Source organism: Gopherus evgoodei, chromosome 7 (assembly GCF_007399415.2).
Source record: "Gopherus evgoodei ecotype Sinaloan lineage chromosome 7, rGopEvg1_v1.p, whole genome shotgun sequence".
Classification (NCBI taxonomy): Eukaryota; Metazoa; Chordata; order Testudines; family Testudinidae; genus Gopherus; species Gopherus evgoodei.
This window is the reverse complement of record NC_044328.1, coordinates 123513508-123657686: the sequence shown is the minus strand read 5'-3', so window position 1 is coordinate 123657686 and position 144179 is coordinate 123513508. Positions and strand designations below refer to the sequence as shown.

Here is a 144179-nt window from a genome sequence, read left to right as displayed (position 1 = left end):
TAGCAAAGCAGGGAGTTGATCTCAGAATTTCCAAGTTGGAGTCTAGCACTGAAACCACTGGATCAGCCTTCCTTCCTCTTCTGTGTTCTAGAACTACTCACAGTGCATAAAGTTAGCATAGGTTTAAATCTTTGCCATTTGTGTGTATCTGTTTATCTGTCTAAGCAGAAAATTAAAATACTATTTTGATCCAGTTGAAATCTTGGGTTTGATGACTTGTCTTTTTATAACTTCTTGTTTCTGTTCACTGTTAAAATATAGAACATTAGTGAGACAATAAAATATAGAATGCCTAAGTCAAAATATATTTGCCAGTTCACTACCATTGTCCATTATGGCCTCAGTTCAGAAAAGCACTTAAGTACATGCTTAATTACCTTTAACTCTCATGGGATTTAAACATGTGCTTAAAATCAAGCATCTACTTTGATGAACTGAGGCCTAAATAAACATAGGCCAAAGCTTGAGAGCACTCAGAAGTGAGCTAGTTTAGTAGGTTCAAAAGAAGTGAATTGATTACATCTGTAGGGTTAGGTAAAGGCTGCAGAACAGTGTTTGCAAAATCATGTGGTGGTTTGCAGCTCTAGGCCCAGGACTCAGTATTAGAATAACAGGGATCTCAAGAGGTCATCTAGTCCAACCCCCTGCTCAAAGCAGGACCAATCCTCAGACAGATTTTTACTGCAGTTCTCTAAATGGCCTCCTCAAGGATTGAACTCACAACCCTGGGTTTAGCAGGCCAATGCTCAAACCACTGAGCAGGTCTAGGGGACATGATGATAAATATATTGAGTGGGGGAATCAAGCACACTTATTCTTCAGGTAAAAGCATTAAAGGGAAAACATACAATAAAGGCACCTACACACACCCCTTAAGTTTACCAGAGATCACCGCCCCCCACCTCAATCTCCACAAGCGCTCTGCTCAGTGTCCATTTTGCCAACCCTTTTACTTAGGTTTGGGCCCCCCCTTGAACAGAATGTCCTGTCCAGGGGCAACAGAAGCACCCTAAAGTGGGGGGGCTACCGGTGCCTGAACCGTGGCTCTGCCCTTCCCCCACGCCACCTCTTCCCTCTGATGCCCACCCCTGTGCAGCCGCTTCTCCCCAAACTCCTGTCTTCACATTGCCCCTCCTCCCAGAGCCCCCATTCCTGCACCGCCTCTACCCCCAAGGCCCCACCCCACTTCCGCACTGCTTCTTCACCTCAAGAGCCTGCCTCTCGCTCACTCCTCTTCACCCCCCCCCTTTGTCATTCACCCTTTTAGATGTGATGAGGCTGTAGCCCCTGACTCCCCTGCTGTTCCAGTGCCCCAGGTCCTGTCTGTCTGTTGGATCAGGAAGAAAGCCTGCGTTTAAACTGACTCAGGGCCATTTTCTCCCAAAGTCCTCTCTTTGTCTGTTGGCCTCCGAAGAATACAGTCTGAACCAGAATGAGAGTCTCCCCAGGAGTGGTGCCCTCGCTGGAGGTGTTAGAACCTGAGTTAATTTTCCTAATCACTCTCCCATACCCTCATTTCTCTTACTTCCTAAAAGAGCTGTGTTCCTGTCCCCTGTGGAATTACATACAATCCTGGGCATCCAAAATGATACATTGATGGCATTGCACTGGTGAGAGATATGACAAATACAGTTTCAGAGGGGAGAAGAAAGCCAGGTATCATAGAATTCTCTTAGGTGTCCATCTCCAGTAGAAACTAGGATTACTAACTTTCTACCTGCACAAAACTGAACATCTCTGCTCCGCCCCTCCTCTGTGGCCCTGCCCCCCTCACTCTATCTCCCCTCCCTCTGTCGCTCACTTTGTCCACCCTCACTCACAGGGGGTTGAGTGTGGGGAGGGGGGTGAGGGCTCTGGCTGGGGGTGAGGGCTTTGGGGTGTGGCCAGGCATGAAGGGTTTGGAGTGCAGGAAGGGGCTCTGGGCTAGGGGGTGGAACCGAGGGTTCAGAGTATGGGACAGGGTTCTGAGCTGAGGCAGGGGTTTTAGGTGTGGGAGGGGGTACAGGCTCTGGGCTGAGGGTGGAGCCAGAATGAGGGATTCAGGGTGCAGGAGGGGGCTCGGGACAGGGGTTGGGGTGCAGGGCTGTGTGAGGGCTCTGGGTGAGGCTGGGGATGAAGGGGCTTCCTCTCATTGAAGTCAATGATGACTTCCACTGATGTTAATTTTTTAGGCCTTTGTCATGAATTTCTTTAGAAATCAATGTTTTGCACATTGCCTATTTAACATTTAAAACCTATATTCAAGACATGCCTCATTTTGGGGACTGAAAGATCAATTCCTTGATCAGAAGCAGGAACACAGTATTGAGATGACAAAGACCTACCCAGTGGCAAATATTGCCATGCTTGCAAGCTAAATCATACCTGTTATGAATAGACTGGCATGCAGCGCAAGGCATGCCAATGAAACGGAGGAGGCGAGCCATTGGAACAGTAAGCCACAGCAGTGCTTACTTGGTTACGGGGACTTCTCTGAGGTGCTGTGGTTGAAGATCAGAAGGCAGATTCTGAGCTCGGCCACCATCCCCCTATCTAAATCTGGAGTCATGCCACACTTACCTGGGTCTAACTGAGATCAGTGTTTGGTCCCATCTAGAAAATGTTATGCTTAAACAAAGCACACGAGATGTTTTATAGGGGAGAAGGCAACACGTGGCATTTATTGAGAATACAGCAGTTAGCATATGCTACCCAGTTACTTCTTAATTGGTGTTATTTTTTATGTTAACATTCCAAAAACCTCGGAAAGGGTCATTCTGCCCCAATTTGATTTAATCAATTGACTTTAGGGGTGCCAGCCTCCACCTCAGGGGCATCAATCTGCCCTTCCTCAATCATGGATGCTTGTTGATGATTCTCTGGTGTCAATAAGTCTTGATAAGTGTCTTCACTCCCTCTTTCTTTACCATTTCTTGACCATGGTTAACAATGGCCTTTACACCTTATCTTTTCCTGATGCATGCATTCCTCTTTCACACAAATAGTCTTGTACAGAGACCTTTGAGAATACAAACAGCAGTATTTTATATCGAGCAAAAAGACATTGTAAATTAAACCTTGCTAAGTTTTATAACCAAAACAATTCACATTGAGACCCAGGTCTTCAACGTTCATCTAATTTACTTAACAAAGACACAATACAGGATCCTGTCGCTTACCACCTAAACCTTAAAACAAAGAACCAAAAGGGCCCAATTTGTAATGCATATGGGAAACAGAGTCCCAGAGGGTCATTCCTTTCTGCTATTGGCAGGATGAAATCAAATCATACATTAATTCTGATAGTACAATTATAAAATTCTGCTCCTACAGAAGCATGCCAGCAGCTTTCCTAATGCACACCTTGGTGTGGCTTATTGCTTCCATAGTATGGCTAAAAAGTAATACGAAGACATAGAGAGCCTGTCCAATGTATTACTTTGAGTAACCCAGTGTCTTTTTGTATCACTACACCAGAAGAAAATGTTTTTAGACAAATGGTTCTGACCTGTAAACCCTAAAATAGCCTGGTGCTGGCTTATCAAACATAAATTGGTTCCACCCCTCATTTTTTTAAAAAAACTTTTCCGCTATAAATATCAAAGATTGTCGTAATGACACTAAGGGGACTCTAGAGATGGCATTACTCAGGCACACACAAGAGGACACATCTTCAGTGGGTATAAGCCATGGCTGGCTCCATTGGCTTCAAGAGATCTATGTGGATCCTAAGCTGAGGATCTGATGCAGAAACAGGAAGGTGAAACATTAATGGAGTGCCCAATCCTGCAGAGAGCAGATGGAGAGCAATCTCCTACTGACTTCTGTGGCCATTCAGCAAGCCCTCACAGACCTAACAGATTACTGGGCTTATCTGCAGGCCCAGTTCTCTCCCCAGGCCATACTGCCACACCTGTGGTCAACAGGGCTGCCCAAGCTGGATCCTCCCTTGTAATCCTGGCAGGATTTTTTGGAGAGGGCTGAGGGCATGCTGCCTTGATTATGAAGGGGCAGAAAGGAATGTATGTAGATGGCCGAGTTCCTGTTTGAAATGATTGCTGGGAATTTTTAGTGTATTAGCAGTGAAGTCAGAGTGCCAAAGGTGTTGGAAAGGCATTTGTTTAACATTTTACATCCAAATAAATACTATGATAAACTCAGGACAGACAGCTGCAAGAGAGGAGTAGGAATCAGTACCAGAGGGTTAAAAGGCCCTCCTCCTTATCAACTGAGAGGCAACCACAGGTCAATCAGGTTCAGCTGTGAAGGGTTACCAAGGTAGCAAATTAGAATCAGCTGAGGGGGGAGCTACCTGAGGTTAATTGGGATCAGCTGATTCCAACATGGGGCTGCCTGAGACCTTTTTAAACCCTTCCCTGTGGAAGGAAAGGAGGGGAGCCCAGCCCTGCTGCTAGGAGTAGCAAAACAGTGAAACCCACCAGGAGGAGAGGCAGTACTTTCTCCCACAAGGAGGTAAGAATTTGCTAACCAGGACTGGTGGAGATATGGGGAGCAGACTTCCCCTGTGTCCCAAGGGGGACTGCATTACCTGAGCCTGTCTCACCAGGGCTAAAAGCAGCAGAGACTGGGGAGACTGAGAAGGTGCCTTGCCACAATATGCTATTGAAAAATGTTAACATGAAATATGACTAGGCAAAGGCCAAATCCATATTCATGATACCATGTTGGCAGTATTCTGGATGCTCTCACCGGAGATTGTGGGGAGTGTGCATAACCCAGACATTGCTGTCAGTCCCTCAGTTCTTTCAGGGGCTTCTTGGAAGCAGCATAAAAGGTCAGGGACAGTGACAAGTGTTGGAAGAGAGGTGTGGTGATGCCTGATAACAGGAAGATAACATGGCTTCACACGGCTAAGCAATGAGATTGCTGTGCCTATGGTTTACTATGCCAATCAGATCCATCTTGTTGTTTCCTGGTGCTCCCTCCCTCTGTTTGTATCCCACTCGTTTCTCATTTATACTTAGATTATAAACTCCTTGGAGATGGAAATGAGTTTTTGTTCTGCATGTACAATGCCTAGCACGATGGGGCCCCAAGCTCTGATTAGGACCCCAATGTGCTACCACAATACAAATAAATGCCAATAACAATGATAGAGAAACAGAAGTGAGAACCAAGGATGCTGGGCTTTTTTTCAGACATTTTTCTTCTCAATGTTTTCACCAAACAAAACTCAGAACTATTCAGGCAACAAAACGAACCTACTCTAGTTTTAATTCATTTCTGAGTAATATTGGTCACATGTGTATGCTTTGTATGGGGAAAGTAACCGTATGCTTTTAAACTATTTCCCTAACATTTATATAGAAATTAATTGTGAGCAAATATTGACTCTTTCAGAAGGCAGGCCTTGAAACATCTGTATAGGTGAAAATATATGCCATATATATAATTGCTGGTTAACTGATGACTTATAGCAATAAAAATAGTCTGTAGTGAAGTGAGACTTCTTGCCTGTGTTTGAACTTATATAAAGTAAAAGAAACCAAGTGTCTAAGCCTTTTAATCAATATTGTTTTAAAACTATAGCTGAGGTTTTTAATTTTCTGTACAAAAACAACAAGGAGTCCGGTGGCACCTTAAAGACTAACAGATTTATTTGGGCATAAGCTTTTGTTGGTAAAAAACCTCACTTCTTTTTTACCCATGAAAGCTTATGCCCAAATAAATCTGTTAGTCTTTAAGGTGCCACTGGACTCCTTTTTGTTTTTGTGGATACAGATTAACAAAGCTACCCCCTGATACCTTGTAATTTTCTGTACAGGTGTAATTTGCTCCAGACAGACAAAATAGTCGGCCCCAAGCAAGGATCAAACGTGCTGTCTCTGTATGTAAAGCAGATTTTCCAGCTCTAGTTCCAGAGCTATACTTAATCAGCATCTCTCACCAGCAGAGCACCCCTGCAGGGGTATGTATGCTGTGAACCAAGCCCCGGTGCTGACATGATGCATGTATGTCTCCATCCTCCCTTCTGTACACTGTGAGCCGCTTGCTATCCCGGTATATGTGTTAGCGTGGCACTGGCATTCCAGTGGCTTTCTAGAATAAGTTACTCCTTGTTCCATGCTAGTTTCTATCTGTGTTGGATATAGCTCTGTTGACTAGTATGAGCCTTGATCAACCAGCTGCGATCAGGCTACAATTTGTAATACAGCACCCAACTGAGTTGTAATAACTGGGCATTGAACACATCCTGAGCCTTTCCCAAGGACTTGGGCACTGGAATTAGAGGGGGTTTATTCCAATCTCTTTCCTTATTGGAATAGGTTCCAGTGCACACGGTCAGTGGTTGACCCCGCCCTCACACCCAGCGAAGACAATGGGACTGATCCCATAAGGAAAGGTGGGAGGACCGGGTCTGTTGAATGTAAAGGAATCTGATCCCAGCACACCGTAACTGTCCCACCTTATTTTGTTTTTGTGGCGTTAAGCTAATGAAAATATTGGCCATGATGCATCACAGTCATGAGAAATTGCAGGATACATCTGGAGATGGTCACCTAATTAATGCCACTAATGTCCCCTGGCAGCCACTGAAATGATCTAGCGGTGCACACAATGCAGCAATGACTTTTTGTTTTTTAATGGACTGGAGCAGCGTGACTGCACCTGGTGTTACTTCCCAGTTATTAGGTCTGAGATGACCCCTCCTGCACCAGTCCCCTGAAGGCACTGAATAATACATTGTTCCTCCGAAAGCCCCAGAACACTGTAGCTAACCTGGGTATGAATAGACCTGCACAATGAAGGCACCTCTGACACCCTAGACCTGTACATTCTGGCTGAGGCTTCACTGATTTTTCTCTCCCTTTAATGGGAGGTAAACACGCTGTGCTGATTGGGACGTACAAAATCTTTGGGTGTAATCTGTTAGGTCTGTGGGGGCTTGCTGAATGGCCACAGAAGTCAGTAGGAGATTTCTCCATCTGCTCTCTGCAGGATTGGGCACTCCATTAAAGTTTCACCTTCCTGTTTCTGCATCAGATCCTCAGCTTGGGATCCACATAGATCTCTTGAAGCCAATGGAGCCAACCATGGCTTACACCCACTGAAGATGGGTCCTCTTGTGTGTGCCTGAGTAATGCCATTTCTAGAGTCCCCTTAGTGTTATTACGACAATCTTTGATATTTACAGCGGAAAAGTTAAAAAAAAAAAAGAAAAGAAAAGAGGGGGGGAAACAATTTTGTGTTTGAAACCCACAAATATCTGTGAAATAGCCAGAGGCCACTAAATTCTGAGCTTGTTAGTCAATGAATATCTCACCATTAATATCAACAGGGCCAGAACTTTACCGTGTTTTATAAAAGCATGAAAACCACAGGTGTCCGAATTACCTGCCGAGCCACATTTGCATCAGGTGGATGCATCATATTATTGAAGGAAAAGCAACATGTCTCAGAGCCACTGTATGCACCTTTACCCATGGTGTGATGCAGGCTTGCCTTGGGAAGAGGCCTTATGTAATAATAAACAAGTGAATCAGTAAAATCATGTATAGAACCTGGTAAGAATGAAGATCAAAGCTGCTGAAGAGCTATCTGACCTGTCATATCTCCCTTCTTATCTGGAAGTCAATGGAACTACTGCGTGTTTCCTTTGAACTGGGGTCATCCTGCTCAATAGTTTACAGAGAAGATAGCAAGGAAAGAAACACACATTCTAGCATTTAATGAATGCTACATTTACATTAAAATATACTTAGGGGAAGGTTTTCAAGGGCACAAATTTGGACTGGACCATCAACTTCAGTTGGGAGTCCAAAGGAACTGAGTGCCTACCTTTTGAGCCCTTGCAAATCTCCTCCTTACATAAATGTTTGCACTTGGCTCTTGTAGCAGAATGATCAGAAGTAATTCTGTGATCCTGTAATTCACATCAGCTAGATTCCTCTTCCTTCTGGGCAAAGCCCTTAAAGCAATGTATCCCCTCCTTTCTCTTGTCTCGCCATGTTACCTCCAAGTGTGCAAGATGTAATGCTTCTCAAGTGTTCATACACGCTTGTCTTTTATTGAGGAAGACTTGCTTAAACCACTTTGTCCTTTCACTGTCCAGGGCCAAGTTTCCTCTCATTTGTTTAGGTTGATTAAACAGTCTCAGCTGCTTCTCTCTCAAAAGTTTGTGAATTTTTTTCCTCCTTGAGCAAGCTTCAAGGACAGCAGATGGCAGCAGTGCACTGTCAATTAAAACAGCTGTTACAGCCACATTGACATAGAAAAGTAAGATGTGGAGCAAAGTTTCCTTTTCATGCCCTAGATATTTTTCCGGGCAGTATCCATCCCTGCTTTCATTTTTGGAACACATCTTAGTACGATGTTCCCACGGTTGGTTCTAAACATAATTGCACTAAATATTTGCCTAAAAATGTCAGAAACGACACACAGAATCTAACTTGCAGAGATGAGCCAGAGAATTCATAGTTCTGGCTGTGCTTAATTAATTTTTGTGTTGCGCCTGCTGCTGTTAGTAATACACTTTGGTATGAAGTGCCACAGGTGTTGTACCTACAGGCCAAAGCCAAAGGCTAAGGTCTTCCAAAGAGACTATATTGATTTGAGGGGCACACAATTTGAGACACCTTAAAGAGGCCTGATTTCCATAAAGTGCTGAGCACCCACCCTCTGAACATCATGCTCTGTAAGGTGTCTCAAGTTGGGACCTCAAATAACTAGCCATTTGGTGAAATCTCAGCTGTTATCCTTGCCCTCAGAAGCTGATTGTACTACAGATTGAGCCCAATAATTTCCCTAATATTAGCCAGGCAGAGGGAACCCGCTACATGACTCTTCCCAGCCCCATGGGGGGTGAGTTAGCAGCCACCATGGCACTGTCTTATCTACACTGGACTCCATGGAAAGCCCTTCTTGAGGCTAAGGTTCCAAAGCTTGGAAGGTGCAGAAGAAACAAGGACTGGACTAGGGAGGCCAGAGGCTGCATTAATTTTTCTGTCAACCCTTCTGTCCTGGGAAAACTTTCTTGAAGGATGGGGGCCTTAAGGCTTGGAGAATCACTGTTCAGAGCCAGAATCAGACCCACAGTCAATAAAACCCAAAGGTTCTGACAGTTCCATTCAAAATTAGGCAATTAGACAAAACAACATTTCTGATACCCAGCGTAAACCACGAATATTAAAATCATCCCACGTTATCAAAAGTTAAACAACAGAAGAAGAATAGAATGGAAGGAGGTTAGAAAAATATCCTGGGCTGTTTTTCCTCTTTTTTTTTTTTTTTTTTTCTTTTTTTAACACCATTTTTACAACTACATAACTCTATACATCACTGGAATTGCCCCTCCTTAATATCGGTGTAAATGGGAGGAGAATCAGGATCTACGTCAAGGGTATTGAACCGCAGGGATCAGAACATGAGGTTCTCGTGGCCCTTGCTGTGTTCCAGGAAGGACATTCCTCTCTCCTTCCATAGGAAACACAAAATATAAGTCCCAACTCTTTTTAAAAACAGTGTAATTGCAAACCCCCTCACATTTGTGTCAGCCTTTTAAAGAAAAGGCTCTGTACAATGGATCTCTAAAATAGAAATCCCTTACTGAAACCGAACCAGTGTTAAACAGGAAAGGTTCAAAGCACTATAGTTTAAAATACAGAAAGTACAGGAGTTTGGACCATTACTGTGGAGCACCAGTCTGTGACATTATGAGTGTAATATAATATTTCATTGGAAGGTGACAGGGCCAGAAAGAATTAATTAACTCAGACTGACCTGACCCATGGGTGAACTGTAGAAACTAGTTAGGAAGATATGTAAATGAATAGAGCTTTGAAATGCAAGTCTGCGTTGTTAGAGGTAAAAGGTTAGATGTTTGCTCAGGTCTTGTGATGTAAGCAAACAAGTCTTGTCTATTCCTATAGTTTTAATTCAAAGATCAAAAAAGGAATATTAACATTTATGATGATACTTGAGGGAAATAGTATTATTGTCTGTGTCCCTTTGAAGGTTGTGGTAACCTGTATCTGAACTGTTTAATGGATAAATTACTCTGTGCTAATTGCCAGGATGTTTGAGAGAAGGAGATCAGTCTATTGTTTTCTCAGGCCAAAAGGCTGCTGGAAATGTAAAAGAACCCTGGGACATGATCCTACTTCATCTCAGATCTGCTTTGGGTTTCAAGAGCGGGGAACCTTAAGCGACAAGGATTGAGATCCCCAGTCACTGACTGGAGCCACCCTGAATATGGACATTGGACTATAACCTATGAACTATATCTAAATGGACTTTTGGCAACTACAAGCTCACTTCTGCTATGCATCTGAACCTCAAATTAAATTCAAGTCTGTATACTGATCTTTTAACCAACACTCTCTCTCTCTTTTTCGTTTCAAATAAATTTTAGCTCAGTTAATAATTGGCGATAGCGTGTATTTTGGGTAAGATCTAAGTTATAATTGGACCTGGGTACATGGCTGATCCTTTGGGATTAGAAGAACCTTTTCTTTTATATGGTGAGATAAGATTTTCAGGAATCATCATCATATCTGACAGATGTGTCTGGATGGAGGCCTAAGGCTGGGTACTTTGAGAAGTTCAAACCATGCAATTCCCTTAGTGACCAGTGAGGTACTATAGAAGCTGTTTTGTGCTGGCTTGGTAAATCTAAGTATTGGAATAATGACCAGTGTTTGGGGTTTGTCTGCCCCGTTTTGTTTGCAGTTCACCCTGATTGAGTGACCTCAGCTGGCTCCCATGGGCTGCGCCATCAGTCTCCAGTCCTGAAATCAGATCCATGCAAGTGTGTACCCATGTGGGGTGAGTGTGATACCCACATCGATCTGATTGCAGCTGCATAGATAGAGAATACGAGTGTGTGTCAAAGACTTTGCTTGATGAAGCTTCCAGTGCAGTTATTTCAGGAAATGTATCCAGAGCTGTTCCTGGCTGGATTCTCCCCCCGCTTGATCTGCATGCAGATGCGGTGGAGAGAAGGAGACTGTGTTGCCTGGCCCTGTAATCTCTAACGTACATCACAAGTGTAACGTCCTTCAGTGACTATAAGCACGTGGAAAATTGGGTGTAACTCTACTCTGCCTTGCTCCATCTCTCTCTGCTGCCACAGTAGGAGAGCAACTGGTACAGAAATTCCCTTCACCACTTCCACCAGCAAAGAGTTTCCCTGAACTGGGGAAATTCTGCACTGGCCAGTTTAAGCCACTATTAAGCAGGTGAAGAGTCTGGCCCCAGATGTGTTAGCTACAGAAGATAACTGGCATGGCCTAAAGGAAGGAAGTTAATGAAAAATCCTGAGAGTTCACCAAAAAATGGTTTAATCTGGCTGACTGTGTTTCAAAAGAACTTCAGGACAGCATATGAACCATACTAATGTGCTTCGGGGTGAAATATTGCTTAATCAGCTTCCATCCAAAATAAATCAATTGAAGCAAGTTCCATTAATTCTCTGGTCAGCAGTTTATTCTGTTACTTCAAATTGCCTTGCTGATAGTGTTTTAATCTCATGAATAAGTTTTGTTTATGATGATGTCAAAGTATTTATGAGTTTCATATTGATTTTGGGGCCATCAATTTAGCTGTTAGGATCGGTCACTTCAGAAATTATTAGCACAGTAGCTGTGAACAAAAAGCAATAAAAACTCTAATGATTGGTTTGCATGTTTGTACAATGTGTTCCCGCAAAGAAAATGGACCAAAATCTAAATCCCTTTGTAGTTGTATATTTGAAAAAAGGAGGACTGGAAGTGATTGTTGCAATATATTCTATAGCATAAATAAATGTAGTGTTGGGCAAACCTTTTCATTGTTGTTTATTTCAGTGTCACAAGTGCTCAGTTAAACTGGCACTAAGTAATTTTTTTTAAGTAAGCATTTTAAGCATCTTCTTTTACTTTTATTGTTGGCAAAGAAGGTATTTCTGTTCTGCTGTTAAGTGTGTGTGTGTGTGTGTGTGTGGAGGGGGGGCGAAATCTAATGAAACAAAATAGGATTCCCACTAACGTGCTTACATCTCTATTCTAATACTCTTTCTGCTAATATAGTTACAATTTTTGCAAACAGAAATTGAAAAATGCAGGACTAAATACGCTCAGTGTTGTAGAGGAAGACTGGTTTTGCTGGCAAGGCTTTGGCCAGATTATCTGGGTTCAGTTCCTCACTCTGCCACAGAGTGACCATGGGCAAGTCACTGAAGCCCTGATCCAAAGTCCACTTCAGTCAACAGAATGATTCCTGTTGACTCCAGTGGAGTTTGGATCAGACTCCTATCTTGCTGTGTTTCATCTACTCATGTGCAAAGCAGAGCTTCTGTCATTCCCCCTCCCCCACTCTTGGTTTGTCTTGGCTATTAGGTTTTAAGTTTTCAGGGCAGTGTCTTTCTCACTGTTTTTTGCACAGTGCCTCCAAAATCAATCTGGGCCCTGATGTAGGTGGTGCAACTGTAAATAGTAATCTAACATGTACTTCGATATGGCCCACCAAATGAACACCTCTGGCTTGCTGTCCATCTGGGCTGTCAAGTTCAGAGTGAAGAAAATGAGAGTAAAAATGAAAGAGGAGTGGCCCCCAAAATTGCAGGGTGAGGAAATGGTGCCAGTACAGCATGTTCGCTCCCTTCCCCTGAGTCCATGAAAGCCCAACCATGCAAAGTCGCCAAGGTCAGGAGTCTGCAGCCGTTTGGGGTTGGAGCAGTTGATATATATGGCAGGCTGTCCTTTGATCACTGGCAGGTTTCCTCCATTGATGCTTCTTGTAGTGCTAACTTCAATTCCATCCTCCCTGGAGAGGGCTGTAGGATGGAGTGCTGGCAGAGGAGCGCCAAAGAAGATGAGCAGCCAAGGAGTGACGGCCAGGCTGGGACGCATTGTGGAAAGGCCAGTAGAACATGTGCAGCTCCCAGGTCCTCTTGGGGATCTAGCTTTGGGACCTGTATTTTCTGTAATTCAGCTGCTCTTGCAGTCACCTTAATTTTTTTTTTAAATTCCTTTATTTATTTTATTGCTCAGAGTCTAGAGCTTGCGTCATTAAGGAATACCAATAGAGCTCAGGGGAAGTAATTCTGTCACTCCCCGTATGATGGGATTAGACAGTCCCACTTGGACTACATTATGCCAACAGGTGACATTTATGGTTTTGGGATGCCTCCTTATGCATGGCTTTGCCACTTGTGTGAGTAATGCAGATCATCCCAAACTCATGCCAGTAAAACCTTTACGCTGTGCCCCTTGTGACTCATGAGAAATGTGATCGCTAATGTGCGTGGCTTAATCTTTCGCTGTTACTAATTTGTCCTTCATCCTCCTTCGTTTATACAAATCTCCAGACCACACCCATCTTGTCTGTTTGTTCACCTCTTGCATATTGTTTAAGGGTTAAATTTTCAAGTCTGTCTATATTACCTCTTCAAAAGAGATTTCGGAGCCTAAATCTGATTGACAGTCAGTTCACACACACAGTGCATTTTTCTGGGCACTAAAACTATTCATAAAATTGGATCGTATTTGGAGAATAGTTTTGGCCAGAAAGAGAAAAATACATGGGAAAAAATATTCTGAAATGTCAAAACTATTTGTTTTGATACTTTCAGAATGAAACAGTTCAACGTTTTGTTTTGAATAAACATTTTTTAAATCAAATGTCAATTCAAAATGTTTTTTAAATAAAATTCTGGTCACTACCCCAAGCTACTAGTCCTGAAGCATGTCAAGAAAACCCCCAAACCACTGAACCGAGTGTAAACAAAATCTAAAACTTGGGAATTTAAAATTAACCTCCCAATAACACTGGCATGCAGGATGTTACCTGTAACTCAGGATGCTCAGAGGAAGGTATGGCATATTGCCTTATAATATCATGAAGCAGGAGCTCAGTGGAAAGTCTGCAAACCAGATGAGATTGATTAAACAATTTCTATCCAACTGGGTTGCACATAAAAATTTTATTAAAACCTCAAGTGCTAAATTTATTTCCTTGGTTTCTTTTGCCTTTCTTTTTTTTTTATTTGGTAGTGATAATTACTACATTAGAAATTAAATGAACCTCATATACTACAACTTTCAGACCTCCTAGGAGAGTTGTGAAAGTGATTTAGGGAAGTAACTTTGCTAGTGTGCCTAATCGAGTTACAGTAATTGTCACCTATAATTTTAACTTGACTGCTATGTGTTGAATCAGAAGCTTTGAGGGGATTCTTTGTCACTGAGCTTTTCTCTCTCTCTCTTTTTTGCAAAAAAAAACAAAAACAAAACAAAACACATCAGCTGAAAACAAATCAACAAACACAGATGTGCAGTTAACAACATTATTGCTTGCTTCTTTACCAGCCTGATGTGCTGTAGTGCGAGATGACTTTCAACAGCAGTGCATCAGCAAATGCACTGCTATATTGCAGAAGACTACATCATCAGCTGATGCAAATCCCCACAGCTCCATTGAAGTTAATGGAGCAATGCCAGTTTACACTAGATGAGGATCTGGGGCCAGATTTATAAGGGTATTTTGACATCTAAAGACGCAATTAGGTACCTGACTCTCATTAACTTTCAGTGGGAGTTAGGCCCCTACCCTGCCCAGGCACTTTTGTAAACCCCACTAGGCACCCATCTGTATCTTTAGGCACCTAAATACCTTGGTAAATCTGGCCCCTGGTCCTTATTTTCAAAATATATTTGAAGAAGGTGGCGCTTCTGGACATGTCCTCAAAACTGTGAACTAGGGGTACCTGATGAAATTATGGGCTGCAGGTTTAAAACAAACATAAGGAAGTATTTCTTCACAAAACACACAGTCAACGTGTGGAACTCCTTGTCAGGGGATGTTTAAGTTTCTCAAGTAGCTTAAAAGTGAGGTTGATCAGAGCAATTGGGTGATAGTTCTTCGAAACTCTGTCTTCCCTCTGGGCTTGAGAAGTGCCACTACACGTGACCTTCACCAGACTTTGGAACAGTACAGTATTCCAGACAAGTATTGTAGAGTCTTGGCTGAAAGTCTCAAAAGGATGATGCCATGTGATACAGGAGCCCCTTATGGATTTTGTCCAGCCCAGAAGCCTTGCAATTTTTTAGGAAAGAAATGGCTGATTCCATTTTCTCCCTAGTGATAAGCTGGAGTCAGCTGAGGGGGTTGACCAAATCTTCCTGAGCGCAGAAAATACCTTCCATTCATGATCTCAATTCGGGTTTACTGGTCAGTTGTTTGCCCAAGGTGGGCTGCCACAGCATTTGCTGACACATGTGCAGGGTGTTAGGGGTCTCCTATTCACCAGCACCAGAACTGGGGTGGCGGGTAAGAGTCCTGGCCCCCTTACTTTTTAACAAAAAACATGTGCTGTGGGAAAAACATGATCGTACTGCTAAAGATCCAGATGCACTATGAGATCGGATCAGATGTTTTCCTAGATATCCACTGCAATCCTAGATACTCGCGTGAGCAAAATTGCATTACACTTTTAAAAGTTTGTCAGTAGTTGTCGTATTGCTTCTATCCACTACAGCCTGTTGAATGTGTGTGTTAGGTTTTCTAAAAATATATAATATATTTTTGGTTTTACTTAATTTTTTTATAAAACATTAGAAAGAAAAATCATTTTATACGTTAGCTCTGGTACGGGGACACGTTTGCCTCCCTTCGAAGTTGTTTGTTATTACTGTTTATTTTGCTGATGCCTTTTTCCCAGGAGATTTACAATTTAGTTTACAATTGTTTATATATAATGCATATTTTAACAAGGATGATTCAATTATAATGTTACAAAACTGCAAGTTACAGGTCAAAAATAATAGTGCAATATTAATAGTGAAGTATACACAGTAGAATGATAAATGCTAGTGAAGTACAATACATGAAGCGCAAAAATAAAATGCAGTCCCGATGCTTAGAACTTAATTTGTCTTATTATTTTGTTTGTTCGTACTATAATTATACATTAAATATTATAAACTGGCTACCTTTCTTATTCTGGTTTATTTGTTTGTTGTACTCTGCGGGATATTTAAGTAGTATTATAATTCCCCCACCACTTTGCCCTTGCCCCCACACCCTCCTGCCCCCCCACTTCTGCATAGGCTCTGGGGCCCTTGCTTCTGTTCCTGAAGGTGACAAAGAAGGCCCTGACCATACAGCTTGAGTGTGTGAAGTCCAGACTTTGAACACATTCGTGCCACCTTTCCTGTCTCTTAACACTAAGAAGTTCCATTAACATACTAGCAGCTTATTTTTAACCCTCAGGAGAAGCAGATTCTTTCTCTCTTTTTGGTAGAGATTGCCACAGAGATTGTCCTGTCAAGAGATGTATACCCTATGAAAACTATGAGGAATTGACTTTCTAGCCACACTTACCAAGGTATCAGAAAAGACCTTGTAAACCAAGTTCACATCATCAGCCACATGCCGTGACTCCTTGACTATGAGGAATCGGTTTCTTCTCTGAAGCAGTCCCAGTTGGCATGCCGAAAACTTCATCTCTTCCACGTACTTACTGCAGCCACTGTGATCTCTAGTCCTGCAATCATGCCCATGTTGTATGAACAATGGACTTCCCCAGAAATCTGTACTCCGGTGCTCTTGAATATATATACAACTGACCTGCCACCCACCTCAGCAATTAAGTTTATGGATGCTGATGACAGCTGCTGGCAATAGCCAGAAGGAGCTTTGAGAAGCTGGAGTTCCCCTGTCATCTGACCGTGATACCTTAGCCAAGTATTTGTCATAGTGACGGCTTAAATTAAGTGCACTAAATATGGTGTCATCTTGTTTCCATCTTGCCCACTGGTTAGCTCATTGACAGCTGCAGGTCTTTCTGAACAATCAGCCTATCCTTTTTCTTTTTTTTTTAACGGAACCCTCCTTATTTGGGGATAGAGCTTGATCACGCTCTGTCCTTTCAACAACACATCGAAAAGATGCACTAAAAATCAAGTTGAGAGTTGCACTTCTCCGCAGGCTTGGTGGCAAGTCATGGGGCAATAGCCTTGCAACCATATGGATATTTCTCAGTGCCCTAATCGTAGCACTTGGCAAATACTCTGAGGCAGCATGGGGCTCCAGTCATCACTGTGGCAAGCTGGACTTCACGATCAACTCCACCCTTCATATCATCAGTGGTGTGACCAGAACAGCTCCAGCCATCCAATCCTGGCTGACATAGCTCTGCCAGCGATTTGGCACAGAAGTGGGCCCTGAATGCATTACTGCATGCAGCCAGCTATCGAGATGGCTTACTTCACTATTTTTTCTTAAAGGCACATAAAAAATGCTAGTTAAAGCCAAGATGCCCCTTTTCTGAAATAGTTGGCCCTCTCAAACAGTAAATCAGCACAACCTTTCTAAGGAATAGCAGCAATGGGAGGTATGGGACTATATTTTGCATCGATTGTGCTTTTCTTTGCAGATGGGCAATTCAGATCTGCATCCTGTAGTCTCTGTAGATCGGCTCTTGAATGCCACTCAGAACAATCGTATGAATGGATGGAAAGGTTCTTCATTACAACAGAGTACATTGTAATGGGCAGATTAACTTAAATTGTTACTGTTGGGGCTTCTTGAGCTCCCCCTCTTGCCTCTGCAGAGCTGAAGAACAGTGTGGCATCTGATTATGGACTGTCCTCTTTTCACCTGGATAATTGATGGATGCACTTGATGTCTCTGGATGATGTTGCTGTGATACCGTGGCTATATCATATACCCAATAGCTAATTCATTGTTCATGCTATATATGCTGGAAGAAGACTGTATCTATGCTGCTCTCAGTTCTTTAGATTTCACCATTCCATCTACACAAGAGTTTCCTTTGTGGGAAACATTCTCTTTGGCTAATTTTAACCAAACTTCAGGGTCAGGCTGTCCTCTGCTGTGCAAGCAGATGATGGGGGAGAACTGCTTACCAAGCTGCAATGGTTTTGAAAAGCAGCAGATGCACCATCTCATCCCTCCTGTGCCACAAGACCTAAGAAGGTGCATAAATGGCAGGGGATATGCTTGGATCTCAGTTATCAGAAGGGGAAAAACAGAGCTAGATCAGATTACCTGGGATATCCAGGTATAAGATAGTCACCTATGCATTCCTCCAATAGGTCCTTCTCCCATGGCTGCAGAATAAATATTTTCCTATGCCACATGGTCACTGGCTGACTCCATCTATCCTCTTGCATTCTTTGTGTGTTGGAGCCACAAAGATGTTTTAATACAGAAAACTCACGTTTTCCTGTATGAGTGCTACCAATGATGGGAGTTGTAGTGTAGATAGTCGAATCCTACTATAAACTGGGTTAGCCATCATGGGAGTAAGACACCTGTGCCTTGTCTACACTACAGCATCCACTGCTGGTAGCCCTGGGAGCTGCACCACTGGGGACAGCAACACTTTTCCATGTTTTCCTAGCCTGGAGTACGCTGGGGTAGCTTATGATTAGGGCTCTGTGTTTGTGACTTGAGCAACCTCTGTGACTTCTGTGGGGGCCAGTGTGGCTGACTCCAGAGCCACCCAAGCCAGCTGCTCAGGTGGCCCTGAGGACAACCACACCAGCTGATGCTGGAGCGGCCCCGCAGCCAGCTGCACTGGCAGCTACTGGAGTGGCCCTGGGGCCAGCTGTACTTGCTGCTGCTTGGGTGGTCCCGGGCAGCTAGCCATGGGGATTGCCTGAGAATGAGGCTGGTGTGACTGGCCCCAAGGACCACCTGAGCAGTGGTCCCCGGGAGGCCAGTGTAGCTGGGGCCGGTGGCCCTCAGGTGGCCAAAGTAGCTGCTTCCCCAGGCAGCCCCCAGTGGCAGTCCCTGGGTGGCCGGTGCAGACACAGGAGGCGGCCCGCAGCAGCTGGTGCTGTTGCTGGCCCTGCCCCCAAACAGAAACCTCCCTGGCTTCCTCTGCAGCAGTGGCCCCACTCACAGGGCCAGCTCCATCATTTCTGTCACCCCAAGCAGCGGGGGGGGAAAAAAAAAGCCACGATCGGCGGCAGGTCCACCGCACCGCTTCATTCTTCCGCAGCAATTCAGCAGCCAGTCCTTCCTGCCGAGAGGAATGGAGGGACCCACCGCCAAATTCCTGCCGAAGAGCTGGACGTGCCACCCCTTCCCATTGGTCGCCCCAAACACCTGCTTGCCGCGCTGGTGCCTGGAGCCAGCCTTACCCACTCAGCAGCACCCCGGCACCCCCCAGCAGCGACCCCCTTAAGATTTAGTCAGGGGTATTTTTAGTAAAAGTAACAGACAGGTTGTGAATTTTTGTGTATTGCCCATGACCTGTTCATGACTTTTACTAAAAATACCCGTGACTAAATCCTAGCCTTAATTATGGTAAATAGTCATGGGAACAGTGGAGACTTGTACCATTTGCAGCTTGATCCAGTGCAAGCTCTAGTGATGACAGTCCACATCTAGCCATCCTGTTTCAGGCACCATGTCCACCCCCTGCCCTCTATGGAGGCACTGCAGGGCCAGTGGAGTATTGTACCTCTCCCACAATTCCCAGAACAGCTCCCCAGAGTAAGTGGATGACATCAATAAATGTCAATTTGCACCTGATCAGATTTTGGGTTGGTTCCAATGGATGCTTCAAATCCTCTGTCCAGTACGTGGATCTTCCTTTTCACACGTCCTGAATTTAGTTAACAAAAATTGAATGGCAGGCTTGATTCTGATTTTGCTGTACACCTGTATAAATTAGGACTAGCTCTATTGAAATCAGTGGATTACCATGGTGCTAAAATCCATGTAAATTAGGCAGGGTCATACCCATCATGTTTATAAAGATGGTTATGAAAATGCTTACAAATTGAAAGAGGCTACAACATATTTATTACAGACCAGTAGTTAACACAAGGGAAGTGAATCATTGTAGCTATCTATTTTATTGTTACATTGCTAATATAAATCAGTTTACTTGCACTGGGTTTAAACTCAGACACTTAAATGTGTATGATAGACAAATAATAAGTCTTAGCCTGAATAATTCATGCTGTTTGTGAGTCATTTTTAAGCCTTTCTGCTAAACCACAGAAGATTAGCATTTTTTGTTGCTTTCTTAATCAAAGGCTAGTGGGGGTTTTGACTTTTAACGATTCCCCATGCTTTCAAGGTACATGTTGACTATTCCGACCGGGATTTCTGGCCCTTGGAAGCATTTTAGCTAGTTCTGGGGCCTGCTACCTTATACAGCTTTCTAATAAATCGTGAATAAGTTGAAAGCTTGGAAAGCTATTTGCTAATTTCTCCTGGGCCCTTTTACTACCTAATTTTGTTTTCATCACCTGTTATTTACTGACTAACTCAAACCAGCGCTTCTGAGAATGTGGGATAGTTTGGCAGGTAATAAGGGGCAGCGCTGGGAATCGGAAAGATCTCAGCCTCAAAATGGGTATTGTTAGTTAGAAATGGGCTTTGCGTTCATGGTGTTCTGTGCTCTCATGGGCTGCACCGTCAGGGCTAGATCCTCAGGTGAGGTAAGCCAGCGGTGGAAGTCTACAGATTTACGCTAGCTGGGGGTCTGCAGGCTCTATCCAAGTATAAATCTCACTGAAGTCAATGGGATAAGTAATTGCCTGGGGCTCTGTGAAGTCACGTGTATTTTATTGGGCTGCCGTTCATGGAGGATAGGTCCATCAATTGTTATTAGTTAAGATGGTCAGGGGTGCAACTACGTGCTCTGAGTGTCCTTAGCCTCTGCTTGCCAGAAGCTGGGAGTGGACGACGAGATGGATCACTTGATAAAAAAAGTCATAGATAAAACTCCTTATGACTTCAAAAGGATCCAGATCAGGCCCCTTGCTTTTTGACTAGAAAAAAATCAGTAGCAGATAGCAGAAGTGAACTCCTGTTTATATAGTGCAGAAGCAAAGCACATGTGAGTTTTTCTGTTGACAGATTAACTATGGATGGTGATGTGTATGGGGCCGCTTTACTGACAGACTTGGGAAACAGAGCCAGAGACAGTTATGGGGGAGGTCACTTCTGTATGATGCCAATTTCCTGTCTCTGGATGGCATTTCCTCTTTCTGATATGTTATGTGTTGTCTTTCCTTCATTTTTTGTTTTCTCTTGCTTTGTTTTTTTTACTCCAGATTTTCTTATAACAGAGCTCTGAACAAATGTAAAATATCATTTTATGATGCGATGAGTGTGGTTTCCTATTACACTCCGGTTTTGAATTTGTCTCATTTTATTGTCTTTGTTAGGCCTTTTTTCTCTCTTGTATGATAGCAATCAATTTTTAAAAATCTGAATGTCAGCAATTCAAATTTCCCAAGTGCTAATTTTAATGTATCCAATTTTTTTTAAAGGTCAGTGTTAAACCCAAAACTTTAAAATGTTTAACTTTCCAATAAACTGGCATATCAAATGCCGCGTATCTTACAGTTGAGTGTTATCCAGCCTCCCTTATTTGTATTGTTTAAACATCATCTTCTAGAACTGCAGCTCATTCTGTTGTGCACAGCCACCACAAGCTAGACTACTGTTCTCATATTGACACGCTGATGAAATGACGGCGAAGGCTTTCACACGCTGGTGCACTGTAGTCGCTGGGGAGCTTCTATATTCCTGTTCCACTATTAGATTTCAAACCTTCCTGCTGAGTAGCTGTCCTCATGTCACATCAGGTAAGCTTAGCTGTGAATTGTGCTCACAGAGTGGAACTAATCCCAGAGTTCAGCATTAGATAGAGGAGAACAATGTGGTTGAGAACTAAGCCAGGTCTCTCTAAGAGGTAAGATTTTTGAAAACCAAAGATACCTAACCATTTTAAGCCCCCTTACTGTGTCTATTTCCGTCTCTGTATCTGTTTAGCTAGCTTTCAGATCTATGTAGTTTTGATAACTTACAATATATATTGATACATTGGTTGGGCACTTCTAAAGCTGGTCACCGGCACATGTATAACAGTGACAGCAGTAAATCCACCCAAAGTGAGAAGACATGCATTACCATTAACATATGGGCAAATTTGAGGAGGAGTCTGGATTTTCAGTCCCCTGGGCATTGATACTTTATTCTTTGAGAGGCAGATTCTTTTCTGAGCTGAGTATTTGTGACCTCCTCTCTATTTGCCCTTAGTGATTTTTGTTGCTCATGTAGAAGCAGGGCCAGAAATTTTCTGAGTGGTACCTTTGTGGTCAGGTAGGGTAGTTGCTTAGTAAGGTGTGTAAGCAGAGTCAGGATAAGCTCTACCCTGACATCTGGTGGAAAGAATTTCAGAGAGTGTATTTGCATAGGCACGCCTACCTCATCCCAGGCTGCCGAGCTGTGGGATTGCTTTGTGACAGAAATGACTCAACCTCAGTTGGGTGGTACTTGCTAGACAAGGGACATGGGTTCCAAAACCCTGTGAATTGAGAGAGGCTGGGGACAGGTATCTGTGCCTGGTGGTGAAGTTTCCTTGTGGAGCCAGAAGCACCAGTTCCACCCACTCCTCTCTCCACTGTGGAATGTCAGAGTTGATTTTTTTATTCCCTTAAGAATCTAGATACAGGTTACTGAGCTGAACTCACTTTGGGCTAATGGTGCACTAGCATTGGGGCTCCCCTACTAAGAGCTGAAATCACTAAGAGCTGAAATCACTAAAGAGCTGAAATTACTGAGCTGAGAGCACTGAGTACTGTGCTAACTAGTGGGTGAGCCTGAAGCTATACTGTGGATCAGAGCAGCTGGCGGAGTGGAGCAGTTTGTGGGGATGGCTGGAGCGGATCATGGGACAGCTGGTGGAGCAGAGCGGCTGGCAGAACGGAGTAGCTGTGGGATGGGTGGAGTGGCCCACAGAGCGAGCGGAGCCGAGCAGTTTGCAGGGACAACTGGAGCAGCTCCCGGGACAGCTGGTGGAGCAGAGCAGCTGGTGGAGCGGAGCAGTTTGTGAGGACAGCTGGAGGAGCAGAGTGGAGCGGCTGGTAAAGCGGAGCAGTTCGTGGAGAAGGCCAAAGCAGAACCCACGGAGAGGCAGGGCAGTTGGCCCCGGACCACGTAAGGTGCCCCTTTCTACCCAGACTGGGGGGAGGGACCTCTGCAGATAGACTCTAGAACTTTGGGGCTGCACTGACCCAGGACAGAGACTTTTGGATTGTGGGACTTTTGGGACTGTGGGTGATTTGGGGGTTGCTGGACTAAAGAGCCCAGGGAAAAGGGCACAGCCCAATTTGGCATTGTGTTATTGAAACGGAACCCCTGGATACTGAACCCGGCCCTTGTTGCTGCCAACTCAGAGGGGCAGAAGGGTTACAGGTGTATAACCTTAAGAAGTCTCAAATGCATGAAGACTTGTGTTTTTCCCCTGTTTCAGTGGATGAAGTGTGACTAAAATGAAATCTTGTGTGCACAGCTCATGTTAGAATTCCATACTTTGTAAGAAATAAGTGGCATTAATAGTCATTTTCATTATTTTTTTCCCTATGGGAATTATATTTTTCTTTACTGAGATTTGTAAGACAACAAAAGGTTCCATTTAGAACACTCTAGGCACCTTTGACAGTTGCTTAAAAATGTAAGTTTAAAAAAAAGAAAAATAAACTAAATTCCCCAGTTTCCCATCCATCACTCCCAACATTATTTGCCTGAAAAGATGTGCATAGTAGCATGTCCTGAAGGTCAGCAGAGCCATGCCATTTCCAAGCAGTTGAAGTCCCACATTCCAAAGGAAAGGGGTCTTCCCAGAGAATGCTTTTCTGTGGTCCATCTTTAGCACTTCTGCTGATCTCAGTTGTGGCACTATGGCATGGGGAGAGGTGGTTTCCTCAGCAGGAAGGTCCTAACCATTTAGAGCTTTATAAACTCCATCCAGAAACCCACAGGCAGTCGGTGCAGATCACATCATTGGTTGGCTATGCATGTGGCAAGATATGCCACTTACCAAGTAGTCATTCTTCACTAGATCCAGTTTTCAGCTAAGAACATAAAAACGGCCATATTGGGTCAGACCAAAGGTCCATCTAGCCCAGTCCTGTCTTCTAACAGTGGCCGATGTCAGGTGCCCCAGAGGGAATGAACAGAACAGGTAATAACAAGTGGTCCATCTCCTGTCACCCATTTCCAGTTTCTGGCCAATAGGTTTACAAACCCAGAGTCTACTAACTCGAGTTTTGCTAACCCTGGGCTTACACTGCAGTATAGACATACCCAAGTAGAACTTATTACATTAAGCTTGTTTAAAAAAATATGTTTCTATTATATTGTAGAAACCAACCTTGGGTGGTTAATTCATCTCCTATAAGATCACATATTTATTTTGCATAAACTGCTGGTACTGAAAAAAGGGCCAAAATTTGGCCCGATTTATAGGCCTTAAATTCAAAGCTGCCAACTTAAAATCTTGTTAGGGTTGTGATTTTTCCCTTTTTCCACTCCCTCTCTGTCAAACCAATTATTACATGTTTGACATACAACTATCTTTACCATCCAACAGTACTTTACATTTCACAAAAGGGAGGATCCATGAGGTGTAGGAAAATTGGTGAAGGTGCACTACTGACATGGCTTGAAGTATGAAACTGTTGGGGAATAACAAGGCAAAGGAAGCTGTCAAGCTAAAGTTTCATGATGAGGATAAGTAAAGAGGCTGCCAAGACAAGCAGTGGTAAGGTGATCCAAAGGTTAAAGGAAAGGCAAAGGCCAAATAGAAAGTTCTGGCTGAGAAGAATTTAGGAATTTCCTTCAAATGACTACAGAGGAAACATTCTTTGCATCTATCTGTAAGATTCTCTCCACGCTCTGTTCCTTATAGACACTGAGCCACTTCTGCTTCTTATCTGTTTCCTTTAGGCATTCCTTTTCTGAGCCTACTTACTTCTCTGAAGTCTGTTGAGCTACGCAGTAAGACTTCTGGATTAAAATAAAACTCTTCACATTTTATTCTTTTCCTGCAACACCATGGGCTTAGTTCTGGTCTCACTTAAACCTTTCTGGGCAGAAGGATGGTTTTGTGCTTGCCACTGGCCTTGGCCTGTGAGTTCAGGTCCCAGCTCTGTCACAGCCAGGCTCTGTATAACCTTGGTCCAGTCATTTAATCCCTCTTTACTCAGTTGGTCCATAAAATGGGGATAATCATCTATCCTTTCACCCTCCTCTTGTCTGTTTATAGATTTCCAGGCCAAAAGGGACCACTGTGATCATCTAGTCTGACCTCCTGTATAACGCAGGTCTCAGAACGTTCCCAATATGATTCCTATAGCAGATTTTTTAGAAAAAGAGTCAATCTTGATTTTAAAATGGCCAGGGATGGAGAAGCCATCACAACCCCTGGTATGTTGATCCAATGGTTAATTACACACGCTGTTAACTTAGCCTGGGAATAAGGTGTAAATTTTTATCTAATTTCAACTTCCCGCCATTGGATCATGTTAGACCTTTTCCTGCTAGATTGAAGAGTCCATTATTAAATATTTGTTCCCCATGTAAGTTAAAGAGTGACTGTAATTATGTCACCCCTTAATCGTCTTTCTGTTAATCTAAATAGATGAAGCTTTTTGATAGTCTGTCACGCTAAGGCATACTTTCTAATCTTGTAGTAACTTTTGTGGCTGTTCTCTGAACCCCTTCCAATTTATCAACATCCTTGAATTGTGGACACCAGAACTGGACACAGGATTCCAGCAGTGGTCAGACTAGAGGTTTAGATTGTAAACTCAATGGACGACTTAAGCTTCTGACTGCCACACTGATGACAGGAGATGGATCCCTCAATAATTGCCCTGCTCTGTTCATTCTCTCTGAAGTGTCTGGCATTGGCCACTGTCAGAAGACAGAATACTGGGATAGATGGACCATTGGTCTGACCTAGTATGAACATTCTTATGTGGTGTTCTCTTAATATGCATCCAGTGCCTAGCACAGTGGTACACTCAACTCAGTTTGGATTTTAGGTACTGTTGGAATAAAAATAATAAATACTACTACTAGCAGTTTTCACCGCTATAATGTCATTGGCTTCAGTGGAGTTTACCTGGTGTGAGTGACAGAAGAATCAGTCCAGTGTCGGGAAACCATTTTGGACACCTACGATGATGTACACAATAGCGTTAAAGCATATAAATATTTATTTTTTTCTTTGATTTAGAACGAGATGTTGCCACAGCTTATGTTGCTAACAATATTGAGCTGTAAATTTAACCACTTTGAAACAATTCACAATATAAAATGTCTGTTCAGCAATAGAGTTCATTAACTTTGCCCACAATGTTCAATTTGTGCCATCTGGTCTACATCCCTTCCTGATCCCATAGGGGTAAGCCAAGGGTGAACTTGGCCCAAAGCTCTGATGCAAAGAGTGCTACATAGTGTACTAAATTAATGCACCTGCTTTTCACTTCAGAAGAACTGGATTTGGATCCTAGGTTAAGTCACAGCTTTGGAGGTAACATCTGAGTCCCCACAAAGTCACATTAAAAAAAAAATTCACAGTACAATGTTTCAGAGAAGCGAGAATAAGAGAGTTTGTTGGTTGACATGACTATGGATGGCAGAGCTATTCTATTCTGTCCCTTATATAGTGTGACAGATCCAAACCAGTGGGATACAGGAGTCTGGTAAAGGGCAAATATACTGGTCTCTGGATGAGTAGTTTTCTGTTCCCTGAGTGACCAAAGCAGGGGCTTCACTAGACTAATCAGGAACCTGCTAGAACCAATTAAGGCAGACAGGCTGATTAGAACACCTGCAGCCAATCAAGGCAGGCTACTCAGGGCACCTGGGTTTAAAAAGGAGCTCACTCCAGTCAGGCGAGAAGGAGCCAGAGGAGAGGAAGTGTGTGTGAGGAGCTGGGAGCAAGAGGCACAAGGAGCTGAGAGTGAGAGGGTGTGCTGCTGGAGGACTAACGAGTACAAGCGTTATCAGACACCAGGAGGAAGGTCCTGTGGTGAGGATAAAGAAGGTGTTTGGAGAAGGCCATGGGGAAGTAGCCGAGGGAGTTGTAGCTGTCACGCAGCTGTTACAGGAGGCACTATAGACAGCTGCAATCCACAGAGCCCTGGGCTGGAACCAGGAGTAGAAGGTGGGCCTGGGTTCCCCCTAAACCTCCCAACTCCTGATCAGACACAGAGGAGTTGATCCAGACTGTGGGGAAGATCACTGAGGTGAGCAAATCTGCCAGTAAGCGCAGGACCCACCAAGGTAGAGGAGGAACTTTGTCACAATAGGTTCTGCCCTCACCACCATAGTAAGTATCTGAGCATCTTCCACTAGTGTGTTGTGTCATGATTAACGTGTTGCATGAGGCTTTTTCTTTTTTTAACCACCCTCTCCCCAGGGAGAAAATAGTGTGTGCAGTGAAGTGTTTTGTGTAGGTAGTGTTTGTCTGTTTGTCCATTTTTTTTAAATGAACACACTGCTCTTTGATTAGAGAAGCCAGTAGAAGAAGTGGGCCTTGCACTTGGAGCAGAAGGTGGTGAAATTTGTGATGGTCCGTAGTTCCTGGGGACATCATTCCGGGTCTGTAGTGGTGTAGACATTTGCACAGCCTCTGCTTGCATTGTATCTGGCTCAGGCCAATGCCATTTGCCTTTCAATCGGAGCAGCCAAAAAAGAAAGCCCAAGTCAGCTCTTTAGGGCAGGGACTGGTTTTTCATTGTTTGCCTACAGGGTGAACCATAATGGGGCCCCAATCTTTGAGTGGAGCCTCTAGCACTACTGTCATTTTAAATACAATAAATAAATACTAAGAATCAAGTAACCCCGCTGTATTACTAACTGCCCCCCGCCTCTCCCCCCAAACCAAACAAACAAAACAGCAACAGCGACAAAGAGCATCAATTAAGGGAAATGAATGTCCTGAGTTCAGCATCTGACCTCTTAGCACCAAAGTGCCACTTTAAAAATTTATAAATGTGGTCCCTTGAGATCCATCCTGAAAGGTGGATTGACGAGCTACAGCTTCACATTTCCCCACACTTGTCAGATCAGTCTTCTTGGGTCATTGGCTGTGTGCTCACACAACAGATCTTGCCAATTTCCTTTCTTTAGTTAATATCAATTGAGGGATTTTGCAAACTTTTTCCAGTGTGTGCAACCCCCAGGAAGTGAAACTGGCAGCACTCAGCACAGGAGGCAGCTACTTTCAAACTGTTGACCTCCCTTTTGTTTCTTACACTGCTCAGAGAGGAGAACAAAGACAGAAGGGAAACTCATATGGTTGCCACAACAACATAGCAATGTGAATTCGGATTGAGCGTTGCCTGCAGTACAGGAGTCCGAGGAGACTCACAAAAACTAACACACGCACATTATCCTGGCACAGTGGGGCTCCACTCCTGATCAAGGTCTCTGGGTTCCATAGTAATACAAATAATAATCATCATAGTCTAGTGAATTCCCTCATGTTCTCACTGTTGTTGGCAGTTCGTTTAAAGTTCACTTTTTTTTTTACAGAGAATAAAAAGAATAATTAAACAACCCAAAATTCTTGACTTGAATTTATTTTTCACTGGATGTGTCTTACAACAGAGTAATGTAATTCTCGCTTTGTGTATAGTTGTCTGTTGAGATCTGCTTATATCTATTTTGCTCTATAGCTGTATCTGTGGGCTGGTCCAGACTAGGGGGGGGGGAAATCGATCTTAGATACGCAACTTCAGCTACGTGAATAACGTAGCTGAAGTCGAATATCTAAGATCGGATTACTCACCCGTCCAGACGGCACGGGATCGATGTTCACGGCTCTCCGTGTCGATTCCGGAACTCCGTTGGGGTTGATGGAGTTCCGGAATCGATATAAGCGCGCTCGGGGATCGATATATCGCGTCTAGATTAGACGCGATATATCGATCCCCGAGCAATCGATTTTAACCCTCCGATACGGCGGGTAGTCTGGACGTGGCCTGTGGTGCTCTGTGGAGGTTTGGGAAAGATTGAGCCTGACCCTGCATGAGTGTGCAAAGGGGACAGGAAGCCCCTTGCAGTCCCACACAGGGTCTGTCTACACTGCAATAAAAAAAACCCTGCAGCACTGAGTGTCTCAGCCTGGGTCAGCTGACTTGGGCGTTGGGGCTATAAAATTGCAGTGTAGACGTTCAGGCCGGGATGTAGGCCAGGCTCTAAGACCCTTTCCCCTCACAGTGTAGACATATCCAGACCAGGAACAATTACATTCCCAGCTTCTAGCGTCTTCCTCAAAGTTGGGGGTGAGCAAGGCAAGGCAAAGCTGCTGGGTTGCAGAGGGAAGAGCACCTACTTTAAGAGTACACCATGGAGCCTCAACAGGGATGGGGCTTTCCAGGCACAGTGCCCTGGAGCTCAGACAGGGATGGGACACCTCCACATGGTCTTAAAGGCACGCTACATAGGCCTGAACTTGCAACCCTTACTAATATGAGTTGTCCCATTGACTGCAAAAGGGGAAAGAGCTGCAGGATGGAGCATGGTAGAACACACAGTTATGATGTTTATTGATACTATGTCGCCAATAGATTTCTTTTGCTGGTACCATGTGCTAGCACAACGGGGCTCCTAGGCACTATCACAATGCAAACAACTAATAAAATGTGCATGTAATTTCTTGAAAATTCCCTCTCTTTTTTAGATGAGATGGGAATATTGAAGACAATATTAAAATGCCAGCATTTTAGGCTGCTGAACTAGCAGGATTATATTAAATAGCTAATTTGGATGGTGTATCAGTGCTTCTCCCTGCAAGAAGGTTGTTTTTCTGTTTCTAAACTGTGACACGATCCTTTGGCTTTGCCACCTTAATCTGTGTCACGCCAATTAGGAAGAAGTGGTATTATCGGATCCAAAACACTAATTAGTATGAGATTTTTTTAAAAGAGTGTTTTCTCTATTGGGAAAGTATACTGAAGATTGCTAAATTGCTAGAGTGCTGACACTCTAGCAAGTAGCCTTATACAAAGAACTAAATAGCTTGGCACATCCCTTGATTGATAGGAAGTAGTGGATGGATCTCCATCTCTGCTGGAGATGTGAACTTGACCCAGCGTGGATAAACACTATGCACAGGTCCTGCTAGAAATTCAGCTTTGAGATCTTTGTTAATATTGTAATAAGTACAGTAAGAAGTAAACACAGCATCAGACCAGGTGTCATTGGTTTATATCCATTTTATCTGACCATTTCTTTTCTTGGAAAACCCTTTTCTCTGCTATGCACTAAGCATGCATGTTGTCACAGAAGTGCTAAATCCCACAGCTTATTACCATAAAATGTATGAGCTTAGAGGATATGAAAGTGTTCCATCCAAGAGGATATGAAAGTGTTCTACCCAAAGAGAATTCAAGGCCTTTTGTATAAAGAACACAGATTCAAGCTTTGAGATAATGCCATGTGTTAGAGTTTTGAAAAGAAGGCATTTGTGAGAGTGACTTTCTTAAATTATTAATTTACCATCCAGATGTCTTTAGGAAGATGGCAGTTATAGGGGAGAAATAAAGTCTTTTTGTCTATACAATCTGGGTTCCTTCTTTCTTGGGGAAAATCATGCTAATGAAATTAACGCTGTGAGAAAATATGATCCAATCAAATTTGAGAAAGTTATTTTATCGAGATTCCAGGACATGGAGTCTTCTTTTTGAAGAGTATTCTGAAAGCGTATTTGCACGTAATCTCCAGGATCTCAACAATTTGCGTTGATTTTTGTTGCAGTAGAGATTTCGGAGAGAAATAACATCAAATTCTCCTTAATACATATACTCATCCTAAACCTTACTTTAAAAATTGGTAACCAACTTTTATACATGCTCATGGTGCCTGATGCTGCTATCATTTAATTCAATAGCAAAACTTCCATAGATTGCAGTTAGAAATGGATTGGACCCACCATGCAACATAGAAAATAAAAATTAGCAGCTCCAAAAATAAATAAACAAATAAATTGAATTACTAACATACAGACAGTAAAATACTCTCAGTGAATTCATGGCATGCAAACTATGCAGTTGAATTTGCACTTTGCATATATTTATGTATAAAGAAACATTTACTCTGACATCATCTTATTTAGCAAACTCAATACCAGGTAGTACACAGTTTTTTGAATGAATACTGACACATTGCTTTCTAGTATATATAAAAAGCACATTGTCCATTAGCCTGTCAAGATTTTCATGTCAACATTACTTTCCTATTATATAAAATTCAGCAAGTAAGCTGGTAAAACAAAATTATTTCAGCTTTTGCTTTTGGCTTAGCGTGGATTCAAAAATAACTTGTAAAAAGAATATGTTTGAGGGTTGTCTTTAATTTACAATGTTTTCTGAAAGGTGAAAAATAAACCCACTACATTTAGCCAGAGATTTTATGCAAGCTGAAAATGTGAAGGTTTGTCTTTCTGTTCTGGCCCCAGGGACTGTCTTTTCAAGACTCCTGAAAACACAAGGTGATGAGAAAGCAAGCAATAAAAACACACTGTAAAAAGGCACCGAGAAATCCAAACTTAATGAAACTATTCTTTTTTTTTGCATATATGACCAATGCCAATTAGATTGTTGTAATTTTACAGTCTGCCGTAGGGGGAAGCAGGTAGCTGTGCTGCCTCTGGCGTATCTCTGGAGTGTAACCAATTCCTCCCTGTTACAGGAGTGCTCTAGCTGAAGAAATGTAAATAGTTAATATATATAAAAGTGCCAGTAGATGGCACTCAAGAATATGTAGCACAGTTCCTGGGTTTTGTATGACCATCCAATAAGACTTGTTATGCACCACACATGGCTTTCTCTGGCTGCTCTTTACATCAGGTCATGTGTGCTTGTGTGTGCACACATGTGCAGAATTACTTCACCTCTTCATATGGAGCAGTTTAATGCCCACTGTGTCCCCACCCTGGCCACTTGCGCACGATGGCAGTACTGGTTTCCCTCCAAGAGGTGGAATCCCAATCTGAGCGGGGCTGAGCAGAAGACTAAGTGTGTACGTGTTTAGAGGGCTTACTCCCCTGGGTGGCTGACTACGTGCAATGGCAATCTACCCCTTAATGAGATAATGCAGTTGTGTGAGTTCACATCAGTACCTAATGGAAATTTACCAGTGAAAAAGCTTTGGTCCATATAGACCCAGTGAACGTCCTGCTGTGGCCAATGGTGCTATGGGAGTCTGATGCTTAGATTCAGCAAGGCACTTAACCATGTGCTTTTGCTGTAATCACATACTGCTTTATGTCCCAGGAACTTAAAGGGTTGGACTTCTTCAGCACATGATTCAATACGTTGCTGAACCAGATCCATAGACCAGCTACAAAGCCCATCATAGCCCAAATGGGAGTCTCTCCTTCAATAGTGCCACTGGAAATAGCTCCTGAAAAACAGCTTTCACTGGGGCTACATGAACCAAAGCTTTTCTCCTTATGTGTCTTGGTGTAGAACAATTTTTTTTCAGGCAGTCTTTAAATCACAGAGTGCCCTGTGATTATGCATTGTAGGATTCTCACTTACATATAGCATTATCAGTGTGTTTATAATTATATTATTACACTCTAAGAGGGGGTAGGGTCAAATGTATACATGTATACTTTGTTCTAAAAGACTTGCTCCCAAATACACTGCTGCCACAGATTAAAATCATCTGATCCAAAACAGTCTGTCAGATTTTTGGTAGCTGTTGAGACTTGTTGGAAACAGTAGGGCCTGTCATTCTCAGATTAAGGAGGGATTTGCAGTGTGATTTTGGATTGCCTTAAAACAAAGGTTAAATGCTTTGAGGGGAGGAGAGTTTGGTGTGTGTGTTTTTCCAAAACAACAGATGGTTTCAATAAAGTTACCCCTGCAGCTAGGAGGTGGCACTTCTTGAAATTAGCAGAGCCATATCTCATCAGGGTTCTTGTTTCCACCGGCCTGTCTGAGCAAGGCCCAATCCACTGTACAGTATGGGGTGATCAGAAAAGGCACTCCAGTATCTGCCCCATTAATTGCCCCCTGCCAGTCTTTGCTCTATTCTAATGTAATGCCCACTGTGCTCAGTATGAAAAGATTAATCTACTTTCAAGGGCAACTTCCCCTAATTATCTTCTATCCCCCCTCCCCCCCAATTTAAACTACAAAGAGTAGTGTCTTTTAAAAGATTCCTCCAGCAAAATGTGTTTCTTTCTTGGAATCATTAAATATAAAACACTCTAATTAAATCAGTGTATCAATGTATTAAATTATTGTAGTGCAACTACATTAATGTGTCTGCTTGTGATAGTACAGCAATCAATGATACAGTATGCCTTATGTATAAAAGACAATTTTAAAGGGATTATTTTCCAATGTTAGATTGTTCAAAGTGAATGCCAGGGTTTTTTCCAGTTAAAATATTAGGTTTGTTTCAGAATGCAACAGTATTAATACTGCTACTTCCTAGCATTCATATACAGTAGGACTTTACTTATTCAAATCACTTTACATAGATTAACTAATTAGTCATTACAACACCTTTGGTGGTATTATTTTATTTTTATTATTAGAATTGGTCAAAATTGTTTGAACAAAATCTTTTTTGGTCAAAACATGGCCTTTTTAAGTGAAATTTTTTTATGAAAAAATTAACTTTTTCAAAATTTCCCATTTTTTAAGAGAAACCCCAAAAGAAAAAAAAAATGTTGTTTTCTCGCTTTTCATTTTTGAGTTTTCCATCCAACATTTCACCCCCTCACCTGTTTTTTTGCACTGGTAAACTGCCAAAATGAGAGGAAAGAGGGGGGAAATGAACCCCCCAAATTTTCTCAATTAAATATTTTCAAATAAGTGAAAAAATATTCGTATTCTAAACCAGTTGAGTGGAAATTATATTGAATTTTACACCATTTGTTAATGAGCTGGAATTATTATTTTCATGTTACACATAGGGAAACTGAGGCAGTGAAGTGACTTGGCTGAATGCTACACAGCAGCTGCCAGATGCCATGAGTGTTAAGTGTCCCTTACCTCCCTTTGAAGTCATTGGAACTAAGGGAAAGTTTCTCAGCGTTCTCCAGCACGGAGTCACAAATCTGTAGTAGAGCTGGGATTAGAAATCAGGCTGTCTCTGTTCCTAGATCTGATCCTTAGTGGAGGGAGGATTCTGACTGTCAAGAAGCATTTGGCCTCTAATTCACAGATGCACAGGGAAGAGGTAGTTTAGATTTGTAACTCCCTCTCTTCCTTAGGGCACATCTAGACTGCAATCACTGGGTGTGGTTGCAGTTTGAGGACGTACCCAAACCGGTTTTAATCTCACTAGCTCAGGTCACAGAACTGTGAAGCTGTGGCGTCATGAGTGTCATCATGAGCTAGCTTCATAATTATCCAGGGTTCTGGGTGGGTTTTTACAGCTGATGCTCACTGTGCCATAGTGTCACTGTTCTATGACCCTAGCTATGACACTCATCGCTCTAACTACACTAACATAAGTGCTACACCTCTCATGGAGATGGAATTATGATGTCAGTGTAGCAGGCCACTTTGGTGGAAGCAGCATTCTAGTGAAGACACTGACGTAATTAGGTTGACATAAACTGCTTTACATCAACCTAACTCTGTAATGTAGGTTGTGTAGACTAAGCCTTAGTGATTTTCCTCCTGAGATTTACACCTTCTCTCCTGTCTTCCCTTTTTCACCACAGTGTCCAATGCAGCTCTGGCTCTGATTTGAACTGGAGAGGTTCCACTATTTTATTAAGTTGGAAAAACTTCCATGAGCTAAGTGCAGCTTAAAAAAAAAGTCCCAGGGGACTGGAATCTGGAGTCTGTGTGATGCTGCCCTCAACAGCCTCTGTTTCTTGTGTTCCTGCATTGATGCAATCTGCCAGCTGTGGAAATCAGAGACACAGAGCTGGAGTCCCTGCTGAATCCCCACACAACCCAGGGAATCAGTTACTATGGCACTGTTATGCCTTTACGTCACCATCAGAATAATTAATAGGAGCAGCATCTCCAGGAGCAACATCATTCTGAATGGCTATAGCCAACTATTCAACAACACAATCATGTTCTCCGAATACCTGACTGACCAGCATAATGTCCCTCTAAGTAGAAAAAAGATAGGACTTGTTGTCAAATAATATCAGCCCCAATTTTTACTAGATACTGACAGAACCTGGCAGTTCCCTCTGGCTCTCTAGATCCCAGATTAATTAAACATAGCAATCCTTATTGTTTGTTCCCGCCCTGGCCCTTCATGCTGGTTTTGTGTCTTGAAGGGGCCAATCAAAGGATGGAAACAGCTCTCAGGACATATGTACCCCATTGCTGTGGCTCAGAGAAGAGCCATGGAGATGATAAAAGGACTGGAAAACATGAAGTGAGGGACATAAGGATCTCAATCTGTTTATTTTAACAAAGAGAAGGTTAAGGGGTGATTGATCACAGTCTGTAAGTGCCCATATGGCAAACAGAAATTTGATAATAGACTGTTCTTTGATCTAAGAGACAAGTTTAAATGGCTGGAAGTTGAAGCTAGGCAAATTCAAACTGGAAAGAAGGTGTGAATTTTTAACAGTGAGGGTAATTTACTACTGCACCGACTTCTCAAGCATCATGGTGGCTTCTCCATCACTGGGAATGTTTAAATCAAAACTGGGTGTTGCTCTAAAAGCTGTGCTTTAGTTTCAGGGAAGTCGTATGGCTTGTGTTGTATAGGAGGTCAGACTAGATGATCCCAATGGTCCTTTCTGCCTTTATAATCTGTTGGTAAGGGGGCTCGACCCCCAGGTGATGGAACAACTCCTCATGAACCCTCTTGGTGTAGGAAGGGAGAGGAAGAAGCATTGTCAGAGCACGTGGACTCTAGCTATTCTCAGCAGTCCATACATGCTAGACTATTGTTGTAGCCTAACCATAAGTGAGAGCTGCTCTGAGGTTGCCTGAGAATATAGGAAGCACAAAGGTGACTTTAAGCCCCTTTTCCAACACCCTTCTGCTCCAATCCTTCTTAAAGTGCAAGAACAGAGACCCAGGGCCAACCAACTGTTGCCACACAGAGGCTTTGATTCTAGGTTGCTCTAATCCTGCAGAGGGGGCTAGTGGAAAAGATGGCTTCAAACCACAGTGCCCTGCCAATATTCTCCTCCACTTTGTTTCTCTGGTAATTGGGACAAGGAAGGACTCTTCAAGCATTTCCCTTTACAGTTTCACTTTGTGTGGTTGAGACACAGTCTTGAAATCTATCAATCAGATGTTCTAACAATGAACGTTTCCTATACATTCAAATAGTAGATGAACTGGGTACAGGACCATCGAGAACGTACCGAGCACTTAGAATTGGGTTTTTCACATCAGCAAAGATTTTCCTCCTCTTAATCATCTGTAGGGCATAATGTGGAGAGATTCCAGTACAATTCTCTTTAACTTCTAACTCATCCTTGGTGCTTGCAGTAGCAAGATTGTCATTTTTTAATTCTACTGTTTCACATCACTACGGCAATTCTGAGAGCTAGTTAATCAAACATCCTTTCTGGCAAGCATATTTCTGTCTGAAATAAATTCAGTATTTCCTCCAGGAAGATTGATATCCCAGATCTGAGTTAATAAGTTACTAAAGAACTTTCCATCACTTTCTGATGGAATTTGCTCTGGCAGAACAGTCAGTCTTGAATTTTGAATACTTGTGTGGTTTTCAAGTTCTGCTCAGTAGTCTAACTATTTCATTAAAAATGGCATCTTATCTGGTGATCAGCTCAACCCAAAGCCCTGGATCTGAATAATTTGAAGAAAGAGAGGTTGTTTCAGAATCAGACCATGATCTGAATTTTGCAGCCAGCCCCTATTTCTATGGTGGATGTACCAAATACTGTACTTAATTTGTGGATGCAGCCAGGTACTGAAAAATGTAAGTGATCAAACTATGTGTGCAAACAATGTTCTTTCCTCCCTATGATCAGCATATTCACAAATATATGAAAAAATGTTTTTCCTCGTCATTTAAAACTTCTCCTCTCCCTTCTTACTCCTTCCTCCACTTGGCATCCTAACCCACTTGGCTTCCTCACAAGAATGAGAGAGAAGTAAATGATCTTAGTCTACTTTTCTTTTGCAGGCAAGACTCCTGGTGAAGTTAGTGGGAGTTCTGAGTGCACAAGGAGGATCAGGCTCTAAGTTTAAATATGATACTTTTATTTTTTAAAAATAAAGTTGTAATCACTTGTAAAATAAAGGGCTTAGAATTAAAGTCACTTCTGAGCCATAACCATATCATACCTATTTTTGGATTGTGGGACTACTGAATGGTAAATAACACTTTTCCCATAAAATATTTCCATCTGGTATGTTTTCTTGCTGAGCTATATGATACTACTGCTATTTAACAAATATTTAAAGGTATGGGTGTAGCAAATTTTTTATCCACCAAAAACATCATAGAGGTGAGCTGTTGCAAGAAGAAATGTTTCCTCTGTAAAGTATCAGATTAAATGATATATCTGTATTAAAAACACTCTCCATTGCATTCCTTCGTTTTGTACACTAATGCAGACAAGCCAGAGTCTCCACACCAAACAAAATGACACACTGAGGACATAATGCAGGTGATATCTGCAGTCAGAGAAGGACAAATATATGAGGATGTCATTTGCTAAAAGGTAAGAGTTGTAGCTATTCTCCCTTCACCTTCATTTTATATAGCTCTGGTCAATTTCACAGCCTTTACTAGTACTGAATGGGGAAATTGGAAAACTGCAGAATCGATTTGCAGGAATGAAGTTCTATTTTCTTTTACACCTCTTTCATCAGAGTCACTATCATTCCTGTGTTGCGTGGTATGATTATTGACAGCAGCCTGGGCACTGCTGATAATTGCTAACAGAGGGTAAAGCCATTCCCGGCAAGAGAAAGTAGAACCCTGTAAGCAGCAGTCATGACATAGAACAGTAGGGTGACCAGACAGCAAGTGTGAAAAATCGGGATGGGGGTGGGGGGTAATAGAAGCCTATATAAGAAAAAGACCCCAAAATCAGGACTGTCTCTATAAAATTGGGACATCTGGTCACTCTATAGAACAATACTATTTTTACCTTCAATGTATGCTTCTGCAGGACATCAGTAATACACTTGTTTAACTATTTCTGAGATTTAAAGGTAAATACTTTATTTTCTAAGGTCTTACTTTAAATTAATGGTGCCTTTCTTTGCTTGTCTTGTGTATACCAAAAAAATAAATAAATACATAAAAATATTAAATTTACAAAGCATTACACTTCTCCGCTTACCATAGAACTGCAGACCTTGTTAAATTAAGGAAAGAGAAAAACCTATCAGCATCCTAAATGTTTTTAGAATTTAGAATCCATTTACCCTGCTGTTCACAAAAGGAAAACAGTTCTGTACCTTCCTTCTGATAACCATTCAAGTCACCAAAGTGAAACTTGGTTCATTGTTGTTTTCTCCAACTGGGCTATCATTTGGTTATTGCAAACAACTCCAAACAAAATCGCGAGCCTCCAACCACTAATCTCTATTCTCAAAAGGAGACTGTGTGTTGTACTGTTCTAGGTCATTGACAACAAAACAGTTTTTAAAAATTAGTTCAGTTGCTTCTTTACTAGTAACTACCATAGCACCTAAGAACTCCAGTCATGGACCAAGATCCCATTGTGCTAGGGACTATACAAACATAGAAAAGATGGTCCCTGCCCCAAAGCACTTACAATCTAATTAAACCTTCTTAGCTGTTTTTTACTGAAAAATCAACATAATGAAGTCCTTACCGATTGTATTATCCAATTAGTATTATACCACTGACCATATCCCCTATAAATAGTGTTGGGAATATTGCCATTGTTTCTATTTCTGTTTCATGCTCCTAGTGGTCTTCTCCAGTAAATGTAGCAATTTTTGCAGAGCTAAACAACTTGGGACCTTGGATGGATTAGTTTTAATAAGAAAATTTGTTTCCAAGTCTGGAACTGCAACCACATGCAGGAGGACTGTGCCTTTGTGAAGCCTCACTGAAGTCAGCCAGTCTCTGGGTGGGCACAGATATCTGGACCAGAGCCCAATCCTGCTTTGTTGTTTGGCCACAATCTTGCAAACACTTGGGCATATGCTTAACTTTACTACTGTGAGTAGTCTTGTCAAAAAGCACAAAAAATCATGAGCTGGCAAGTGAAGGTTTTCCCTCTTAGTGAGTCTGTATATGTAGAGTCTGTCCTAAGTCATTTACTCTCCCCCTGCCTCTGTTTTCTGCACAGAGGAAAGGAGCTGGGGGGCCATGGAGTGAATCTGAGGAGGAGGAGGTGTGCCAGGGTATGTGGTGCAGTCAGGGCTTGTCTATAGGGAAATCGCTCAGAATGGCAGCTAAGCTGGGCCCAGGAGCTGGCGCGGGAGAAGCGTGCTGGGTGGAGCTGGTGTGGGACAAATGCCCCATTCCAGTAGCTGGTGCAGGGCACGCGCGCTGGGCCAGGAAGCTGGTGCGGCACAGCTGCCATGTCTTCGGTTCCCATTCCAGCGAGTCACAGTCACTTCCCCGCGCCAAGTTGCCAACCCTCCAGGAGTGACCGGGAGTCTCCAGGAATGCAAGATCAGTCTTGAATGGAAGATGAGGAAATCTCCAGGAATACATCCCACCCCAATTGGCAACCCTCCTAGCCCTCATCCATGTGCCTGGGCCGGGCGAGGGGGATCTCGTGGTCCTGCCAGCTACCCCAAGGATCCGGGACCATCTCCCCCCGCGATCAGGAACGCTGGACAGGATACAGGGGCGCGGCTCGGGTCCAGGTCCCGCGCCTCAGCCACCTGACGCGAACTACAATTCCCAGCGGTCCCCCCGCGGCGGGGGTCAGGAACTACGAATCCCAGCATGCACCGCGCGCTAAAGGCCCAACCCCGTCCCAGCGCGTGAGAATTGGGAAGACTACATTTCCCGGCATGCACTGCGATCCCCGGCCAATCAGCGCGTTGTAACTTGGCTGGTGGGGGGAGGCTGGTTGGCTGGCGAGGCAGTATCCGCACTCCGGAGAGGAGCAGGGCAAGCGGCCCTGGCCGTGACATTTCCTTCGCTCGCAGCCCGGACCCCGAGAATGGCAGCGCTGGGAGGTCGGTGCGGCCGGGCCGGCGGAGGGGTGTCTGGGCGAGGGGGCAGAGCTGGGTGTGAGGGGGGCCGAGCTGGGAGTATCTGAGGGGAGGGTGTCGGGGGGCAGAGCTGGGGGTGTCTGAGGGGGGCAGAGTTGGAGGGTCTGACGGGGGTAGAGCTGGAGGTACCTGGGGAGAGGGTGTCGGGGGGGTAGAGGGGAGGGTGTCTGAGGGGGGCCAGAACTGGGGGTGTCTGAGGGGGGCCGAGCTGGGAGTATCTGAGGGGAGGGTGTCTGGGGGGGCCAGAACTGGGGGTGCCTGGGGGCGGGTGTCTGAAGGCAGAGTAAAGGGGAAGAGAATTGTGGGTGGGGTGCTTGGGGAGTAGTATGTGGGGGAGAGTGTCTGGTTGGGCATGCAGATTTGGGGGTCTAACTAAGGGGAGAATGAGGCAGAAGCAGTAATGTGGGGGGTCAGAGTGTGGGGGCTGCTACCCGAGGGGAATATATGTTGGGGCGGACAGAGTGAGGATGGGAGCAGAGGTGAGCAGTCATGGAACTGATTGAAAAGGGAGATGAGGGAGAGAGCTGGTGGGAGGAGTTTCCAGGTCAGTGGTGTCAAATCCTGCAAATAAAGAAGCTGAGATGCAGGAGTGGGAAGCTATATGTTGCCAATTCTATTTGTATCGGGAGCTCCTTTGGTTTTGCACGTTGGTTAGGCGACTGGCAGGTGGGAGAGTTGTTTTGGACTTGTCCAGTGTTGGGTATGTGGGATTTTTCATTCCCGTCTCACACCTACAGAAGGAAGTGTATGTTTCCTGCAGCTCTCCGAGTTTGTGCTGTGTCTCAAGGCATGAGGAAGGATTGGAGTTGAACTAAGGCCTGGTCTACGCTGGGGGGAAGGGTGGATCGATCTAAGTTAGGCAACTTCAGCTACGTGAATAATGTAGCTGAAGTTGATGTACTTCGATCTACTCTGCGGTGAGTCGACTGCTGCCGCTCCCCTGTCGACTCTGCCTGTGCCTCTCGCGCAGGAATTGATGGGACTACCAGAATCGATGGGAGCGTGCTCAATGGGCAATTTTTTATGTCTAGACTAGACATGATAAATCAGCGTCCACTGGATTAATCGCTGCCTGCTGATCCGGCGGTAGCATAGACATACCCTTAGAAAAGTGTTGCTATTTTTTATTGAGTAGCATCACTGATTGTTCTCAATACTAAACAAGGACAGGTGACTCACCTGTACTGAGGAACATGCACTCTAGTTTAGAATATCAGAATTGTCATGTCTTAGTGCTGTGGTGAGACTCTTTTACTGATACTCATTTTAAGGGAAGTACTTAAAGTTCTTTCTGGAAAAAGGAGTGTTTTTTGAGAATTGCTTTGAGAGTGATTCAATGAGATATTGAAAATCTTAGGCCCCAAGCCTGCCTGCAGATTCTTGTGCACATCAGAGCCCTATTGATTTTATTGGGACTTGTGGGAGCAAGGTTGTGTCTGACTTTTGAATAGGGAAACATTGCAGCACACTAGCACAAGACAGGATTTAAATCTCCTATCCATCTTGTCTTTTTAAAATGTGTTTAGCCCTGAATGCCATTATGACCATTTTCTGTGCAGTCAGCAGCATTATCCGACTTGCAGTTTTCAACACTTTATTTTTCCTGTTGAGCTTTCCTTTGTTGTTGTTGAACAGAAGACTTGTTTCCCTTACGAAACAGGTGGTTGTGCTGGAAACATTGCTCAATTTTCATTTTGGGCTTTACCTTATTAGGAATCATCAGATATTTTCAGAAATGTACAGTTTTTCATTTCTTTTCACAGTAGATGTCGAGTCCTTTCACATTTGATTAATAATTTTAAGTACTAACCAAATAATTTTTGTAAAATACATATTTATATACAATGTTATTTAATATTTATGGCTGTGCGTACTTGCTATTGAAAATGTAAACTGTACTTTAGTTCTGTAATATTGCCAGTTATTTGGAAATGTCAGTAGCCAATATTTATTTCCCATTTCATTGTTAAGCACGTACATAAGTGTTTGGAGAATTGGGACCTGAGTCACTGACTTGTTTCATTCTTTTGTAAAATTGGGATAATAAAATACTTCATATAGATCAACAAGGATTGGGATAACTGGGTGAAAGGTTATATATTATATAAGTGCAAAATATTTATCATGTGACTGTTTCATCTTAAAGTTGATAGGTGTAATGTACAGATTTATCCACATAGGAGATTGTGGAATTTAGAGAAATGAGGAAACTCTAATAGTTATTCTTAATGCTGATATATGGTGTATTTGTGTTAATATGGATATATTTTTGATAGTGTGCTCTGTTGCTTTTTCTTTATTGCAATACCAGTAAGACTATTTTGTTTTTGTTTTTTAAATAGAACTAAGTAAGTTTTCACAAACGCTGAATGGAATTCCTTCTTCAAACACAGTCAGCAGTGGAATGGATCCGTTTCATGCTTGCAGTATTCTCCAACAACTTAAAACAATGTATGATGAAGGACAGCTGACAGATATTGTAGTGAAAGTTGACCATGGGAAGACATTTTCCTGTCATAGGAATGTTCTTGCTGCAATCAGTCCTTATTTCAGGTATAGTATGTAGGTCCCTGCACTAGTATTTACCAAGTGCAAAATCACTTCTATAACTTATTAAATAATAATTTGATTATTGATAGCAGTTATAAAACATATACCCATCTGCAGCTGTATTCTATGTAACTTCTGCTAATGATGACATTTCAGATTTAATAAACATCTCTCTTTTTTTAATGATCTCTTCCAATTTGCTTTTAAAATGAATGAAAAGGCAGCACGTGTATTTTTAAGGGAACTTACTTTGGAAATGATTTCATCTTCATGTTGTCTTTTTTTTTAAAAAAACCACTTCTCTGTGGGAGATCCATTCCATGTTTTTTTATCATCATATCATTCAAAAATTTGTTATCTTTCCTTCTTAACATCATTCAGACATTTTAGCATACTGACATGCAATGCATTACAACTTATGATCCTGGGTTGAGTGTGCAGACTGGAAATTCGAGAGAACCTATTTATATATGTAAATTGAGCTAACTTGATATGGAATTAATGAGACACAAACATGAAACTCCAGACTGTCATTTCTGAGTCACTTGTAAGAGTACTACAAGTGCACTTTATATTTAGGTAACTGACTGTGACAGCAATATATGAATGATGATCAGATATGTGCTCTTAGTAGGATTGTCAAGCAATTTAAAAAATTGATTGCAATGAATCATGCTGTTAAACAATAATAGAATACCATTTCTATCAATATTTTTGGATGTTTTCCACATTTTCAAATATTTCAATTTCCACACAAAATACAAAGTGTACAGTGCTCACTTTATAATTATTTTTTATTATAAATATTTGAACTGTAAAACTAAAAAATATTTTTCAATTAACTTAATACAAGTATTGTAGTGCAATCTTTTTATCATGAAAGTTGAACTTACAAATGTAGAGTTATGTACAAAAAATAACTGCATTAAAAAATAAAACCATCTAAAACTTTAGAGCCTATAAGTCCACTCAGTCCTGTTTCTTGTTCAGCCAATCACTCAGGCAAAAAGTTTGTTTATATTTGTGGGAGATAATGCTGCCCACTTCTTTTTTACAATGTCACCTGAAACTAAGAACAGGCATTCACATGGCACTGTTGTAGCCAGTGTCACAAGATATTTACATGCCAGATGCGCTAAAGATTCATATGTCCCTTCATGCTTCAACCACCATTCCAGAGGACATGAGTCCATGCTGATGGATTCTGCTCGATAACGATCCCAAACTGTGCAGACCAACACATATTCATGTGCTGAGGCAGATACCACTACAGAAGGTTGATTTTCTTTTTTGGTGGTTCGGATTCTGTAGTTTCTGCATCAGAGTGTTGCTCTTTTAAGACGTCTGAAAGCTTGCTCCACACCCCGTCACACTCAGATTTTGGAAGACACTTCAGTTTCTTAAACTGTGGGCCAAGTGCTATAGCTGTCTTTAGAACTCTCGTGTTGGTACCTTCTTTGCATTTTGTCAAATCTGCAGTGAAAGTGTTCTAAAAACAAACGTGCTGGGTCATCATCATCTGGGACTGCTATAACATGAAAAGTATGGGAGAATGCAGGTAGAACACAGAGCAGGAAACATACAATTCTCCAAGGCGTTCAGTCACAAATGTAATTAATGTATTTTTTTAACGAGCATCATCAGCATGGAAGCACGTCCTCTGGAATGGTTGGCTGAAGCATGAAAAGGCATACGAATGTTTAGCATATTTGGCACATGGCTGGCTACAAAAGTGCCATGTGAACATCTGTTCTCACTTTCAGGTGACATTGTAAATAAGAAGTGGGCAGCATTATCTCCCGAAAATATAAACAAACTTGTTTCTCTTAGTGATTGGCTGAACAAGAAGTAGGATCGAGTGGACTTATAGGCTCTAAAGTTTTACATTGTTTTGTTTTTGAGTGCAGTTATGTAACAAAAAAATCTACATTTTGTAAGTTGTGCTTTCACAATAATGAGATTGCTCTACAGTACTTGTATGAGGTGAATTGAAAAATACTATTTATCATTTTACAGTGTAAATATTTGTAATAAAAATAATATAAAGTGAGCACAATGCGCTTTGTATTCTTTGTTGTAATTGAAATCAATATATTTGAAAATGTAGAAAAACATCCCAAATATTTCATAAATTTCAATTAGTAATCCATTTTTTAACAGTGCAATTAAAACTGCAACTAATTGCGATAAATTTTTTTTTAGTTAATCACATGAGTTAACTGCAATTAATCGACAGCCCTAGCTGTTAGAATGGCATGCACGTTATGATAAACTATATTACAGTTATCTTTAGACCTGTAGATAGAAGGTAATTGAAAATAAACTACTAAATATTTTTCTTTTGTAGATCTATGTTCACTAGCGGCCTTACAGAAAGTACCCAGAAAGAAGTTCGTATAGTTGGTGTTGAAGCAGAGTCAATGCATTTAGTATTGAACTATGCATATACCTCCAGAGTAATGCTGACAGAGGCCAATGTCCAAGCTTTGTTCACTGCAGCTAGTATCTTCCAGATCCCTTCTGTACAGGACCAGTGTGCTAAATATATGATCAGTCATTTGGACCCACAAAACTCTATTGGGGTGTTTATCTTTGCTGATCACTATGGTCATCAGGAGCTCAAAGACAGATCACAAGACTACATTCGTAAAAAGTTTCTGAGTGTCACCAAAGAACAAGAGTTTCTCCAGTTGAGAAAAGACCAACTCATAAGTATACTGGACAGTGATGACTTAAACGTAGACAAAGAAGAGCATGTTTACGACAGCGTTATAAGATGGTTTGAACATGAACAAAATAAAAGAGAAGTGCACCTTCCAGAAATATTTGCCAAATGCATCCGAATGCCTCTGTTGGAAGAAACATTTTTAGAGAGAATCTCTCCCATGTTTGCAAAGGCTATAGCCAAAAGCTGTGTACAGAAGGGACAACCTAGTGCCAATGGGTATACCCAACGGCTTGGAATGACTGCTTCTGAAATGATCATATGCTTTGATGCTGCCCACAAACACTCAGGAAAGAAGCAAACAGTGCCTTGTTTAGATTCAGTCACAGGGAGAGTATTTAAACTATGCAAACCACCAAATGATTTGAGGGAAGTTGGAATTCTTGTATCACCTGATAATGATATTTACATTGCAGGAGGCTACAGGCCAAGCAGCAGTGAGGTCTCCATAGACCACAGAGCAGAGAGTGACTTTTGGATGTATGATCACTCTGGCAATAGATGGCTACCTAAGGCTCCTTTGCTACGAGCCAGAATAGGCTGCAAACTGGTTCACTGCTGTGGTAAACTGTATGCAATAGGTGGTCGTGTTTATGAAGGAGATGGCCGAAATTCACTAAAATCTGTGGAGTGTTACGACAGCAGAGAGAACTGTTGGACAGCTGTCTGTCCAATGCCTGTAGCAATGGAATTTCATAGTGCTGTGGAATATAAAGAGAACATCTATGTTTTACAGGGTAAGGTGCTTTAACTGTGTAAGCAATTTTGTTTTATCGGTAGGGAAGGGAGTTGTCTCGTTCCAGTGCTTCTACTGCTTTGAACTTCCTAAATTGGTCACTTCCTGCAGATTTTAAGAGTGCCAGAGGAGTAGGGAACTGAGAAAATAGGGGTGTGGGAGAACAGAAGGCAGATTGGAGGGGCAGTGGAGAATGGAAACATGACATTGCTGCTCAAAGTGGGGGCAGCAGTTCCACCTCTTGTATCTTTAAGAGGCTCATTGTGAGGGGGAACTTACCCTCCTTTTTGCCTCCACACCCCATGTAATCTGTAGGCTTACTGGGGGCTTTTACAACCTCTCCCCACTTCCTGAGAGGCTTAGTAAGCTCAGTACAGCTGGTCAGAAAACTTTCATCCATGGCGGAAAAAAAATCCGGTTCTTGACCACCTCTGACAATGGGCCTCCTATTTTAGCACAAGGTTATACAAGGCGAAGGAGAATTGGAGTAGATTAAACAGACTTCATGAAATTGTGATTGTTTACAAACACTAGGGATGTGTTGTCTAAAATGGAGTCTACAAGTAAGCCCCAAGGAGCAAGAGATTTTACAGTGAAGGGGAAATGCTGAAGAACTTGACTGAGTTTACCAGTAGGATACACAGCGGTCTGTTCTGAGATCCTGAATTCATTATAGTGATGTCAACTACTGTGCCATAATTAAAGGCCTCAGTTATTTTGTTATTAAACCATTACAATGGAATTATATTATTCTGCTATAAGAATGTATGCAGACCTAATTGTAACATACTTCATAGAAATGTAGGACTGGCAGGGACCTTCATAGGTCATCTAGTCCAGTCCCCTGCATTGAGGCAGGACTAAGTATTATGTTGACCATCCCTGGTAAGCGTTCGTCTAACCTGTTCTTAAAAACCTCCAATGAGGGAGTTTCTACAATCTTCCTAGGTAATTTGTTCCAGTGCTTAGCTACCCTTACAGTTAGGAAGTGTTTTTCTAATGTCTAACCTAAATCTCCTTTGCTGCAATTTAAGCCCATTACTTCTTGTCCTCTCCTCAGTGATTAAGAACACTTTCTCACTTTCCTCTTTTGTAACAATCTTTTATGTACTTGAAGACTGTTATGTCCCTGCTCTGACTTCTCTTCTCCAGACTAAACAAACCCAGTTTTTTCAATCTTTCCTTGGTCATATTTTCTAGACTTTTTAATCATTTTTGTTGCTCTCCTCTGGACTTTCTCCAATTTGTCCACAGCTTTGCTGAAGTTTGGTGCCCAGAACTGGACACAGCCAAGAACTGGCTTTGTAGAATTTGAGATGATTATTTGAGTGGGAGGCCCAGGATCTGCAGAGAAATCCCACACCATCTCTAAGCCCCCATAGAGGCTAAGGGGCTCAATATGTCAGTCCTGGGCCTTATGTTGGCTACTTTTCCTGACAGGCTCCCCTCTCTGTTCTTGCCAATCTTTGTGAAGGGCAAACCACAAAACCTGCTGACAGCTCAGCATTACTTCCAGGGGGAGAAGAAACCAATGTAGGTTTGCAGGAAGGCAATATTGCAAATCAGTGCCATGATTCCCTCCCAGCTGCACACCACAGCTGCACTGGGTGGGACTGATAGGATTCCATGGGATCTGTAGAGAATTCTGCAGAGTGGTTTCTTTCTCTGTTTTATTGCTCTTGGACTGAGCAGAGAGAGCCAAATTTTGTTAGCGAAAAGCACGCAGCAGTATGTCAGTCTGGAGTTTCAGCTAGAATTCTGAGTTTACCATCTTTTTATTTGGGTTTAAATCAAATGACCCGTAGGGTGTGTCTTATTGAAAGGGAGTGCTAGGGGTAGATTTGCTGCAATGCATAGAATGTTCTTCTGTTAATGTTTTATTTCAGCCTGTTGCTTAAAAATCTACACTCATTTGATTAAAGGCTTGTAACAGCAAGTATGTCACCTTTAACTATTTTTCTGAAATAACTGATTGATAGAAAATGTACAGAATTTTTTTTAGTGAAATATGAGAGTAACTTCCTAGTGGAAACTTCCAAATAAGAGTGTTGTTGCTCACATCTTACAGGATTCACGAGAATGCACCTATGCAACTTTTGCTGTTGGATGGTTCTTTGGGTTAACTTGATGCTTACACAAATAAAGAAGCTAATCCATTGTGCTACCCCAGCCCCCTGTTACACTTGTGGTATTTTTTGTTTTTGTCTCTGTAGGAGAATTTTTCCTCTGCTATGAGCCACAGAAAGATTACTGGGTTTTTTTAACCCCAATGACTGTGCCTAGAATCCAAGGCTTGGCAGCTGTATACAATGACTCCATCTACTACATCGCTGGAACCTGTGGAAATCATCAGCGTATGTTTACCGTAGAGGCCTATGACATCGAGCTAAATAAGTGGACTAGAAAAAAGGACTTCCCATGCGATCAGTCCATTAATCCATATATTAAACTGGTACTCTTCAAAAACAAACTCCATTTGTTTGTCAGAGCCACTCAAGTCACTGTTGAAGAACATGTTTTCAGAACCAGCAGGAAGAATTCACTCTATCAGTATGATGAGGTTACTGACCAATGGCAAAAAGTGTATGAGACTCCAGATAGGCTTTGGGATTTAGGCCGGCATTTTGAATGTGCTGTTGCTAAGTTGTATCCGCAGTGTCTTCAGAAAGTTATTTAATTTTATTTGGTAACAAGCCTTAGTGATTTCAGTGGTATCTGATGTTAGAGAAAACATGTCTTAAAAGAAAACAAAAAAATTGTCAGTATTTACTGTAAGCTGAAAGAGACAAATTTTTTGTACATGGGGATGGGTGCTCTTTAAAGGTTGCAGGCTGGGGAGGGAATTACTGGTTCATTTTAAAATTGCTGATATTTTCCAGGGGAGCAAGAAGTAGGTTACAAGTGCAATTATCAGCATTTTTTTCTTGTAAACACTTGATCATGTCATTCTTGAGGGGTGTTTTTGTGATAAAAGTAAACAAAGAATAGAAGAGCCAGGATAACTATGCACTACAATGAAAGAAAATTAGCATTAATAGCTAAGGACATCCAAGCTATTGAAGTGACTTTTTTTTTTTTTTTTTTTTTTTTTTTTAATACGGGTAAAATCCTGAGGCAATATCACTTGGTCTTTAGTTTAGATCAACTGAAAGTACATAGAGGAATGCTAGCTCCTGATTTTTTTTTTTTATTTGTACTGTTTTGAAGTCTACTAAAATGTTCATAATGTTGTTTGTGCGCTACCTTAGTTTGGGAGAAATATTGAAGCTGGAAGCAGAACATGAAGTATATTTGTCTGAAACACAGGAGGTCTACTATCATTTTCTATCTGTGTGCTTTGTTAAAATCAAGCAACAGTATAAATAGCTATTTTCTGCCAATTAAATGTAGTGCTTGAAAAGCAGTTTTGACACTGCTATAAAACATTATCCATCCCATAAAGGGCTTAAACCCAAAAGTTGATGGTGCTAGTACATTTTAATACTTGTATGTCTGAAATGAATGCCAACCCTACACCACTATTTAAAACAGCCTGCTATTATTAATGGAGTCTCTTCTTAGGACCCTATCCTGCCATTGTGGAGTTGTTGTTTTTTTAACATATTTTTACTGCAGTGCAAGTTCCTGCACAGAATGATGACAGGATATGGCCTTAGTGGCTATTAATTTTGTGGAGAGCTCATGCTGCTTCTCATAAAGTGTTTGCGTGTGCTCAAGTAATACTGAAAAATGTGGCTTAACTTGATTATTCTCCTTTTTCCAAACCCCCACTTGACCTTTCACTATTCTGTTCTGACCTATAATGTGAAAAATTTTGCACTACTGAGCTGTCTTCATGATCTGATTTATTAAAACAAAGTTGTCCACAGAAATCCTTGGTTTAAAGAATTTTAAATTCTTTAAACCAAGGTGTAGAATAAGGATTCAATATATTATAACACTTTTTCTCTGTGGATTGAACATCTTATTTTTCTAATGACAAAGTAGGCTTAAAGTTTAGCTTCTTCTTCCGTTGTTAAAACTGGATGTAAAAGGGAAAAGTTTAATCCTAGAGCTCATATCAGCTCTACTGTGCCAGGTGTGTAATTTGTTGCAAATCTTGTTCTCTCCAGAGTGAGGCATGTTGTATCTTCCTATATATTTAACTGATTAACTTCTCAAATTGAGGAAAAGGAAAGCTGATTTATTTTAAATTGATAATGGTAAGCATTGTAGCAAAGGATGGCCATTATCTGGATTAACAGCTGTTTCCATAAACCAGATGTTTCACTCAGTAATAGTTTAACACCCTGGCGTAGCTGTTGAGAGATTTTGGATAACATTGACTCAGTGTATGGCCCTGTTGTCACAAAGTAGGGTTTCTTTTTTAAAGAAACAAACTCACTTGGTTTTGTTTTTTAAATCTTGCACAAAATATCAAAAAACAAACTGTGAAAACTAAAAGGAAAAAAAAAAAAGCCTCTTTGTATTTACATACCTCATTGTTCAGAGATTGACCAGACTGCTTCTTTTAGATGTGGGTGCTGGAACATCCCTGAAACTGTTTAAGATCGAGAGCATATGCATAGTTGCTAAGATTGCATTTTTAAACAATGTTAAGGTATGTGGTTTCTCTTTTTGTTTAGTTCCTTCAAGATACTATTGTTATCCACAGCCAACAATAAGAATTTTTCTTATAAGGCTATTTCCATTGCTTTTTTTTACATTTTCCATAGTCCTTGGCTAGCTCTGTTTGTGCTATTGTAGGACTCTAGCTGCAAGCTTTCTGAAGCACCCTCCCTTACAGTATTGCATTAGTGTGTAAAACTTTTTTCTTCCAAAAAGTGTTATGTAACTTTTTGTTGTTTTTTTTAAAAGCTTGGTTGACTATTTACCAGATTTCTTGCTGCTTTTTGACAATCTTCTATATTTATTTAGTAGAACAAATTTCAATATATTACTTGAAAATATTAAATAGAATTTTGAGTTAACAATTGACTGTTCATGTGATGTATAGAAGTACAATATGCTGTGGTTAATTCTGCAGTAGGTTTGTTAATTTTGTTTATCTGCACTAAAGTACGAAGATCTCCATTTTCTTTAACTATTCAAAATAAGATTGTGATCCAAGACTGTAATGTGCTTAAAAGCTAAATCCTGGAACTTGCATAGGAGTAGAAAATACTGAATCTTATGCATGAATAATTTGTTTAAACAGAAATAGAGCTGAGACATTTTGCCACTTCTTAAATGCTTTTAAATTCTTTAGAAGTCAGATAATTGATAAAGTCTTGTTGTAGCATCAGACTTTAAAAATAAACTTGCACAGTTTGAGAACAATTGATTAAAACTGCACCAAAGGTACTCGTGGCTCGCTGCATCCTCTCTCTGCCCATTTATCGTCTCTTCTGCTCTTGTTTAGACTGCCCTTATTAAATTGACACTTACTCTTATGCTGATACTTTACATTTTAACATTCCCCCTCCCAATCTTATCAAAATACAAAATAATTTGTATTCCCCATTTTCTTCTAAATTTTGATGCTGACTAAATCGCTAAAACTGATCTTGGTGCAGGCATGTGTAGTGAGTATGATCTGCAAGAAATCGAAGAGCTCCCTGTTGGTGTTCAGTGTTCAGTGCTCAGGTATGTTAGTAAGAAGTACTGTAGTTCTGTGAGGGCAAATGTGTGGATTTTTAAACATTTTGCCATAATTGCACAATTTTTGCATTTTTACTTAGTCATGTTACGTTTCTTATAATAAAATAAACCTATTGTTGAAATACAATGGACTTCAACAGTTTTTAATGATAAATGTCTTTAAAATGAAGTTGGTAGAGGCCGAGCAAGTAGAAATTCATCCATGTGCTCTCTTCCCAGCTCTGCAGTTGTATATCCCAAATACCTGCACTTTGAGGTATCCTGTGGTGAGGGAAGCTGCTGGGGCCTCCGATATATCTCTGCTCCATACACGTAGGAATGTAGAGCAGCCAGTTACCACATTTGCCAGTGCAGGCAGGACCAGCTTGAAGGTCTCCCCTCATTTTCCCCCAACCCACCCCCCCCTTCCTTGGGCTGTTAAGACTTGAGGCAGTTTCGCAAGGCTGTTTATAATTTTGTTCAAATTGTCCTTTTTGCTTTTTTTGCATAACACTCCCTATCTTAGGGTCACTGAGTAAAAACCTTGTATTGATCTTTCAAGCATCCCTACGAAGTAGGGAAGTATTTCATAGGTGGTGAAAGAGAGGCCCAGTGTGGTTAAGCAACATGGTTGAGGTCACATAGGAAGCCTAGACAGAACTGTGAATATAACTGACAGGGCTGGCTCCAGCCACCAGCATTCCAAGCAGGTGCTTGGGGAGTCAATCTGCAAGGGGTGGCAGCCCATGTGTTTTTGCCCCTAAGCAGTGTCCTGAATTGCTGCCACAGATGGCAGGGGCAGTCCATGTGCTGTTAGGGCGGCAGGTGCGTTTCCGCGGCGATGGCAATTCGGTGGCAGCTTCTATGTTCAGCTGTCCGTGGCGGCACAGCTTCTGTCTTCTGGCTGAAGACAGAAGCTGCCGCCGAATTGCCGTTGCCGCAGAAACACGCGTGCTGCCCTAACAGCGCACGGACTGCCCCCACCGTCCGCGGCAGCAATTCGGCGCTCTGCTTGGGGCGGTGAAAATAATAGAGCTGGCCTTGATAACTGATACCTCCTGCTCTTCGACTTTAACCACAAGTCTACCTTCTAAGTAACTAGTTAACTTGCAAAAACAGAAGGGGTTATAGCATCCTTATCAGCACAGCGCATTCTCCAAGATTTGTCTCCTTGTAACGAATTTCACAGCACTTAAAGCCGCATCTGGAGAATCTCTGCTTGTATGTTACACGGTTTGTTTGTGAGCCTTGCATTCTCACTCAAGGAAAGACGGCTGACCTAGTGCTGATGGGCTGGCTCCATTGCTTCCTGGGAAGGCAGTGTGAAGCTGTCAGTCCTGGGTGAGCGTGACCATGTGCTGACTGGAGCCCACTCTGAGCTTCAGTTTAGAATGTTCTGCCTCCCTCAGCAATACTCTGCAGCTCCCACTTGAAACCTGTTCTAGCTTTGGCACCCTTGCAACATGTTCTACGTTTCTGGGCATTTTTGAGTGACTCTTGGCGAGGTTTTGCCACTTGCCTTAATGGTTGGCGCGTCCTTCCTCTGACAGTCGAGGTACCTTCCTCCCTTTCACCCTCCCTGCTCACAGGTACTCGGTGATGTTTGTGCCTTTTCTGTTCACAAACTTGCCAATGGTTGTAAGAGACTCGTGCTTGAGAGGGAGCTGTAGGAAGGGAAAGCCTCTCTTTGTCTTGTGTGGCTCAGGCTATACTGCAGGCAATTCTGGCCATGCCTGAAAGGCTTCTGCCAAAACCTAGGAATGTTTCCTATTGAAGTCCAAGCTAAAAGGCTGATCAAACCAGCATGGAGGAGGTCAGTGAAGTGTCAGTCTCTGTCCTCCTGTGTGTTTTGTATAGGACTGAATACATTAAGAGTAAACATTAAATTACTCTCCTCTCCAATAGTTATTTCTCTACTTCAGTCTCCACTTCCAATGTAGGTATATCTGCCAGTGCCCTATAGTCATCAGCTTTATCTGATGTGTTTTGTTCTCCACAGCCAAGCAAGTACAGAGTTCATGGCTATTTCCAAAGGATAGCAAAGGAACTATGAACAAAATTGGCTATAGAGTCATTCAGAGGAGAGGTTTCTATAAATGCCTGTAAATTTTCAGCCAGTGAAAAGGTCACTAACTGGGTATCTAAAAGGCACTTTTGGTTAAGAATAGTAAAGGAGATACCCAGGTGAAACTGGCAAGATGCTCCTGCAATGGACCAACCCCTTCCCTAAAAGAAATGCAAATTATTTTGATTTTCTTGCCCCCCTCCCTAAAAAAGACAAAACTCCCTAAAGGAAAACTGATTTTTCACCATGAGTCCCAGATGTTCCTTTAGTCCTTATGGAAAAAGAGAATATCAGAGAAAGGACCTTCCTCATCCACCCCCAAATAAAATGTCCAACCCTGGAAAAGTGAGCAGAACATGGGTTGAATGCCCAATCTCAGAAAAGGGATTCTTTAGTGGCTCGCCCATTCTCCAGCTCCATCTCTCTGAGAGAGCTGTCGAGCAATGAGGGCAGGTTATTCTGTTTCCTGCAGCACTGAAGAATATATTTCTTGCCACACATTTCAGTGGGAGCAGAGTTAGGTTAGTGCTACTATCCTCAGGCTTTTTAAAATTCAGTTAGAAAACCTGCCACGCAACATGTAGGACTTAACACATTTCTTGTTACAAATAAATAAAAATTACCTGGTAGACAAAGTTTCATTGGAACCATCTGCTATGGATGGACTTATGAAAGTTCAGCTAACTTTACATAGTCAGGATGCATTTTGAAAATGTTTCACATGGTTCAAACATTAAGGGCTAGATTGTGTTCCTTATGTTAAACCTTGAGCAGAGGATGGTGTGGCTCTCTCAGAGGAGAAGTACAGGGAAGATTGATTGTGGCTCAGGCCTGCTTTTTGAGTTGGTGCAGCAGGGGAGGTTGGGCTGTGGTGTCTTTCTCCACCCCAACCCAAAGCAGAAGTGAGCAGCCCCCACACTACTGGGACTGCTAGTGTGTCCTGCCCTGGAGGAAATGCTCCAGAAGATAGGAGGCTTCTTGTACATCCTTCCACAGCTAAGAGCAGTACGTAGTTTGGTCCTAATCTCATAATCCAAGTAGAGCAAATGGAAAAAGCTAGAACTTCTTCCTCATTCTGATGAATGGACTCTGAACTGATAAAAGGACAAGGGCTCATTTAGTGCCCTAAGTGTTAGAGCAGCCCAGCAAAGACAACATAATACTTAGAATCCCCCCACCAGAATAGTACCAAATAAATCCAGAAAGGAATATTTTCCGAATGCCAGTATCCCAGGCCGTATTCTGGTTTATAGTGACAATTTGCGATCTCTGCTCTACAGCTCCTTTACTTTTGCCTAATGCTGTCAGTGCATATTCTGAACATACTGGATCGATCTAATTAACAAAGAAAATCCCAAGACTGAATTTTCCAGAAACTTCATGCATATTGGTAGGATTAACTTGCTAGATGTTACCAAACAATTGACAGTCTAACCTATGTGGACACAGCAGAACATTTACTTTCTCAAAGAAATCTGTTCATATATTGAATTGGGGTGGATAATTTCTGCAATAAAGCTTTTAATAAACATTTTGAATTTTTTCAACTATTTCAGATGGTCTTTATTCTTGCTGTGTTAGTGATGGATTTCTGCAAATATGCTAATGCACAAGCTTACTGGCAGGAATGTGTCATGAACAGAAAATTGTGCATTAATCTTGAGAGAATGTTACAGTAAAATACATTTTATGTTGTATGTACTCCAAAATCCTGATTTTCAGAGTTACTTTCCTCCACATAGGTGGAGTGGGAAGTACATCATAGCAAAGCTAACCAATACAGTTCCAAATTCAAATATTCAAAGTGGAAATATTTCCGGTGTTGGAATTTCAATGAAATCATGAAATTTGAAATAATGAAAAGGGGAAATACTTCAACGTAACTTTTGCAAATTTGCACCCTCTATATTTGTCAACTGACTAACTGATCTAACTTTTGATTTGTGAATTAAAAAAAACTTTTTTTTCTGAACACTGTTCTCAATGAACTGCACGCCGACAAGCCAGACTACAAGAACTGCTTATGGAAAATCTGGATAATTTAAAAGAAATGCATATAACAAACATAGACGTATATTCAGCAAAGAATCCTGTGGCACCTCGTAGACTAACAGATGTTTTGGAGCATGAGCTTTCGTGGGTGAATACCCACTTCTTCAGATGCATGTGGTGGAAATTTCCAGGGGCAGGTATATATATGCTAGCAAGCAAGCTAGAGATAATGAGGTCAGTTCAATCAGGGAGGATGAGGCCCTGTTCTAGCAGTTGAGGTGTGAAAACCAAGAGAGGAGAAACTGGTTCTGTAGTTGGCAAGCCATTCACAGTCTTTGTTCAATCCTGAGCTGATGATGTCAAATTTGCAGATGAACTGAAGCTCAGCAGTTTCTCTTTGAAGTCTGGTCCTGAAGTTTTTTTGCTGCAGGATGGCCACCTTGAGGTCTGCAATAGTGTGGCCAGGGAGGTTGAAGTGCTCGCCTACAGGTTTTTGTATATTGCCATTCCTAATGTCTGATTTGTGTCCATTTATCCTTTTCCGTAGAGACTGTCCAGTTTGGCCGATGTACATAGCAGAGGGGCATTGCTGGCATATGATGGCGTATATTACATCGGTGGATGTGCAGGTAAATGAACCAGTGATGGTGTGGCTGATCTGGTTAGGTCCTGTGATGGTGTCGCTGGTGTAGATATGTGGGCAGAGTTGGCATCGAGGTTTGTTGCATGGATTGGTTCCTGAGCTAGAGTTATTATGGTGCGGTGTGCAGTTACTGGTGAGAATATGTTTTAGGTTGGCAGGTTGTCTGTGGGCAAGGAATGGCCTGCCACCCAAGGCCTGTGAAAGTGTGGGATCATTGTCCAGGATGGGTTGTAGATCCTTGATGTTGCATTGGAGGGGTTTTAGCTGGAGGCTGTATGTGATGGCCAGTGGAGTCCTGTTGGTTTCTTTCTTGGGTTTGTCTTGCAGTAGGAGGCTTCTGGGTACACGTCTGGCTCTGTTGATCTGTTTCCTTATTTCCTCGTGCGGGTATTGTAGTTTTGAGAATGCTTGGTGGAGATTTTGTAGGTGTTGGTCTCTGTCTGAGGGGTTAGAGCAGATGCGGTTGTACCTCAGTGCTTGGCTGTAGACAATGGATCATGTGATGTGTCCGGGATGGAAGCTGGAGGCATGAAGGTAGGCATAGCGGTCGGTAGGTTTTCGATATAGGGTGGTGTTAATGTGACCATCACTTATTTGCACCGTGGTGTCAAGAAAGTGGACCTCCCATGTAGATTGTTCCAGGCTGAGGCTGATGGTGGGGTGGAAGCTGTTGAAATCGTGGTGGAATTTTTCCAGAGTCTCCTTTCCATGGGTCCAGATGATGAAGATGTCATCAATGTAGTGTAGGTAGAGAAGGGGCGTGAGTGGACGAGAGCTGAGGAAGCGTTGTTCCAGGTCGGCCATAAAGATATTGGCATATTGTGGGGCCATGCGGGTGCCCATAGCAGTGCCACTGATCTGGAGATATATATTGTCATCAAATTTGAAATAGTTGTGTGTAAGTATAAAGGCACAGAGCTCAGCAGCCAGTTGTGCTGTGGCATCATCAGGGATAGTGTTCCTGACAGCTTGTATTCCATCTGTGTGTGGGATGTTTGTGTAGAGAGCCGCTACATCCATGGTGGCTAGGATGGTGTTTTCTGGGAGGTGACCAATGCATTGTAGTTTCCTCAGGAAATCAGTGGTGTTACGGAGATAGCTGGGAGTGCTGGTGGCATAGAGTCTGAGTAGAGAGTCCATATATCAAGACAGTCCTTCAGTGAGAGTGCCAATGCCCGAGATGATGGGGCATCCAGGATTTCTGGGTTTGTGGATCTTGATCCCACACTTTCACAGGCCTTGGGTGGCAGGCCAGTCCTTGCCCACAGACAACCTGCCAACCTGAAACATATTCTCACCAGTAACTGCACACCACACCATAATAACTCTAGCTCAGGAACCAATCCATGCAACAAACCTCGATGCCAATTCTGCCCACATATCTACACCAGCGACACCATCACAGGACCTAACCAGATCAGCCACACCATCACTGGTTCATTTACCTGCACATCCACCGATGTAATATACGCCATCATATGCCAGCAATGCCCCTCTGCTATGTACATCGGCCAAACTGGACAGTCTCTACGGAAAAGGATAAATGGACACAAATCAGACATTAGGAATGGCAATATACAAAAACCTGTAGGCGAGCACTTCAACCTCCCTGGCCACACTATTGCAGACCTCAAGGTGGCCATCCTGCAGCAAAAAAACTTCAGGACCAGACTTCAAAGAGAAACTGCTGAGCTTCAGTTCATCTGCAAATTTGACACCATCAGCTCAGGATTGAACAAAGACTGTGAATGGCTTGCCAACTACAGAACCAGTTTCTCCTCTCTTGGTTTTCACACCTCAACTGCTAGAACAGGGCCTCATCCTCCCTGATTGAACTGACCTCGTTATCTCTAGCTTGCTTGCTAGCATATATATACCTGCCCCTGGAAATTTCCACCACATGCATCTGAAGAAGTGGGTATTCACCCACGAAAGCTCATGCTCCAAAACGTCTGTTAGTCTATAAGGTGCCACAGGATTCTTTGCTGCTTTTACAGATCCAGACTAACATGGCTACCCCTCTGATAATAGACGTACATTCTGCTTCAACATTTTGTGTATAGAAATAGGAAGAATGTGTCTAATCATTATAAATTATTTGCTCAGTTCTGTTTAGAATATGCATCCAAAAACCAAACTAAGTAATGCACCTTCTTTGGACAACTCTAAATGACAGAGCCAGATAAAAGCAGTCATATGAGTCTCTGGCCACTCTTCTTGTCTAACCTTTTTTTACCATTATGCTCCTTTCAGCAATCACTCAAAATATCTTGTCTAGCCAAGTAAGGCAGAATGTATCCAATATGTACCTATAATGCACTCCTTCATGGGTGCTCTGCAAGGTTTGAACTTGGAATATTTGAATGCAAAAATAGAAGCTTCTAACGCATAAGCCCACTGAGCAACTTCATTAGCTGATGGCAATAATAGCCACTAGAAGAGAATTTAACTCCACTTTACCCATGAGTTATGTACACACATTAGAAAAATAGTACAAATATTTATATTTAATAAATGAAAGTTCTTAACTGGTATAAGTTGTAAGGCACCAGCCTGGAATGGCACAAAGCCAAAGAAGCTTTAAACCTGGTGTGTATGAGCAAAGAAGAAACAACATTTTTGGCAACAAAAGGCCAGCAATGCAGAAGCTGCTTAATTCTAAAAGTCTAAAGGAATTTCACCCTTTTGCAAGGCCAGTAAGATTTACAAAAACATTATTTCTAAAGGGTTTAATCTCAGGAGAAACAGATCCTATGAACTCTATTTCCCCTATGACCACATCCCTTGAGCAGACAGATTTCAATACAGTAAAAAATACACAGGACAAAATGTGTGTGTGCACCATCTCAAATTGTCACTTGCTACTTATCACAGCACAACATTCCAGGATTAGCACTATGAAAGAGAGCCAATTCTCCAGGTCATCTACCTATCCAGTTTGTCAGTCCGGGAGGCTTTGTAAATCCAGCTTTGGAACATTAGCTATAAATAAATAAATAAAATGGGAAATTCTAAAGTAGGAGGAATTGCTCTCGGAGATACCATTTAATGTACAACTAATACAAAGGGATAAATGTCCAGACGTTGTTTGCCAGCTGCCACTGTTTTAAAACGGAGTTGGGCATCCAGTCCAACTTCCAGAGTGCTAGTAAGGTTCCTGTAGCAGATGCAAATTGGGAGGTAACAGGTAGGTTTACACATTTATTATGATCCACCCGGAAAGGAGCCATTGCTGAGATGATGGGAAGTAGCATGGGCTAATGCATGGGGCTGGGATTCAGGAGACTGGGTTCTGTTCTGACAAGTTGTGTGACTGTGGGCAAATCATTTCCTCTCTGTTTCTCTTCCCACCCATTGTCTTGGCAGTTTAGACTGTGTGCTCTTCAGGGCAGGGACTGACTCTCACTATGTGTTTGTATAGGGCCAGGCACAGTTGTGCACCAGCTATGAGCAATGTGGTTCGTACCTTGAATGTTTTGCCTCCATATCTATCTAAAGTGCTTGTTTGACCCTCTGTTACCATAGCATCTTGGTGTCTCACCGTCTTTAATGTATTTACCTTTGTGGTACCCTTGTGAGGTAGGAAATATTATCCGTGTTCTATAAATGGGGAACTGAGACACAGATAAGCTAACTGGCTTGTTCAAGGTCAAACAGGACATCTGTGGTGGTGCACCCGTAGCCCCTTTCCCTCTGTCTATATCTACTACAGTACTTCAAAGAGATGCCTTTAAAAAAAACAAACAGTTTGGCCTCACTTTTAACCAGTGGAAGATTTGTTTCCATGCTAACAGGAATAATACTAGTTGGCATTTTGCCTCTACAAAGCTCTTCTGTAGTTGTTGGGGGAAAAGAACAAGAAGAATTTATTAAAACTAGGTCGTAAAGCAAAAGGTGGCTAATGGCTTTTAATCTCCAGTGTGCGGTGTTTTGTTCCTATGTTGTTTTGGATGGATACAGAAATCATTACTGGCCAGAATGTTTATAATCTTAAATTAGGTCAGATTTTGGCTTGAACTACTTGAACGTTCCTTTAAGTTCCTTCACGATAGCTGTTCTACTAGAACTTTGGAAGGCAAATGTTGGGAATCAACCAAATAGAGGAGTATTTCTTCTTCAGTGCTGAAACATAGTGTCTCGATGCATTACGGACAGTGTCAGATCTCTGTAGAATTTCTTAAGTGTCCAACTTAAATGGAATATTCATATTTGGTGCAGTTTAATTCTCACCGGCTTGGATAATGAAATCATATTGATCTGCATATCATCAGCTTTATTTTCTTGGGCCTCACTACCCTGCTGCAGTGTTTGGATTACAAACACTTCAGGGGACTGTTTTAAATACCCAAAATGGAGTTTTACAAGACAAGTAGTATGGAAACATTCCTATTAAAATTGGGTTGTACAAAACTCTTCTATGAAAGTGTGCACCTGCATTACCTGACATTGATCTTTAAATACTCCTAAGCAATCTATTTATTTGTGTGTGTGTGTGCAAAATTCTCCCCAACATGGGGGCTCTCTGCATCACCATCCCCATATTAAGGGTGAAATTTACCCCTGAGCAAAGAGCCTGCACCAAGCCCATGACCTTCTTCAGTCCTCCTTAAACCATTAAAGCAGTGTTTACATAGGGTAAACGTGATGCATAGGTCTTATGCTGGCCCTCTACACAGGAGTGAAATTCACCATGAAGGCTTAGCTGTGCAGAGGGATTGGATATTCGCATGTAGCTGGACAAGATGACCTCTTGAGGTCCCTTCCAGCCTACATTTCTATGGGCCCTCTAACAGGTGAATTTTGCTTGTAGGCTAGGGGGAAGCAAAAGGAGAAAAGAATGTTAAAAAAGAAATCCTGAAGAAAGAGAGAGGTACATTGATACGTGTAGAGGGGGAACAACAGGAAGACAGTCTAGCTAATCTATGAACATCCAAGGAGGTAAGAGCATGAAATAACTGAGGTTCCATGTAGTTTTTGTGGAATACTGCTCTTCCTGTTCAATTGGTGCCTCTGTATGGAGTTTATTGGTCCACTGTAGTGTTTTAGGAACCTAGCTGGACCCAGATTCACTAGATCCACTCAAGTTTTGTAGCTCTTTTCTACATCATATAATTGTAATTGTGATATTATCAATATGCTGGCAGCGTTCGCCATCTGTCTTTCTTGTTCATCAGGTTATTTATTGCCCTCCTGCAAACAGCTAGAAAGCATGTTGTTCCTTGTTTCTAGATCTTCTACCAGTGCCTCCTTTTTCTGGGCCGAACTTGCATCTTAACGTGGTTGAGGTGATAGAATATCCTAACTTCCTAACTGTCAGGGTGGTTAAGCACTGGAACAAATTGCCTAGCATATTGTGGAATCTCCATCATTGGAGGTTTTTAAGAACAGCTTAGAAAACACCTGTCAGGTATGATCTAGTTATTTCATAGTCCTGCCCTGAGTGCAGGGGACTGGATTAAATGAGTTACTGAGTTCCCTTCCACTCCTACACTTCTATGAGTCTATGCCTGAAGGTAGTTATAAGTAAGAAAGAAAGTTTCAGCTCAAAAGGAAAATGTTTGGAGTAGAACTGAACAAATTCAGCACTTCCACCCCATGGTAATATCTAGCATATCAGCATTTGTTTTATCCCAACTTGGGACAAAAAGTTGAAATTTCAAAATTTCTCACAGAAAGGAAATTAGGAAAGTTTTTGGTTTGGAAATTTTTTAATTTTTAATTTTGGCATTTTTGATCAAAGTAAAATGTTGACATTTCTGAAAATTTAAATGTTTTGGTCTAGTTGGTTGAAAAGACCCAGAGGACTTCATTCAAATCGTTTCAACATTAAACTGCATTTTCCTGTTGGGCCTCAAGGAATTTTAGTTCAGGAGCCTGATGCTCTTTCTCTCTCTTGTGGGCCTGGCTCCCTGACTGGGATACATCTCCCATGACGCACTATACAGAGCTTGGTCATAAGGCAATCTGCATTACATTATGGGAGATGTAGATCTCCAGGGACCTCAACCCATTGGAGAAAATGGGGGCCTGAATGATAAATCCCATAAGGCAAAGCACTAATAGGGAAATGCAGTTCACTGTTTTGTTGAACTGATTCAAACAGTATGTTGCAGTTCAGTTCAACCAAGCAAAATAGACTGATTGAACCAATCCAAAGTGAAATATTCAGAAAATCAAATTTTGGGAGCAAAACTGATATTTCCCCATAGAAAATTTTGGTTTGGTGCAATTTGTGCAATTTCCATCAGCAATCATTGTGATGGAAAATTCCCAACCAGGTGTAGTTTTGCTCATGTGGAACAGAACGCCACCAGCCATCACCTACAGCCCCCAACTAAAACCTCTCCAGTGCATCATCAAAGATCTACAACCTATCCTGAAAGATGATCCCTCACTCTCCCAGATCTTGGGAGACAGGCCAGTCCTCACTTATAGACAGCCTCCCAAGCTGCAGCAAATACTCACCAGCAACCGCACACCATACAACATAAACACTAACCCAGGAACCTATCCTTGCAACAAAGCCTGATGCCAGCTCTGTCCCCATATCTATTCAAGGGACACCATCATAGGACCTAATCACATCAGCCACGCCATCAGGGGCTCGTTCACCTGCATATCTACCAACGTGATATATGCGATCATGTCCCAGCAATGCCCCTCTGCCATGTACATTGGCCAAACTGGACAATCTCTACGCAAAAGAATAAATGGACACAAATCTGACATCAGGAATCATAACATTCAAAAACCGGTGGGAGAACACTTCAACCTCTCTAATCACTCAGTGACAGACTTGAAGGTGGCAATTTTGCAACAAAGAACCTTCAAAAACAGACTCCAAAGAGAGACTGCTGAACTCGAATTAATATGCAAATTAGATACAATTAACTCAGGCTTAAACAGAGACTAGGAATGGTTGGGTCATTACACTAATTGAATCTATTTCCCTATGTTAAGTTCTCCTCACACCTTCTATGGGTCATCTTAATTATCACTTCAAAAGTTTTTTTTTTCTCGCTGACGATAGCTCATCTCAATCGATTAGACTCTTCCTGTTGGTATGCATACTTCCACCTTTTTGTGTTCTCTGTATGTATAAATATCTCCTGTCTGTGTGTTCTGTTCTATGCATCCGAAGAAGTGAGCTGTAGCTCATGAAAGCTCATGCTGAAATAAATGTGTTAGTCTCTAAGGTGCCACAAGTACTCCTGTTCTTTTTGCCGATACAGACTAACATGGCTGCTACTCTGAAACCTGTCATGTGGAAACAGTATGTGAGGACCACAGACAGCTGGCTGAGCAAAGACAAACAGAAAAAGAGAGAGGTCCTCTAAAGGTGTTTCAGTGGACATTGGGTGGAGTTTTGATCACTACGCACTACTCCTGGGAGAATCAACTAAGGGTGGGATTTAAAAAATAACAACCCAATATTGGCCAAACTTTACTTCTGTTGAGCCTATAGGCACTTTCCCATAGATTTCAGTGGAATCAGAGATAGACTTATACTGATACAGAATACTCAGATGAATTGAGACCCAAACTGCCTTCCTCGGTCTAGGCTTCATCTACACTACGAGATTATGCTGGCAAAACTATGGTGCTGTAGTTATGCTGCTATCGTCCCTGCAGATATGGCCTGAATGCTTTTCAAAATATCACCCTTATTTTTTTCCAGTAAATTTGATGCTCAGTTTTCTAACCCAAACGATTTGTAGATTCCGTAGAACGTTGAGGAAATTCACCTAGCTATCAAGTACACACATTTAATAATAAATCTAGAACTATGCTAATGGTTCCAGGCCTTTAGGACTGATCCCACCGCACTGTTCCACCTACTCCTTATGTTATATGTTGAGACTAGTTTGTTAGGTTGTCTGTGAACAACCCAAAGTTCTGAAATGTGATGTTTATGATCCCTTCCCCTAATGGTTTCTGAACTGTGGTCAGTAGTTCACTGACTGTCCGTAGAACCCTTGCTGATGGATCACAGAGAGCTGTCTTGTGATGTGTCACTGGCAGTTTCTCCTTTCCAGCTATTAAACTGAATTAAAAGAAGCTAAAAATATATATATTTTTTACTTTTCCATATTAGCTATTGGAACCACTGTCAAAGTGTGTAGGTGAAAAGCTGTGTGATCATGCTTTTAGTGTAAAGTACATTCTCATTTAACTTCAATCAGTTTCTCTTTTCCCTTTGCTGTATTAAGTGTATTCTGGTCGTTGTGTATTAAATCTGGTCAATGACGCCTATAACATACTTGATCTTACATCTACAAGACCATGGACAACACTGAGATACTCACCTCAAACACATCGCTAAACTCATCCATTTCATTCTCACCCATAACAGTTTTACATCCAACAGCAAATACTTTGTCCAAACTATGGAAAAAGCCAGGGGTACTAAGATGGATCCCCAATAAGCAAACATTTTTATGGACCATCTTGAGGAAGAATTTCTGGACAAATGTACCACATAACCAATGATATACCTGAGATGCATCAATGATATTTTCATCCACTGGACAGATGGTCTAACTTCTGCCTATATTTCCACCACAACCACTACCCAGCCACCAAACTCTCTCTAGAACATGCCTGAACCAGCATCAACTTCCTGGACACCATGATCAGTTTCAACAATGGAACTCCACAAACATCTATATACAAGAAATCCTTGGATCACCACACACCCCCCTTCACAGATCCAGTAGCCACCCCAAACAGCCAAAGAAATCAGTTACCTACAGCCAGGCACTCAGATACCACAGAATATGTTCTGAGGAGAAAGTCGAGAATACACTCTTAAAACCAAACAGGGACACTCCCCAGAGAAGTAGATTGCATTATGGAATGGGCCACTCAAATACCATGAGAGAACCTGCTTCAGTATGGAAAAAACAAAACAAAACCTTCCAACTGCACACCCCAAACTGTCTCCTACTATCCCACACTGGGAATGCATACGGGCTATCATTAAATAGTTACAACCTATACTCAATAGAGACCATAGCCTGAAAGAAATTTTTCCTAAGACCCCGTCTTCCGGCCTTCAAACAAATCCCAACCTCATCATCAGAGGCAAGCTCCTCACAGACCAAGAGACATCAGATCAAAGCAGCACCAGACCCTGCCATAACAATAGATGCAAACCCTGCAGGCCTCCACTGCTATGATGATCAATGCCCACCACAACACATCTTTGAAGATCTATGGGTCCTACATATGCCTATCACAATAGGTGGTGTACCTCAGCCAGAAGTGCCCAATTAACAACTGTGTGGGTCAAACCAGACAATCGTGAGCCTCTCAAATGACCTCACACAGAAAAATGGTAAAAGACAAAAACGCCATATCACCCAAAAGTGAACACTTTTCACAAAATGATAATGTCTGACCTTTCAGTCCTCATGCACCTGTAGTAAAAGGAGGCCCTAAGATATAAACCTTGGTATCACAGGCCCGGTATGAGGCCTGAGGCCTGAACTAAAGTAATGGTCAAGACGTTGATAACATAAAGCAAAGTTAAGCTGTGAGCCAGAGGCAGGCCCTGCTCACAGAAGTTGGCAAGGAAAGGGCTGATGCTGCAAGAAGATACATACCTAAAAGGTACTGAATACTAGAGTTCAGAACATTCACATACTTGCACATTCCACACAGATAACAAGAAACAGACTGACCCATCCCAATAACAAGGCCAAAGGGGTAATATGATGGATGGAGTTGTTTTGTTCGAACCAACATGTACAAGGTGAGAGGCATCACTACGTAGAGAGGTTGTACCTGGCTACGTAGAGGGGTTGCACCTCAATACGTCAGGAGTCATGTGTAACTTGTTTGTACCTGTGTATAAGAATACATCCCTGGGGCGGTGTCTTTGTCCGGCTGAGGGGGCAGTGGAAAGTCTCGCCACTGACTGAGCCGAGTCCATTGCCAAAGGGCATTTTCTCGTAGTATGCCCTGAGCTAGAGTAAAAATCTACAGGGAACTATAATTATGTCCAATACGGCAATAAACCTGGCCGACGTGTCTTCGTACCTTACTAGAGTCTGTGGTCATTGGGAGTTCTCTTCGGGTCTGCTGTGTCAGCTATCTGTGCAGAGCTGGGACAGCACACAGAGGGAACACAGGCACGCAGCTGAGTGATATCAACACTGAACGGAGCAAAGCACCACACCGGTACCATCTGACAACAGCACCTTGTCTCTACTATTCTGGAACCAACACAGCTTCAAAACAGCAATATACAGTACTTGACCTTATTTAGTCAAATTACTTAGGTACTGTTTAACGAACAATGCATACTTAAGTTAACAATAAACACGAGACTGTAAAGGTATTTTAACTATAACTTTACAAGGTCAATGATTTGGCTGTACTAAAATGTTATCTTCTAGTTAATTCTCAGAACTATGTTCACAATTCAAAGCTAGACTGTCTGAATGGCAGGTGCCAGCAGATATGTCCATGGACATTGAAATATTGGTCAAGTGTCCATTCCCTTATTATAACCCTTAGAAATAAAGCAAGATGCCTCCTAAAGCCAACCTATCCTGGAATAATTACTCATTGTTGTAAATGAGCACCATTACCATTATCACTTTGCTTCTCTCGGATTATATAACCTTTGAGATACATTTATGAATATGGTGATGTTTATAATAACCAACGCCTTAATCTAATTTGGCTTAAATTGTGAAGAATAGCCATTGGCACCAACTATAATAAGGGGACATACAAAAAGGAATGCACATACTATAATGCCACAGCTAGCAAAACCCTTAAGAGATTTCACTGTGGGAGAGAACGGAGTCATTCCAAACCTCTGGCCTTGGAGCTGGATTTCAGAAAGAAAGACAAGCCAAGAGTACTAAAATTTAGTGAAAAATAATTATCAGAAAAGACAATGTGCAAAATTCCCCCCTTACGTGAAAAATCAGGAGAATAGGAAGTTTTGACCTGAGAAAATATTCTGTATCAGAGTAATTTGTTTAATTTTGGATGAAGAACACATGATGCAAGCATGGTTTCACCAATTCTTCCCAGAATACTTTGTGCCTCAATGATCAGACCTGGCCATAGTAAGACACTGGGTTTGCAAATGCTAGTTTCCCAGACCTTGACATTATAACGTGCCATTAAAAATCCTGCATTGTGTGACTGGGACAGTGTCTTGTCAGAAGATCATAAGTTAGTGCCGCTTTTGTGTGGTGATGAGCCATGACCCATGATTATTACTTAGGCAGAATACCAAATTCTCTACTACTAATTCCATCAAATAAAAAGTCAGCTGTGTATGCTAGCACTTTCTTTGTGGTTATGATCAGGTTTGGACAGCCTAAAGATGTCTAAGGAAGTGTGTTCTGTACATGGCCTTGTGATGGGGTGTCCACACAGGACTGGAAGGAGTTAAGGTGGTCAGGTATAGGGTGACAAGATGTCCCAACTTTATAAGGACAGTCCCAATATTTGGGATTTTTTCTTATACAGGTGCCAATTACCCCCACCCCTGTCCCGATTTTCCACACTTGCTGTCTGGTCACACTAGTCAGGTAGGCCTATTAACTCCACAGACTGCACCTGGAGGAAGAGCCAGGGAGCAGGTAATTGGTCCGAAGCAGGCCCATAAAGCCAGGAAGCTGGCAACAGAGAGGGCTGTTGCTGCGAAAGGACAGTCACTCCTGGGAAGAGTGTTTGGAGACAGCAGAGGTGGGAGTTTGCAGTCATTCACTGGGAAGAGGAAGGAAACATGTAGGCTGTTAACCTATTACAGAACGCACGTTGCCTAGACCTATTCAGTAATTCCAGGTGAGGGTGAAAATGATTTAATTGTTATTGTCAGACAAAATATTCACTCTCCCAGGGAGGCCCTACATGAATTTTTTCAGCATTTTGTTTTTCAGCAATACTGAAGTACAAATGATACTGAAAACCCATATGCACCTTGATGCTGCAGAACACGTAAGCATATGCTTAACTTTAAGTCCCACTGAAGTTAAACACGTGCAAATGTTTGCTGAATTGGAACCTCAACTTACAAGAGTTGAAAGTGCTTAGCACCTCCCAGGATCAGGCTCTTATCAAAGGAAGGTCTGTGAGGAACAATACAGCGAGGGGTGAAGCAACAATAGTGGTGGCTGTACAGAGCAGGAAAACACCCAATTTTGCACTATAAAACAGGAGGGACAGTATGTAACATTGATGATGTATGTATTGCATATATAGTATTGATTCATTTCTGCATTATCGCTGATTATAGTCTTAAAAATAACACATTGAAACTACTTTATCAAGAGCATATACCTTTCACATCCTTTAATTGCTAGATATCTTATCATTCTCAGGATGTTGGGTTATGCTGGCATAGCTATTGTACCATCTCAGCCAGCCAGCCCCATACCAAAGAATATATCTATGGTGTGACTGACACTATCCCAGCCTGGCATGGGCCCATCCTTAGGGTCTGCTCAGACAATGTTTGCCCAGGCATAGCTCTCAGTGAGAGGTGAGGTGGAACAAAGCATACCACATCAGGAGCTGTGTGTTCTCATTACCAGGTTAGAAGCAATAATTCTGCTTTTAGGAAAACCTAAGTGAAAGGGAAGTGGAGCATTTGTAGCAGAATGTTTGTAAATACTATTGTCACAGACTTGAAAAAGAATAGATTTTTTTTCATATTTGTTTTGAATCCTATGAATCAGAATGTCATTAAAATAAGAGTTAGAAGAAAACCAGCTTCCTGTGTCTTTTAGGAGCCAATCCAGTCCTCTTCTCTGGAGAGAAAGATATTTAATTGATGGGAAAGACCCTCAGCTGGTATAAATTGACCTAGCTATATTCTCCCTGAAATTTTTTTCTTTGAGGAATAAGCTAAACTTCCTCAATTCTTTTTTTCTTGCCACTTTACTGAACACCGTTTACTCTCCCGTTCTTCAGGGTGGTCAGCTATTAGTCAGGTACAGGATGAAGTTCTGATCTACTTCCTCTGAAGACATAATTTTCCTTTAGTTTTACTCCCTTTGTTGCAAACATAAGAAAAACATACAGCTGTGCTGAGGCAACAAATGACAGTCCACCTTCATTCTCCCTCCTTGCTGTGGAACTGGTCTTTTCCATCAATTCAATACCTTTATCTCAAGAGAAGGCAACAGGAGTGGCTCCTAAAAGCCACAGGGAAGTGATTTTCTTCTGACTCTTATTTTATTTGAGTGATTGGGGAGTGTGGTAAGAATGTTAACGATGCAATATCCCCTCTGGTTTGTCTCGCTCCTGGACATAATCTGATATTCTGGCAAGAGTCAGGCATACGCCAAGGGCTGCCCACCAGGAACTTTCAGTCAGCTCTCCAGAAATTGTCAGCCATTTGCTGGAGATCCTGTGGAAATCAGTAGCCGGGAGAGTCAGATCCTCACTCTCATGCGGTGCTGGGGAGACGGACACCCTGTGGGGCCAATCACCTGCTGCTTATGCAATGGAATTATTCTTTTAAGCAGGGATAACCTGCAATCAAGAGGCTTTCCCCTCCCATCTGAAAACCGTACAATGAAGCATTTACCCTAAGAAGAGGGCAAGCTTTGTTTTTTCCCCTCTCTCTGGAGGGGAAGCTCGACTGCAGTAAGAACAGCTCCTAGAAATCAGCTTCTAAGGTAAGTCACCTCCATAACCTTTCCAGCACCGCTTAGTGTAGGAAGAAGTTCTGGGCTCCCCTTATCCTTCAACTCCATGCCCATATATCTCTGAGCTGCCAAGCTGTCCTGGGGCTCAGCAACATTGGGTCCCCCATTTTCAAGACCTAACCCCCCAAGAGTGCCCATTATTTAGCCCAAGAGACCTTTGAGGAGGTAGGTCTTTAAATCTATAGAATGAAATCAGGTAGAGGACTGGGGAAGGTTCTTGGGAGAATCTGCATATTGGAGTGGGGAGGCAGAGAAGCTGTATGAGAAGAGGAAAAACAGCATTACCCCTAAGACTCCCTGCTCTGTGATTCTGTGCCGTTGTTAAATGACAGCCCTCATCTCTTTGCTGCCAAAAACTTTAGACACCACCTCTCTGAGACTCTCAAACTTCTGTGGACATAAATGGGGGGCCTGACACCAAAGAGGGGCCACCAGCTCTTAGCCCCTCCAAGTGTCAGATGACCCAACCTCCCATTCCTGAATTGTGGGGCATACTGATTCCTGAGACCCTCAAACTCAGGGGTATTTATTTATGGCACTGCTAAGCTTCAGGGGCCCCATACCTTACTCCTCAGACCTGACATCTGAGCCCCTTCTCCCCAGACTTGCTCCTCTAGCCCTTTCCCGGGCAGTTCTTTCTTCCAAGCCTTTCCTCATACACCTCCCATCTTTGAGCTTCTGTCCCCAAGAGCCAGCAGCTCCTCCCCTCTGACCTGGCAGGTGCTGCAATAGGTATAAAGTGCAGAGAACCTCCAAGGTTCAGCAGCACTTTCCAGTCTCCTCAGAGACCTACACCATCACCTTCTTCCCTCTTGAGATCCTCTCCCCAAGCCAGTGATCTGCATCAGTATCCCCCCCCCCACCACACAAACACACACACAGAGGGTGATATAAATCCCATCAGGGTTCTAGCATTCCACTCTGCTGGTGTGGAGCCTTCAAAAGACTCCTGGACTGTCACTGCGTGAAAGAGATGTTTCCAGACAAATGCAGGAGATGCACTTAATAGGAGAGTGAAATGAAATGGCAGCGTGTGTAAGCAATGACCTTTTCACACATGCAACGGAAGCAGCAAGAGAGAAAGTAATGTTGGGACACAAATTTGCATTCTGAAATAGAGTCATAGAGTTTAAGGCCAGATCACCAGATCATCTAGTCTGACCTTCCATACATCATAGGCCACACTAAACCCAATAATCAAAATTATACTAAAGTATTACAGCCCTAAGGAGACTAGACTATTGTACGCCATAAAGAATAGGAGGGACTGAGGTGCCCCAATGTCCAACATTCCCACAGTGGTGATGGCCATCACCCACACACTGCAGAGGAAACTGGAAAAAACCCAAGGTCACTGCCAGTCAGACCTGGAAGAAAATTCCTTCATGATCCCATATATTATGATCAGTTAGACTCTGAGCATATGAGCAAGAGAATGTTGTGAAGGCCAAGGCTAAAAGAGGGTTCAAGAAAGATCTAGATAAATTCATGGAGGATAGTTCCATCAATGGTTATTAGCTAGGACAGGCAGGGATGGTGTCCCTAGCCTCTGTTTGCCAGAAGCTGGGAATAGGCAACAGGGGATGGATCACTTGGTGATTCCCTGTTCTGTTCATTCCCTCTGGGGCACCTGGCATTGGCCAATGTGATAAAACAATACTGTGCTAGATGGACTGTTGGTCTGACCCAGTATGGCCTTTCTTGTGTTTTTATGTATTACTGCTCCATGTAGACAAGTACTTACATGTAAGTAACCATTTCTAGTGTTTTTCTGGTGTTCATTGGATAAACATGGATTTCATTTTTAAAATTTTGTATCGGGAGCATCTTATCAGTGTTTATTGGTTAAAACCTAAAATCAGAAGACCTAGAATATTTTAAGTGACAGATTTGTTTTTCCTCAAATTTTTATCATAAACATTTCGAAGGGACAAAATAGATATTATTCTTTAAGATAAGTTGCACTGAAGACTAATTGCATTCCACCACTTAGCTCTGAATATCTGTATACACCTTACCACTAACCGACTGTAAAAAGTTAGAAACTCTCAGGCTGCCACATTGGAATAGTGTCTTGATGTTTGAAGAGGCGGTTGTGGCAGGGTTATGGCATGGCATCTGCTCTGTCAAGAACAAATGGGTGACTTGAGACACTGGCGTTTATTACATATGAATCATCAGTTTTATGTGTTCTGACTGCACTTAGTACACAATTCCATAAAGTTTAGGGCTAAATATGAAATGCTAATTTGTAGGTATGCACTTTGTTTTTCAGGACTCCCAGAGACCTGCTTTCTTGGCTGAGATCTAGGTTAGCTATGTCTCTCCCAGCTAACACAGACCTAGGCTATACCCCTCCTGATGGTGGATGGGGATGGGCAGTGGTATTTGGAGCTTCCATCTCTGTCGGATTTGCATATGCCTTCCCTAAAGCTTTCACAGTCTATTTCAAAGAACTCCGGATGGATTTTAATGTATCCTACAGCCAGATTGCATGGGTGACTTCCATCATGTGTGCGACTACCTACGGGGGAGGTGAGTGAAACTAGAGTGCTGGCTTTCATTGGGTCAGGAAGGGAATATCTCTGCTTAAAAAGCTGGGTGGGGAAAAATGTTATCCTCTAGAAAGTTTTGGGAAGCTTAAACGGAAACTCTGGTTTTCTAGAGGCTGTCCTGTAACAACATAAAGTGTTACCATGACACTTCAGAGAATATTGATAAACTTCTACATTAGGAAATGTTTTGGTGATGAAATCAATATATAAATGATATTGCCAGTTCACATGGTTTTATTTCAAGTTTTGTTATATTTAGGGTGAAATCCTGGCCTCATTGAAGTCAGCAGGAGTTCTCAACAACAAGTTTAATAAAAGTACCATTTTAAATGGGAAAGGGTGAGATGAGTTTTTTGAAAGACTTTACTCAAACTTCTTGATTTAATGATTGTTTTTACACAAGGGGAAGTTTTCTGCATCATATTTTCCTGGCATTTATAATGAACACCTAAATGTGTTTTTTATATAAAAACCATTTTATTCATTTGGGGCTAGATCCTGTGAAGTGCAGTGTTTCACTCAGATCAGTGACTGGGAAAATAGAGTTTTAAAAAATGAAAGCAGATCTTCAAAATGTAGGCTGAATTATTATTGACAAAGCCCTGGCTGGGATGATTTAGTTGGGGATTGGTCCTGCTTTGAGCAGGGGGTTGGACTAGATGACTTCCTGACGTCCCTTCCAACCCTCATATTCTATGATTCTATGATTATTTTTTAAAATTTTAATAAAAATAAAGCAGGATCATATCAAGGGAAAGGTGTGTACAATCACTGCACATGGGTAATTTCTGTTGCTATTGTTTTGTATTTAACAATGACTACCACTGATTGAAAAAAGAAATTGGAGAAATTTCATTCATTTTTGTCTCAAACGGGCTTAATTTTGTGTTTTAAAATTGTAAAACTTTTTTTTAAAACATTGAAATTTTAGATAAATTTCAAATTGTCATTAGTACAATTTTGTGTTTTCCTCTTTTTACACCACATACACTATTTTTATTCTTTGTATTACTCTAGCACCTAGGAACCCTATATAATCTGCAGGGTGGGTTTTTCTCTTCTTTACTCTTTGTTCCTCAAACTTTTCAAAATGTCCTCAACTTTGGAAAAGTTAGAGGGGCAAAAGAGAAAATGAGAGAGGGAAGGGGGGGATGGGTGCTCACTAGTGTTCATTCTACTATATTTTATAGCAAAGGGGTGGGGAGGATAAAGAGGAAAGCAAAAGGTGAAAACAAATTTCAAAATACCAAATTTCCAAAATTTGGGGGTCTTATGGAGTTATTTTTTTGGTCAAACATTTTTTAAGGAAACTTTTTCACAAACTTCATTTTTGAAAGGCCATTTTTCATAAACTATTTTTCAATGGAATATTTTGACCAGCTCTATCAGAGTATTCCTTGCTTAAGTCATAGGAAAGCTCAGGCTGAGATTTAGGGTGACCAGACAGCAGGTCTGAAAAATCAGGTGGGGGTTATATGAGCCTATATAAGAAAAATCCCCAAATATTGGGACAGTCCCTATAAAATCAGGACATCCAGTCACCCTACTGAGATTATAAAAGTTTTCATGTGGGTGTAGACACACAACTTTCATTACTTACAGTGAGAATTGTGTGGGAAAATCTCCTTTGGAAATCTCAACTTCAGTTTTTAACACAGCAATTTCTGAGCTAACTATGCACAGAAAAAATCTTAATTTTTTTTAGCAGGAAAAGTTAAAGATTTGTTTCATACTTGGCTAATTCCAAAATGGCTTAACAAACATGGCTGAAATTTTCTGGATGAAAGACGGGCTCTACTGAAATCAGTGGGCATTCTAACACTGACTTCAAGTGAAATCATAGTTCCTCCTCTCCTCTCAAACAGTCACCTTTAACGTGAGTGCTAGAAGCATAGAAAGTGTCATCCCAAAGAGATGAAGTGGAGGCTAAGGGCCTAATGTAATTTTTAGAAACTGGTTCCGTGCCTGTGATCACTATAATCAGAATCTTGTCATAGTAGCTTCCAATCATGTTAAGGGAGTGCCTGGCAAAAGCGCTTGAAAGAAAGGGTGTGTCTATCCTGCAGCTCGGAGTGAGCATCCCAGCCTGCATAGGTGGAATTTTAGTTTTATTGAAAGGTAAACTAAGGCAGGATTAGCGTGCTGACCTTGCCTAATTTACCCTATGGTAAAACTAAGGGCCTTGTCATCACTATATTTTTACCTCAGAATAGCTTGCATGGATCAGTTACCCTAAGGCAAAAGCCATGACATTTTTAGCGGTGAAGACAATGCCTAGTTAAACACAGCTTGTGTTGCATAGTGTCATCACACAGGGTGTCCCTAAATCCTGGACCGACCAGTAGTGGAAGAAACGGGTGCAAAGGAGTCTAAAGATTTTGTCAACATAAGAGAAAGTTGTACCAGTTTAACTTAAATTGTGAGTCAGTATCTTGCTCTTTCTCTGGCTCAATTAATGTCTACAAAATGGAAATCCTTCAACTGGAGAAAGTGAAAAACAGACAGACTGACTTTGTAGCCTGGTGGCTCAGGGCACTCAGCTGGGACATGGGATACCAAGTTCAAGTCCCTCTTCTGGCTGTTTTAGAGCCAGGACTCAAGCCTGGGTCCCCCACAGCCCAGCTGAGTAGCCTGATGGTCAGGACACTGGCGATTCTGGACGTCTTTCCCTTGAAAAAATTCTGAGGGGCTTGGTTTCAGCTCAGTGCAGAACAAGAAAAATCTTTGAAATAGCAAAAGTTTTCTCAGGAAGGGAAAACTTTCCCCACCCAGCTCTAGTCACTTGTTCTAACTAATTGAGGAAGGAAGCAGAGATCCTTTATTGCGTTTACCTTTAGGACACAGTAAAAGCTCAGATAGGACAGTGATGATCGTGGCATTAAATGCCTAGAGAGATTAGACTGCACATCAGCCATGGCCGGGTTTGCTTTGGACCAGAGCTGTGCAGAAAAGACATGGCTGCCTGAAAGGGGATCAGACCCCTGAACTCTGCTACAGAAGGCTGCAGCTTGATGTTGGGTAGAGATGGTCTGTTTGCTTACATTTTTCCCACTACTTTGCTCTTTGTACTCGCTGGCTGTTGTCTGCCAGATCAAGCATAAAGTTTTACTATTAACTTTCAAGGTCCTACCTGAATTGCTCTTCAGTGTCATTGAACTTCCCCTGCTACTTGTCCCCTGACTACCCCTACCCAGGACTCCCACCCCTAAATGCCCCCCAGGTCCCCACCCCTTATCCAACCCCTCTGCTCCCTGTCCCCTGACTGCCCTGACCCCTATCCGCACCCCTGCCCCAACTGCCCCCTGGGATCACACCCCCTATCCAACCTCCCCTGCTCCCTGTCACCTGACTGCCCTGACCCCTATCCACACTCCCTCTCTCTGAGAGCGCCCCCGGGATTCCCACACCTATCCAACCCCCCCGTTCCCTGTCCCCTGATTGCCCCCTCCCCTCCAGAACAACTGCCCCATCCAACTGTCCCCTGCTCCCAGTCCCCTGACCAGGGCCAGCTCCAGCATTTTTGCCGCCCCAAGCGGTGGGAAAAAAAAAAAGCCGCGATCGGCGGCACTTCTACCGCCGCTGCTTCATTGTTTGGCAGCAGGTCCTGCCCTCCGAGAGGGACTGAGGGACCCGCCGCTGAATTGCCTCTGAAGACCCGAATGTGCCACCCCTTCCCATTGGCCGCCCCAAGCACTTGCTTGCTGCCCCTGCCCCTGACTGTCCCCTGGAGCTTCCTGCTCCTTAGCAAATCTCTCCCACGCCCATGCTGCTCAGAGCAGCAGGAGCTCGCAGCCCTGCCACCCAGCCGGAGCCAGCCATGCCGCCCACCCTGCCTGGTAGGAGCGATGGGCCAGAGTGCTGGCGGCACGGCACACAGCGACTGTGGGGGAGGGAGGACAGTGGTGGATGGCTGGGGGCTAGCCTCCCCAGCTGGGAGCTCAGGGACTGGACAGGACAGTCCCATGGGCTAGATGTGACCCACGGGCTGTAGTTTGCCTACCTCTGATCTAGTCTGACCTTCTGCACGATGCAGGTCACAGGCAGTCTCACACCCACTCCTGTAATAGACCCCTTACCTCTGGCTTAGTTACTGAAGTCCTCAAATCATGATTTAAAGACTTCATGTTACAGAGAATGTCTATGTCCAGTGGCCTCAATAAACAAGCCCGTTTATATTCGTTGCAAACAACTGACTCCTGTTTCTTCTCCGTCCAAAGGGACATTGCAACACCAACTAACCTTTTATTTATACATCTTTCTGCACAAGCCATGTATTTGGCCATGTGTGTACATAATTTAAAAAACTGCCAGCTTTTACCCCCAGTCAGGATAGAATTAAATACAGAGGCTGAGATTTTCTAAGCTGTGGAGGGGATTTAGCCACACATCCTCTTTTAAAATGAATAGCTAAGTCCCCTGCACTGCTTTGAAAACCTCAACTATGTTATTTCCCTCTTCTTAAGCAACCATTTCCCAAATGTAGAGTCCACTCCAGGATTAAAAGCTAAGTAAGGATATTTGCAATGTAGTAGCCAGGGAATAATTCCCAAGTGAAAACATTCTGGTTATTAGATTTAAAGGAATCGTATCTGTTTTCTCTACATAATGTGGCTTATTAGAGAGACAAGATGGGTGAAGTAATATCTTTTATTAGTTAGTGAAGCTATTATCTCAACTACCCTGTCTCTAATATCTGGGGATCAACACAGCTACAATAACACTCTATTCAGGTTATTCTGATTGAAATACTTGCTTAAAAAAAATCTCATTGCTATGTCTAGTTTCCAGTTTAGGAAACCATCCTGTCCAGCAGTGATGGTGCATGTACCCATCTGCTGTTACCACATAGACCTGGGACTCAAGCTATTTAAGCATTTCCCTGGATAACAAATGAATTATTTCTTGTTGTATGAATTCCTCTGGCAGTTTGGCCTCTTCTTTGCTATTAATACTGGAGCTGAGCAAACACCAAGTTTCTGTTTTGACCTCTCCTTGACCCCTTGTAAAACATTACTAAATGGGAAGGGACGTCATGAGCTGGAGAAGATTGCCATGTCCCTAGCTGCTTGCTGTGCTGTTATCAGTTCATACCAATACACTAGAACTCTCTTCCAGGGCCAGTTGCTGCCCCTGCCAATCCTGCATGAAGTATGTGAGGATGGAAATGTAGCAGGACCAGTGCAATTGAGCTCTGCAAGCTGCCTAGGCAGCAGGGCTCCTGTGGGCATGTCTACATTGAAATTAGACACCTACGGCTGGCCTGTGCCAACTCACTTGGGCTCACGGGGCTCTGGTTGCAGCGCTGTTTAATTACAATGTAGACATTCAGGTTTGGGCTGGGGTCTGGGTTCTAGGACCCTGTGAGCTGGGAGGGTCCCAGACCTCGGGCTGCCGCCCGAGCGCAAAGATCTGCACCACAATTAAACAGCCCCTTGCCCTAAGCCCCCTGATCCCAAGTCAGCTGGAACAGGCCAGCCACAGGTGTCTAATTGCAGAGTGGACATACCCTGTGTGACTCTGCACTGTAATTGCCACACATCCCTGATTTGTGGCAGCTAGTCCCATACACTTGCAGAAGGAACAAGGGATTTCGAGAGAGATGTATGTGTTGGAGGGACTAGGATTTTCACCAAAATACCCATTGGGTTGGGAGGTGAAGCTGCTGTCAAGGTTGGTTGCCCCTCTCTGGTCATCTATGCACCCTTAATTCCCATGCAGCTTCAAGCCCACGTTTCTTATTAAGTCATTCTGCTGGTAGCTATTCCTCACTACCTGGCTCCTCCTTGCTGGTATTGATGCATCTTTGTGCCTCTCCACACCATGGAATGGACAGAAGGCTCTGACCCTAAAGAATTTCCTAAAAATGGGACTATCCACAAACCAACCCCAAAGTTATGTCTCAGGCCACGTCCAGACTACCCGCCGTATCGGAGGGTTAAAATTGATTGCTCGGGGATCGATATATCGCGTCTAATCTAGACGCGATATATCGATCCCTGAGCGCGCTTATATCGATTCCGGAACTCCATCAACCCCAACGGAGTTCTGGAATCGACACGGAGAGCCGCGAACATGGATCCCGCGCCATCTGGACGGGTGAGTAATCCAATCTTAGATATTCGACTTCAGCTACGTTATTCACGTAGCTGAAGTTGCGTATCTAAGATCGATTCCCCCCCCTAGTCTGGACCAGCCCTCAGTCTTTCCCAGACATTAAGCACTACTAAGTGAGTCAGTTTAATAAAATAGCCAGCTGTATATTTCACAATTCCAAAGAGCACAGTCTTTGGATTCCCAAGATCTGTTCTTAGGCCTTTATCATAAAATCCCACAGTGGGTTTTGGATTGCTTCTGGCACACTTATTGACATAAATTCTCCACACTAGTCCACCTCTGCAGCTCCCCACAGTCCTCTTTCTGAATTGGGACCTAACCATCCTTAGAATTAACTTAGTTAGCGGATGGCAAATGCAGAGTTCAGGGGATGCAATGTCCCGTACTGCCATATAGTTTGCTTTATTGGATAGGTTTCTTTTTCTCACCCATGTCAATGACTGTGCATGCCATCCTGAATTTGGGATCATTGTCTGTTCCTCATAGCTCTTGTAAATATCCAGTACCTTGGTTTATACCTGTAGTCTCTATTTGCATTGTTTAATTACTGTTCTGCTAAACAGAAACTCAGAAAGTGAAGAGAGTGAACCAGCTGCCCAGGCCCCAAACATATCTCCAGTGATAGTGTGTCTGACGTCTGGGAGGACTTCAGGCCATCCACATTTCACTCACCAAATGTACAAATGCTAAGCAGGTTGATGGAACCTGGGGTCTCCAGCCCAATTTCATCTGAGAATGTGAGTCTTCTGGGGAACTGAGCCTGAATTTTGGACTGAGAGAGCTTTGTTTGCTTTCAGATTTCCCTGTGAAATGTCCACCCAGTTCTAGTTAATGGGGAATCTGAGCAATTGTACAGATTACAAAACGTCACCCTGTGAGGTTTAGTATCTAACTTGTGGGATAACACCTGAAACTGAAATTCAGTGCATGAGGCCAACACCCAAAATGAGTGGTTGACCCTGACATCTGATAAAGCTGATGACAGTCAAAGTTTTTGCCCCACCAAGAATCTCAGCTTGACCTAGATGAGTGAGGTAGATGTGGTACAACTGCCTCTCAGATCCAGATAGGGTGACCAGACATCCCGATAAAATCGTGACTGTCCCGATTTTGAGGAGTTTGTCCTCTGTCCCAACCGAAGTATGGTCGGGAAGCCATTTGCCCTGATAGTTTGTTTCGGAAGTTTTTTTTTACACTCACCCGTCAGGATCTTTGGCGGCAATCCAGCGGCAGGTCCTTCAGTTGCTGACGGTCTCTGGCAGCATTTTGGCAGCGGGTGCATCTGTCTTTGGTGGCAAGGTTTATTACCTGCCACCCAAGACCCAGACGCGTGAGTGTAACAATTAAAAAGGCACCCGCCCCTCCCGCAGTGGTCCCGATATTTTCCACTTAGTATCTGGTCACCCTAGATTCAGAGCATGGCTATAAACAATGGCGGCCCATTCATTTGCAGTCCTCTTTATTGCTGGTTTCTCACTAGATCACAACACTGGGAACAGAATAAGTAAGTTTTCATTTATTTAAAACTTCTAACTTGCAATTTACTGCTAATAAATCCCTAAGGGCTGGAGGGCCTGTGGCTAAACGCTCTTGGAAGGCATCTTGTGTTAACTTTGGTTAGTCATGCTCAGTGATGAGGAAATCCAAAGTCTTGGTCAAAAGAGGAGAAAGCTAATACTGCCATGAGTTCTGCTATGGCTATTGAGAGAAACTATTGATACGTCTTCAAGCTTGAATGTTATGACTGCATCTGTTTTAGATCTAGTGCAAAGGACTTTATGGAATTAAAAACCATTGTCGAACAATAATCCACAGTAATATGTACTGATCCCTTGAGCGAAATTAAGAATATTGTAAGAACTCTAAACACAATAACCATTTTCAAATGTACCAGGTAATCTCTTTCCCAAAATGAGGTCACACTGAGGACATTAATGGAATTGTTGGATGTGAAAAAGTATCTGGATTCCACTGATGTTACAGTTTATGGGGAATTTCACCCTATTGGCCAGGTTGAACTACCAAGCATTTGCCTTGAACTGAAGTTGATATCTCAGATGCAAGTGATTACTCAGCATAGTATAATCTATCTTGCCATCTTGCATATAGGTTCTATATAGTAAAACCATAAAAAAAAACCTGGTTTGTAATGTAAGGATAATAAATTGTTTCTATGGAGATCAGTGAGTAAAGAACTTGGACTGGTTCAGGGATTTAAGGTTTATCCATGGTAATTGTCATATAACTTTCAACCCCCGTGAGAATTCAGTGGCACATGAAAACTCTGGCTTAAATACTGGTCTAAGGAAACATTGACTCTATTGATTCACACTAGTTCTTGCACTCATGTATGGCTGGGTTTTCCCTTTGGACTCTAATGACCATGCTTCCTGTGAAATGCATGGACAGCATTCCTCCCCATGACTTTATTAATGTAACTAAAAGAAAATAAAAGCTTTCTTTGATTGATTAGTGGCATTATAAAGATATACATACTCAGGCCAAAAGCAGTATTTTTAAATAGAATTTTTTTACTGTTTTAAACAGCTGTAAATCTGCTTGAATGCAACAAAACAATGCACATTAAATGGATTAATTATAAGATATTAATGCGAGTATAGGGCTACATTTTCAAAAGTAGTGGTTTTGGGTGCTCAGCTTGAGACACAGATTTCCAGAGGGTGGGTCTTAGCCTTTTTTGACAATCAGGCCCCTTTAAATGAGATACCTTTTTAAAATCAAAATCACCAGGCTCTCTTGAAAAGGCAGATTTAACTGTGATGGATTTGGAGCTGCCCTGTGATAATTTATCAATGTGGTATGTTGGCCTGGTTATCGAGATGTTTACTATATGAATATACTAGGTTACCTCAGTATAAGGCTGTCTGGAAAAACAACCAAGAATGAAAAGATAAAGCCACCTCTCAGCAAACACAAGAGCTATTAAGGGACAATACCTGACCATTGGCTCTGAGGACTCTGGCTTGATTTCCTGCTGAGCCTACAGGGCTGATTTTTGCATGGAAGGGCCAAAGCCCCAGACCACAGAAGAACAAAAGGAGTATAGCAGGGTAAGAACCTTCTCTCAAATGAGAGGTGTTAGTCATTCGAGAGAACCAGATTAAGATCCCAGTGGGGTTGCCTAAAGAAGTTAGGCCTATCTAGGTTACCATCAGGATGTGGTCCATGCACAATCTAGATGCAAGAAATTACATATGTGAATTTCTTTCATGCTGGAAAAATATTCTCCCTAATACTAAATGTTCCATAAATACAGTGTACCTATTGCTTTATAAAAACAATGAGGAATCTAGTGGCACCTTAAAGATTAACAGATTTATTTGGGCATAAACTTTCGTGGGTAAAAAACCACTTCTTCAAATGTATGGAGGGAAAATATTGCATTATGGCTCTGAGAACATGTATGGCAGCCAGGCTGTGTGGTTCTTCTGACCCTTAGAAAGGAGACTTGCCCTGTCTGTATCATCTAACATGTTGTGATATGTTAGCATGTCACTGCACAACATGATACTACATAACATCATCACATTATGTCAAAAAATAATCACAACAGGATGCTATTCCACAAGCCCCGAAGATGATTTTGGGTTCTATGTACCCTGATAAACATTGTATGGTCCCAGATTCCTGAGAGTAGAGATTGGCTTGCGTCACCAAGTTGAGATTGATAACTGTATCTGCATGTCTCCAAATCCCGATTAAAATGTCTCTGGTTCAGAGATAGGTTTTGGTTCAGTGTGTTATACAAAGAGGGACTAGTTGCAAAACTCATATCTGGATGTGAACTTCCATAAAGTTTGGAGTGGTTCAGAAATAGCTGCCTTATCCCAAAGGTGGTAGATGGGGCCTTAAGGGCTTTTTATTGATCTCAAAGGGCTTTGAATCAGGCCCTTATATAAACCAGAATTGAGGAGGCAAAGTTGGACTAAATACAGGTGTGAGAAAGCAACTGTAATTTACTGGCAACTTGTTAAATTGTTACCAGTAAGTTTCATAAAGAGAATTTTGATATGTAGGAATTTAAATATAATTATGTATTGCACAGCAAACTGCTGTGCATAAACATGGCGGGATACAACAAAATGTAAATGATATGCTGTTATATTACATATACATGCATTTGTAATATGAGATTTCTAGATTAAAAGCAATACTATGAAGTTTTATGAGAAGGAAATTAGTGTTAAAGGAGGTTACCTGCTTAACAGAAAAATTTCCTTTTTTTGCACAAACAAGTGTAGCCTGATCTAGGGTGTATGGATAATATTAATTTGGATGACATGGGAATTTAATTTATTAATTTACTTTTTATTTAATTTTAATTTATTCATATTAATAATTATCATCAATATTAATAGTATGGGGTTTAGTCTCACCAATTTGTTTGATCAGAAGATAAAAGTTCTTGTCCTGAATCAGGCTCCGCAGAATTTACAAAGGACCCTTGGGGATATGACAAGAAGCTCACACGAGACAGATATAGCCTTAAAGACTTTTTATTAAAATCAATAATATTAAATAAATGGTAAAATAACCAGAGTTACAATTTTACAATTGCATTACTGCTATTCAAAAGATACATATGATAACATAGTGTTATATGCAACAAAGCTTTAGTTAATATACTCACACCCTTCCTTGATAACGTGGTGGTAAGAGACACAGGACCAGCCTTGCAGTTCAAGTTTCTCAATTCTTGAGTGAGGGATGCAGTGCTTAGAAGAAATCTAATGCTAAGAGCTACCAAAACTAAATTAGGGTTTACTTGACTAACTTAAAATCAAAACCTAATAAAAGTAAGAATAAAACTTAGGGAAACCAAGCTTAGCCTACTTCCCTTGCACCTTAAAGTTTAAGAAGAACAAGTATAGCCTACTAATAGTACTACTACTAATAGTAGTAGCCATCGTAGATAGATAGAATAGATAGATAGAGAGAAATAGAGTAGAAATAGAATAAGTAAGAATAGAACTGACGTCAGTAAGAATGGAGAGCTCTATTGAGGTGGGTCACCTTTTTTATAGGGCAAATGCCGGAAATCCTTCCTCTTATGCCCAAATTTCATTCCTCACCCTCAGAAATGTTAGGGTGCACTTACCCCCCGGCTAATCTGTATGTGCATATTGATGACAGCTATGTACACACATCAGACTCTTGTGCTGTACTGGTTAAGTCTGTGGGTACAATATTGAACACCCCCCCCCCCCGCCATTCTTCATTGTCTACTGGTCTAGGTAAAGGTCTTAGACCTAGATGTAGGCACTTTATTTGGGTATAGGAAAAACAAGATAAAAGGTCAACTTTGCTTTTCTGGGTAAAAGGGCACAGGAGATAGATACGCTAACTGTGCTTTAGCTTAACATACTGGATCTGGTCTGTAGCTCTCTTCCATTACATCCAAACTTACTTTAATATAAATCTATAACCTATTACAATAAACCAAATACTTAAACTCTAAGAAAAGATATCTATATATAGATAGTATACACAAGCAAGCAGGTTAGTCCTATAGGCTACACAAGTGAAGAGATACTATTTAACAAATTTACAAAACCATTTCTGTGTTCACCTTATCAGATCTATTTTAACCAAACTGTTAAACATTAAGATACATTGCTTGTACTTTATGTTAGGCAATTCTTCCTTATGTGGTATTTTTCAAATCTACACTTTTTTGTGCGTAGAAAAGAATATTCAGGATTTTGTGATAAATATTTTAAACTTTCTATACATTCTTATATCTTCAAAGGTCCGAGGTTTTCAGTTTAATCTCAGATTTCATAATCATTCAGAAATAACATTTATTTGTATGCTTTAAAGATTATGCAGACCAGAGGGCATAAAAGAATATTAAACAAACACCACAAAACACCCAAATGCTCTTTGGTTCATAATTGTTTTGCATTTTACAATGTTTATTAGGGCAATTTAGGATGTGTGAGGTGAGTGGAGATGTGGCTTGGGTGTCCTAGAAATTGGGGTGGAGCAAGGCTGCTGGAACAATTTTTATAATGGGGATGCACTGAAACAAATTGTAAACCCTGTATATAATGGAAACCACTTTGAGCCAGAGGGTGCGGCAGCACCTTTAGTTCCAGCATCTATGGGGTCAAGGGCGGCTCTAGCTTTTTTGCCACCCCAAGCATAGCAGGCAGGCTGCCTTCGGCGGCTTGCCTGCGGGAGGTCCACCGGTCCCGCGGATTCGGTGGCGCGTCTGCGGGAGGCCCGCTGGTCCTGCAGATTCGGTGGCTTGCCTGCAAGAGGTCCGCCGAAGGGTGCCTGACTGCTGCCCTTGCAGAGACCATCAGGGCGCCCCCTGTGGCTTGCCGCCCCAGCACATGCTTGGAGCGCTGGTGCCTGGAGCCACCGCTGTATGGGGTGGGAGGGATATGGGACTGAACCTTAAAAGAACATGATCAGCCAGGTTTTGGCCCACCATTTAGGCATTTAGGTTTGCTTTTATACATAAAAGAACTTAAATAGCTACATAGAATATATTAAAAATAAGTGGAAAATAGCTTATATTCAATGACCTATTATTTTGTGCTTCAAATCTTTTCTTTGGCAAATTTTTCAAAATGTTTGTAACCTTTTTTTTTTAAAGTTGTGAGGCCCCCACTCCACTAGTAAGATAAAAGCCATTACTTTTTTTTTTTTTTTGATAATTGAATACACAGCTTGTAGTTTGAATTTGGAAGTGGCCTTGCAGGTTCTGCAGTCGGTACACTGCAACCAGGGCCGTCCTTAGGCATAGGCAACATAGGCAGCTGCGTAGGGCACCTGAAAATTTGGGGCACCGCTGGGTCTTAGTGTCCACCCTCTTGTTTTCCTATCCCTGTTCTGACCCTTCCTGCAGGCTCCCACAGATGGCTGCTCTAGCCTGGTGAGTCTTCCTTGGGAGGGAATCTAGTAGTTAAAAGTGAAAAACCCTCCAGCCTGCCAGACCTATTAGCACAACATTGAAACTGTTAAAGAGACATTCAAGGGGTAATAAAGCCATTTAACAGGCATTTGCCAACCCCAAGGTATACACTGACAGGTTTCAGAGTGGTAGTCCTGTTAGTCTGTTTCAGCAAAAACAAGGACGAGTCCTTGTGTCACCTCAAAGACTAACAAATTATTTGGGCATAAGCTTTTGTGGACTACAACCCATTTCATCAGATGTCCACGAAAGCTTATGCCCAAATAAATTTTTATACTGTCAGTTTCTGACTTTACTGACAAAAACAGTTGTGCATTAATGTAATATTTACACAGAACATGTCAGTCTACAGGACCTTAGTTTAAAATTTGCTTTAAAAATATTTCATTAGTGAGCTGGTGAAGATTATAAAATCACATTTCTAAAAAATGCTTGCATAGAGTTTTAGATGCACAATCATCTTTAGCCTTAAATGTGTGGATCTTCACACATAGTTTTTTAAATAAATCCTTCAAAAGACCTCCCTTATCTAAAATACACATTTTAATTACTATAGTTAAAAAAAAAAGTGCTTCCAAGTCTTCCTGTCCTTTCTGTTCATCCCTTCACCACCTCTCCCCCCACTCCCCATTGAAGAGAGCCCTTAAAGGGACAACAGTCCTTCCCTTCGAGATAGCTGGACAAAGGGTTCCCTTTCTTTACTTCTGACTATCCGACAAACTAGTTTTAAAAGAACCCTCCAGCAAAATCAGTACCTTAGTAAGACAAAATCCTCATTATACCTAAAATTTTTGGAAACATATTTTTTTAAAGTTGGTGAAATTTCATAACCATGTCTCTTGTTATGGAGATCACACAAAGTAAATTACTGTTCCCTTTTTCTAAAAGCAACGAACATTGTTATGAACACACTAAATCTCTCTAATTTAAAAGAATGTCTTTGTTTCAGTGAGTTAAATATGAAGTAATCTGGAATGCTGTCTTAAGATTTGAGTACATTTAAAATATAAATTCAACTTAGAAATACTGATGAAGAAAATGTAAAACAGAGAAGAGCTGCATCATGTATTCCATTATATGTAATGTTGTATTCAGCAGGACAGCTGACTCACCCTTACTATGAAGTTTTTGCAAATAAATCTCTGACAAACTTCAGGGCATATCAAAAAACCTGTGACTGACATTTTTTATTCCCAAATTTTAGTGCTTTTAATTAGGTACTTTCTTCATGTCCATTCTGCATGAGGGAGAGGGCATGGAAGTCTCTGCGGGGAACTGTGACTCTCTGCCACCATGAGGCAGGCTGGGCATCTCATTATCCTTTGCTGTCAAGTCCCTCCTCCCCCTCCCCCACCAGGCTGTGAGCTTGGGCTGCTATCCGGCATAGGGGCACCAGTTTAATAATACTGCCTAGGGCCCCATAAATCCTAAGGACGGCCCTGACTGCAGCCCTGGGCTCTGGCGCATGAGAACCAGAAGGCAAAACTGGTAGGATGGACACGAGTGCAACACACCCCGACCCATCTGCATGAAACCAAGCCGGGAAACACACTGAAAGGAAACAACACAAAAAGCATCTGCTGCTCCCCGCCCCCTGCACAATTCTCCTACTAGGTGGGTGGGGGCACTTGGTAACCCGGGCAAGGCCATGCCGTGTGCCCCTCCAGGGAGGGTTCTCGCTTTTCAGAGCAGATCAGTGTGTTATTTTCACAATGCAGCAGGACCCCCCCATCCATGTGCCTGGTTCGCCCTGCAGAGCCCTTGGCGGGGGCGCATCCGGCTGTGGACCGGCAGTTTCAGACGAAGGCGAGAAGTTTGTTGCCGGCTCTGCAAAGCCTCCCTTTGAAGTGTCGGGGTGTTTTCCTGAGCTTTCCAAGCCCGCCTGCGAACGGGCGCCGCGTCTTTCCCTGCAGCGCCCGTCCTGCCCAGGAGCAAACGGGGAGCCAGGGTCACTTTTAGCGCGTGCCAGGAAACTGATGCAACAGCTGGCGCGTTTGCACCGCGTCTCCGAAGCCAGCGCCCCCTCCTCCCGCCGGCCTGCACCCCCGCGTGGCTGCAAGAGGCGCGCTCGGGCTGGGGGTGGGATTTGCAGCCCCATGCAGCGGCAGGGCGGGGGGGGGGCTGATCAGCTGCTGCTCCTGGGGTGGGGTTGGGGGAGCACTTGTCTCAGGGGAAGGGAGTCATTGTTAACCCCCTCCTGCCTGGCCCCCCCCCCGGGTCTGGAGCGGGCAGGCTGGCCCTGGCCCCGCCCTCGCGGGTTTTTTAAGCCCCCCTCGCGCTGGTTGCATTGAGTTTGTCCGCCCACTCTGGCGCTTTCCCGCCGCCGCTGCCCGCGCAGTGCCAGGCTCAGCGCGCAGGTGAGTGGCCGGCTCGGCGCGGGGCCGCGGGAATCGCCTGTCTGGGGAAGGGACTGGCGGGGTGTTTCCAGCTGGGGGGCGCTGGGAGTTTGCTAGGGAGCTGAGCTGGTGGCGGGGGTGCCACGTGTATGTGCCTGTCTGTGGCCTGCCTGCCCAGTCTGTGTGTCACATGGCACATGCGTGTGTGTCTGCATGTGCTCTCTGCACCAGCTGTGTGCCACAGGCATGTGCCTGTGTGTGTGCACTCTGTGTGCTGCATGCATGTGCCTGTGTGTGCGCTCTCTGTGCAGCCTGTGTGCTGCATGCATGTGCCTGTGTGTGCGCTCTGTGTGCTACATGCATGTGCTTTGCATGTGCAGCCTGTGTGCTGCATGCAGGTGCCTGTGTGTGTGCTGTGTGTGCGGCCTGTGTGCTACATGCATGTGCCTGCATGTGCTCTCTGCGTCACCTGTGTGCCATATGCATGTGCCTGCTTGTGCAGTCTGTGTGCGGCCTGTGTGTCACATGCATGTGCTTCTGTGTGCAGTCTGTGTGTGGCCTGTGCTACATGCATGTGCCTGTGTGTGCGCTCTTTGTCACCTGTGTGTCATATGCATGTGCTAGTGTGCGCACCCTATGTTCAGCCTGTGTGCCGCATGCATCTGCCTACTTGTGTGTGCTAGATGCAGTAACATGCTTGTTTCCTGTGTAACCTGTGTGTGCCACATGCATGTGAGCTTCATGTATTATCATGGTGCCATGTGGATGTACCTGTGTGTGTATACTCTGTGTACCGTGCCGTGTGTGTGAGCCCAGTGTCTTTGCCACAGATCTATGTAGCCTGTGTACCGTCTGTGTTCCATATGCTCGTGTGCTTCATGCATTATTGCTGTGTCATATGCATATGAGTCCTGTGTATGCTATAAGCCGGTGTATCTGATGTAATCTGTGTGCCATGTGCCTGTGTCACATCGTCTGCATACTATATGTGCATGTTTCTTGTATTGTTTCTGTGTATCCATGTGCATTCACAATGCCGGCCTGTGTGCTGGGTGTGTATGTGATTCCCATGTACTCGGGCTATGTGTATTCCACATGCGTGTGCTGTGTGTTCTATGTGCATATTCATTCTTTGAATGCAGAGGTATTCTTTGCATATGCCAGTGTGTTCTCAGTGGATACATATTGTGTTCTTTGGGCATGTGCATTGCACATAACAGGGTCCTTGATTACGTATCCTTTGATCTGATTTGCCCCTGGTGTGTTCTGTGTGTATACTTATGTCCTACGTGTAGTCTGTGTGCATGATCGTGCATGTATGTGTTGATTGTGCATGTTCCCACAGATGGTAGCAGTCACGCTGTCTTTGTGCTCCTGGCTGCATTTTCAAGCAGCAACTTTCTGCCTTTTCCTGCTTATGTGTGTCGTGGTGGTGATTATGTGTGTGTGTGTGTGGTGGGGTTCAGGTTCTGCCTTTTCCTGCTTATGTGTGTGGTGGGGTTCAGGTTTTCCTTGAACACACACAGCTGTAGGAAGGAGATACAGTGATAGAATTCTATTCTCTCCAAAAGAGGGGAACGTTACACAGAGAATGAATTTTTCCTGGAGTTGCATCCCAGAGTGAGCCATTTGAAGCCACTGGAGTTGCAAAGGGATGTGGAAATGGTCAGAATTTGGGCTGTTATTCTTAAGTAAAGCTAAGATTTTGTCATGGCCATTTTTGGTGAAAGTCACAGACAGGTCACGGGCAATAAATAAAAATCCAGGGAAGCCTGTGACCTGTCCATGACTTCTACTAAAAATAACTGACAAAATGGGGAGGGAGGAGGGTCCAGCACTCACCGCTGCTGGGGCTCCAGGGGCTACCCACAGTGGCTGAGAGCACAGGGATTTCTTCCATCCCCTGTCCCTCCGGCGCTGCCTGTGACAGCTCAGAGCTGCAGGCCCATGGCTGGGAGCTCAGGGTCCCCCGGGCAGCTGCAGTGGAAAACATCACAGAGTCTCTGGAAGTCGTGGATTCCGTGACATCAGTAACCTCCGTAACAAAATCTTAGACTTATTCTTAAGGAATAGCCACCTCAAAAGAATAATTATGGAGATCCCTGGTATCTCATCGGTCAGTAGATAAAAGCGAGTAGGGCAGGCTGAGTCACTAGGCCAGGGTGCACATAGATTTAGAATGAGCTGCTATCCGCTGCACTGAAGCACCGTAACCTACCATGCCATTTACCTAGGAACTGTGTTTTTCTAAAGCCGTGTTTGAAATTTCTGTTGACTCTGCTTCAGCAGCGGCAAATTTTCCAAACTCTTACCACTGAGAGATATTGAGCGAGCAAGAGAGAGAGAACTGATTGTGGAGAACTTGCCCAAGGACTAATTTTGCATGTGTACACTTTGTTTTTCAGGGCTTCCAGAGGAGTGCTTTCTGGGCTTTAATTTAGCCTGGCCATGTCGCCTCCAGCTAACACACACCTAGCCTACACCCCTCCTGATGGGGGCTGGGGCTGGGCAGTAGTATTTGGAGCATTCATTTCCATTGGATTTTCGTATGCTTTTCCTAAAGCCATAGCAATCTTCTTCAAAGAAATCCAGGATTTCTTTGGCACATCCTACAGTGAGATTGCATGGGTGTCTTCAATTATGTTGGCCACTACCTATGGTGGAGGTGAGTACATCAGAAATACCCAGTTGTTTTTGTTTTCTTCTAATGAGGGAGTACAGGTACCTACAGATTAAAGAAACTGTAGATTCTGATTGCACGCTATTCATGTGTGTGTTGGAGTATCTTGCATCTTTTAGAAAGCTGTACTTGGGTAATGACATCAAAAATCTTGTGTTGCACAGATCATGTTTAAGATGCTGCTTCGAGTCAAAAATTCAAAATGTGACTTGAGAGCCTAAATGCCAGTGTCAAAAGTGATTTAGGGACAGATTTTCAAAGGTATTTAGGTGTCTAAAGATGCAGATGGGTGCTTAATTGGGTTTATAAGCACTTATATTAGGCACCTCACTCGGATTTCTGTGGGAGTCAGGCACCTAATCTAATTGGGCAGCTTTGAAAATCTTGCTAGGTGTCTTTCTGCATCTTTAGGTGCCTACGTAATCTTTGAAATTCTCGCCATTGGGTGCTTCGGAGCCTGAATCCCATTCACGTTCAAATGGGCTCGGAAGCATAGGCGCCAACTTTCTTCGGCACTGGTGGGTGCCTGTGCCTTCCCACTCTTTTCCCCGCCCCTGGTCCTGCCCTACTCCATCCTTTCCCTGCCCCTGGCCCTGCCCCATTCCAACTCCATCCCCAAAGTCCCCACCCTAACTCCACCCCTTCCCTGCTCCTATTGGATCCCTTCCCCAAATCCCCGCCCTGGCCCCTCCGCTTCCCCCAGCATGCTGCGTTCCCCCTCCCCCCCCTCCCTCCCTGACCCGCGAATCAGCTGTTTCGCAGCAAGAAGCAGGATGCAACGGCGCGCTCGTGGAGGAGGCGGAGGTGGAGGTGAGCGGGAGCAGGGGTGCGGGGCAGGATGGGACCCCACCAATCTGTGGGTGCCACGGGGCCTATGCTCAGAAGTGACTCTGTCTCTCTTGAAAATAGGCCTGCGCCTCTGAAGTCAGATAGGTGCTTTTGAAAATTGTACCCTTTATAAAACATTGTAGTATTTATTTTATGTCTTGTTCTAAGACTTTTCAATGTTGCTGTGGGGGGATTTGGTCTGCGTGGGCAGGGATGGGGAAAAGTGGGGCTGTAATGCTAGAAGTGCAAAAGGACTGAAAGAAATGAGCAAAAACTAAGTATGTCAATGCTGCAAAATATCAAACTGAGTTGAGGGACATGGGATGTGGGACTCAAACCTGGCCCTAAAAAATATTAGCCCCGGGCACCAAGTTCCTGCCATGCCCAGTGGCCTCAGGTGTCTGCAGGTGACTGGCCTGAGTGCTTGTACTGCTGTTAGAGGGTGCAGGATGTGTGGGGTTTAGCAGCGTTGCTCAATGCACCCTCGAAACTGTGCTCTTCTGTTCTATGGCAGTGCAGTCTGGCACGTTTTCTGCTCAGTCTGATGGAACGTGCAGGGTTTTCCTGGCGCTCGTGATGTTTTGGATGTCATCCTTTATCATTACACCATTTACCTTTGCCCCGATTTGCTGCGTACATGATACCGAGATGGTTTTCTGCTTGCTACATGCTATGGGAACAACCTGTTTGACCTCATGTTTTGTCTAGCTTCAGATACCCAGAGCAAATTTTACATCATTTCTGGCCCTTTATTGGCAGGAACTTGGACTTTGACCCTCTCTGCTGACGATAAAGTGCCTGCTGAGTTCCCTCAATAGAAGCCAATGAAAGCCTGCCCCACTTTAAATCCCAGGCATGAAGGAGACACAGGATGCCTGCTTTGACAGCGTGCTGGAAATGTTTTTCCCTGTTTTGGCCTCAGCAGGTAACTTGTCCCAAGCAAGATGGCAGCTGTGAAGCAATTTGGCCTGTACAGCAAAGGCTTTAATGTCTTTGGGAGTAGCATTGCCAAATGTCTAAGGCCTTGATCTAATGCCCATTGGAAGTCAATAGGAGTAGCCGGCTGAGTACCAGATAACTGGCTATGGTGTTCTGGCAAAGCCGAACATTGAGCAGAGCAATAAATGAAGCAGTCTGAATTGTAGCTTATCGTTTGTTGTGACAGGTTGTAAGTTCTGTAATACAATAGCAATAGCTAGTCACCCTCATCAGCTCACAAAACAGAGCATATTGGGTAGCTCTTACTTTTTGCTACTTCCATTGTAACAGATGGTGAACAACGTGGGCAGTCTTTGATTAAACTAATGTAACGGCATGTCAGTCCTGAATCGGAGTTCCAGGAGGTTACTCCCATTTTTTTTGCATGCTTTTAAGATAAAATGAATACAGTTTTCCTTCCTCGTGGAGTAATGCACTCTGGAAAGGTTAAAGGCATACACATAGACTCATAGACTTTAAGGTCAGAAGGGACCATTATGGTCATCTACTCTGACCTCCTGCACAATGCAGGCTGCAGAATCTCACCCACCCACTCCTGTAACAAACCCCTAACCTAGGTGGAATGCTCTTGGGCTTATATTTGTTGACCTAGTGCTTGATTCAAGAAATCAATGGGAGTCTTTCAGTGGACTCCCTTGGGTCAGTCCCATAGAGCCCAGCCTTGCAAGGACATGAGCACATCCTTCCGTGGGCGTGTCGGGCTCTCCTCGCCTCAGAGGAGTGCTCAGAAGCATGCAGGCCCACAGGAAGGATGTATAATTTTTGAAAGGTCAGTGCTCGGGGTGATGTTCACACAGTAGTTTGGCAACATAAGCTCTGTTCCACCAACCCCAGGCATAGCTGCCCTGCCCAACCCCCGTCTCCCTCATCACAGTAGTCTCCCCATAATGAAATGCATGGCTTGGCAGGGACTGGGGAGTGCTGTGAGTGGTTCCCTTGCTCCCCTTGAAGCTCATATTTGCTGTGCATTTAATCCTTTTAAATTGATATTGATAAATAATCATAGAAATGTAGGACTGGAAGAGATGTTGCTAGGTTATCTGGTCCAGTCTCCTGCACTGAGGCAGGACAAGATATTATCTAGTACACCCCTGACAGGTGTTTGTCCAACCTGTTTTTAAAAAACCTTCAGTGATGGAGATTCCACAACTTCCCTAGGTAATTTGTTCCAGTGCTTGACTACCCTGACAGTTTGGAAGTTTTTTCTAATGTGTAACCTAAATAGTTCTTGCTGTATTTTAATCCCATTGCTTCTGGTCCCAGTGTCAGTGGATAAGGAGCACAATTTCTCACCCTTCTCTTTATAACAACCTTTTACGTACTTGAAGACTGTTATCAAGTCCCTGCTCAGTCATCTCGTCTCCAGATTAAACAAACCCATTTTTTTTCATTCATTCTTTCCTCATGGGTCACATTTTCTAGACCTTTAATCATTTTTATGGTTCTCCTCTGAACTTTGTCCAGTTTGTCCACATCTTTCCCAAGGTTTGGTGCCCACAACTGGACACAATACTCTAGTTATCAGCACACTCCTGCTAACACATCCCAGAATGATGTTTGCGTATTTTTGCAATGGTATTAAATTGTTGACTCATATTTAGTTTGTAACCCTTTAGAACCCCCAGATCCTTTCCTGCAGTACTCCTTCTGTCAGGTAGCACACATCTTGAACTTGCCGAATGGGAGCCTTATCCTCTCTGCCACTGAACAAACTGCTGCTAATATCCCACTACCAGCAGAGCAGTGTTAGTGACTCTGCCGGGTCAGATGACTAACAGCAGACTGCTGATTGAGCATCACTGGGTGCAAAGCTTCCTGTTCCTGTCTCATCCCTTGTCTGAGCAACTAGTTGCTAGGCCTGTTGCTGCCTAGACCTCTGAGACCAAGTTCCTGCTTCGTCGCCTGGTTTCTGCTCCTTGTTCTCGATGTCTCGCCCTGTTCTTTGTTCCTCCCACCACACCTCTTCTCTGTTCCTGTCACCATGCCTTGAGCCCAGTTGCTGATTCCAGCTTTCACCCTTGGTGTGACCACAATTCTGATGCTGCTCCTGATTCCAACCACTAGGTTAGGCAGCCCACGTTTTGGGCCCTGACATCCAGTGGAAGTGCTACTGTGGGGACCTCCACACTGTGGAGTTGGAGGCTAGATTAGGTGGTTGGGGAATGTTAGGTATGTGGTTAGCTGTGGAACTCACTGCCACAAGATAACAGTGAGGGCAAGAGTTTAGCAGGATTAAAAAGGGCATGTATATTTATTTGGGTAATGAAAATACCCAGTTAGAATCATAAGTATTAAACCAGAAACAAGTTCTGGGAGGGATATAAACCCTCATGCTTCAGGGGTCAGTCTAACCACTGAAGTATCAGAAAGGAACTTTCCTTTGGGGTAGATTATTCCATAACTGCTTAATTCACTCCTCTGACATATGGTATTGGCAACTGTTGCAGAAAAGATGCTGGGTTAGATACAGTCTGGCAATTCCCATGTTTCTACGTTGTAACTCATTTCCTCTGGATTTTACATTGTTCAAAACAATAGGGCTAAAATACAGTGTATGCTTTTATATAGGACATTGGAATGGAAGGCATTTTATCCTAATTAGCTAACTGTCCCTTTGAAAGGATCTTAAATGTTACCACATATGAATTGCTACCACAATTGTAACAGAGGGTCAGTGAATGCATAGAGATCCATCTTTGGAGCAGCTGTATGATCAAGGCCTTCACCTTTGCCATACAATCGTTTAGAATTATACACGTTTATTTGTCCTCTGCTCCTCTTCTCCATTCCTGCATTGGGTTTATGTTTGTTTCAGTTTTCCACAAGTTGGTGACGCCAAATTGCTTAGTGACTGCAGACAAGTTAGCCATGGGAGTTTACAGAACATTAAACACTTGAAGCACACTTGCCCCAGAGTGTATTTAACCCATCTAATGTGATTGACTGAGCATTTAACAGTAGAGCAGGCTGACATAAACAGCTTGAGTGATTTAGAAGATGTCATTAAAGGAACAGGGCACCAGTTTATATGAGTTTTCAGAGTTTTGTTCTGCTAAAGCAGCTATTGCAATTGTCTGCTGCAAGCCAATATGATAAAACCTGTTTTACTATGCAAGGTAGTTAATAGTTTGACATCAGGTTTTGTAACTTTGTTTTTTTAATTGAAATAATAAAGTAAGAACATAAGCTTTTTTATATATACTCTTTACTAGAGCTGGTTTAAAAAATATAATTTTCACAAAAATGAAACCTGTTGTTTTTTGGTCTTGTTAAAATTTTGATGAGAATGTCATCAGACTTTCTAATTTAAATATGTTTCAACCAGCAAACAGAACAAAAACCTTGTAACATGTGCTGTAGTTACCGATGCAAGAGATGGAACCCAGAGCTAGATTCTCAAGCTGGCGTGGCTAGCAATGCCTCAAAAAGCAGAGCTCCAGACTGCAACTGCCCTGAGCTTTGGGGAAGTTTGTCTAGATTTCGATGTGTGCTCTGTGGTTCAGGGTCTTCTCTAAATAATACCAAATGATGGCATCAATGCACATTATTTTTCTGACCAATAACGGTATCCTGTCCTCACTGGAGAACTTTAAGTAATTCAATTTCCAAACCAGGAGAAAACCAAGACATCACAGGTGACTAGACATTGCACTGGTGGGCATGAAATATGAACTCGAGTGGAATAATAAATTCATAGATCCCAAGCCCAGAAGGGACCATTGTGATCACCTAGTCTGACCCCTGTATAACCAGGCCAGAGAACTTCCCAGAAATAATTCCTAGAGCTGATTTTTTTAGAAAAATAGTCAATCTCGATTTAAAACTTATCAATGATGGAGAATCCACCACGATCCTTAGTCGTTCAGTTGTTTAATTACTTTTGTATTAAAAATTTATGCCTTATTTCCAGTCTGAATTTCTCTATTTTTAGCTTCCAGCCATTGGGTCACATTATACTATATATAATCAAATCTATCTTGCTGTAATTTCTATAAATGAGCCTAGAAATTTCTAGAAATGAAAGGCAATAACGCTCCTTTGACAGAATGCCAAGGTTCAAGGGCATTCCTTGCCACGGCCTTTCCAGCACGGTGGCCCTGGCCCTGGCCCATGTGACCCAAAGATCTACCAATGGCGTCAACCTCCTGACAGGGATTGCTCAGCTGGCTGATGGTCCAACATCTGATCTTCATTTGCCCCCTCTTATATCTTCAATATGCTGAAAGAAGACCTCCTCCCCCCCAAAAAACCCCACCAACAACAAAACCAAACCTGTATATTTGGGCACCCAATTTGAGACCCTTTTAAAGAGGCTTGGTTTTCAGAGGGTGGGTGCTTAGCACTTTCTGAAAATCAGGCCCCTTCACAGTGTCTCAAGTTGGGACCCCAAAATCATTGGTCCCTTTTGCAAGCCTTGGTCATATATTCATCCTGCTTGAAACATGGGGAGAACGTGGAGTGTCTGAATGTGGTATTATAAAACAAAACAGTCTAAAATAGATAGGGAGTAACCTTGCCTGGATGCCAGGGTAAATATGTTGTAACTGACTACTGTGAAATGGAATTCAACTAGCTTATCCAGCTGGTGTTAGCATGAAAAAGAGTGTATGTCCATACTGTGCCTTGAGGGAAGTGAGACAAGTGACTGGTTTCACACCTCAGCAATCAGCCATTTAGCAATGAAATCAAGGCACAAGACTTACCCAACCTCACTTGGAGCTGTAGGGCTCTATTCCAACCCCCGTGCCAGTGAAGCCCAGTATGTATGATAACCCAAAGTTGTCTCTCTTGTACAGTAGCAAAAGGGCCAAATGCAGTTATTTGGGATCTAGCCATGTAGATCAAAAGCCTTGTTCAAAGTCAACAGTCAGTGCTGTTTGTTCATCTCAGTTCATTGATGGGTCAGTGTCCTCCTCTGGCACCTTTTCTGGGCAACTTTCCTTTACGGGATTACTCTTAATCCTGCAGGGCTGATAACAGAAGAATATCCTTGATTACCGGCTTGGCTATGTGCCTGCTTGTGTGCTGATGAAGAAAGAAGTGGTAGCACTGCTTGAGAAAGACTTCTTTAAGTGGGTTTCGAAGTCTGTGAGAGCTAAATAACTGTACAGCAGATTGAAAGGCATTGGGGTGGGATGCTGGAAACCAGCATAGCTCCACTGAAGTCAGTTCTCCACCAGTTGAGGGACTAAACCTGTATGTTTCAACAAAATATGGAGACTCTTGATGTTCTGATTAATAATAGCCTTTATTTTCAGACTTCCTCTGCCTGCTGTCCCTCATTGTCTTGACATGATCCTCCTTATAAGGATGTTCTTTCATTATGCCATGCTCTCTGTCTGCATTTCACAAATGAGTCTGAAAGAGCTTGTTTTCTGTTACTTCTTTCATACACCAAGCCAGACCTGCAGCTGACGGATATCGGTGTAGATCTGTTGACTTCGGTGGAGCACTGCTGATTTATAGCAGCTGAGGGGCTGGCCCATAATATCAAAGCTACTCTGCTTTTGGGAAATAAAATTGAAGAAATGGAATACTTGTGTTTAATCACTGTAAACAATTTACATTTTCCTTAACGTGTATTCAGGGAGGCAAACAACCTACCTTATTTTAAGATGGAACTCGATACGTTTGTGAATGGGATTCTGTGAAGGGATTGCCTGCGATAGCATGGCCTGGACTCAAAGACTAGGAGGGGCCTTTTAGTCCTGAATCCAGGGGTGAAGGCTGCAAAATGCTGAGCAGATTCTGAACACCCTGCAGCCAGTGGGAGTTGAGGGCACTCAATATCCTGCATTATTATGCCCATTGTACTTTTGGGTCTGGATTGACAGGCCTAGAGAGTGTAGAATTCGGTCTGTCCTTTGCAGACCTCTTTTCTAGCCACAGAACAGGCATCAAAGAGACAGTTGTCCCTCCACTGGCGTGATCCAGAGAGTGGGTAGTTCAGTCTCCAAACTTGTTCCTCCCATGGCATCTCTCTAACACTACTAGTTAACCAACTGCTGGTATTTTTTCATAGATTTTTAAGGCCAGAAGAGACCATTATGAACATCTAATCTGGCCTCCTGCATAGCACAGGTCAAGTTTTATCCCTGTTTTGCAGATGGGAAACTGAGGTGCCTAAATGCCTTTGAGGATCCGGGCCTCGTTACTTGTCCAAAGTCACACAGGAGGTCTGCAGAAGAAGAAGGAACTGAATGGGGCTCTCCAGAGTCACAGGCTAGCAGCCTAACCACTGGATAGGGTGGCCACTGACGCATCCCCAGAATACTGGGCATTCTGGTCCATGTGGGAAGGTGCAAGGTCAAGCCACATGGAGGATGCCATTTTGAAGAGTTTGCTGCACTGTCCCTGTCTGCGTGACCTCTTTGCCTGATACAGTGTGTCCTCTATGCAGAATACTGGTGCCAGACAAGGAACAAACCACTCCAAAACGGGACTGTCCGGCTTGTGTATCACTGGATCATCCTCCCTCTGGAGGATTAAAGCTGTTTTGGAAGCCTAATGTCAAGCAATGTGGTTTCTAACAAACCTGATGATCCTCGCTGGAATGGTGCTCCATCCTTTCACTGTTACATTTGAGAGAGGCCATTGCTCTGCAACGCGGGGGTCTATCAGAGTAGCCATTCTCAGCCAAAATCACATGAGGGGTCTGGGTCCCACTGGCCAAACAGTCTGTTAAAATATCTGTTGAGGCAGTTGGTGCAATTTCTCACTAAATATGTTCATCATGCCCATAGGCAAAGCGTGCAGAAGGGGCAAAATGTGCTCTCCGCTGAAACTTGAAGGCTTGTACGGCATGCCCATTAGCACTTCCACTTGTCTTTTAAATAGTTCAATTGAGAACACTGGATTGGGATTCAATAGACCTGGGTTCAATTCCTGGCTCTGTCCCAGGCTGCTGAGTGATCTTGGACAAGTCACTTCCCCTCGCTGTGCTTCAATTTCCTCATCTTCGAAATGGAGCAAGCACGTCACAAGGTAGGTCAGTGTCACTATGAGATCTGTAGATGAAAAGCAATATATAACAGCTAGGTAATATATGTATGCAAAGTATTACTATTTGCATCTACCACACCTGCTGGGGCTCACTGTTAGAATGCTTTAGAATTTGTGCAGGTGTTTGCACCTGCGAAGCACAGACACAAATTTGATGAAACATCAGGGGCTGCTCTAGGTATTTTGCCACTCCAAGCACAGCGGGAGGTCCACGGTTCCGCGGATTCAGTGGTACGCCTGCGGGAGCTCCGCTGAAGCTGCGGGACCAGCAAACCCTCCGCAGGCATGCTGCCGAAAGCAACCTGCCTGCCGCCCTCGCAGCGACCGGCAGAGTGCCCCCCCCTTGGCTTGCCGCCCCAGGCACACGCTTGGCATGCTGGTGCCTCGAGACCCCCTGTGAAACATATGAGCAAAGTGATAGGATATGGCTCTTAATGGAACCAGTGTCTTCGTTGATGCCGTAACAGGGAGGTTGGTTGTGGGGTTAAGACACAGAGGAGCCACTTAAGAGACTTGGATTTGGTTCCTAGCTCTGTTGCAAAATCCTTGGGAGGCTATTTAATCTCTGTGTGCCTTAGTCTCCCCATCTGTAAAAGGGGAATGCTACTCATTCCTTTGTTTGTTTGGATTGTACACTATGTGTGTCTGTAGTTTATAGGAATTGGGTAGTATCCCTTTAAATAGTTAGGGATTCCTCTCTGTCTTCTATTGCAGAAGCCACCAGAACCTAAGAGAGCAGCCGGGTGTATACATAGGTAGGCCACGTATGTTTGTAATTACAATTATTTGGACCCTAGCTGTGTCCGTGTGGTTTCCTCAGACTCTTAATGGTGAGTAGAGAGCAAAACCACAAGAGCGCTTTACTGTGTGTTTGCACAGCACCTGGCACAATGAGATCTTGGTCTCTGTAAGAGCCTTTTGCTGCTACTGTACTACAATTAATAAATAAACTGAAGGACAATCAAGGCAATATCCACATACTAATATTTACGCTACTGTTTTGAGAATCACTGTCTGAATGTTTTGATGTACAGGAACATACAAGGCAGCATCTGAAAACTCCAAAGAAATTGTGATTTGTTTTTGAATACAACTGTGATCCGTGAGCCAGTCAGTGTTTGTCATTATTTATTATTTATCAATTTGAATTTGGATGAAAAAGCCAGAGGATCTAATTCTGGAGATCCCCTCTATTGAATTTTTTTTTCTCTCACAAAGCTTGTAAACGCTTAATGCAGCATCTGCTACCAACAGCAAGGCTGGGCTTGTATTGGACTTGGGAAGGTGAAAGTCAACAATTGACCTTGCACATTTTAATCCAGAATTGTATAGTTCCATTGCATTATGCTGCTAAGACTATACATTACAATGCTGGGTATAGAAAGGATATGCAAGTACATAAGGCATTATGGATAATGGGCCTTATTCTGCAAACTCAGACGAAACTCCCAGTGAAATGAGGGCTGTGGGATCACACGCAAAGGTAACTTTAGGCCTGATTCAAGAGTCATTGAAATCATTCCATCAGCTTCAATGGGCTGCAGACCTTTCAAATCACTGTACAAATATCAATCCTCAGGACACCCTCAGGAAAACCAGAAAGGGTAGTTACTTGCTCAGGGACACTCAGCACATCAGGTTACTACTCTGAGGTCCCAAGCTTTATCCATTAGATCACACTGCTTGTTAACATTTTACAATGACCCTACTGCATATGGATATTTTCATCTCTCTTTTCAACTTCCGACTTCAATGCAGATCTGTTCAAAAGGAGAAACACATGGTACGTGGTCCAGTTCAAGAAAATTTTTCCTTCAAACTGCAATTATTTTAGCAGGCATTCTGCTCAGGTGGGGGTCTGTTACCAGCATGTTGACAGTAAGTGCTGCAACTCTTGCATTGCCTTCCCCAGAAACAGTTCACTGTGCTGATTCTGCAAACGCTTATGCATGTAATTCTACTCATGGGAAACCAATGAGACCACTCATGTTAGTAAAGATACTAGTGGGTTCAGGATTGGGGCCCAGGGTTCTGTATAACTTAGTCTAAATAGAGACAAAGTTTCTATGAATTAGGCAGTTAATACCTTTGAGGATCTTGGCCAAAACCACCACTTCAGGGGATATCAATGACTCTAAGCCATGGGCAGCATTAGCACTCAGCTGTTTGGTGCTCACTGTTACATGCTTGTAATGCCTATTTCTGGCCTATCTCCAATCTTTCCCATAATACTGTCACTGATAGATGTGAATTAGAGTTGTTTGTGGAATCAGGAAATGTTGGAAAACGTCAATTTCACCGAACACATACAAATTGATGGGAAAAAATATTTCCATCCATGATGATACAAATTTACAGACAGGCAAAATAAGAAAAATGCTATTTCAGAATTTGTTAGAGGTTGATTTAAGAATATTTACTATATATTTTGACATGGGAAGTTGACAATCTGTGTTTGAATGATTATAAGGCTAAAACTTTTTGAAATTGAATGTCTACTGTCATTAAATAGTTACTGTTTCACCCTGCCCATAATTTCCTAAAAGTGTGAAAATTTAAATTGATAACAATTTAAAAAAATGCTTAAAATCCACAAGTTTGTGCAGCCATGAAACTTGAAATCGATAAAAATAGGAAAAAATGCTTAACAGTAAACATTGATATTCTCTGTTATAAATAAATAAAAATCAAATTCTGCCAAGTCTAATTATGATTAAGCCAAGCCTGGTACTTTACATCAGCAAAAAGAAATGCATGACCCCTGCGCTGAGCAGTTAATAATCAATGGGATTGATTCTCCACGGTCCTGCACCTGGCTTCTGTTCCTGGCCCTGCCACTGATCTGCAGTGCCACTTTGTGCCTCTATTTCCCCTTGTGCCCTCTATCTGCCATGTCTGTGTGTTTGCAGGGACAGGTTTAGCACAGTGAGTTAAGGAGTCTCTTGGCGCCACCGTAATACTACTAATAATTTGCACTCACTTCGGGCAGTTGTAAATTCTGGCAAAAGGGACGTGATGGAGAATCAAGCAGTAGGTTTAGACATTTAGTATGAAGTTGAGGGTAAGAGCGGAGCGGAGTGGGGAGTGGATGAGAGAAGGAAGGTCAGTATTTACAGGAATATCATCACCTGGTGACTCACTATAGAGACGTGTTCAATTACATAGTGCTGGTTCAATGACAAAGATTTTTTTGTATCGTATATGTAAAAATAACTGTGATTATCGCCTCGTGTCTTGTGGCCATCTCTGAAGATGCAACGTCTAGGAAGGGACTGGAATGATGAGACGTTAGCTGCAGGCCAGCCTCCCAGTTGCTGGAAAAAAAAACCATGTTATTCTACTTAGACATAAACTGGCCAGATTAGGGATGATCTTTTTGTTCAATGTTTGTACAACACCTATCACAACGGGGCCCTGATCCGTGACTGGGGCTCCTAAGTCCCACAGCAGTAGAAATAATTATAAATAATCATTATTCAGTATTGTTCCCATGACTTCTCATTCTGTTGCCTTTCCGTACCGAGTAGTTTTTTCCTGGACCTTGATTCCATTTAGCATTTATAGGTCATGTTTTACTTACAGGATCTAAGGTCCCAATCCTGCCAGCACTTAAACACGTACTTCACTTTACACCCATTGAGTTCAGTGGCTGTACTCCCATAAATAAAGAGAAGCCTGTGTGTAAGTGTATGGATGAGGCACTAGGGGACAGATTTTAAAGGCATTAAAGGAGACACTTCACTCCCATTGATTTCATTGGGAATTAGACACCTAGATACTTTAAAAATCTACCACTAAGTCCTTAACTTGCTGTAAGAACAAGAACCCTGACTGTTAAATATATAGCTTCATTATAATCTGAATCCTTCCTGTGGCATCAGATGGCCTGTAGGGAATGAACAAGGCTTCGTCATCCCTGTCTATTGTGCTGTGGGCTGGAAAGGCTCCCTTGTTGTGTTCACTGTTTTCTCTGCCTGTAGCAGACAATAGTTTAGTCCCCTGAGAGCTGTAATACTTTGGTCTAAATCTGGGTGGTGAGCCTGGGATGGGGATGACTGGGTGGCGTTTAGCAGCCTGTGATAGGCAAGAGGTCAGACTAGATGATGTGGTATCTCTCCTGGCCTTAAACTCAATGGGTACGTCTACACAGCAAAAAACCACCAGCGGCAGCAAGTCTCAGTGCCTGGCTCAACTGACTTGGGCTCACGGGCTGGTGCTGCAGGGTGAAAAATAGCCATGTAAACGTTCAGGCTCAGGCTGGCGCTCGGGCTCTAAAACTCACTGTGCTGTGTAGACGTACCTTGTGGTGCTGTGACAAGTGTAGGTCGTGGGAAGTGTGGAGGGACCAGTCGGCTGCTTTTCCTTTGGTCTTGCCTTTTACCCAGTCCGGCATGGATGGCCTACCAGGAACTAAAACTCCCACCAGCATAGCTCTCTGGATTGTTGGGGGTACATAAGCCTTCCCACCAAGCCAAGGTGGGAAAGGATCCAGGAAAGGATTTTCATTATAATGCTGATTTATATTGTACTTCATTTTTTTTTGTTTGTTTTAAATAGCCCCATTCTAGTTAACAGCAAATAGTAGCACCATGAATTCAGATGAAATATTTTGGTGTTTTTGGTCTTCTGTCGTCACAAAGCTTTATCATTTTGTCCTTCGGTGCAGCTAGCAAGGTTACCAGACCGGAGGAACAGAGTTGTGACAGACTTAACAAAAAAGGAGAATACTATGTGCTAGTAAGAAAAAAAATCAAAGGTGTTTTTTGTTAACCCTTTGGAGTGATGGACTAGGTATTGTGGTAAATTACAATCTGTTCAAAAACGTATATTTTAAAGCCAGTGTATTAAATCTGTACAGTATGAATTTCATCCTGGTGATGCAATTGCAGCCACATGGGTTGCCATTAGACAGATGGTGCCAAATGTGGACAAGAAAGATCTGCTAGGGCTTTCCCAAAGCTTTACTAACACAGTTAGTGGTCTTAGCGTATGCACAACATGCCTCAGGTGGCATGTGACCAGGATTCATCACCAGATTTGGTCCTCTGGTTGGATCATTAGCTTTCCTGGCTTGGACCAGGTATTGATGGGGAGTGTGATGTGAATGCCGATCCATGCCCCCCATCCCCAATTCATGGTGACTAGCCATATTACAACTATTCTAGCCCTAGAACAGGAGCTACCAACCGCTGCTTATTCAGGCCATATTATATAGTACTGTGGCTGTAGACAAAGAACCCTTATAAACATGCATGAAGAAAACTAGCTTCCTTGTAGACTCAAGGAAGATGTAAACCAAAGCCTTCTGAGGTGAGGAAATGGGTGTCACAGTGGTCTAGCTTTCTGCATTTAGACATTGGATGGAGATAGATTATGAGAGGGATATATTTCCATCAAAATTTCAGCCAAGATTGAGGGGCAGGGGGGAATTCACAAAAAAGCCAGGCCAAGATTTTCTAAAACTAGGAGTCCTAAATTAGGCTATCATGTCAATATGTGAGTGTCCTAATGAGCAATACATCCACATTTTTCAGAATTGCTAAGCAGCACCCACTGAAGTCAATTCAAACTGCAGCATGTTCGGTGTTCCTGCAAGTACTGAGGTGCACTATTGGGTGCCTAAACATGAGTTTAGGAACCTAACTTTAGGCATTTTTTGAAAAAAATCTGGGCCCAAAGCTTTTCAACATGCCATCTTAAATTCTGAACCTATGCATGTAGGACATGTATCCTGGAAATTAAAATGTAAAACCATAAATCCAGTAGATCAGAGCTAGGATCCTTTGTTGCTTCAAAGCTGGTTCCTCTTTTTTACACTGAGTGGCAGACTGATAAGAGGTGAGAGAATCCACCCTTCTGTATCTCAGAAGTATGGCACACAAATTAGCATCACAACGCTGGATAATGTTAATGTAATTAAAATTTACCAGCTCCATAACGTTTGCTTCAGCTTTTAAAAGAGATGATTTTATTGTCTCACTCCAGGTTTATCACACAAACACCTTTGTCACCCAGAGTGAATGGTGGTTGACACCAATGTCTTATTAATTGTCAGAGCTGCCACCACTTGTGTCACTCTTCTGCTCATTTATTTAACAATAAATATTCATACATGCTAATTAATCCAGTGTTGACAAGGGACAGATTTTAGTAAGCCCTTTGCACAGTGGTGGATAACACCAAAGAAGTATTTGTTAGTGCAACTATAATTTGGGTCTTCTTCCTTCTCAGGAGTAGCCTGGATTTTGGGCTTCCAGGTCATTTAGTTCTTTTATGTGGATTTTTACAGACTCCTTTTAAAGAGTCACTTTCATTTCTGAAAACTCAAAGCTCAAGGTGAAAAGTAATTGGACAATATAACAAATGAGACTGTGCCTGCGTTTATTTCCCGTAGGCAAGTTACTGTATTTTGCTGCCACTAAAATCTGATTCTTTGACATGACCTTTTATGTACAAGCAAGCGATGAATGGAAACCTGACACAGGTATGAGAAAATAGATCTTTTGAGCAGGCCAGGCATTAAACTGGTGTGATTTATATGGGCTGAGTATAGTGCTTTACTTTCTATCGGTCTTCCAGGAGTGGTGGGTGGACATTATTCCCATAGTACTTTAGGGGATGCTTAGTATAGACCACTGTTCTCCAGTCCATAAGGTTTTCTGGAGGACAGGACATCTTGCTAGTGCACGCCCCTCCCCCTCATGGCATAAGGACTCTGGAATGGAAAACAGTTAATGCATATCTCCGTTTCCGAGCCTTCACATTGGTTTTTACTGTAAATCTTGCAAATCTCAATCTACCTTTGCTGGATCCTTTTCTCCACTGTTTCACAGGAAGGAACCAGCAAAGAACAGACACAAGTAGTAGTACTTGGATAGCTTTCCAGTATCTTCCAGCAGCACTACATGCTCTGACCACTACATGTTGGAGCTACAATAATGAATGCTCTGAATCGTTTAACATAGGGAATACTGTGCAGTGTCCAGATCCAATCCCCCTCTCAGTTACATGGGGACAAATCAGGAGAAGCCCCGCTGAATATAATGGAGTAATACTGTGGGTAATTCCAACAGAAGAGAGAGGGGAAGCAGATCCATCTCTGAATGTCCTCTACTGGCTCACTTCTTTTCCCAGGTGACAGATGATTAATGAAATTCACAGAGACTGAAAGTTCATCGAGAAGGAAGCTCTTTCCTGGGTCATGTCATTGGCTGCCTCGCTCACCAAGCTAGGGGTGGGGGAGAAATGTTCATTCATTTTTATCAGTAAAATATCCATTGCAAAAATCTTGATGTCTATTCCGCATGTCAGGCAATTTACTGCACGTAATATATTTTGGTCTAATAAGAGGCTTCAGTATTCAGCTTTATCTCCTATTTCGTCATTAGAAGATAGCAGGTGATCACCCTTTCTTTGTGAGGCACTGAACTAAAAATGATGGATCTCAGGTGTTTTTGGTTTTGAAAGCTATGCACTTTATTGGTGACACACTCAACAGCTGCTGAATAGACCGCAAAGGCTTTTTCCTCATTTCTGAGACTTTTCAGAGGATCTGTCAGTGCTTGCATTGTTTCTTCTGCAAGATCAAGGCAAGTAAGTGGCAGCTTTATGAGTGTATTGTAGAGATATGCCAGATGTTTCTCATCCCTTAGTCTCCCCTAGTTCTATTAATTAAGAGGCAAAAATCGCAGAGGCTCATTTAAGCCCCACATTCTTTCCTACTTGCAAGAAATTGGGATGATTTAGTACAGACTGCAGGACAGGAAGCCTACAGCTCCTGCACATTTGGCCACACAGGTATACACAAGAAATATGGGCTTGGGATCTGAACTATGCACACTACTGTTGTAATTAGTTTCTGCGTGGTAATATTCAGTATCTTTATTCCATCCATGCACTCTAAATAGCTTGTAAATGACAGGTCCTACCTTTCAACTCCGGCAGTGCCCAGAGATGTTGTCACAGGTTTAATTTTTGCTGTAGCCTCAAGCAAAGCAATAATCATGTTGCCTTTTTCTGTAGCTAGGGTACCGGCTCCTTTGCTCGCTACTCCTAATTCCATTCCACTGTATTGAGCTGTTTGATGTTTTCTGAAGCTCCCCAGAATATTTCAGGGGAAGATTTATGTATGTAACATTTTTTGGATTGCCAGCATGTAAGGGACTCCTTCTGGGAGGTGTGTGTGGGGGAAATGTAGGTATATTGGAACTAGTGAGGTGCATTTGGGCTTGTGGGTGCAACATTACTCATGAAAAGACATTGGAATGGGTGGGGGGTGTATTTGTCTGTGCTTTTCATAGTTGCAAAAATCAGCTGGGTTTGTGTGCTATGCTGAGCACAGACATGTAATACGCTGCACGCGACAGAGATGTGCTAGCCATGGAGCATGGGTGTGTCTGGAGAGTAATGATAATGTATGAAATACCATTTTCCCTCACCGCTTTCTTAAGCCTGCTCCATTCAAATCGATGGCAGATCTCTGACTGGCTTCAGTGAGTGCGGGACAAGGCCCTAACTATTCAAGCAGAAATAATTTGTGTGGGATTTTCAACTTGCTTAGGTGCCTTTGGAAATCCCACCCATGGCTGCTACAAAAAGAAATGGTAATTAATGCTAATGTGGCAGAATCTCAGTGGTGTTATCTGCGTGACCTGCTTCACCACTGAGATTATATATCAGTACAAATACACAAATTAATCTGGTTATGATAACACTGATCATAAAGACAAAGCCAGATCGTTGAAGGTCACATAAGCCTGCCATAAAGCAAATTGATTGAAGATGAAATCTTGTGGCATGCATCAATAGATGCAAATAAGATTAAGAACAAAGCTCTTGATAGTAATTCGTATTTGCTGGGCAAGAGACAGAGCTTTCTTGGGGGCTGGAACAAACTCTCAAAGGATGGAACCACCACACACCCCTCTCCTTGTATTCCTGTAGAAGGTACACTTTGACCTGCCTTCACTCAGGCCTTGTCTACACCGCAGGGGGTGGTGATGGTGGGAGATCGATCTAAGTTACGCAACTTCAGCTATGTGAAGAATGTAGCTGAAGTTGATGTACTTAGATCTACTTACCACAGAGTCCACACTATGTGATGTTGTCTGGAGATGCTCTCCCGTAAACAGAAGAGCAATCGGTGGTTGAAGACCCACTAAAATGACCACTGGTTTATCAATTGCAGTGTGTCAAACACCCGGTAAGTGTAGACAAGGCCTAAGAAAAACTCACAGCACAGCACACAGAAATCTGCTAATTTCAAAAAATCTACACACAATTTTCCCCTGGGGGAGAAGAAGAGAGACAGAAGAAAAGACCAGAATTAAAGATGCTAATCATGTCACTTAACACTACTGGAAGGCACTTAGGTACATTGATAGGTACAGTAAAGAAACCAGACAAAATATGCCTGGCTGTGAAAATCATGTCGGTGGTGCCTCGTGATGGTCTGAAGCCACACTGGGACTCTGGCAGTACTTCCTTTGCAAGAGGGAGCAGACGATTCAGTAAGATTCTAGTAAGACTCTTCCCAGCGATGGAGAGGAGGACAATGCCTCCATAGTTGCCACAGTTGGCCTGTCTCCCTTTTTGAAAATGGTGATGATCTCAGCATTACGTAAGTCAGCAGGGATTTCTTCAGTGCACCAGATTTTGAGGAGCAGCAAGTGAAGCTCGTTAGTCAGTGTTTCTCCCCCCACTTTCAGTACCTCAGCTGGTATGCCATCAGGACCTGGTTCTTTATTGTTCTTCATTTGTTTATTTGCTTTGCAGACCTCTTAAGGTGTTGGTGGGTTAGCAAGAGTTTCCCAGATTGGGTGCTGAGGGATGGAGTCGATGGTGTCGTCAGTCACAGTTGTTTCTCAATTTAGAAGCTTTTGGTCACGTTCCCTCCAGCACTCTTTGATGGATTTGTTATCTTTAGGAAGGGTACCATCTTCGGATCTCAGAGGTGTGAGGACATCAGGAGCTGAATATGGCCTTTATCAATCTGACCAAAGCCCTCAACTCTGTCAACCCGAGGCTCTGTTTAAAATCATGTCAAAGTTTGGCTGCCCAAGCAAGTGTCTCACCATTGTAAGACTCCTTCATAACCAGATGACTGCCTCCATCCTGTGCAGTGACTCTGTCTCTGAGCCCTTTGTCATCCAAACGTGTTAAACAAGGCTGTGTATTGGCACCCACTCTTTTCTCCATTTTCTTAGAAGCTATGAAAGCACTAACCCAAGGCCATCTACCACAGGGCATTGGCATCCAATTTCAGACTAATGGCGACCTGTTCAACCTTTCTCATCTCTGTGCCAGAACTAAAGTAATATTGGCAACAATAACCAAACTCCAGTACACAGATGACAGTGCTGTAGTTGCACGCTCAGAGGAGGATTTTCGAGCAGCCCTTAATTGCTTTTCTGAAGCTTACAAAAGCCTAGGGCTAACTCTGAACATCGTCAAAACAAAAGTTCTCCACCCAGTCAATCATCAGACCCAGCAAGGAAGATCTACACTGACAAAGAAGAACTGGAAAATTTAGAATTCTTTGCCTATCTTGGCAGCCATCTCTCACAGAGGGCAGACATAGACGTTGAGATTCAGCACAGAATTTGCTGTGTCAGCCTTGCCTTTGTCAGACTCTCTCACCGGGTGTTCAACAATCACAACATCAGAACACATACTAGATGTTTAGTTTATCAACCGGTGTTAATCCCAACTCTCCTCTATGGCTGTGAGACTTGGGTGACCTATATAAAACGCCTGAAAAACCTGGAACACCAGCACCAGCACTTCGGAAGGTCCTCAACATAAAGTGGGAGGATCGTTGCACCAATGTCAGTGGCTTCACAGAGACCAACATCTTCAGTGTTGAGGCCCTGATTATCCAGCACCAGCTAAGGTGGGGCAAGCACTGTGTGCACATGCCTGATGTACGCTTCCCAAAACAACTGCTGTACACCCAACTGACCAAAGGAGAAAGGAAACGAGGAGGCCAAAAGAAATGCTTTAAAGACATCTTTAAGGTAAACATCACAAGATATGGCATCGACAGCACACACTGGGAGACAGCAGCCTAGGACACGGGTAACTGGCGAAGGCTTATCAGAGAGGGAATGTCCACTTTTGAGAAAAATTGCAAAAAAACACCGGAAAGGCAACTGTCATGCAGCAGTTGCAGCCCAACCCTGTCTTCCAACAATGTCTGCCATCGAGCCTGTGGCTCAGGAATCAGACTCCTCAGTCACAAAAAGGACCCATTAAAAATAAAACCTATGAAAAATCATCCTCGACCTCGAGGGATCGCCACTGCTGATGACAGAAACCAGAATAGAATAGAAAATGTGGGAAGATATTCTTGCATATGACATAATACTGTCTTCCCATCCCGGGACTTCAATTATTATTCTAACGGAAGACAGAGTTAACAGATTAATATAAGGCATAGGAGAAGCCATAAAGGCCTTTATGAGCCCCAGTACTTTTTGGAACAGTCCACTGTTTTACAAAGCCCTAATGTAAGCTTGCGGGAGAATGTAATTGGAGCCACATTTTTCCCAGTTGCATAATTAGGTTTGCATGATGAGACATGAACATTTTGTAAAATTGAAAAATGTAAGGCGCACGTCCTCTGTGGCTGCAGACCAGTTTCAAAGGCGTGGTGCCTTTCGCAGAATCTTTGACCGTAGCTCACTCTCTCTACTGAATCACACGACACTTTGGGACAAATTCAACACTGATCTAAGCAAAACAGCTCCTCGTCAATGGCGCTGCAGTAGGAGTCGTGTCTGCTTACCTCAGGGCTGAATTAGCTCCAGTGTCTCTCTCTCATCCCCAGGCCCACTCATTAATTTCAGTGGAGCACAACGGGCTGCTTACACGGATCCTATTGCAGGGTTAGGGCATAAAACTGGAAACCTCAGTTAGCTACACATGGTTCCTTTAACTGAATAATACATGAAGTGGAGTCCACATAACACATCATTCAATGTGTAGAGATTAATAATAATAGAGGGCTATATCTCCCGGCTGGCCTGGGAACGCTGGGGAATCCCCCAGGAGGCTCTGGAACCTGTTGTAGAGGAAAAGGTCTGGTCCTCCCTACTCTCCATGCTGCCGCCGTGATCCTCACCAGGAAAAGCAGCATAAAGGAAAAAGAAGAAGAAGAAAAATTATATGATGTATACAGGGTACTGATTTTAGCTTTTAATCAGTAAACATGAATAAAATACCCTCATTACAAAAAAAATATGAAATCAGTGTTTATCCACTAAACACTGGAAACACATTGGAAATGGTTCCTTGTATCTAAGACTGTGGTTTTCAACCTTTTTTCATTTGCGGAGCTCCTAAACATTTTAAAATAGAGGTGCAGGCCCCCTTGGAAATCTTAGACTTATGCATCTAGCTAGAAATAAGGTAGAGGGGTACTTTATATGGTGTGAATTTAACAAAGGTGCTGAGAATTGTTTGGGGTGGAAATCAGTCATGTATTAGGCTATTTTTCCCTTTTATCCACAAGGATGAAAACTGCTTTGGCAAGAAATAATGTAGGAATATTTAGGAACTGATTAAAGGCTGTATAAAGGGATTCCATAGGCTCCTTCACTGTTTGCATCTTATAACCAGACTTGGTTAATCTTTGTTATAGTTGTGATTTCATTCAGGTTTTGAAGCAATGGTTAGTAGTGTGTGACTCCTATCTTTGCAGCTCTTAACAATGAAATTCTTAACATTGTATATTTTGTTTGAAAGGATGTGATACATATTTTTTCATGTGTACCTACTAATCTCACGTAGCATATTTTACTATAAAGTTATTAACCGTATCTTCGTTCAGATTGTGAAGGCAGCTTGCACAACAGAAACATGATTCATTATGTTTTGCTGGAACCCTTAATGTGACCTTCCATGAAGATAGTTTATATTGAGACTTCAAGCGCTCTCTCTTTGAAGTCACTAAAAACAGTGGATTCATTTCTGTGAAGACTCTGCAAAGCGTTGACGCAAATGGGGCTGTGTGTGGGGGAGGGGGCAGATTTTGGTCCAGTATGAAGGGCAGAATGAATCTCTTCTTTCTTTCTGCTGCAGATGACCTGGCTTGGAGAGATGAGGTGTGCATCTATGTTAAGAATAACTGTAGCCCTGCCTTCAACTCTGATCTCCAAGCCCCGTTGTCCACCTAGGACTTGATCCAAACCTGTTTGTCAATGACTGTGTTTCCAATGACTTCAATGGGCATTGGATCAAGGCCCTTAGTCTTTATTTGTTGTGTTTTCATTCTCCTCTTTGCAGACAGTTCTTGCAAACTAAGTACATCGTTTTAGGCAGACAGTAGCGTTATTGAGTATGATGGCTCTGCTATAATCAGAGGGCCCAATTCAGTATCACCTCATGCCAAGAGCACTCACCGGCAGCGTCCCGGACAGGCCAGCCTCGGCAGTGGTGTCTACACTACATCTGGGAACAAGCAACTGATTCCACTGGCTTGTGCTAGCGGAACTCTCACTAGCATGCTAAGAATTCTGTGTAGATGGTGCTTGGACATTGCAACTTGAACTGGAGCTTAGGCTCTTAAGCTGGGGAATGTAGGGGGACTTGATGTACCTAGAGGTTCTTAGTGAGGATGCGCAAAGCAGAAGACGGAGGAGAAATATCAAAATAATCTGCCTGAAGTGGTTGGAGCTACCTGACAGTCAAACAAGGGAGGGGTTGTGGCAAGTCCTCTGGGGATTCCTGTGCTGGGCAGGTAGAGAAAACAGCCGAGTGTGACTTTGGACAGCCTTTCTGTGCCTGTTTCCCCTCCTGCTCCGGGGGTCTGGTGTAAAACTTGACATCATCGCCTCAGCCCTGTATGTGCAGGCCAGTGAGGGCTGCCAGATTTGTCACAGGACTAGGGGCATGGAGGGGGCTACAAAACCAAGATGTGTGCTACAGTATTGCTCCCTTGTTAAACAGAAACAGACCTTTCGTCTAGCTATTTGCTGCTTTTACAACTGTTATTAGTGCAGATTGTGTCAAGCAGCGGGGCTGGTCTACATACAGGTTTTGTACCAGTCTCTCATATTTATTTGTGTGCGTGTCTGTGCTCTTTTGTAACCAAAATAGTTATACCTATACAACCCCTAGTGTGAATGCAGTTATACTGGTGTAAATATACCAGCATGTCACTTTGGCTTATTCCCTCTCCTCTGTGGGACTAGCTATGCCGCCATACGCATTTTATACCAGTATAGATAGCTGCATCCACGCTAGTGGAGTTGTATCACTTTAACTATACCGGTTTAACTAACAGAGTACCACTTTTGTGTCTAGACAGGCTCTGAGTAAAAGACACATTAAGGTCTTATGCGGGGTGGGTGGGGGGACGGACTTGCTTTGCCCAAATGGACCAATGTTCTTGATAATCTTTATTTCTTAATCCCGTTCACACTGACAGGTGGGATCACTGGAGCCTAAATGCTAGATAGGCAGTGTGGTGCAATGCTTGATCGGGAACCCAGGAAACCTGGATTCTGTTCCCAGCTCTGCTCCCGACCTGCTGTCTGACCTTGGACTACCAATCTGTGACTCTGGTTCCCCTCCTGCTCTTTGTTTCTATTGTCATCGCTTTGGTTCAGGGACTGTCTGTTAGTATCATAGACTCATAGAAACATCAGGCTGGAAGGGACTTCGAGAGGTCATCAAATGCAGCCCACTGCACTGATGCAGGACCAAGTAAACCTAGACCGTCCATGATGGGGGTTTGTCCAACCTGTTCTTAAAAACCTCTAGTGATGGAGTACACACACATCCTTGGAAGCCTGTTCCAGAGCTTCACTACATTATAGTTAGAAAGTTTTCCCCTAATATCTAACCTACATCTCCCATGCTGCAGACTCAGCCCATTACTTCTTGCCCTACTTTCAGTGGCTATGGAGAACAATTGGTTACCGTCCTCTCTGTACCAGCCCTGCACATTTTATGTGTATCTAGAGTGCCTTGCGCTGCCTCAGTTGGGGTCTCTACATGCCACCATAATACAGATCATCTTGCATTCTTCACCTCTTAGCATGAGGAAATTCAAGCAGCTGTTACCAACAGCTTAAGTATTAATGAAACTACAGAGAGCTTTAACCACCTTATTTTCAAAAGGCAGAGTGTTTGAAAGCTATCTAACACTGGGATTCTTCTGCCTGTTTTGTTCAGGTCCTATCAGCAGTATTTTAGTGAATCGTTTTGGCAGCCGACCAGTGGTTATATTTGGAGGCCTGCTGTGTGGAATTGGGATGATTTCAGCGGCATTCTGCACTAGCATTTTACAGCTTTACATCTGCGTTGGAGTCATTTCAGGTAACAAACAAGCTTTCCTTCTGCACTGTCTTTTGAGATTTCTTTTCTAAGGCAAGCCCCTGTCCTCCTGTGGATACTTAAGCATGTGCATAACTTTACGCATCTGAGTAGTCTCACAACTAGGGCTACTCACCCAACTAAAGTTACACATGCTTAAATGTTTGCATGGCATGGGCCTACACTTCTTCATAACTGTGTTTTCAGCTTACTTTGTATGAATCAATGTGCAGCAGGCTCTTTGCAGATGAGCTCTCCTCTAGGACAATAATGGAGATGGTTATTAGTGCCCTCAACTCCTGCTAAATCAGTGGATCATGCGGCACCTTGCATGATCAAATAGCCCTATCTATTAAAATATTTCTCTCTGAAGATGGCGATTAGCACAAAAATAGCGGAGCTACAAGAGTTCAAGTTTTGTTGATACTCATTTTGGTGAGGGGTTCTTTAGATAAAAATAATAAAAACTAGAGTTGATTGGAAAGCAAGAAATTTTTCCTTTAAAAATTTCCTAAAATTTACTTCTCCTTTTTCATTGAAAAGTTGGAATTCTAATAACCCTTTAAGCCAAAAAGTTTTCCTTTCCTGGAGTTCAATGGCTGGCTCAGTTCTGCATGGCTAACGTCAGCAGGGATTTTGCTGTTGACTTCAGTGAGAGTTGGGTACAGCCCTCCATCTGCCCATCTGTGTGTGGGGACAGTAGTATCCACATATAACTGGGTTGGTACATCACAGCTCGAAGCACGCATGGGCAGAGTTCACCAGGAGAAAGAAGTCAGGTTGTGCGTGCTAGAGCAAGAATCCTGGAAGGCAGGAAGAGGCCAGGATTATAGGAAAGGTTTGCCGAGAGGCACTCCCCCTTATTTCCCTGGCTCAGATGAATTACTTCCCTACAATTCCCGGTACTGTGAGTGCTTCCTCTGTGTTCCTGTTACATTTCACTTTAGCCTCTGGGAAGAGCTGCAGAGAAACAGCCCTGCCTGAATTCTCCAACTGTCTCTGGGAAGAAGGAAGTGTGGCAGGGAGAATGAGAGGAGGAGGGTTCAGAAAACACAGAGGATGCCTGTAGCTGGACTTGGCTGCTTCCTCCCTGCTCCCCCCTCACCAAAAATGATCCACCGATTGCTGGTGAAATCTGTTCCCTCTCCAGTTTACACAGCTTCTTTCTGTTAAACCCTCAGAGTGAGCCAAACCCAGCAGTTCATAGTTAGGTTAAGGCTGGCTCTGCACTAGAGCCAATGGCATTTTCTAGCTTGAATGCCTAAAATTAGACTCTGAAATTCATAACTAGGCACAAGGGGTGGGTGCTCTGAAAATCAGGCCACTTCTCTAGGTGCCTAATTTTCAGCATCCATTTAATCGTTTTAGAAGAGATGTTTATAATGCTGCCTCCAGTGCAACTAGGACATCTGTTTGAAAGCATTACACGTTATGCTAAAATACTGATTTTACAGCATCTGAGATGTGGAATTAATATACTCCGTGTCACTGTGGCTGCACCAGATAGCCCTGACGTCTGATAGTGAACTCCAGGGGCTAAACTTGTAAGATTAATAACACAGTTTACTGGCAAGGGGAAAAACATTAATTGGGACAGAAAACTTGTGACCATGTTCCCTTGCACCCAGACCATCTCATTAAATCTGATTGCGAAATGTTACTTCATGCCCCTAAGTAGCTTGTTTTTTTTTTTTATTTCTTAACGCTGCTCTGATTGTGCCACCACATTTAGGTGACACCCTGTTCTCACGGACTGAGCAACAATTCACACAGCTTCTTGGAAGGAGATTCCAAATATAAAAATAACCTGCAATTCTTAACCTCGTGTTTGTCAAAGGGGCAATGGATCCAGCTATATGCCATTGCCAAACACTTGATTGCAACATTCCCTTACAATCAAATGTCCTCTAAGACATCATAATAGCTAATGTAAAACACAAATCCTTTGTTACAGACTATATAAGCATTTCACACTATCAATGAATGAAGTGCACCAATATGGAACAGTGCATGCCTTGGAGTAAATGCTGAGCTACAGTAAATTGCCACAATGGATCAGACCACAGGAAGGTACTAGACTCTTCCCCATAATGGAGAATTTGGAGTAAGCTGCCCCTCGGGGAAGCGTCTCCTTCAAACTATAATTATTTATTATTTGTACTGGGCTGACACACCAAGGCCCCAATCAGAGTAATGTCCCTGTTGTTCTAGGTGCTGTACAAACACCCAAGAAGATGCAGGTCCAGATTTTTGCACCTAAAGATGTTGCTAAGTAACTAGTGTGCAAAGGAATTGAGTCTCTTGGAAGAGGTTTACATTACTGTACTGGTAAGGCAAAACGACACAGTTGCAGGTTGTCTCACAAGCTCCATCCATCCAGTGAAAATAAGGAAGTGGTGTTATCTGATAGTGCAAGCACAGAACTCACCCCCACGCCTACTTATTTGTTGTATAACTGTGCTGGTATAACTGGTAAAACTCCCTCAAGTGCACAAGGCCTAAGACACACCTACAGTTTCCTGGGTCTGCTGCTACTGTGCCCAGAAGCGAATGAGAATCCTCTCAGGGTTGAAGAAAATGCTTTCAATGCTCCTAATTAGCTTGATGCTCCTAGTTATATTTGAAATGTTTTTTTACCTAGTTTGGTCAGATCTGATGTGGGAGCATTTAAGGGTAATTATAAAGCCAGCCTACTGATCACATGACTGTGGGAAAGTAACGACCTGAGAGATACATATACAGCGATTTACAATGAACTACACTTCTACAAGGCTCCTGCTCAGTCTGACAAGGAGACACACTTTGACTGGGAAGAGCATTCCCGTGTACTTCCAAGGAACAGAGTTAAAACGAGAAACCCCCAGCAAGAGATCTCTGCTAGCCTCACTTGCCTTTGGCATGTTAATAACATCTCTTCAGAGGTAGACGTTAGACACATGAATGTATCAGTTCACACTGTCTAGATAGACACACCATTCTCAGTGGCTGTCTCAATTGAGGTATGTCTTTTTTCTGTTCAGATCAGGGGTGGTCAAACTTAGTAACCCTCCGAGCTGCATACAACAATCTTCAAAAGTTCAAGAGACGGAGTGCACCCGCCGGGGCTCGGGGCTTCCACCCTGCAGCAAAGTGATGGGGCTAGGGGCTTCTGCCCTGCAGGGTCAGGGAGTCTGGAGGCTTCAGCCCTGCTCCTGCTGAAGCCCCAAGCCCTGGAAGGTGCCCCACAGGCTGAAGCCCTGAGACTCCCCTCCCTGCTGGGCAGAAGCTCCTAGTCCCACCACCTCCTCACAGGGCAAAAGCCCTGAACTGCCCTAAACAATCTGGTAGGCAGAGAATGAGGAGTGTGGGGGGCTCCGAGAGCCACGTTTTAACTGTAAAAGAGCCACATGCAGCTCATGAGCTACAGTTTGGCCACCCCTCATTTATATGTAGGTCAGATGCAAATTCATACAGTCATTGAGTCAGGGAAGTAGTGTCCTGCCTGCTGCAAGGGAGCACTGCACTGTGGGAGCTGCCATCTTTTGGATGATGTATGCAGTGTTGTAGCTGTGTCTGTCCCAGGGTATCAGAGAGACCATATTACCTCAGCCACCTTATCTTTTGAATGAGACATAAGACCAAATACCTGACCACTAGTGGTCATTAAATATTCCCTAGCACTTATAATAAGATGAGTGGTAGCTGCCCTGTTTTTCTGGCCAGTGCCAATTCAGATACATACCTTCTGCCTAACTCTAACTGCCTTTGCAGTTTCAGTAGGGCAAGGTTATAATCTTCACTTCCTTTCCAAAACAGTTTTGCAGTGCTGCTGTGTTCCACCCCAGAGGCTGCAGCCTTTCAGGTTGTGTGATGTCATCCCAGTATCTCTGCTACTGAACTCATGGGGTGGTTTTGAGCATTGGTTAATGCTGTCAGAGAAAGCTGGCAGGAAAATGGAAACTATTCACAAACATTGTCAAAAATGTTTGTTTCTGTTTTTTGTCAAAATATTGTTTTTGTGGAAATTCTGTGGCCAACCCTTATTTCCACTGCACTTTGAGATCCTCTGAGGCAAGACCCCCATAGAAATGCAAATACTGGTTTATTAATTATTATTATTCCTGGCACTGAGGGAGCTCTTCCCCTCTCAGGATCTGACCCCTGTTCTTGTTGACTTCAATGGGAGTTTTGCTTGAGTAAAGACTAAGGGCCTGGGGTACTTAGGTGCCTAACTCCTATTGATTTCAACAAGAGGATTTGAGGATTTTGGCCTAAGGGCCTGATTCAAAGCCCATGGAAATCAGTGGAAAGACATTGGCCATTGAATCAGACACTGAGGAGATGTCAGAAGACTGCAGCATGCTGCGTATTGAGCTTTTTTATGAAAATCTGGCTCTGACTGTGGGTGCTGGGCACTTGAAAATCTGGCCCTGTGCTCTTTGGAAAATCACACCTCCTCGGAGGCCATTGCAATCGAGCCCATTGGGTTATGTTTATGCTGTAATCACAGGATGTGATTGCAGCTAGAGTGCACCAACTCCAGCTAGCTCTAATCTTGCTAGCTCGGGTCCTGGAATACCGAAGCCGTGGCAGTATGAGCTGCAGCACTGGCTGTACAACCCCCCCCGCAGCCCTGAGTATAGTGGAATCGCATCATGGGCGCATTTAATTTACGTGATTTTAACTATACACACTTGGCAAAACAAAACAAAAAGGAGAAAAATAACAGTTTAAATACTGTACCTGTAGCGTGGGTGATTCCGCTTGCCATTCCACTCAATGAGCGTTTGACTATACATGATTTTCACCTTACACGCTAACTTTAGAACGTAACCTCCACGTAAGATGTGACTCCCCTGTATTAGTCGTAGACTAGCCTGTACTGAAACACACCCTGCCAGGACCTGTGCTAATGAGTTTAAAGCTTGGTTGGATATATTGTCTTGAGCTGCAATCACAGGGTGTGTTTACAGTACAGACATACATGCCTTTACTGATACGTAACAGAGAACAGTAGTTATTGAGCAAGGCTCCTTATAAAGCCATTTTATGCACAAATTCTCATAATAATTGGAGTATATTTAATGAGGTGAAAGGATGGTTTCCGTCATGCTCAAATTACTTCTCTTCATCTCCAACCTCCTCTTGTAGGCCACAGTGATACAGCCTCTCTGATTTATTTGGAAGAAAATGCCATCTGCTGGGATCAATTTAAGGTCTGGGATCCCTCTTGTTGTGATAGCAAATGAGAAGAAAATGGATATAAATATTTTAGAATAAAATTAGCAAAAAGATTAAAGTAATTAGAACATCTAGTCAGTAAGTTTGAAACTGTCGGATCCTAATTAGCAGGAACAGAGTGAGGTTATATTAAATTAATTTGCATCGCTTGTAAATTAATGGTCAGATAATATAGGTTTCTAATTGATTTGGTTAAATGGATAGTTGGCTTCTTACCTAATTTTTATTCTCCTCAAAGTGATTATTTTGGCCAATGCATATTGTAGATTCCCATGAAAGCTCATGCTCCAATATGTCTGTTAGTCTATAAGGTGCCACAGGACTCTTTGCTGCTATGAAAGACAATCCATTAAAATAAATGATAACTCTCGAGACTCATCTGAGAGAGGCTGGAAAAGTTTAAACTGCGGTTACTTCCTTAACCCAACATTTGTGCAGGTCTCTATGATAATTGGGTTATGTCAGCTACTGCTGAGAGCCAGCAGAAGAACTATATACTCTGTAAGTCTCACTTATGCTTTTTTTTTTTCCCACGCAATTGTGCGTACTGTGCAATCTGTACCAACTCAGGATCAGTCTCATCACATTTATGGACTCCCTAGATCCATCAGGTCAAGTTAAGGACTGTGCTTCATAACTATGTCTGAATTTCCTACCAAGGATATAGCCCTAAGGTTATTTTAACATGTATTTGTTTTGTAATTTCTTTTGAATTTTCAAAAATATTTCAAAAAAATTTTTTAAATGGAAGCTTGACAGTTGGAAAGCAATTGTTTAACACCACCGTGGTTATCATAGCATATGTGGAATTTGAGCTACACTACACCATTGGAATTCTGTGCAGCTAATGCTACTTATTAACAATAGTTTTCCTTAATTATTTTGAAGGACCTTGACATTCCTACATTTTATTCTGTAAAGTGATATGCTTAATCAGGTACTCCACAATTAAACAAACTAATTATATAAATTAACGAACTGGAAAAAATCAGCATGGCGCTGTTTTCAAGATTCACATTTTCCAATTCAAGGATGAAATTTCCATTTTGTTTTACAGGGGATCATTCTTTAGCTAAGGGCTAGGGTGGAAAATGCATGTTATATTTCTAAATGTAACTTTAAGACCAATATATATTACTTATATCATTTTATTTTGCAAGAGAAAGCAGCACACAGATGCTTAAAAAGATCTTTTCAGTAGAACAGATTCTTACTGGTATCCTCAAGAACCCAAGAATGCTCTGACCGTCCAACGCTAAACATTTAACATCTGTTGGGGGTAGAAAACAGATTCCAGCTCATGCAATAGGAGAGCTAATGGTTAGTTAGGTGGTTGAATTACTTATGGAGATTTATAATACTATTACTATTGCTATTTTGTTTAAATACAATAAAAAGTGTATTTTAATTTAAACATCTCTAGCTCTAGGGCCCTTCTACATTAGTCGGAGCTGCAGTGGCAGCTCATTTTTGCTATTACAATCTAATGTGCTCTGGACAGCTCAGGCCTTTTAATCTATTGGCTAAGTTGCTCACATCAGCACATTAACCAACAGTGGAAGCGATGGGTGCTACTGCACTTGATTTCTAGGTCTACTTGCCCTTCTGCAGTGGGCAGGAATGCCACAGCCCTCCAGTGGTTGGGATGTGAGGCCTAATCAAGCATGTAAGCACGTTGCCCTCTAGTGGTTAAATACCAAATGCTATGTATGGCATAATGCTGGCATGGCCATATTTATTCATTTATTTATTGGGCAATGTCTAGGCATTGATCTAAGCCCAGCTAGGAGTATATTATCGAGTAGCCTGGATGTAGCAAATGCATGGATGCCCAGGGAGAGACCTGCATGTGAGTGGAAAGAGTTGATTCATTTGGTCAAGTTTTTATAAGGTTGCCTGTCACCTTGGTATCTGAGCATAGACTCATCAGACTGGAAGGGACCTTGAGAGGTCATCTAGTCCAGTCCCCTGCACTCCTGGCAGGAGTAATTATCTAGACCATTCCTGAGAGGTGTTTGTCTAACCTGCTCTTAAAAATGATGGAAATTCCACAACCTCCCTACGCAATTTATCCCAGTGCTTAACCACCATGACAGTTAGGAAGTTTTTCTTATGTCCAACCTAAACCTCCCTTGCTGCAATTTAAGCCCATTGCTTCTTGTCCTATCCTCAGAGGTTAAGAAAAACAATTTTCCTTCCTCCTCCTTGTAACAACCTTTTACATTCTTGAAAACTGTTATCATGTTCCTTCTCAGTCTTCTCTTTTCCAGACTAATCAAACCCATTTTTTTCAATCTTCCCTCACAGATCATGTTTTCTAGACCTTTAATCATTTTTGTTGCTCTCCTCTGGACTCTCTCACATCCTTCCTGAAATGTGGCACCCAGAATTGGACACAGTACTCCAGTTGAGGCCTAATTAGAGCAGAGTAGAGTGAAATAATTACTTCTGGTGTCTTGCTTACAACACTCCTGCTAGTACATCCCAGAATAATGTTTTCTTTTTTTGCAGCAACGTTACACTGTTGACTCATATTTAGTTTGTGGTCCACGATGACCCCCAGATCCCTTTCCGCAGTTCTCCTTCCTAGGCAGTCATTTCCCATTTTGTATGTATGCAACTGATTGATGGTAAGAAAGCAGCCTTGACCAGCATGGTAATGTAGCCCTCTGTGCTGTCAAAGAAGTGAAAGTTCGAATTAGTTTGACTCCTCAAGTTCCACACCTTTCTCCCCTCTGGCGGTTGAACAACAGTGGGGAGAGAATGAAGTCCTGCAGCTCCTCTCAGTGAAAAAGGCAAGTGCCCATAAGCACTAGTTCTTCTATTCAGGAATGATCACGGCCACTTGAAAGCTGCTCTACAGCTCTGAGCCAGAGACCACACCATCCTCGCTGACATTTGATGGTCAGTGGTCTACAGGACTTCTGATGGAGCTACTGCGGTTACTAAATACCATTCTCTGTTGCTCATTGCCAGAATGAGTTTAGCAGCAGCTATATTAACTAGGCCGACTTCAGCACCAGAAAATGGTCAAAAGCTGGATTTAAAGTCAAAAGCACTAGTCAAGTCCAGGTCTGTCTAGTTGCATGGTCACTAAAGAGTGTGTGATCAAGTCACAGCGACCAGGCCATAATATTATTATGCAAGCATGATAATATGCTAGCAGTGATAAAGCAGCCATAGTGTTTTTGTAATAAATGGGTACTGTTACCATGCCAAGCTGTTGTGTCTGGACAAAAGCACATGGGACCTGTACACTTCTATATGGTCTTTTAGGGATACAGATTTCCATATTCTGTGAGCCATTACTATAAGGGTGAGATTTTCAGCCCATGGTGAGGGGCTTGGAAAGTGGCTTTAAGCCACCTTTGCACCCTCCTGATATTGGGCTTCTCGGGGGGGCTGAAGAGGCCCCAGGTATAAATTGGACAGCACCAGGGGCCTTGCAAAGTGACAGCAGTGTCTCCAGGTTACTCTAGGGGCCACAGCACCGCCTGGCATCTCCTCAGCACTGCCCGCTGACCTGACTTCTTGTTAGTTATATTATCATAAGCACCTAGGAGCCTAGTCATGGCTCCACTGCTCTAGGTGCTGTTCAAATGCAGAACAAAAACATGGTCCCTGCCTCACTTGAGCCTTCTGCTTCCAGCATGCCCTCTTTGTCAAGGGGGTCCTTGGAGGCAGCTTTAGGGCTGTCTTCCTCCGTCCCTGCGTCGGGTGAAGCCTTCCCCTGGTCAGAGCTGGGGATTTTAGGGCCACTTCACGCCAGTCCAGCCCTTGCACCTGGTATAAAGGTGGCCAGAGTGGCAATGAGGATCTCACCCTTGATTTAGACAGAGCCATATTCCGAATGGAGGAATTGGTGGTATAGTTTACACCGTTTGTCACTGTTTTCCCCCCTCTGTTACAGGATTTGGCCTTGCTCTTAACCTTCAGCCTTCAGTGATAATCATCGGGAAATACTTTTTGAAAAGGAGACCCATCGCCAATGGCCTTGCCATGGCTGGGAGCCCCGTAATGCTGTCTACCCTTGCTCCTTTGAACCAGTTCCTCTTTGACAATTTTGGCTGGAGGGGCAGTTTCTTTATTCTTGGGGCAATTTTACTGAACTGCTGTGTGGCTGGGGCTCTCTTCAGGCCCATTGGAATGGCAGCTGACCCTGTTCGGAAACAAACCATCAAGCAAGCTGAAAAGACTGTAAAAGAGCAGCCCAATAACAGCTCCATTGAAATGGTCCCTCCCAAAACTGTCAGTTTGTTGAGCGGAACAGAAGACGAGGAGGACAAAGACTGCTGTGAGAAGTTCAATAAGTACCTTGATTTCTCCCTCTTTAAGCACAGAGGTTTCCTGATTTACCTGATTGGAAACGTGCTCATGTTTCTGGGATTTTTTGCCCCTATTGTTTTTTTGGCCCCTTACGCAAAGCACCTTGGCATTGATGAATACTCAGCAGCCTTCCTCCTTTCTATCCTTGCAATAGTCGACATGATCGCCAGACCCATCACTGGAATTATTGCCAACAGTAAATGGGTGAGGCCAAAGATCCAGTATTTTTTCAGCTTTTCAATTGCTTTTAATGGTGCATGCCATCTCCTGTGCCCCTTAGCCACAGGCTATACGGGTCTAGTCATATACTCTGTCTTTTTTGGCTTGGGCTTTGGTATGGTTTGTGCCATGCTCTTTGAAACCCTCATGGACCTCGTGGGAGCTGCGCGATTCACAAGTGCTGTTGGCCTTGTCACCATAGTGGAGTGTTGCACGATACTTCTTGGACCACCTATTGGAGGTGAGCATGTTTCTATACTATAACTCTAGTGACATGTCAGCGTTTGATCTAATTCTGAGATTGGTACTGAGATAAATACAGGATGCAGAGGGGTGGGGCTAACTTCATCTTCTCCATTTCAATCCCACTTTGTTTGGTTTTTTTTTTTTTAAAAATAATTATGTGTAGAGTAATAAAGGTAATAGATTTGTCCTCCATGATTTCTCTTACTGAGGATTTAGCAACATTAAAAACAAAAAGATCATCTCTCATATGTTCGTTCCTTCGACCTGAACCTGCATATGTTCCATATGAAAAATTCCCATTGAAACTAACAGTTGTGTGGTGACACAGATGCAGGCTGAGGCTTTTAGGCATCATCTGTCAAACACGTAGGCGTGTAAGTGGCTTTACGCAATGCGACTACTCATATATGTAAACTTATTCACATGCATAAGTGTTAACAGGCCAGGGTCTCTATTTTGCAGAGCATTGACTGCTTAACGCCGCTATCCAGCACATGGTTAATTTTAAATATGATAATAATCCCATTGAAATCCCTTTGCTGAATCAAGCCCCCTGGATCTTAGCTGATGTTTTTTTGTTTGTAAGGACACAACAGGTCCATATTGCCACAGATGTGTATGCTTTTAATTTATGTGCAGCTGTACTTTCTGGCCTTAAAGGAACTCGGCACGCTTCCATTTATGGATTTTCATCCTCTCAGCTTGGCCAATAGCATTCCAGCTGTAAAGACTGTAGTGAAGAAAACGGGCTGTTTTTTAAAAGAAAAAATCCTTTATTTTGAATAGATTTGAGAATTTTTGCTTTTCCTTCTTACAGTTTTAAAAAAAATATAATATATTCCTAAAATATTTGACAAAATAGAAAATAAATATGAACGCGATCTGGCTGCCTTTATTCTTTTCTCATATGTCACATGAAAAACTTTAGTTTGTGTATTATCTTAGACTGCAAGCAGTTCAGAGCAGGGACCTATGTTATTGTAAAGTGCTTAGCCCCAGATATATGGGGCAAAATTGTCAGCACTGACCAGCTTTGTCACAGAGTTTCCTCAGACGCTGTTTTCCCTCTGTTCTCAAGCACCGTATTACAATTTATTGCACTACAAGATGATGATACAAAACCCCGTAACATCCCCGGATCAATACTGCAGGAAAGTTATGCAGCATCTCTGTGCATGTGATAGCACTCTTGGAAAGGGAGCGAAGCACCTAAATACCTTTGAGGCTGTGGGTCTAACTCCCACTGAAATAATGAATGAATAATGAATTAAGCACCTAAATATCACTGAGGATGAGGGCCCTAGATGTTAGCTAGTATTCAGAGTAAGAGTCCTAAATTGTTCACAGCTCTAAGTGCCACTCTGATAAAGGATTGATAATTTAAGATGACATCAAACAAAAATGAGGCCATTTTCTGTCAGTGGAAGGAAATGTGGGGACCTCTTCTATGATTGCAACCCTCCGTCTCACATACACACTGAGAACCCAGTCTCCAATAGTCTGTCCTCTCATTGCACCTTTGAAAGAACCAAAAAGTCCCACTTGTGCACAGCTTGCAAGGTGGTTGCAGTCACTGTGTGTGCTCCATCTGGTAAAGCTAACAGAGCGGCACTCACCTTTATCAGCTCTCGCTGGCCCCAGCCCAGTACTTGAACATACCTATAACGAAACACGCGAGCGATACGACTAAACGCAGCCTACTTTATAACCTCTAGCTCTAAGTTCATTCTCCTCAGAGGTCCATGCTAACAATACATGTTCAAACCTGCAGCAATGCCCAGAATCATTTGGCAGGCAGTAGAAGGATTCTCCCGTGAATAAAATGACCTTATATTGGGACATTATGTAGCATGTACTGTAAATTCCTTTCCCATCAAGGAGCAAACAATATCTACATAATATAATTATTTAACACACTTTTCACCTCTCTGGGCCCATCTTCAAACCTCATGTGGCCATGAGTTAAATGAGTTTGTACGTGACACCCAGCTGCCATTTATTCTGCATATATCGCTGGAATAGCAGAGAGTGGTGGAGGCGTGGAGGAGTAGCTTGCCCCACACCCACATGCTGGATAGGGTAACTGTCCGTTGCTAGTACCTTTACATGCGCTGAATGGCCGTCAACTTTTAACTAGGCTTGATGCTCTGCAGATATTTATATATAAAACTGTTAAACTGTGATAGCGGCTTACAACCCAACTTTCCGTGGCAGTAAATCTCAGCCCTCGCAAGGGAAAGGTAGAGTTAATATGGTGTTGAATGTCATAGGATAAAAAGCTAAGAGCTGACTAAGCTTTGTTCTCTCACATTTTACAGAGCAATTTAATTCTTCCTTTCACTGTGTAGCTTACAGTGTGTGGCAGAAGCAGCTGCAGCTCCTCTTTTCACACAGTCATGACATAGTTCATAGCAAATTGAAGGTTTTAAGGTGACTGTTTTCTAAGTTCTGTAATTTTTACGCAAGAGATTAAGCTAATTGCCAAAAACTGCTAATGAGGCCAAAATAGTGCTGTATAATAGTTAGTAATATTAGTTTTGGAGTATTTTTTTCATCACTTTAATAAGCAACAAATTTATTGGTTCTTTGGCATTTAATAACCCACTGCAGGGTTCTTTAATGAACTAAGCAAATTGTTCCCTGTGTGTTTTATGGCTTTTCTTATTCTCAAAGGAAAAGAGGCGAGACTATCCTACTGTTGAATTTTCCAATACTCTACTCATTAAAACCCTCATTGAAACCTATTTAACAGACTTCCAGAACATCCTGATTACCAGGGAGGAAGAATTGCTGTAATTAGCCTTTGGTTGATGTTTCACGAGTAACATCCATAAGACGATATATTGAGAGCTGTGTACCAGGATATCTATAGAAGAAAGCAGATTGGTGACCAAAACCACTTGAAATAATAATTTCTGCAATCAGTAAATATGTTTAGTGTCCAAAAAATACCTAGTTAGAGTAAGCATACTTTGGGATAATTAATCACCAGATTTTCAACAGATTAGTTGTCACTCAGGAAGTAATTTAAAGGTTCCCCTTCTCAAAGAGAAAAAATAGTTTAAAAAAGTCAGAGCTTATTTACAGCCTGTTAAGTGCAAGAAAGAACTAAAAAGGCTATGCTTGAGGTCAATCTTATTTTAATTAGGATTTGGGATGTTAAATTCAGTCCATATTGCTCCCATACACGGGCATTAATACTCATCATCTCAGTCTCAACAAAGTTTGCATTATGTTACATTTGACTTAATGGAGAACATTGACAGGTCAATTAAACCAAAGCTTTTCAATGTTTCCATAACTCCATTGCCAAGGCATTAACCTTTGAGATGAAACTGTCACATTTTTCCTGCCATTGAAAACAGCTGTAGGTTGTGGTGTTGTAGCTGTGTTGATCCCAGGATATTAGAGATGCAAAGTGGGTGAGGTAATATCTTTTATCGAACCAGCTTCTGTTGATGAAAGAGACAAGTTTTCGAACTTATACAGGTGACCTGAAGAAGAGCTCTGTGTAAGCTTGAAAGCTTGTCTCTCTCACCAACAGAAGTGGTTCAATAAAAGATATTACCTCACTCACTTTGCCTCTCTAATTGAAAATGGTTAACATTGACAGCACCCTCTTTGCTTTCCCTGCAACTAATGCTACATGTTCTATGGAAAGCCCTTTCACCTCTAGTTCATCAGTTCCAGCCCAGGCAAGGCTGGTAATGACTGGACGTCATTGCCACCTGATTGCTGTTTAGTGAATTGGTGGGTCTCCGTCCCATATCTTAATGGCCAGGTGTCCCAACAGGCAGGCCACTGTCATAATTATCTGCAGCCCCAACAGAGAGGCTGGGGACTGACTCAGCTAGGTGGACCTTATTCATCCCATGCTTAATCCAAAAACCATTGAAATCAATGGAAAGACTCCCATTGACTTCAGTGGCCTTTGGATCAGGTGATTCTTGCAGTTGAAGGCAGAGGCATGATGGCAAGGGTGATGGAGAGAAGCTGGTGCTGCCAGTTTGGTACTATGCACAAGCCCTAAATTCACTTAATAGCACAAAATATCTGTTAATAAAGAATTATAATATTTTATTATATAGTTCTATTTTTCATGTGCATAAGAAAGGCCTCCATCACTCAAAGACTTAAGCAAGGGTTAACATTATGCAGTATGAATAGTTTCGTTGACTTCAATAAGATACTCACAGGACGTGAAGTTAAGCATATACTAAGCCTTTGCAGGATCAGAGCCTAAGTTATTAGAAAGTACAGAAAATATCCTATTCTGCGCTACTATCACAGTGTTCAGAAACAGAAGCCACCATAGATATTTTGATTTTTGCCTTCACATCTAAACTATGTCTAAACTATGTTTCTGTTTTGCAATTCACAGGAACACTGATAGATACTTTTGGAGATTACAAATACATGTTCATTAAATGTGGAGCTGTGATGGTCTTAGCAGGAACATTCCTGTTCATCATGAATTACTACAATTACCGTATGCTGGCGAAAGAGGAGAGGGAAAGAAAAGCGACAGAAGAGACCATGAAGGACAACAAACATATAAGGACAGAAACAGAGGATGGAAATATCTGGGCCAAAGAAAAGATGCAGGATGGTCCGGAGGTGGAACCTTTGACAGACGAAAAAGAGGGACTAAAAAAAGAAGTGAATGGCAAAAGTGAAGTCTAAGCTTGTTTAACAGGTTGATTGGGAAATTGCTTTTTGTGTTTCTTAAATTGACTGTAACAATGACATGACTTTAGATGTCTAAATCTGCTTTGATACTGCTCTATTTCTACTCTTTGCTTTGCCTAGGAAAAAAGCCTAAAGGAAAGAAAAAAAAGTCTAGCTTCTTACGAAGTGCTGGCACATACAGTGCGATACCTGTTCCTATATTGTTGGAGGGCTGCATCGTTTTTCTTTAGCTATTTCCTGTTACCAACAGGGATCTTAAAAGCATCCAGCCTGCTCCAATGTCCATGAAAGACTATGAGCTAGGAGTGTGATTTCCCTGCTCGTGTATACAGACTCGAGCTGGCTCTCATTGAGCTAGCATGAGTCCCAGTAGCTGTGTAGCTGTGGTAGCATGGGGAGCAGCAGCAGAGGTCTGGGTAAGCTGAACGGAGTACACACCCACCAGTTTTAGGCAGGTTTGTACTCAACATGGCTCAGCCATACCTCCACTGCTCCCACCCAAGCTGACATGGCTACACTGCTATTAATGCTCATGCTAACCCAATGATAGCTAGCGGAAGTATATGTACACGAGCAGGGGAATCACACCGCTTGATCATAGTGTAGATGTAGCTGAAGTCAATGCAAAACCTTCCACTGGCTGCAGTGAGCTTTGAAATAAATTGTGTTAGAGAGGAATATTCCACTGCGACGAAGTGGGTATTCATCCATGAAAGCTCATGCTCCAATACGTCTGTTAGCCTATAAGGTGCCACAGGACTCTTTGCTTCATTTAAGTACTGTCATTATGGGCCTGATCAGTGTCTAGGGAAACCAACAGCAAGACTCCTGTTGACGTCAGTGTGTATTGGATCAGGGCTCAAGGACCTATCGGGAAGGCTTAAATGCCACCCTCATTTAGCCACTGCACTTTTACTAATGCACCTTCCTCACAGGGAAAATTAACTAGGCTTAATACCAATCACCTTCATTTTGAAGCCATGCTTGGTTTAAAGATTCGGCTTGAATTGAAGCCTTGGCTTCTAACAAGACAGTATGCGCCAGTACGTGGTTGTGTGTGTGCAGTACCTGATCGGCCACGTGGTCTTGTGGACTGAGCATCTGGAGCTAGGCAGCCGCCAGCTTGACCAATGACTTGCTGTAAGGCCTTGGGAAAACAGTTCTGAGCCAAATCCACGGGCGCCATGAGCAGAGTAACTTAACAAAGGTGAAATTCACCCTGTGTAGAGAACCAGCATGAGCCTGTGCACCACTTAAGCCTTCAAGAAAAGGGCAAAAGTTAATTCCATCAACGTCAATCAACAGGGAAAACTTAAGTGGGAACAACTGGAGTCCTGCAACGACTTACACACGGGGCGTTGGGAGCCACTGAACCAAAGTGTAAACCCTGTATATAATGGAAACCACTTCAAGCCAGGGGGTGTGGCAGCACCTGTGCTTACACATATGCTTAACTTTACTCCTGGCTAGTCCCATTGACTTCAATGAGACGAGTCACGTGAATAAAGCTAAGCCCAGGGGTTCGCAGGATCAAGGCCACTGGTTTCCATAGAGTTTCACTCACCCTCAACGGTCCTATATATCTGTTTCCCCAGCCACATGTTTTCCCATCAATAAACTGCAGGTAATTACAACAGGGAGTTGTGAGGGCTCATTAGTTAAACTGTAAAGGTTTGTATAAACACCAACACTCAGGTCCTAAGCGGTATTTAGGCACCTAACTCCTATTCCTTTCCCTTGGCATTAGGCACCTAAATACCGTTGAGAACCTGGGCCTAAGTATTATTAATGACTTCCTAGCTCACTGCAAATATTGGAGAAAAATCATATTTCGTAGCTCTGTCATCTGAGAACAGTATTTAATTAAACCCAAGGTACAGACTGAGTACAGCTTAGCTGTGAACGATGGCTTTTTACAAATGAATCTTTTCTATGTACTCTGCTGCTCTTTAAACATAGGTCAGAACTGTAGGTTCCTCCACAGGACTCAGGGCTGTGCAGTGGGGTTGAAATGCTGTTTCCATTGAAGTCAGTGGTGCTAGGATTTCATTCTTAGGCACCATCTTGTGTTTGTTGTGGACAGCACCTTCCAGTAACATTGGATTTTTTTTTAAATGCTCGTTATCACAGTCATGTAAATATGAACAAAACTATTCCAAACTAATGGCATTCATGGAGGTGCCAGAACATTTCCTGACAGCACATGTCATTTGGAAGCTTTAAGCTATTCAATAAAGCTCTTTTTAAAAAAAGCAATGGTAATTGATTCAGTGTCACTTTGTGAGGATAATGTTGTGCTTTCCCTTTGTTAAGTCTGGTGATAGCATCACATACAGTAGTATCCATTCCAGCTACATGTAAGTGGAAGAATAGATTGCTGCAAACAGAGGGGGGACGAAGCCTCATCCTTTTCCACTCCAAAAGCCAGTGGAACTCAGAGTAACACTGAGGCGAAGAGCAGAGCAGGATTCATAGAGGGATTGGATGTTTATATGGATAACCAGAATATAGAGCATTATAACAGTACATATTAAGACTAAACAAGAGTTCGAGCAGGGATATAAACCTTCCTACCCCAGGGCATAAACCAGCCACTAATTACTGAGGGTCAGCAGGTTATTCCATACCGTGTATACAGCTTCGCTTAATGTACTGCCTTCTGAAACAGCTGGTATTGGACATTATCAGTGAGAAGCTAGTGCTCTAGAGAGACCCTTGGGCTGATGCAGTCTGGCGTTCCTAAGTGCACCCATAGTTTTTAAAATGAATGGGTTTTTTAATGTAGCTGGGTGGGGTGGGGGTGAGTTCCATTTGATATTGCATGAACGCCTAATAGATTTGCCTTTGCCCTCAATGGGAACAAGAGTGTGACCCTGATTCCTAGCCTATTGAACCGAATGGAAAGATTTCCCTTGACTTCAATGGGCTTTATAGCAGCCACAATGATCTTTACTGTAGCTTTTTCGAAGAGGAAATATTTTACTCCTTGGTTTAAGTGATACAGCTTCTCCAGACTACACAATCTCTTCCATTTGTTTCTGCAAGCATCACCAGGTCTAACACTGACTTGCTTCTTGCTAGCTGTGATCCCTGATGTATTTAGAAACCTTGGGGTCTTTAATCTCCTTTTGATGCATGTGCATAACTCTTGTTAGCGTTAATGGCAGCTAAACAAACAGAACAAAAGACTTGCTTGTCACCATGCCTGTTGCTCAGCTCTTGGTGGAATGTTAATTAAACCAAACCCATATGCAATTCAGGTAATGTCCTAACAAGATTATTATGAACGTGCTTGCCATGTACCTGCCAATCACGATATGGACGCTGTGCAACTGACGCAGGTAGGCCAGCAACCTGCGTCAGCTGCACAGCATCTATATCATGATTTAATAATGGGCAGGAAATAAACCTTAATATACTGTATAAGGGCTAAGTATTTATTATTAACAGTTTGACCATGCAGAACTCCACTCAGCATGGAGGATTGCATGGTTTTGGTTGTGCCTTAAAAAACGTACCTAATCTGGAATATTACAGCTAACCTTTGCTCCTGTTTTTCAACTCTGATGTCACTCATATTCCAGACAGACTAAACCAAGATGGTTGTCACAACACATGCAATGGACATGTCAAAAAAAACACAGCAACCTGTATTTTTGCACGTGTTCTCTGATATATATATATATTATGTGGGCCAGGATTTCCAAATCTAAATCAAGCATTCACTATCGACCATCACATGTTTTATCTTCCATTAATAGGTACAACCGAACAGGTTAAATAATGTCTCAACCTCTTCATAAAGAGTTGCCCAGAGAAATGTTATGGCATATTGAAAAGGTCATTTACAGAATGGCTTAAGAATGGCTTAATAAAATCAGATGAATATTTTAGTATGAAAAAAAGTAGAACCATAATCTCTCCTACCAAGGCCTGGAACAGTCTACTGACCTTCACAGAAATATCCAAAGCATAATACTCACTGTATTTTTCTTTTGATACTGCTTGCCTTGATCAAGGTTAGCCTATTCTTCTGATCATTTTCTGTCGCTTGTAAGGTATTTTTATATTATATTATTCTGCTGTAACTATTTTAAAAGTTAGAAGACCCGTCACAATTCAATAACAAATATTCTGTGGTTTGTAAAGCTAACATACCAAATACACATCAGTTACCAAGAGAGTCATCTGCTCTCTCTCCTCCTTAGCTGGGTCAGTACGCATGACCTTGCAAGCCTATGACATAAGGGGATTCTAATTCAAACACATTTTATTGGCATAATTTTCAGTTTTTGCCCTACTGAGTCCTCCCCCTTTTGGGCATGCAGCTGGTGGCAGGGGAAAGAAAGGACATGTCTCCACCTTCAAAACAGACCGTTTGGGTATCTAAAGTGGCATGGTCTAAATTTAAGCTGACCCAGTAGTTGTGTTGAAGAGCAGAGCTTCTGAAATACAATTCTTTGCAAGATATTAGGTGGAATCTTAATCCTAGTGAAGTCAGAGGCAAAATTCTCATTGACTTCAATAGTGGCAGGATCTCATCATCTGTGCCTTCTCTTCCTCTAAAAGCTTCTGCATTTAAATAAGATCCTCGCAGGCCAGCAACTCATGGATGCCTCCTGCTTATCTCTCACTTGTCAGCCTGACCAACATCAACCCTAGAATATCTACTCTCGCTACCACACCAAATATCATCAGCTTCATCAGATACAGCATCCAAATTCTCCTTGATGAAGAACTGGGGAAAGATGAGGATCCATCCTCCTTCTCTTTAATCTAGTTCTTCTGGGACAGAATTCAAAGTCTGCTGGCCCCAGCATGAGTCTTTTCATTTACCGCACTAGCCTAGCACTCCCAATTGCATGCTGTCTCCTTGATGTCGTTGAAAGCGGCTGAGAATCATCTCCGGTGGGTCTGATAACGAGGGCTCCACTACAATAGGGCTGCTTTCATATCTCAGCCTCTCATCAGCTCCCATCAATCTGTTCACTCTAGAAACAATTGGTTAGATCCTCAGCTGGCATAATGCAGTATAGCTCTACAGAAGTCAATGGACATAATGCTGATTTACCCCAGCTGAGAATCAGCACCATGAGTTAATGAAACTCCAAAAGAAGCTTAATAGATAACATAAAAATAACACTACTACAGACAGTAAGATTTCTAATGCAGACAAATAAACATATCCATATGTGGAAAGCATAAATAAACTTATAAATCTTAATGTTAGCACAGCACACGTGTACAACAGGCTGTCAGTATGTTTAATAACAAGTTCCTTATGTCTTAATAACTCTCCTTAGGTTAATCCACCAGTTCTCTCATAATTTCCTTCAAGCTATATTCTTTCTTTATTCCTTGGGCTGCTCCTTCATCCATATTTATGTTGTTTCTGTAAGATTACACCACCATTTCTGTAAAAGCAGCAAAGAATCCTGTAGCACCTTATAGACTAACAGACGTTTTTGGAGCATGAGCTTTCGTAGGTATTGGCTACCCCTCTGATACTTACCACCATTTCTATCATCTGAGAGGCTAGCATGTGTTAATATAGTCATTAGGTCTAAAGTAACTTTCTGAATGACTGTTCCCCGGCTCTATAAGGATTTGAAGCTACAAAGTGCGGAACACTCTGATTTTAACCCAGCAAAGCTTTTAAGCATATGAGTAGCCCCAGTGATATTGACTCATGTGTTTAAAGTTAACCATATGCATAAGTGCTTTGCTGAATTGGGGCCAGAGTGTTCAGCACCTGGCAGGATCAATCCTTAAATTGGGCTTCCAAAGACAATCGCCACAAGTAAACTTTCATCGGCTCATTTTGCAGTTGTTGAAAGTGATGTAATGTGAACGATCCTTTGGCGCATGCTCTTGAGAAGCAATGCACTCTGTGTGTGCATCTAATTTGGTGATTTGCATGGCAACTCGGACACACAAATCATATTTACATGCGTGCTCAAAGCTGGAAAGCATCTGTGAACGCAAGTCAAGAGGAACAAATGTTGGTTAATAAACATACATAACAGGCACATGGGCGTATGATTGAGATTTTAGATGTGCAGGGATGGTTTTCAACCCATTTCACCTGAGGTCAAGTACTAGACATACATTTTGCATTAAATTAACTTGTAACCATATGGAAAGTGTGTTGCTCAGACACTCACGGATAACTTGGGGTTTTAAAAGAATCCTTATTTTGTTGTTTAGCCAAAAATTCCCTTTTATGTAGCAAAAATCCAGGCCAGATGGCAAAATCATATCCATGAAACAGTCCTTGAAGAAACAGAAGCAAAGGAATCACTGTGGAAGATTTTTCCTGTCCCTCTGCTACTGCAATGGCCCTGTCAAAGACTTCCAGGCAATTCTCATGGGGTTCATTCCCATTTGTTTTAGGTCACAGAAGCCGTGCAAGCTGACACCATGAGGTGGCACTAGCTCTACTCCGCAGCCTGCTCTATCGTTTTTAAAAAATGACAGCTGTTTCACAGGAAGGCCTGACCTGTACCACCTATGGGTTTGTAACAGAGCTGGATGAAGCTGTGCAATTGCTTTCAGATTTGCTTCAGTTGGCCCAGAGCTGAAGACGAGCTCTGTGTAAGCTCAAAAGCTTTGCTCTCTCCCCAACAGAAGTTGGTCAACACAAGATATTTCCTCGCCCATCTTGTCTTGCCAATTGCTTCAAAGAGAGCTCCTCACACAAACTGAGATGTGCAAAACTTCAATATTTCAAAATTTCCTCTCCAATCAACTACTCCTCATTAGATGCAAGAATGTCTGAGCGATCCCTTTTCTCCATTAACAATTCTATTCTTTATCGCAGCCTGAGAACCACAGCACAAGTAATGCTGGCTAATTTGGTGTAATTTATAACACTTTAGAGATGCTCTTAGACTTAGATTCATTCCATGTATTACCTTGTAATTTATAGTCCCCTCCCCCATTCCCTTATACGTTGCCTCTGAATTTGACCCACTGAATCTAATGCAATGGAAGGGACCCCAGCTGGCTGAATTCTACACTGAGGGGCCAAAATGAAGGGACGTAACAAGATAAGCAACTACCAGCAGAGTACAAAATTGTGTTAGTGAGAGTAGGCTAATCTCTACGTTTACACTTGATTATACTTTCTTCCTGTTCCTTAATCTATGAGCTACTCTGACTTTGGTTCCTTCATTTCCCCAGCAGTATATGGGGGATTGAGACTAAGGAATTGTATGTGAGTCAGACTATAAAGTAGTGTGATGGAGCCTAATTTACTCAAGTGGACACACTGCCCCTGAATTTGACCCTGCTTCACTCAGGTTTTGTTGACACTGTAATCAAAGCTGTGACTGTAGCTCATGTAGACCTTATCCAGGCTAGCTTCCATCTAGTCAACTTGTTTAAAATAGCAGTGATGATGTGGCAGCAGAATTTTTCACACCCCTGAGTGCCACAGCTATGTCAATCGAAATTGAAGTGGAGCCTATATCTGCTAATGCTGTGGTTTGTTGAGCACCAGAGATACAGGGCCTAACCCTGCAGCCTTTGCTCACATGAGTTGCCAGAGATGCAGGATTGGACCACAAACTTTACAGCAAAAAGGAACATTAGATTGTCTAGTCTGACCTCCTGCATGTCAGAGGGCCTCAAATTTCATCCAGTGATATGTGTATTGCGCCCGTTAACTGAGCTAAAACATATCTTCCACAAAGAAAGCCAGTGTTTAAAGGTAATTTACTTCCTAGGTATTTTATGTTTTCTGTTGCTAGGGAAACCTGGCTTAAGCAAAATGCCAGCCAAGATGCAGTCAAGGGTCGACAGTTAACAAAATGGTTAAGCAAGACTTGTGGAGAAAGCACAGGTGGCTGCAGTTTTTTATTCTTCTTCAAGTACTGTCCCTATGGGTGCTGCACTCTAGGTGCTCATGCTTTTCCTGGGGTGCTGATCGGAGAACTTTGGTAGCATAGACTCATAGACTTTAAGGTCAGAAGGGACCATTATGATCATCTAGTCTGACCTCTTGCACAATGCAGGCCACAGAATCTCACCCAACCACTCCTGTAACAAACCCCTAACCTATGTCTGAGTTATTGTGGTTTGAAGACCTCAAGCTGCAGAGAATCCTCCAGCAAGTGACCCGTGCCCCATGCTGCAGAGGAAGGCGAAAAACCTCCAGTGCCTCTGCCAATCTGCCTTGGAGGAAAATTCCTTCTGGATCCCAAATATGGTGATCAGTTAAACCCTGAGCATGTGGGCAAGACTCACCAGCCAGACACCCAGGAAAGAATTCTCTGCAGTAACTCAGATCCCACCCTATCTAACATCCCATCACAGACCACTGGGCATACTTACCTGCTGATAATCAAAGATAAGTTGCCAAATTAATTGCCAAAATTAGGCTATCCCATCATACCATCCCTTCCATAAACTTGTCAAGCTTAGTCTTAAAGCCAGATATGTCTTTTGTCCCCACTGCTCCCTTTGGAAGGCTGTTCCAGAATTTCTGGCTTCTGTCTTCTGGCTTCCGGCTTCTGGTTTTGTAAATAAAAAGGCTATGTGTTTGCCATTGGCTAGGCACACCTGTGAATGTGACAGAGCTAAATTAAAGCCTAGGAAGGGGAAAAGGCTTTTCAGCAGCCCACGCACAAACAAAAATAAATCGGTTTGCGCTCCTTTTAATGTAGGCAACTGTTGAGTGACTCAAATCCAAAAGTTCCATAATAAAGCTGAATGGAAGAGATATTAGATATGTTAAACAGCTTCCTCTATGTACCTACATAGCCTAACCAAATGTATATTTGCAATATACAGTCATTTTGTGTAGTACTATGTAGCTGTTGTATGAGAGACTGGCCAACTGACTGGCCACCAGATTTCTTTTGCTGCATTCAGAAATTGCTGGTTTATAAGAATTAGCTAAGATGGGAATGTCATGCCACGCAGCAGTGACATTATAAAATATGAGCAGGCAAAGTTAGACACACCAGAAACCAGTGTCAGTGTTTAAATGTATAGGATGCATCAATGTGAACATGGCCTTCCATAACGACAGGATATCTCAGGAATAAAGGCCATATTTGCCATACACTGCTACTAATCTATCTGCCTTGGCATTTATAATGGGTATAATTTAATTACTATTTATATTTGATGGCATCAAAATGGATACAAATGACACCAAAATCATACTTGGCATGTCATGTGATATCACATTATTGGCAGGTGTCAACATTTTATGTTACATTTATGAGCAATGGGACGATGACACATTTTTCCACATACTGTTTTAAGTGATGTTCAGATTAATGCTTTTCCAAGTCAACCCTGTTCCTGATGCCTTGCTGTCTAGCCTTTACATATTCTATTCTATATAGCTTCTTACACCATGCCAATAACCATAGGATCTAAGATAGGGATGGGAATACTACTGCCCGTGGGCCACATCTGGCCCATCAGACCTTTTAATCCAGCCCTCAAGCTCCCACCGGGGAGCGGGGTTGGGGACTTGGGCTGCTCTGTGTGTGCCATGGCTCCCAGAAGCAGCGGCATGTCCCCCCCTAGCTCCTACATGTAGGGGCAGCCAGGGGGCACCGCATGCTGCCCCCAACCCAAGCACCAGCTCTGCAGCTCCCGTTGGCCAGGAACCACAACCAATGGGAGCTGCAGGGGCAGCGCCTGCAGACGGCAGTGAGCAGAGCCACCTGGCTGTGGCTCCACATGGGAGCCAGAGGGGGACATGCTGCTGCTTCCGGGAGCTGTTTGAGGTAAGTGCTGCCTGGAGCCTGCACCTCTGACCACCTCCTGTGTTCCAACCCCCTGCCCCAGCCTTGATCCCCCTCCTGCCCTCCAAACCCCTTTGTCCAAGCCCAGAGCACCCGCCTGCATCTCAACCCCCCCAGCCCCACCCCAGAGCCCTCACCTCCAGCCAGAGCCCTCACCCCTTCCCACATCCCAATCCCCAATTTCATAAGCAGTCATGGCTTGCTACACAATTTTCATACCCAGATGTGGTCCTCAGGCCAAAAAGTTTGCCCACCCCTGACCTAAGAGTGTTTCAGTCATGCATTAAGTGTTATGACTGTCACATGGTTTGTTTTCTCATCCTCTCCCAGGGGGGAGAAGTGTGTGCACTGGAGTGTTGTTTTTTTACACACACACACACACACACACACACACACACACACACACACACACACACACACACACACACACACACACACACACACACACACACACACACACACACTCTGCTTTGTTAGCGAAGGCAGGTCAAAGAAATGCACCTTTCACATGAAGTGGAAACTGGTGAGGTTTGTGATGGTCCCTTGGGAGTTCATTCCACAATGTCAGATCAGCCCCCTGAGACCATGTAGTCTACTAGCTTTATCCTAATTGTAGCAATTCCTTTTGTGCCGAAGTAGTGAAGCTGGTGACCACGGTCCCCAGCCTGGAGCTTTGGGCTGTATGAGGTATCCTGGTCTTTGAGCATTTTGAAGATAAGGACTGAGGCCTTGAATGTAATTTGATATTCTATGGGAAGCCAGTATAGAGAGTAGAGGACAAGTCTGATGTGTTTGCAGTAGCCTGTATGCTGAGGGGAGACACTGCAGTGGTCTGTACCAGCTGGAGTTTCCTCCGTGTGAAGGCTTCATGCCCAGATACATCACTTTGCTATAGTCCAGCCACGAGGTGATGCAGGTGTGAATGACTGAGGCACGGGCATCATTTGCTAGGACAGGACAGAATCCCCTTGCTAGTCAGAGAGGATAGACAGTATTAATCATGAATACTGCCCTGTGAGAGCTCAGCATCAGGAAGGAATCCAAGAGCACACCTAGGCTGTGGCCTGAATCCACCAATTGCATGCCTGTGCCTTTAACCAAATGTGACTGCACTGCATCTGAAAGCTCTTCAAAATGCTTTCCCCTGCCCACCAGCACAATGTCTGGCTTGCTCGGCTTCAGTTTCAACCAGCTGTTCTTCCTCCCTGAGCTGATTTCATCTGAGCACAGGGCTGTCCTGGTGGTAGTGACTTGTGGCGAAGGATAAGTAGAGCAGCTGTGTGTCATCTGTGTATTGCTGACACTTAGCGTCCATGTCATCTCACCACTTCACATACATGTAAATGTTGAAAAAGACCCGAGAGCGAAACTGGTCCTTGTGTGGCTCCACAAGTACGGGGACTAGTGGTGGAAGTGCAGTTTCCCAGCACTACTCCTTGGGTGTGTCCCTCCAGGAAGGACTGGAACCATGACCACTAGTCATTTCCTCTGGGCACTGGGAGTAGCAGATTCACTCCCCCTTTCCACTCCCATTGTGCAATGGAGAATCAGGCCCCTGTGCCAAGATTAACACCCTATTCTACCCTGGGAATTTGGTTTTGGCCTGGCCTACCCTTAAAATTTAGGTTGACATAGCTATGAAAAATCAACTGCTGTGAGCACTGTAACTATTGGACCTTGTTGATGGAAGAAGACCTAGCTACCATCTCTCAGGGAGACGGTTTCCTCCAGCAACCTCTCCTGTCACTGAAGGCTGTGTCTACACTATTAGACTGTGCTAGCATTGCTAAGATGCCCTAGGTATGCTGCTATAGTCCCTGTAGAGTATATATGGCCTTTGTTATATGCATCAGTGTAGTTTCACTGATTAGAAAACCTCACAAAGTTGCTATTACTACTGATGGTGCTAATCCTGTAGTGCTCTCTCTTTATCATGAAAGTTGAACTTAAAAATGTAGACTTACTTGAACCTGCATTCAAAAATAAAACAATGTAAAACTTTAGAGCCTGCAAGTCCATTCAGACCTACTTCTTGTTCAGCCAATCGCTCAGACAAACAAGTTTTTTTTAATATTTGCTGGAGATAATGCCGCCCACTTCTTATTTACAATGTTGTCTGAAAGAGAGAACAGGCATTTGCATGGCATTGTTGTAGAACAGCGTCGAAGATGTTTACATGCCAGATTCAGTAAAGATTCATGCTTCACCCACCATTCCAGAATTCATGCTTCCATGCTGTTGAAGAGTTCTGCAAAAGAACAGTCCAGAACAGTGCGGACCAATGCATGTTCGTTTTCATTGTTTGAGTCAGATGCCACCAACAAAAAGTTGATTTTCTTTTTTGGTGGCTCAGGTTCTGTAGTTTCCACAGTTGCTCTTTTAAGGCTTCTGAAAACATGCTTCACACCTTGTCTCTCGCAGATTTTGGAAGGCACTGCAGACTCTTAAATCTTGGTGCAAGTGCTGCAGCTATCTTTAGAACTCTCACATTGGTATCTTCTTTGCATTTTATCAAATCCACAGTGAAAACGTTCTTAAATCAAACATCATGTGCTGGGTTGTCATTCGAGACTTCCATAACACGAAATATATGGCAGAATACAGGTAAAACAGAGCAGGATACATACAATTCTCCCCAAAGGAGTTCAGCCCCAAATGTAATTAACACATTAGTTTTTTAACAAGTGTTATCAGCATGGAAGCATGTTCTCTGGAATGGTGGCCAAAGCATGAAGGCGTATATGAATGGTTAGCATATCTGGCATGTAAATACCTAGCAATGCCGGCTACAATAGTGCCATGTGAATGCCTGAATGATTTGTTTTATTAATTTTTTTGAGTTAATCGTGTGAGCTAACTGCGATTAATCGACAGCCCTACTTTTTGCACTTGCAGGTCGTCAGCACAAAGACTTCAAGCCAAAAGCGTTCTGCTACGGAAGTGTTTGTCTCTCTACCAGGAGAGAGGGGAGTATCACTCTTTTTGATAGGCTATTCACCCACAATTAGCATACTTTTCATTCTTTTCTCATCACATTCTGTATATTTATGAGAAAAGACAATCATGCACGCATCAGTGACCTTTATCTTCTGGATCTAATTCTGATTAAAACTGGCACATATTAAATCTGTATTCTACATTGCCATCTCTTTCTCGTGCAATGCGAAATGATAGCTAGTGGGCTGCTATCAGGGGGTGGATGTGCTGCAACAGCTGAAATGAAAAAGGGAGGGTGAGGGGAATTTTCCTAGTCATGGCAGGGCTTGCATTCTCTTCCTGAACAGATGACCCTCTCACATTTTTAATCTGTGTATAACTCAGTATCAAGGCTGATAATCAATGTGGACCATCCTTTGTATCAACACAACTCCAAAGGTTCTCAGACTGTCCATGATGGCCTTTCGCACATCCTCCTTACAACCCAGCATGTGTAATCAGTGCTTGGAAAACTTTTCTGCACGTCCTACAGCTCTGGAGGGAACTATTGAAGGTCCAATCATGGAAGAGGTGTGACGGAAGAAGAAATTTGCAAAATTCTCCCTATTTCATCAGGGGTGGTTGGCTGACTCCTCCCCCTCACCCAGTCCCCAGTGGATCATGGAGGAACAGCAGGTGGTTAGATCCACACATGCGGAAGCCCCATCTCTGAGCAAACTCTTGGTTTGCACTGGCTCCCCTTCCCACAGGAATGCATCTATGAAGGAGCCATGCTGACAGAGCTTTTGCAGCTGACGGCCTTCCCTGAAGGAACTCCTTGTCCTTTTCTCCTGAAAGATGGTCCAGAAGCTAGAGAGCTAGCCTGGGACTTGAGAGACCAGAGTTGTACCTCAGACATCCTGCATGACCTTAAGCCTCTCTGTGCCTCAGTTCCCCATCTGTAAAATGGGGACAACCGCATTGCCTTGTCTGTTTTTTGACTAGAAATTTCAGTCAAAAAGGGGACCTGACAGTGTCCGGTCAGTAGTATAAACCGGACACCCAAAATCTGGTTACTGCAGGTGGAGGAGGTGGGGACGTGCTGGGTCACGACCTGTGCCAGTTCCTACTCAGCCAGAGCCACCTCCTACCGGCAACAGGCAGCTGCAGCTCCTAGCCCTGGTTTCTGAGCGTGGCGGGGGAGCAGGAAGGGGGGGGGGAACAGCAAGTGACAGGGAGGTAGGATGAAGAGGAGTGAATGGGGGATGGGGCCATGGGGCAAGGGGTGGGGTGTTGGGGAAAGAGGTGGGGCAGGATGGGGCCTCACTGAGAACAGGCGGGGCTGGGTGCTTCTGGTGCTCCTGCTGGAGTGTCCGGTTCTTAAGATGGCAACTCTACTTCACAGGGATGGCAGGATAAATGCATGAAAAACTGTGAGGTGCTCAGATACTATGATCATAGGCCCATTCAGGTCCTTCAGGTGGATAGCTACATTCCACTGATGTGGATTCTGACAGCATCTTGGGGTACAGAGAAATCCAAACAATGACTGCACGCCAAGGAGAGTGGGGACAACCTATGAGTATTTAGTCTCACAAGCATAGGACAGTAGGGGATTGAAGGGACTGCACTGTGGTTGTGCATCTCACCTCAAAAATGTAGGGTTTGTTTCCAGCTGATGAGCTGAGATTTTTAACATGGATGTAGGCCTCATTTCTGAGGGATGAGGTTTGGGATGGCAAAGTCTTCTGCTGCTCTGTGTTTTTGTAGCTCCCCAGCATTATTCTCACAAGCCAGTCTAGTAAGAGTAAGGGGATTGTATATGGATGCCGAATGACTTAGGAAAAATATGTTCTTCCTGACAGACTGTGTTCTCCACAATGTGTCATTATTCTATCTGGCAATAGCGTTAGCAAGTTGATATATTTAAGATGAATGAGTCTTTGCATTTCATTCAAAAAGCTAATAAAGAATATACATTTTCTCTTAATTACTTGTGGTGATAAATGAAGCCCAGGAGCGAGACCTCCCTGCTATGCTGTGAGTGGGATAAAGCTTTGTGGGGTTTCTGAAAGACGTGCAAACAAGTTATCCATTTTACCATTGTCAAACAGTGGCA

At 42.9% G+C, this 144179-nt stretch overlaps 2 protein-coding genes across 4 annotated transcripts; both read left to right on the top strand.

The window, feature by feature from the left end:
* The first annotated feature begins 39752 nt into the window (after positions 1-39752).
* KBTBD8 (kelch repeat and BTB domain containing 8) lies at positions 39753-51685 on the top strand. Of its 2 annotated transcripts, none has more exons than XM_030570095.1 (4): positions 39753-39860; positions 42239-42449; positions 44794-45908; positions 48121-51684. In XM_030570095.1, the coding sequence occupies exons 1-4, from the start codon at positions 39845-39847 to the stop codon at positions 48582-48584; spliced, it is 1806 nt and encodes a 601-aa protein (XP_030425955.1). In that variant the 5' UTR covers positions 39753-39844; the 3' UTR covers positions 48585-51684. The 2 variants fall into 2 exon arrangements, with proteins under 2 accessions (XP_030425955.1, XP_030425956.1); XM_030570096.1 differs by lacking the exon at positions 39753-39860 and adding an exon at positions 40379-40596 and having other exon boundaries at positions 48121-51685.
* A 17876-nt stretch (positions 51686-69561) lies between these two features.
* On the top strand, positions 69562-131588 carry LOC115655312 (monocarboxylate transporter 2-like). Of its 2 annotated transcripts, none has more exons than XM_030570617.1 (5): positions 69562-69875; positions 72181-72440; positions 114540-114683; positions 123811-124686; positions 129073-131588. In XM_030570617.1, the coding sequence occupies exons 2-5, from the start codon at positions 72224-72226 to the stop codon at positions 129372-129374; spliced, it is 1539 nt and encodes a 512-aa protein (XP_030426477.1). In that variant the 5' UTR covers positions 69562-69875; positions 72181-72223; the 3' UTR covers positions 129375-131588. The 2 variants fall into 2 exon arrangements, with proteins under 2 accessions (XP_030426477.1, XP_030426476.1); XM_030570616.1 differs by lacking the exons at positions 69562-69875; positions 72181-72440 and adding exons at positions 87700-87874; positions 90259-90518.
* The last annotated feature ends 12591 nt before the right edge of the window (positions 131589-144179 follow it).

What these genes read in the sequence shown, in the direction of transcription:
- LOC115655312 (XM_030570617.1), top strand. Translation starts at nt 72,224, where the DNA reads ATGTCTCTCCCAGCTAACACAGACCTAGGCTATACCCCTCCTGATGGT. An exon ending in TGCGACTACCTACGGGGGAG is followed by an intron (nt 72,441 to 114,539) that starts GTGAGTGAAACT and finishes TGTTTTGTTCAG; the next exon opens with GTCCTATCAGCAGTATTTTA. An exon ending in TCTTGGACCACCTATTGGAG is followed by an intron (nt 124,687 to 129,072) that starts GTGAGCATGTTT and finishes TGCAATTCACAG; the next exon opens with GAACACTGATAGATACTTTT.
- KBTBD8 (XM_030570096.1), top strand. Translation starts at nt 40,386, where the DNA reads ATGGAACTGATTGAAAAGGGAGATGAGGGAGAGAGCTGGTGGGAGGAG. An exon ending in TTGGACTTGTCCAGTGTTGG is followed by an intron (nt 40,597 to 42,238) that starts GTATGTGGGATT and finishes TTTTTTAAATAG; the next exon opens with AACTAAGTAAGTTTTCACAA. An exon ending in GAACATCTATGTTTTACAGG is followed by an intron (nt 45,909 to 48,120) that starts GTAAGGTGCTTT and finishes TTGTCTCTGTAG; the next exon opens with GAGAATTTTTCCTCTGCTAT.